Source organism: Falco cherrug, chromosome 4, assembly GCF_023634085.1.
Source record: "Falco cherrug isolate bFalChe1 chromosome 4, bFalChe1.pri, whole genome shotgun sequence".
Taxonomy (NCBI): Eukaryota; Metazoa; Chordata; class Aves; order Falconiformes; family Falconidae; genus Falco; species Falco cherrug.
Genome location: NC_073700.1, coordinates 66,703,696 through 66,847,874, shown reverse-complemented (window position 1 = coordinate 66,847,874; position 144,179 = coordinate 66,703,696). Strand labels below are relative to the sequence as shown.

Here is a 144,179-nt window from a genome sequence, read left to right as displayed (position 1 = left end):
AACAACAACAACAAAAAAAAGCTGCCTTGGAGCTGCATGTGCAAATGCTGCCGTGGAGAGCAAAGATGCGCTGACAAAACAAGCCAGGAATGCTGAGGCCCGAGTTCTGAAACACATACGGTTTATGTTGTTCTTACCACAAACCAAAAATATGTTCCCATTTGAAATGGTTGAATCCACAGCTGTTTTAAAATCCCTTGGTACTTCTGAGACAAATGATCCAAGTCAGACTGTGCTAACAGGGTCAGTTTTAGAGCCAAGCGAGAGCTGTGACTGATGCAGAATCACTGCAGTTCCATCCCTTTCCACATCAATCATCGCTCAATGAAAATCCTGTGGGGCTGTCGGGCTCTCTTACAATATTGTTTACATTAGAAGATGATGTAAAGCTCCTCCAGCAAAACTGTGCTGCTGGATTATGATCCTCACTAACAGCAAAAGAGCTTAAGTTGCAGCTGCAGGACAGCACGGGAAGATGCAGGCACATACCCCTAAATTTACATCTACAAAAGCAGTCATTAATGTTTCATAAAATACACCCATTGATTCATCTCTGCAGGCAAATTCTCTCCCTTTAAACCAATGATTATAAAGCACCTTAGGGCAAGTCTACATCCTAGACGCTCTATAAAGTAACCACCTTGATATTGTCATAAAAGCTGAAATGGCTTTAATCCATTTCCTCACAATAGCAGTTTTAATTCACTTCGAGAGGGCTGGCTGACAGGAAAATAGTATTTTTCTCAGATTCACACCTGAGGTCAAAACCTTGCCCTCTACGCCAGAGCTAATAAATCACGATTCTTTTTTCCTGCTCCTTTTGAATGACGAGGACAGTCTCTTGCAGAAAGACAAAAAAAGGGTCTTTGCATGAGCAGGCGAGGCATCGTGGGGGAGGGATGTGGAAAAGGCTCCAGCAGCATCCCATAATCACCTACCAGGGAGGGCAGGCTCGCAGCTGTGCCGGGCCTTGAAAAGAAAGGCTCGGCACCTGTTTACTCTTGACTGAAAGGTCTCAAGTTATGGCTGTTATGCTCTAATACACCCCATTAAATATTTGCATATTAAACACACAGAAAAGAAAACCTTTTTGAAGTGACAGCAAATGAATAGTGGTGCAGTCTCTCCCGTTCTCCACGGGTCCCTCTAATTGGTCCCTCTTGTCCCGGCACTTGATTGCTCTGGAGCCAGAGTGGGTTTTAAGGCAGAAATTCCCCAGGCATTCCAGTGGTGCAGAGCAGCCACTGCTCCCAGACAAAGCCCTGGCAGTTGCCATCGGAGGTACCGGTGAGCCAGCAGCCTTTTCCTCATCCCAGGAGACAAGACTGGGCCACGTCTCACGCTGTGTCAACAGGTGAGATCGCAGCAGATCAAGACCTCTCCTCAGCCTGGCTTTCCCACCATCAGCATCCCTTCCCCGAACGAAGAAGCCTGAAACCCAGAACAGTTTCCTTCCACCTGCAGCCTCCGTCTGCATGGCCTGAGCCCCTGTGAAAGGTTCCCCTAACCACCACAGGTCCTGCTGCAACTAGACCCAGACAAAAACGTTTCCTGTGCTGCTCAACAAGATGCCAAGGTGCCCGCAGAGCCTGCTACCGTTAGCCACCCCACATCTCCTGCTTCTGTGCAGACCACACTCATTTGGGACCCCTCCTGCCCACCTCACGAGCCACCAAAGTGCCCTGCGCTGGCGACAGCAGATGGCATCGGGTCTGGCTGCACTTCCCAGCTCTGCGTTTGAGCACATGGACAACCCGTACCATGCCCTGGCAGTGACAGGAGCATTTGTGCCGAGGCACCTGAGGCCGCTCCATCCCCCGGCCCGCGCTGGCGGGGATGAATACCTCGCTTCATGGCACTGCAGCGCCCGGGCCTGGGGACAACAGGAAATGTGGTCACACCAGCCATCTTGCCATGCACATTTGGCAGATTCAGCCTAAAGTCAGGCCTTGCATGTGGTTTCAGTGGTAGCCAATGTCTGGTTTGATATTCTGTTGACACAGTCTGTTTTTAGATGTGGTTTCAAGCACAGGCCTCACAAGCGCTCCTGCCTTTACAGCGTGCTTTTCACTGGGGAAGGAGTGGCAACAGGGGCTCCCTCAGCTCACAAGCTGGGTCTGGAGCCGGGTCAGAAGAGCATTTAGATGCAGGCATCTCTGCATAGGGTGTAAGCATTTGTGTTTGGGGCTTTCTGACTCTCCAGCCAGCATGTGAATTGCAACCCTGGCCCCGCAGGGCTCAGTAGAAGGGGTTACAAGCTCCTGGTGTCCCTCCCATGCCTGGCATCCTTGCCAGAAGGTCCTAGGATGGCGTGGATGCACCACAGCAGCAGTTCCCACCACCCTCAGTCTTTCTCTTCCAGAAACACTCGTGCCTCAGCCAGGTCTCAGCACTGCACCCTCCGAGCTCCCTCCCACAGCAGCAGCAGCAGCAGCAGCAGCAGCAGTAGCAGCAGCAGCAGCAGCAGCGTGACTACCAGAGGCTTTGCTCAGCTTGCCCACAGCCTGAGGGGAGAAGCGGGTGCCGGAGAAGACCCTTTCGGTAGCCTGTTTCTTTGAGATCGATGCTGCGGTGTGTTTCGCTGTGAGAAGGCAGCATCAGGGAAAGACGCTCTGTGCTGGGGAAGGACCATGGCGAATGCCTGATGCTGCCCAGTCAGTCTCTGGGGGTGTTCCTTCTACTGCCACACACTGGAAATGCTCCGGTCCCTGCACAAAGGAGCTTTATTCTTACGGCAGAGACTTTTATTGTGCCGAAGGAACTTGTTCAGTACAACAGCCCTCTTTGTGCGGCTGCTTCACCCCATGAGCCATATGCAGTCCCAACGCAAGGCTTGAATGCTGCAGAGGGCATTACATGATCCCTCTGCACAGATATACATTCAGCTCAAACAGTGTTATTTTTGTCTTAATTTTTGGTGACTGCTGCGAGGAGATGGAGATGAAGACAATGGCGTGGAAAGTGTGCGTGAGCCCTGCAGACATTTTATGTCTTTTCACTTTACAAACATGGAGAGAGAGAGAAAAAAAAAAAAAAATCACTGAGTTCCTGATGTGCCTAATTGCCCAGCAGCAGCAGAAAGTGAGTTGGCAGTGTCTGCATCAACCTGCACCGGCTGGTTCTTCACCTCACCATATGTCTGCTCAGACACTTGCGACTCCCCCGAACAAGCCACATGGCAGCTTGGACACTCCATAAGGGCTGTGCATGCTGTTCTAGAGGAGTAATCAAAAATAATTCCAAATGTTCAGTGTTTCTGTCCTTGCCGGAGACTAGAACTGGGCTTTTATGGTGCTTTTCTATTCCTTACTTCATTATAAGCATTACAGATGTTGGGAATGTAATCCTGCCCTCTTACCAGTCACAACTTTAAACAAATGGTTTACTTGCAATGACCAACCAGGTTGGCATTTCCTATTGCTTTTTACTGACTGGATTATTTTTCAGCCTCAAAACATCTGCAGTCAGATGTTAGCTTGTAAGAAACGTCCTCTCCGTCAGGCATTATTGCTAAATGATCCTGAGCTGGAATGGTCACAGGCTGTCAGAGGTCTGGAAGGTTGAGCTAGTGCTGCCGCCCAGCTACAGGGTGAGTTTCTGGAACAGCACAGCCTGCAGACCCTTGCCTTCCAGCTGGCTCCTGCCAGAAGACAGCACTGCTGTGTGTTACAGCAGTTGCCCCCTCCACCAAATCACCACATTTCAGAACAACTTTCAGAAGTACTCTGGGCTCCTATGTCAGAGCACAGAAGTACCTCTTTACTAGGACACATGCAATTCCACAGTCAACACAGTGGTCTCAGCTTCTCAGTTCTTGCTGCTGGGGGAAGGAGAATGCCTGCAGAATCTTTTGTCATTAGCATATCATTAACATCAGCATATCACCATTAAATGCTTCAGTGTGATGAGGAGTATTTTGGTCTGACACAATCCTAACAGTGGCAAGGGTTAATAAATGTCTTAGTGTGAGTATTGCATGCATTTATCTCTCTTGGCGTTTAGCCTCCTAGCAGCAAAAAGTTGACAAGTGCATTTCTTAAATCTGCTGTCCTGTTACGGGCTCAATCACGCAAAACTCTTGATTCCTTTCTTAAGGCAATGAAACAAAAAAACTTCACCAGCAAATAAGACCACGGGTACAGGCTCAGACATTTATGTTACCCATTGGAAGCTCAGTATTTCTTCTTCCTCTCCAGTTTTGTATTCCGTGCTGGTCAGATACATGAGCTCCTCTTTTTCATTATCTTCAGCAAGGGAACGCTCCCTAGAGGCAGGGGAAGACCTCTACCAGCTCTGAAAGCGCTGGCAAGAGCTTGAAACCAGCAGTGAAGCAGCTCAGCCTAGGGCATGCCTGAGGGAAATGGGGCATGCAGAACGTTGCTGGTCTCCCAGCCATGCTCCTCTCCTCCAGCAGCTGCATGCGGAAACGCAGATAGATATGTTTTCCACACAGGTACTTTGCAAGCCCTCACCCAGCAGCCAGGCAGCTCAAATCCCCAAAGAAATGGCTACCAGCTGAGTAAAAGTGATCACTGCGGCTGTTCTCAGAGCTTTGAATCCACCACTACGGCTGCGCCTGGTGTCTCAGTCTCCCTTCCATCTCTAATCGCCTTGCAGATATCTGCTTTAGTGCACGGCTAGCCCTGGCTGGGCTGCTTTTTTTTTTTTTTTTTTTTAATCTTTTCAGGCTGCCAAAACTCAAGCTGTCAAATACAAGTTAACAGACCGAAAACACAGATGTCCGTTCTTGACTGAGTTTTCCATACAGACTGGACGTGCTCAGAACAGCTTTTAAGGTCAAAGCACTGGTCCCTTTTACCATGCCTGCCCTACTCAGCAGTCAGCCATTTACTGCCAGTGGGTTCACTGCACCTGTCTTCTGTGAGCATCACTTTTCACACGCACTAGTTTCACACAGAACTGGCACATAACATACATGGTTACAATTTATTGAGGTCAAAAGCAAGGATTTCATGACACATACCCGTTGTGTAATATAGTGCAGCGAGGATCAAAGGTTTCTCAGCTGGAAGTGCTTGAGACTAGCCTGAAGCAGGGGGATTCAAAACCTGAAGAAAGTCTATCTAAAGACCTTTATTCCTCACATGGAAACAGGGGTGCTCTGCCTGCTCACAGACCTGAAGATACCGGACCTGCACATGTGCATGCAAAGATATGGCATACTTCTATTATTCCCGTGTTGCCCATGAAGAACACGGCACTGGAGGCATCTAAGGTTCTCTAAGAGCCTTGGTTTGACACCCAAGCCTCGCTGCTGAGCACCTTCTTCACCAGCTTCCCCTGACCTGCTCCAGAGGGCAATACACCTGGGCTGAGAGCATCACTCAGTTTCCATGTCACAGAAACCTCAGCTTTTCTGCTGACACTGCCAATAAAACTGCATACTCAATGAGCAGATCAGATCTCATTGTACCACTGTGGGAGAAACCTGTTAATTTGATCCTGATGAATATACTGGTCTGCCCTCCATCTTCCCTGCTAGATTACCTGTTTCATTCACCGGCAACATTTTCTCTTCTGGACTATAAAGTCTTCGAGGGCAGGGGGTGTCAGATTTGAGATGGGCCACTACAATGTGTCCTGGGCATGGTGGCCTGGAGAAGCCTTAATATAGGATAACCTATGATAATAAAAGCATAATCTAGTTGTTGGAAACAAACAGTTTCTACAGAGGCCACCCAAGGTGCTGACTTCAGGCCACTGTTTCAGGGAAACTCAGAAGCTGCGTAAATATCGAAGTAAGGTCTCTCCTAATTAGATGGTCAATAAAGTGCAGCAAAAATTAAGTGAAGACAATCATTTCCTGCAATACTGTATGAAGTTGGTGGGTGGTGTTTTTTTTATAACTCCAGTCCCAGCTACTTTAAGATGCAGTAGTAAGTCTGAGTTAAGTATCTGGGATGCATTTCCAGACAGGTGCTTTTTTTTTTTTTTTTTTTTTTGCTTTTGTCTGAAGCGTAAAGAATGGGCCACTGCCAGAGGCAGGGTACCAGGCTTGACAGACCAGTGGTCTGATCAAGTCTGGCATATCCTTTGTTCCTCTGTTCCAATTTAATGCCTGCTGGGAGTGAATTCCAGTCATGTGGGGATGTTTTTGCCAATGAATATTTACTAACATCCTGACTACCCTGGGAATACAGTTAAAAAAACCAACTCCCAGGGAAGTGAACACACACTAGAATAAACACTTAGAAATAAGTCACAAGCATTTTTCTTTAATGCTGAACTAAACAACATGCTGGTTTGGTTCACATGTACATTTGGGACTAAACCAACCCAAAGGCATATACTTCATGTGTCTTTGTTACAAGACCTAGACTTTTAGACCATTTATAAATGTGTGCATCATGTTGTAAGAATATATTATTTTAATGGCCCACTGCAGCCTTACAGTCCAGTAGTCAAATAGGCAGGTGGTCATCTGATGTACTTAACTGCAGAGAAGCTGACTCAGTAAAACATAGGTTTGTGTAGCTAACCCTAAAAATCCTAATCCTTGAATAGCGTCAGGAACTCCTCGATCACACTGAGTCTGTGTATATGTCAGTACATGTCATCTTTATAAGCTGATTTCCCAGTTATGGTTTGAGGACCACTTGGTGCTTATCTGTGGGAACTGGCTGATGATGCAGCATTCATTCTACCTCCCTTCTAGATGCTATAAACTCCATTAAAACAAGCAAGAAATCAATGATGCTCTTCCCTGGTGTCACACAGATATGGGGATGGCATATCACTAGCTGAAGGAGATGAGGCAGGTTCTGCGACCATATGTGGAGGTAGAGGACATTGTCGCTGGGTGATCTCTGCCACAACCAGTTAATGAGTTTCAACTCCGATGCTGGCTTTTTTCAGCTTCTGAAACAATATCAAGAGAAGGTAAATGTGAACTGTTCCTGGCCTCAAACACGTCAAGTAAGACCTGCGAGGACAGAGGACATCCGAGGTCTTCAGCATCCTCTTCCCTACATGAGGTTCACCAGAAAGAAACACACCTGCATAGGAGCTTTGTAGCACAGCACTGCTAATTCAGTGGCTGGAGGGAAGTCCAGAAGAACAGAATTGCCCTAGCCTATGCAGTGCTCAACAAAGCAATGCCAGCAGCCTCAATGTTCAGTGTGCCCATCTACCTCAAATCACAAGATTTTACAATAGCCCACAACAAGGATGGGAGACCTTCTGAATTTTAAGTGTTTTACATTGCATTTTGCCACCTTTTCTGGCATTTCTCTTTAAGAAGGGTCAGAAAGTTGGTGGGGAGTTTTTGTGTGTGTGTTTTAGTTTGTTTTATGCTGAAAACATCCTGTAAACCTTTATTGAAGAGTCTATGACTTCAAGAAAAAAGAAATCAAAGCTTCACCATGAAAGCTCTGGTGCTGGCGGTACAAATGCTCTGTTCTGCTCTGTGATGTTGACCTGCTGTCCTGCACACAAATCCCCAGCCTCAAGAGGGGAGAGACTTTCACCTTCCTGCTTTCATGTGCAAAATGATGACAAGGGTCAGGATTTTCTCAGATGGAAGCTGTCTTGGGCAAAGAGGGATCTAGCGTTGCCAGTTGCATCTTGACTCATAGCACTTTGGAGCTCTAATAAAACCCAGGCTCTTGGAAGAGTGAGCCTCTTTCTATCTGTGCCTTCGCTGGCACTGTCCTCCCTTCCCATGCAAAATCTCTCTACAGGTCTGGAAAGAGGAACAGTTCCGTGGACTTCTTACTTTTTCCTCCTGCCTTATTTGGGTCTCACATGTACAACTAGTGAACATCTGCATCCCATTGGTGAGAGCGAATGAGCAGCACAAGGGAGTTGCTATCAGGGCAGCCTGATAAAGGGATGCACATTTGCACCTCCTCTAGCCCTGGCTTATTTGGGGTGACATGGACCTGATCACAGTGGAAGGAATGAGACAAAACTCCAATATTTATACAGGTCACCATATAACCACAAGAAAAGTAGGACACACAATTTTGCATTAATCAACCACTTAAATATTCTTCAAATTCCCAGCTTGATTGACAGCACCTGAATAGCTTTCTGCAAATTAAGTGGGCTTAAATTTAAGCACATTAGGGTTCTCTAGTTAGTATTGACAGTCATAACCAGGGTTTCAGCTATGCATATTTATGTTACAACATAGATAGGGTGTTCAACCTAGATTTGGAGGATTTAGGAGTTTTTAGAGTTCCAAAAATATATGTAATGGACCAAAGCATCAGAAATGACATCTGCTGTAGTGCATGATTTGCAAGAGGCTGTGGGTCTGTTCCTTTGAGAGTGTTATCATTGCCAGAAAACACTAAGTCCTAAAAAAAGTGTCAACTGTAATGTGCAAATACTGAGCCACATTCCTCACTCAGGGCTTTCCAGGGCAGCCCGTCTACTCTGTACCTGCCTAAGATGCTTCTCTCTTTTTAGTGTCAGAGAGTCACACAGTTTTAAACGTACCTATCTTCACCATCCTTGCAGAGTAGCAAGGTGCTGTCCCCCGTCTTTTAAAGATGGGGAACATGAGCCTTTGGCTTGCCTACAGTATCTGAGGTAAAGCAGGGAATAGAAAGACCGTTTTCAGTATCCTGGTTTCCTTTTCATCCTTCCTGCTGGGTGGCTCTGCTGTTTAGGCAGCAGCTTCTCATGTGTAGGTCTGCTAGTGAAAAGTGCACATGAAAGCAGTGGTTTGCCCCTCAGCCACAGCAGTCTGGCTGCACGCTACTGGTTAAAAAAACAAGGTCCATATGCTTTGTCAGAACAGGCAGCATTTCTATTTTTATACAATACTCAGAAAATAATAGGCAATTTGCAAATCATTAATATTTTATACCTGTTATTCGTAACTCTGCCTGTTACTTCCTCACGTGCCCTACATGTTACTGCTATTTTATAATTCCCAAAGTGATCAAGTCAGAAGTCCTGTTTACAGGGATACAGGTTTTGGCCCAGCTTCCACACCACTAAGAACAGGGCTCATAACTACCAGTAGAAAGGAACTGTACACAGGCTTGATAGAGCTTGTGAAGGCTGTTTTTAATGCCTCCCATTCAGTACCAGCTTGCCAGGAGATACAGTTCTGTGTTAAACACATTAAACACTGCCACCACGGTGACTTCCAAAGCCTTTTTTTTTTTTAACGTGAGTTAAACAAAACCTGAATTATAAATATTTTCTTAGTCTTTCTTTCCTCCCCCACCCCAAAATTGCATCAAATATTTGATATTTGCTATTTCTCAAAGCCTAAACCCTGCCATATGGGACATGTAGGCTGAGAGATCCTGAAAAGAGCTGTATGAATAACAGATTAATTTTTTTTATCTGGCAGCCAAAACTGGTAAAAAAGAGTGAACCCTGAAATATTTTCCTCAGGCCAGAGATAAAGGCTTGCTTTTTTTTTTTTCTCAATTACCTATCCTTACCATTTTGATAAGCATAAGTCAAGGTTAAAATAAAAAGGAAAATGTTTACTTTTTCTAAATACAAAAATTAATTTGTTTCAAAGTTTTCTTCCTGTTTGAAGGAGATGGTTTTTGCCAGGGTTTGGCCCAGGTGGTTCACTGTTCATGCCTGCTAACAGGTTTGATTGCCCTGCAGATTTCCGGAGGATGCAGCCTGGTGAGAGCCACCAGGGTGGGCACGGCCTGCCCTGACATGGCCCTGCACCCTGAGCTGCTCGCCACAGCAGTTCCTGAAAAGTCGAGCAGGGTAAGTTGCCTTTTAGGCCAAAGTTAGGTGCTTAAAAATACTGCACCTTTTCTCATATTATTATGTGGAAACTATTACTCAGCAATCCTTAAACCGTAAGGCTACATCCTCAATCTCTGTATTGTGTGTCACTGAGAAAAATGAAAGGTTTTAGCAAAAACCTGTTAGACACCTTGAATAAATACTGGTTTGTGTTTTCAGAATTGCCCAGTACACACTCTCTCAGCATCTCTGAAAATGCAAGACTTGTATTTTTTTCTTTTTTTAGTATTTAAAATTAAAAGGAGCGGGTACTTTGTGCATGACGCAAAACCAGCAAACTTGGGAACTCTCTGGAAGGAAAAAAACAGCAGCAGACTTCGAGGATGGCCCCCTTGGGCAGCAGCCCTGGCACCAGCGCGGGGCAGAGGCTGAGCCCATCCCTCATCCCAGCCGGGCTCTGCCAGAGGGAGCTTCGGCAGAGGAAAAGAGCGCTCACTAATGTCGCTGTCAGCTGCCATTAGGAGGAAACCAGGTGTAGGCTGTGTGAATATTTTAAACTCGATTTTATTTAGCAGTTGGATGAGGTGTATGCTATTTATAAGCCGGCAACGCCAAGCGGCTCCCGAGGCACTCCCTCAGGTGGGAGCCGGCCCTGCGCTGCGGCGGGGAGCGCGGCGCGCGCGGCAGGGTGAGGGCGGGAACGCCGCGCGGCCAGCACTGCCAACAGTCAGCACGGCGGGGGGGGTCTCAGCTGTCTAAGCGAATCTTTATTAACAGGCAGCTCAAGTGTATCTCCTCAGCTTTGTAATCGCATCCCGGGGAAACGGCATAACCTTTTGTGGTGAATAACACTTGCATGAAGTAGGAAGTAGCGGTCTGCTCTTGCTTTAGCCCCCCCCCCCCCCCGGTACAGAGGCGGGTTTGGTACCTTCCGCCGGGCGCGGAGGGCGGTGTCCCCCCCGCGGGCGGGGGTCGGGGCCGGGCGGCGCCGGCGGGGAGCGGGCCGCGGGCTGCGCGCGCTCTGCGCACGGTTTGCTTCACTGTCTAGACGCTGTGACTTTTATTAGATCAAATTCAAATTGGAGACATGGCCCTGGCAAAGTTTCCAGAACCGTAAAAAACATCGTCTCGGAGATAGGAAGAGAGCATTTAACCCATCGGATTTGGACCGGCTGCAACCACGTCAGTGGAGAACGGAGCTGGTCCCAGCCAAAGCACGCTAAAATCAGGATGACAAGTGGGATAGGGAACTGCTGAAATCAGGGGAAACTGTCAGCTCAGTTAGGAATTTCTAGTTATTTCCCATGCCCTTGGTTGTTAAAAATTTGGCAGTGGAGGCTAAAGGCAAAAGGATTTATAACAAATATACTGGTATCTTTTCTCCTGCTTACTACCCTAATATTACATTATTGCAACAATAAATCTTCCAGACAGAGCCAGACTCGTACCCTAGACATCCAATCACTGCAGTCCTACACTTCTGACCATCTGAACAATGACAGGCACCTAGAATGACCATCTGCAAGAGGCAGGAGAGTTTGCACCAGCGGCACCACCATGTGCTGCCCGACCCCCCAGCTGACTGCTAGCAGGGCCGCGCGGCTGCTGCGGTGTGCTGTGCAGAGAAGACCTCAAGCATGGCTTGTTCAGAGGGTTTGGATACATGTTGTCCTGCTAATTATTTCCTGTATCTACATACCCTGCAGTTTGCAGATGGTACCAAAATGGGGGGGATAGCTGATATGCTGGAGGGTGGAGCTGCCACTGTTTTGGGGGTAACTTAAGCTGGAGGAGAAGTGAACTCAGGAAAACCTCATGAAACTCAACAAACACAAAGTCCTGTACCTGGGATGGAACGACCCCACGCAGCAGGATAGGTAGGGGGCAAGTGGATAGACAGCAGTTTGGCAGAAAAGGAGCTGGAAGTCCTGTTAGACCAAGCGTGGGACATGAGACAGCAGTGTGCCCTTGCCGCAAAGGCAGCCAGCTCCATGCTGAGCTGTACAAGCAGAAGCGGAGGCAGTAGGCTGAGGGATATGAGAGTGCGTCTGGAGCACTGTGTCCAATTTTGGACTCTACAGTACATCAACAAAATGGAATGAGTCCAGAGGAGGCCGCAGAGATGGTGATGGGGTTGGACCAGACAATGTATGAGGAGAGGCTGAGAGCTGGGTTGGTTCAGAATGGAGAAAGGAAGGCTTCAGGAAGGGGGTTCCCCAAAAGGGCAGATGGAGTCAGACTCTTCAGCAGTGCACAGCTTTAGGCAACAGACACCAGCTGCAACATGAGAAATTCCAATTAGCTATTGAGAAAACCTTTGTCATCAGGGGGACATGGAAAGGTCCTGACACTGCAACTGGTTTCCCAGGGAGCTTGTAGAGTCTCCATCCTTGTAGATTTTCAAAACCTAGCTGGTCAAAACCTTGAGCAACTTGCTGTAGTTGACACCCTTCCAAGCAGGAGGTTGGCAAGTTGATCTCCAGAGGTCCCTTCCAACCGAAGTTAGTCTGTGACTCTAAAGCACTGTCCAGGCCACACTGGCCACCTGATCTCCTCAAGCCTATGCCCCAGAGCACAGTTCCAGGTTAGGTTATTTGATTTTCCCACTAAAGAAGCTTCTTGCTCTTTACCAATACCTCAGAGAGATTAGCCAGGTAAATAAGTGTGCAGTACTGGATTGTGGGAATATGATCCTCAGTTATCTGCTGTAACCCTTATGACACAAATACAGCTGTGAATGTTTAATTCTGTTGCAATGACAGTTCTACTTTTTTCTAGAAATCACAACCTGAACATGAATCTTTTTGTTTCATACAAAATTATTATATACTTCTTTTTTCAGCTTTTCAAAAACCTCAGCTAAATACTGGTAGTACTGCAAAGCATTTAATCCCATGCTCAGTTTAATTAATATGGACATGATTGGTGAGATCAAAGTATTTGTGTCATGTGCCATCTTCAGACAAAAGTCAGAAGTGTGACATACTGTATTTTTCACTGGGATTTTCTGTCTGTTGCTTGTTTTCAGTGTCCCAGTTGTTTGCTGCATGCAGAGATACATGATGAGATGTGAGAATTGTGCTGGTTTCAAAACTGCAGAAAAAGGCAGCAAATGCTGGCATGGATAGTTTTGGATTTGCTAGCATTCTCTTTTTAACCTATCTCAACATCTTTTACTTGTTTTGAGTTACTTGTCATGAAACTATTAATGCAACAATGTACAAGCTATTTGCAGGCCATTCCACATTGGTAATTAGCTGAAGGCTGGACCAGGAGCTTTCTTATCTTATGTTCATTTATATCTCAGCCCCTAAACCTGGATTATAGTGTCACTTCCCACTACGATCAGGAGCTTTTTCTAACCCCAGGGTCACTGGCCAATGAGCTTGTTAAGAAAGATTGGATTTTTCCCTTAAGCACCATTTAAATGAGAGTATTTCTCCTTCCTGCTGAAGAGAATGGTCAATGCTTGGAGCTTCCAAGTACCTGAAGCTACCATGAGCTTATAAAACCTCTGGCAAGTTCCTATGACTGCTTGTATCCAGTTTTATGGGACTGCGTTGTAAAATAAATCCATTTCAAGGCCCTGTCCTAGCACTGGCCTGCATGAAAGTAGTTCAGTCTGTCCTGACAGTGTCCAGAGCGCCATGCTTTCCAGTACAGACTTGCAGGTTCAGGCCACAAAGTTATACAAATCACTCATCTGCACATGTTGAGCTTCATCTGCATTAGATAGAGGCTAGCAGGTTCTGCCCAAAATAGGAATCCAATCTCCTTCTGGAATATAAGTATATGCAGGCATTCATAGCTGTAGTCAGATGACAAAACAAAGACGTGAAGTGTCTCCAGAAGCAGCCTATAGATCTGTTTATATCCTGGCTCTGACTGTCTTGAAAAACAGAAAATAACTTCCCTTGCCCATTAGCTTTCAAAGAGCAATAATTGCTCTTAAGTATTGAGGCACCTTATGCGCTAAGGATGTTCTTAGCAGTGCTTTCATTTTTCTAGACAAAAGAGTTTGCCCTGAAATTAGAGAAGTGTAAAACATAAAGGCCTGTTAGATCTTTCTGCTTTTTTCCACTAATAAAGGTACAGGATGGAGTAAACCAGCAGCATTACATTGCATGGCTTTATTCTAGATAGGATGGATTGTAGCACAGAAACTTTCTTCTTTAGGGTATCCAACATGCAAATGCTGGATGTACAAGAAGTGGAAGGACTTTTCAACTCTTCAGAGACACTTTCTTTGTAGAGGTGAACCCTTTACTAGAGTATTTGACACATGCAGGAAGGAAGGTGTTAATCTGTTCACATCCAAGGCACAGTCTGCAGGCTGCTGGTAATTGCTGCCCCATAAATGTGCCTGTCATGCCTCCTTAGTCTTTAAATATCCAAACTCAAAATAGATGTCTGTACAACATGTTGAGCCCAGCACTATTGTTTTGTGAGGCAGTGTTATTCATTTAGCTTCAGCCAGCTGCTCTCTATATTCAGCTTGGAGGAACAGACTGGAATTTGTAACCAGACAGGCAGGCTGGGAAGCTATAACTTATTCCCTGGGCTGATAAACCAGTGCATTGAAAGTACAGTAAACAAACGCCCACTGGAAATCCATTCCAGTGCTGTGTCCCCTCCTTTCCCCCTGCCACAAATAGCAGTGATCGCAAGGGAACCTGCCTTCATAAACAAATACTCTAGACCTTAATTCTAGCATCAGCTGCATGACATAGTGTTACTGGTATGTTAAACACGGCACATAACAGCAGGATACACTGTTAGGTCACACATGGCAATATAAAATACTAGGTAAGGTCTGTGCCTTCTGATGGGTGGGGACCTGGAGCGGGTCAGTTATTTGCAACTACATTGCCCTCTGCTGACAGATGCACAAAGAGGTTGAGACCCTGATTCTGCTGAACTCAAGTCAGGGAGAGGCTGTCCGGTCACTTGTGGTGAGGCAGAAACACGAGGTGGTGTCATGGCCCAGCCTGGCAGGAGATACCAGCTTTCATCTCCTTTGGTGGAGGCACTGCTTATTCTAGTCCCAAAGACAGGTGCTTGGCCATGAATTGATGCTCTCCACTGAGAGAGTCTTTCATTTCCGTTTTTAACACAAATAAACAATTGTCTGAGCTGTTTTCTCTGCATTCTTCAACCTTTTGTGGACCCTGGAAGCAATCATGTGCCTAATACAGCTGCAGGCGAACAATCGTGGTGAGCGGGAGTGCCTCCAGACCTTCTGCAGCACCCTGCAGCTGTGGAGCCTCAGCACAGGCACGTCCTCTTTGCAATTGTTGCTGCTGCTTGAGAAACGTGAATCTTCGCAGGGCCAGGATAAACTGGGAGGTCTGCCTCCGTAGGTCCCTACAAGAAGTATCAAAGCAGCAGATGACTTCTCCTAGGCCAACAGTTCTCAGTCGATGGTTGTGACTCTGCGGTTGCTTGTGGGAGTTGCCAAGGCTGACAGAGCAGTGGGTTAAGCAAGCACAGTCTTGACTTCATCTGTCACAAGCTTTCATTTGGCTTGTTTCCTGTCTTCAGCAGAAGCGGTGCCGTCTTCTCCTTGTAACAGGCTCTCAGTCCCCATATGTCTTTGAACCACCTCCAGCAACGTGTGGGTTGCAGAGGACACGGCACTCATCTGTGGATCTGTAGTCCAAAAGGCTGAGAGTTGGCACATCAAGTTAAAAGGTCTGTGAACCCCTGTTCTGGGACAGTGGTGTGTTTTACTAAGGCCGTTCCCTTTTTCTGGCCTCTGTTTAGTTGAGGTGGCAGGAGAGCTTTAAAGAAGGAAAATGCAATTCTACAGCTCTGAAGATGGGATAGCAAGGGCAGCTACACTATACTTTCTCAATTAGCAATTCATGCAATCAAGACTCATTTGTGTATGTTCGTGAATGTAAGGAGAAATCTCAGGTGCTATGTATTTTCCCAAGGGAAATTTCTATTCATTAGTGCCTTTGCCATAACAATCCAAATAATGCAAATTTCTTGCCAGTGCTATGTGCTATTTTCTGTTTCAAAAGATACTGTTTTATACCAAGAGTAACCAATAGGATAAACATGTTATTTGCGTGAGAAAACATGTTTACATGCACATGTGTGAAAAGAGTGTGTACAGTAGGGGTGGGTGGGTGTCCCCTCTTCAACAGGACACATATGATTAAAATCAGCACAGTTCCTTGAGGCCTGAATTATTTTCATCCAGCTGCTGGTGGATTTGAAATGTTTTCAAATATCCTATGAAAACAAAACAAGTGGGAACATCTGGGAAGCTGATGGGCTGTGGTGTGTGTGGGACATGGTGAGTTCAGAGGAAGGAAACCAGCCATTGATCAGCTCACCATCAGGTGTCATCTCCGTCGCTGGAAGTGCTGGCAAGGAGGGAAGCTGGACACGGGAAGGAACTGAGCAGCAAACAAGCCATGCATGAAGCCCTGGAATAAAAAGTGTAAAAACAATGAAGCTTAGGTAATGGGAGAACTCCTGCCATGTAGGAAGAGGAACAGGCTGCAACTCATTCCAGCCCAATCACTCCAGGGCAAGCATGTAAATCATCTGAGTGTGCGCATGAGATGCTATTTATAGCTGTTAGTTGAAGCACTTGTTATTTATTGTTGTGTTTATGCAGAAGGAAACTCCCCGGTATAGGAAAGATGCTACTCCAAGTCTCCAGTGTTTCCTGCTATTTTTATATATATATATGCTTACCCTGGCTTTATTTAGGTTCATGGTCTTTATTTTAAAAAGCCTATGGGTTAACGCTGGCAGTGCTGATAAATGTTTATGGAGGGTCTCCAAAGGCAGTGTGGGACATCACTGGGTTGATGAGCATGTGTGGCTCCTGCCAGGTCTTCCATTACCTCCTCCCTCAAGGGCACAGGAAGGGCTGAAAGATGAAATGCTCCGGGCTCATTTTTACACAAAAATAAATTGGTAGCAGGTAGAGGGCTCTGGAGGGCTCTGGGCTGCTGGAGGCCCTGAGGAGGAGGTGGCAGGTGAGTGGAAGGCCATGCTGGAGGTCAGTGTTGGCTTTCCACTAGGGAGTTTATACAGGTCAGTTGCTCCCCACCAAATGTCCCAGGCTGATGAAACATGTTATTCCAGCATCCCCAGGGTCCTGCCTGAGGAGAGCAGCCCAGCAGCTGTGTGGCCCCCCAGGGCTGCTCCCCCTCTGCCACCAGTGCTTTTCTGGGAGCACTGGTACAGGGAAAAGCAAGGAGCCATGGGCAAAGGCCAGCCCCTTGACCCAGCAAATTGGCTCCTAGACCTTCCTGTCTCTTGTCCTCAAGGGGCTGGGAGTGCTAAAGATGCATCCCTAAATTGCCATCCCTAAAACACTGGCAGGTTTGCTTAGCTCCCAGAGGTTGCTCCTCTGCCCTTTCTGTCAGTGGCACCCCCCAGTAAGTGTAGTGAGAGACACAGAAAAACTCAGATGGGTGCTTCCCTTGCTGTTCTCACGGGGGTTTGAGGCAGATATGTTTAACACCTTTCATGGGATGGGGCAGGATGGTGGTTCCCATCTCTCCTCCTGTGCCAGCTGGCTCCCCAAGGGCACATTTCTGTCCTGCCCAGCTGCTGCAGTTTAGTAGGGGGTCTCACAGCAGATGACTCTCAACTTACTAGCTAACTGAAATTTCCCATGTTCCAGCTTGCATCCATTGCCTCTTGCTGTGCACCACTGAAAAGACACTGGCTCCCTCTTCCTTGTTCACCACCACCACCACCCCACCCCCCGTAGGTAGCTGTAGACAGCAGTAGGACCCTGACAGCCACCTCTCAGCAGGCTGGGCAAGCCCAGACCTCTCAGCCTGTCCTGGAGCATCATGTGCACCAGCCTCCAACCATCTTGGGGGCCTCCAGTAGGCATAATTCAGTATATCAACGCCTGTCTTGTACTAGAGTCCAAAACTGGACAGTACTCCCAGTGTGGCCTCGCTCATACTGAATAAAGGGGAATCACCACTTTCCTCAGTCTGTTGCTTGCTCAAAACATGAAAACATACATCAAATAGTGGGAGCAAAAGCATCCATTGCTGTGTTTCTGGAAACGGGGACATCATAAACAGGAATTTTTAAAACAAATTTACTTCTGCTTTTCCTATCTTCAGCTGAGGCTTTAAGCTAAGCACCTGGGAGCTTCTGTTTAGTAGTAAAAACCCTCTTGGGAGCCACCTTTTCATGGCAGATTTTCCCTCCTGACAATTTAGGAGAGGAGTACAAAGGGTGGAGGAAAGCAGCCACTTCTAACTTTCCTTTCTATTTCTCCACAAAAGCCAAAGCAAGACTGTTGTTTAATGTCTTGGAAACAAGGAACAGGAGGCATTTAGCCCAGGTGCTGCATTCTGTGTACATGATTTTTAATCACTTGCGCTAATAACTTTTATGATAATAAAGCAGTTTGTGCAAAGAAAAAATTCAGTCTGCTTTGCGCTCCCCTGAAGTGAATGTATTTCTCTGTCTGCTGAGTGCTCCTCTCAGCGTCTCACAAACATATGGTCTCTTAAGTGTAAGTGATGCTCACCTGCTTTATTGTCTTTAACAGAAAGGAACTAAATATATACCAGATGCTCAAGTACCTCCAAATTAATGTATTGTGCAAACAAAACTGTCATCACACCCCTTGCAGTCACATTTTTCACCTGTTGTATGCTTGTTTATCTGGAGCTTGTTTTGACAATGTGTTACGTGGTTTTTTAATAGTTTGGAAAGCTCCCCATTTCAGAGCTGGGCTAGTGTCTTATTTCCTCATAGGTGGCATTTTCAGATGTAAACTATTTAATCACTGCTTAAAAAGTAAAACAAATGCATTCCATTGCCCGCTCTTTTTTTCCTCTCTCTCACTCTTTTTTTTTTTTTTTTTTTTTAATTGTGCTAAACTCATGCTTGGTGGGAGACAGTTTGGCAGATAACTGTTTCATTTTCAGACAGCTGAAGACTTAGTCCTTTTTAGTTTTATTTGGAATGCATCCAGATATGAACTCTAGACCTGAATTTGAATTCCTTGCATTTCAGAAGCTCTCAGATCAGACTTCAGGTTTAGACCATCACAAAACACAAACCAAAACATTCTGGCTTCTGACTCACATTTGTTTTCTTTTCTCCTCTCCCCATGACTCTTAGCAAGTAGGGTCTGGCTGAAGATTTTACCTTTTCTTATGTTTCTTTTAGCTGAACTAAAGCTGTGACATGTCAGCAAGTGAGCAAGGTCCTCAGCATAGGGACTTCAGCGGGTCCTGCATGCAGTCAGTTTTCTCTGTTTTATTAAATGTCCAGTCTTTGTAACAGAAGAAGAGGAAGGCTCACCATGGCTTTTATGACCCTGCTTCTGTCTGTTAGGTGATTTGTACTACAACCCTCTTGGCACAGAGAAGTAAGCAGCTGGCCCCTGTGTCCTTCTGCGGGTTGCTTTCCAAGGTCTTTACCATTGCTGAGATGGCAGTATAAGAACTGGATCCATTTTCTCCTGCTCATATGTTTCATGGCTGCCTCATGTTCACAGCTGTTGGCTGTGCTGCACACAACGTGGGACAGGTGTGCTACAGGGCTTACCTGCCCCAGGGCTTCTCTTGTGGAAATAAAGACATTGGGAGATTTGTTTTCTCTTGAGGTGTATAAAGCTATGATGAAAATGATGGGTTCACAGCCAGTGCTTTGTTGGGGATGTGCTTGTTGTATTGTTGATATTGAGCACAGGGATGTGAACATCCACACAGTAAAGCTGTGACCAAGTGAAGAACTCCTGGGAGGTGCTGTGCTGCCAAGGACTTCTGGGACATGTCCTGTGGGCTGCTCAGCTGCTCCACAGCTCACATGCAGGGCAAGATCTCTGTCTGTCCAGATGTCCAATATAAACTGAGAGAAGGCAATGAAGATCTGTTGATATCCAAGGGGGTTTTACCCTCTATACTCTCTACACGATACTAGAAAGCCTTTCTCCCCAGTGCAGCCAAGTCAGAAGGACCAGGTTTTCCCCAGGTGAGGCAGTTCATTGCGATGGTTAAATGAGCGGAGAAGAGAACCTTAGTTCACAGTGCAACCTGCCGCAGAGCTGCCATACCTGACTTGCTGAGTGAGTTTTCTGTCTCTTTGATCCACTTCGGCTCCAGCTGTCCAGCCTTGTCCTGTTCTTGTGCTGCAAAAGAAGTGAATTCTGCCGCAGGGACTAAAAAGCCCCATTGCCACCACCTGAGATCCTCACTGGGAGAGCACCTGGGGCAGGGAGGGGCATGCCTAAAGCCACCAGGGCCAGGGAGAGCTGTACCTCTGCCTCCAGGCTCACCAGACAATGTGCCATTACAGGACTGATAAAAGGGTGCGGACAGCTGTGCCTGGAGGGATATAGGCTCTGTACCTCCAAGGGTGTGAACCTCAGATGGAGGTAAGCTACTGCTATCCCTGCAGGCCTTCTATATGTTTTCTGGGTTCATAGGGAGGTGCACCACACAGACCCATCTGAGCATCTCCTAATTGCTGTGTAGGGTTACTCCTTACCCTGCAGCTTGTTTCATCGCTCCTTACTCACAGGTGGTTGACTCCCTGCACTCAAACAGTGTGCAGAGAGCTTAGGGACGTAACTATGGGTGATGGGTTCTAGTTGACAAGTAAGGTCTTAAAAACCCTTTTTGTGAGTATAGCCCCAAGAGATACATAGCAGGTGGATGATGTTGATAGAAGTTCATTTCTCATGATTGCACGCTGCTGATCCATAGCTGGCTACTGCTCTGCACTAATGCAGGCTGGGGTTGTTTTTAAGCACTGCTACCGTGTTTTGAGAGCAGTTCCAAGGCACCAGTCCGACTCTGGGGCACTCCTTCCAGGCACTGTGCAGAGGACAGCTGTGTTACCTGACTTGCCTCCTCTTGTATGCTGTGATTGAGGCCCTTAGTCCTCGGCACAAGAGGAGGCTGCCAGCATCCTTTCCCTGTTGTGCTGACAGGGGAGATGGCAGCTCATCTGCTTCTCCATGCACCCACCAGATCAGTCCAATTTCAGAAATGATGCAGTCAAAGGCAGCTCTGCACCTGCACAGTCACTGAGACAACACTCAAATGTAGTATCTTGGTTGGGGAGGGGGAAAGATCTTCCAACATTAGCACACCTGTGGTCCAACTTTTCTGTTTAGCTGCTGCAGTTGTTGCTTTGACTTCAGTGGGAATGTCTGAAAGGACAAAGTGAGCAGTGTGGCCTTTGACATAAGGGAGAGGGGTGTCTTAATCCTGGGCTTTCTCCTGCTGCTGTATGTCAGCTGACGAGGTTCATTTGCATGACATGTAAATCCTCTTATAACTTGGTACTAAACCATGGCAACCTCATTTTAAAAAGTAGCAGCTTCCAGGATCAGTCCCCACTGCCTCTGGCAGGAGTTGCAAGGTGTCTAGTGGGCTCAGAAGACACAGGTCCTGAGCACGGACTGACCACACAGGAGTGGTTTGCAGGGGAGAAGGTGCGCACTGTCTCCCTGCAGCCCCCTGCTTCGGGGCTCCCTGTGCTCACATGGGCCTGGGTGTCTGTTGAGGTCCCTTAGGCAGTGGGCAATGAGCCTGAATTTTAATCTGGTATGAGACAAACATATCACAGCTTGGACGCTGGAATTTTCTCTGTTTAAATAGGAGGGCTGTGTGTTGTTTTCACAGATTTATTCCTTTTTAATACTTCAAGAATACCTAGAAGTAATGCAATAGCTGTCCAAGTCCCCATGCCTTGAAATACTCTGAGGACGAGATAAAACAGAGTGTCTTGTATTGGTAATAGAGTATTTTTAGAAGCCAGAAAAATCTTTGGGAAGAAGATGAGGATAATTCTCTGTGTGTGTTTACTTTATGAAGAAATTATCTAAGAACAACTTATCTTTGCGAAACTGTTATGCTGTACTACTATAATGGGTAGTTAAGCTTCAACCAATTTCTTTCAGCCCTGTAACTTCCAGGCCATAGAAGTGTCCACCTGCCCTGGCACCTAGGCTTTGCTCTGTCCTTCAACAGCTTCAAGTTGCACGTCTCATGGGTTTTTTTGTGTACAGCTTCATTAAAGGCAAGATACTGTGAATCCCTCTTGATTTGGAAGGACGTGTGACATCTTGCTGCAGTTTTGCAAGCAAGCAGAAGTGTAATACTTCTTCACTATAAGAGCAGAACTGTAAAAAATCAGAACATTTGTAAGGCACATTATATTCTGGCTGAAAACAATTTTGATGGACGTTTCTAAATCCAAGTAATTATGACCTAAGTTAATTTGGCCCTCATTCTCAGCTACAGTCTCTCACATTTTCCAAATGTAGATTTTTATGGCTATAGTTTAGCAATAAATCAAGGCCAACATTGGTCAACACAGGTTTGAATACCAGCAAAAACACACCTGAATGCAACTCTCTGCTAATCCTGAGGACCTGCAGCTTGCAAGTGCTTTACTGTGTTGGCCTGATGGTTTTTTACTGGCCTGAGAACAATTTCATGAGCAAGGAGTAATTAGGTCTGCTCTTAGTGCATCAGCACAGGTTTGGTAGCAGAGCTTGGACACTGAACTGCATCGCACCCTCTCATGGAAACTTGCACTGCTCCTCTGCTCCCTTCAGGCAGAGTAGTGCCATTGGCAATTTCTTTGCAAACCTGGAGTCTGATTTTTCAACCATAGAATGTCTAAATTCCAAAATCCATTATGGTGCACCTGCAGATGTCAGTATAGCCTAAAAAATATATCCTTAAAAAGAGGCCTCCCAATTAGTGAAGGTTAAGACATTCACAGAAAGCTTGTAACTTCACCCAAGGCTTGGGGGTTTTGCAATGGAAAGGCTCCTGCAGTGTGTGTCTTATGTTTCAGTCCACAAAATCAAGACAATTGAAAGGAGACAAATGGGGCAGAGGCTGGAGAAAGTGGCTTGCACAGCACAGGTGGGAATGGGTTGGGGCTTTTAAGTTTGTGCCAGCAGTGACTGTGGCTCTGTGAAGTGCAGGCTTGACTTCCCTCAGAGGTGAAGCAGTTGTCCATTGGTGCACCTAGGATTTCTCTTTTGGTCATATTTCTAATAGGAACTCATGCTGAAATAGTGTTTCAGGACATGTTATTTGCTTTTAGGACCCATGCCCAGCTGGGTCAGTCTGTGATGTCTCAGCCCAATACAACACTTGCAGATAAAATATGGGCATTTAACATCTCGTTTGTGGGAGGTTAAAAAGTGTGCCTTTGGGTGAGAAGCTGGCTCCTTTTTATTTTATGTGTTTCTGTTTTGGAGGAGAAGGCAGCTATGGAGTTCAGGTTTCCTGCTCCACTCTGAATTTTTAGAATAATAATGAAAATGGGATGGTTATTATTATTTTGTAACTCACAAAGTTAATCCACTGTGCTCAAGGCTACTGCCTGCCTTGGGAACGGATGGCTGTGCATCAGGAGTCCTTTCACAACCAGCATGTGGACACATTAGGGATGGACACACAATGGTACCGCTAACCACAGTGGTTCAGGGGAGAACATGGGGAAACAGGACTGCAAGGGAGCAGGTGGAGGGGAGGAGAGGGTGACTGTGATGGCCACATGGAAAGGTAGTCAGAATGGCTGTGATGGTGTAACTTGCAGCAAGGAGGTGGCTGTGGCACTGCACCAGCTGTGGAGCGTGGGGCATGGGGTTTGACAGTCTGCCAAAATAGCAATCGTGCTTCTGCTGGGGCAGGCCGAGCACTTTGCAGGAGGGTTGCAGAGGCATTTCCTGGGTCCCCCCTGCAGCCTTGGTGGTGGGTCTCCAGGCAGGGCTGAGTTAACTCTGTAATGTAAAGCTACATGTATTTACATCATAAATTTGCAGCCTATCCAAGGTAACCTTCCCTGGAACTGAGCTGCAGATGAATGTCAAATAACTTTCTACTAAGGGACTTCACACTACGCTTTTTAGGAGCATAGTTTATAGCAATAAACCATAGGGATGTAACACAGCAATAAACAAATTGTCCGTGCAAAGAGTCAGGACAATTCAAGCATGGTGTCTCTGGAGACTACTCAGAGGAAAAAGTGCTTATCTAGCTGAGCCCACACCTGTGTAAGAAAGTGCCTAAGTGTGTACGTGTGTCACTCTTTCCCTTAAAAAAAAAAAAAAAAAAAAGGGTTTGGGTGGGGTTTTTTTCTTTTTTGTTTAAAGGTTGGAGTGTTGTAAAAATGAGTGTCAGCTGGCTCCCTGGATCCTGCCTGCAGCCTGCACGCTAGCACATGGTCTTTGTGCCCATGTAAATCAGTGCAGGGATGCCTGGTAAGGGTTTGCCTCAGACTCCATCCTGTGCCAATTGTTGTTGGCTAAATAGGGCCCCATGAAAATATGTGACTAACAAATGCCTGCATGTCCTATTTATAGGTTTTCATGTCACAGGCTCTGGGCTGAGTTTGTCTGAGGCTTTTGCCAGGACAGACATTGCAAGTACTTGGTTGGGGTTTAAAATTCTGCCAGGAAATCTCAACACAGGTGCAGACAGACTAAACTGGGCCACACAAACCTAGAAGTAGGTGAGTCCAGGTGAACAGGACATGGAGGTGACATCTCATCTATGTGTGTGTGGTGGTGCTTGCCCGTGAGAGTGATGCCCCAGTGATGGCTAGAGCAAATTCTTCTCTACACTGACAGTGGGGTGTACTGGGAGGACCGACGCTCCCAGGTGTGGAGGCTGAGCTGGCAGTATGCATGGCACCACCATCTGCTCCAGCCTTGCCGAGTTCAATGCCTGTTTGTTGATTAGCTTATCCCCTTAATCTGTGTGTTTTAATCCAATAAACCGGTACATTCAGGAACCAAAGACAGCAGAGGAGTGAAACAAACACTATTTATTCTACCCAAAACAGTCACACTGAGCAGTTTAAAGCTGACAGCACAACAGTAAACAATCAGTGTCTTTGGCTTTGAGAGTTTTCCCTAAGCCAAATGCAGCTAACAGAAGTCCCCCAGGACTGGGTTTGTTTCCTGCATTGGCCATCACCTGTTCATGGGACAGGGGGAAAAACTTTGTGATCCCTCTCCTTAGATGTGGGAGTATACCAGCCCCTACTGCTCTCAAGCTGAGTTGAAGAATAAAGAAATGACTGTAGAAACAAGAATCTGGATATGTCTTGTCTTGCCAGTCTCCTTCACATCTCCTGGTTTTGTATATGAATAATATTGAGGTGTACATCGGACTCAGGTCATACCCCAAGCCCCAGGTCTAGATAGAAAAGCAACTCCTTTTTTCTCTGTCCTAGGACCCACTGCATCACCACTTGAACTGCTCATGTCAAGAGATTCTGAGGTTGTGAGAAACTGGGGACCCTCAGCATCCTTGTGCCTGAGGTTGGAGCAGCAGAGGGTGTCAGGGGAGGCTGAAACACCAGTGGCCTAGTGCTCTGAAAAGGGTTATTTTCCTTCCTTAAGTCCCAGCAGAGCGGCCAGGCCTGTGCTTGCAACTGAAACAACAGCTTTTCAGGAGCCGTGTCATATTTATCCCTTAGGATAATCCATGTCTGAGTTGCCCAGTTGCCTGTGACTACTGGCCAATAGTAAATGCTGAAAGGAGGAATATGACGAGAGCCTGTAAGCACTTGTCATTCATTCCTGTTATTCCCTGTATTTGGAGTCCTCCTTGATGTCCTCAGTAAACTTCAGTTTAAGGACAGGCTCATCTTTTTTTTTTCAGTGAAGAAAAAAAAGAAAAAGAAATCATCTTTTTTTTCAGTGAAGCAACACAATTTGATGAACACCAGCAGTGCTTAAAAGTCAGGTTTTGCTGGAAGTGCAGCAAATTAAAGAGGCAAAAGGGTGCTAAGCTGTTGCATGGCCTTGTGTGCCTGGAAAGGGTTGTGTGATGCTGAGTGCCTCACCCCAGCTGCTCTCTGGTGGCTCAGGTCCTGACTGAACCTCTAGCAGCCCCAGATCCTAGCACTCCTGCAAGCCAGCCCTCAAGCAGCAAAGCTGCAGGCAGGCGAGAGTGAGAGTCCCAGAGGAGCACTTCCCAGCATGGAAAAATGTGCAAAAGAGAAATTTCTAACTGGAGTGCTTTCCTCCTATTAGGTTTTCGAATAACAGATGTTTCCCTCTGACATTTCACAAAACCTACTCTGTGAGGTTTTTGTTGCTTTCAAGACAGTTTCCACTTAGAAGAATCTTTATAAAATTGCCTACTGTTTAACACCTGTTTAGTATCAAGGCAAGTAGAAACTCATGAAGCCTGTCTGCGCTGGTGCTAAATGACCACTCTTTAAACATGTCACTTCCAGTTTCAGCTCCTGCTGTGCTGTAAGCCAGGAGACTGTGGCATCTTTGATCTCAGATAGGGATGGGGGTGGGGGGTGTGCGTGTGGTGGGGGTGTGTGTGGTGTGTGTGCGTGTATAAGGATGTGTGCAAATATGGAGAGCTGCAGGAGGGTGATTTTACTGTACTGAGTGGTCTGGCTATGCCAGTGTGCATCTGTAGCAGCAGTCAGTCCGTCAGAAGTTTTAGAGGAATTTCACAGTAGGTAATTATGATATAACTTTACTAAGCCTTGTCACTCACAACCTGTTTAGATCTTGGAATATATAGGCTAAAATACGATGAATGAAGTGGCCTCTTATTTCTTTAATGATATAAATATACAGCATGTTAACTTGAAGGCTTTTGGCACAGCAAGCCTGCGACTTTGTGGGTTATGCCACAGGGAACAGAAAAACACTGTGTTTTCAAAATACAGTACAGGCACAAGAGCAAAATGACGGTGTAATTGCTATAGTCTGCTTCACACTCTGCTCATGCTTATTGATCCTCCCCAGCTCCATTTGACTTTTGCCTTTTTCCTTCTTTGTAACCAACTTTTGCCCACTGTGATCTTCTGTTGCTGTATCTTAGGTACCAGTTTCTAAGGCAAAACACGTCAAAGCCTTTTTTTAAAACCCCATGTCTCAAGTGAATTCTTTTGCACCAACGCAGTTTCAAAAAACACCAGCACATAGGAGAAGACTAAACTCTTCTTTGAATAGTTTAGTTTTAGTAGTGCTTTTATTTGGGTATGATCATTTGCTTTTGAAATTGTTGAATCCACAGCTCTACTACCTCTTGCCAAACGTGATCTTCATTCCCGAGGGTGGGTTTTGTGTATGTGTAAGGGGTTCGTGGTGTTAGATCATAGTCAATGCAAAATTTCATGGCTTTTGTATTGCCCTTATGCTGACACTTAACCGTCTTCCTTTTATAAATCAGATAACAGGTGGTAGGATGCTCTGTGGAGGTCTCTCTAGTAAGCCATTCTTCAAACCCTTCCAAAATGCTCAGAAGAGGCAGAGAGAGAGTCGCAAAAGTCTCACACTTTTCTGCATAAGACTTGTAATGTTAAGTTTGTTTTCAAATTCACCCTGTGTCTCGATACATCAGGAGACTGAAACATGCAGGCTTAAAATGCAGCTATGCTTTCCTAGGGTTGCCATTGAGCTCCAGTCTGCAAGCGGCTGTCACGCCTTGCTCAGCTGGGAGCTGAAGAACTTGGTCTGCTGCATACCCGCTCCCAAAGCGCTTAGACAGTTCTCTGACAACCTGCCACGTCTAGACACAGTAAGGTGAGCTAAGGATAGCTTAAGATAAACTTCCATTTTCCTCTTCCCTTATTTGGACTTACAGCACAGTCTTAACTTTGTTAATTACTTTCTTTGGCTTGGCAGATTGCTGTGAGCGGCACTGTGCAGGGATGACATTACAATATTAATCTCTCGGTGAAAGACCAATTTAGGCTTTATGTATTTTCTGAGATGTTCCCAACATCTGTTAACAATTTGGGCACAAATGTTCATTTTGTTTTGGCAGTGGGTACAGCCACGATTCCAGTAGTCAATGAAGTTGTGATGAGAAGGGAGGAGGCTGGAGGCTCACTGCCTGCCAGCCACTGAGGAAGCCCTAGCAGGTTGGGGTTTATTCCCCTCTGCTGCTCCTTCTTTGCAAGAACCTAAAGCCTAAGTGCTCAAAACATTTTGGGTGCCGCAATGCCACTCCTTGTAGCACCTGGTCTTCAGCCATCTGTAATGTAAAGCCCTCGTTCAGCTCTGCTTTCCCTATGAGGGGCATGTGGTACCCATAGGAAAGGATAATCCAAGGGGGGTTGCATGGCTTGGCACTTAGGAGGTGTATTGCCCAGGGCCATGGGTCCTGCCATTTGGGGGATTCATTGCCCAGACTTTTTCCCGAGGTAGTCACAGAGGATGGGCTGGGAGAGAAAAGGCTTTTCTTTCCAGACCTGGCCAAATGAAGACAGAACAGCTCAGCGCTGTGAAGCTTGTAGGAGCAGAACCAGTTGAAGTGGAGTTTGAATGATAATATCCCCCATCCTGAGCGGCCACTATTGCTCCCCTGAGTTCTGGTCCACCCCAGGCCAGCAGTGCAGCTGTGCTGTCCTGTCAAGGTGTCCCAATCCTAGAGGAAGAGCACCATGGTTATCTAGAGGAGGGACGAGGAGCAAGCGGAGGTGCTAGGCTGTGTGGGTTGTCATAAAGGACGACCACTGTCCCTGCGGCTGTGGCCATGCCATGGTCAGTGGGCGGAGAGCGTGCAGAGTGTAGGGGCCTCTGGTGCCTCTGAGCCAGGCAAGGAGCTGAACACTGGGGTCATCCGTGCTGCGTGAGTGCTCTGATGGCAAAGCTGGTGGAAGAGAGAGGGAGGTACCAGCAGTACCGGTACGCCATGAAGTGTTTATTTGGTGGGAAAGGGGACTTTTCAACACTGATGTGTTTTCTGTAGGGTCTGAACTGAGCACAGAGCGAGCCTCCTAGATTGCATTTCTGAGGAGTAGCAGGTAAAAAGAGGGAATGCCAGATCTGGGTCTTCAGGTCAGATGATGCAAGGCTACACATTCAGTTTGGGCCAGCCTGGGGTGTCGTGAAGTTCCACAAGGAGAAGTGCAAAATCCTGCACCTGAGGAGGAACAACTCCAGGCACCAGTATATGCTGAGAGCTACCCAGCTGGAAAGCAGCCTGACAGAAAAGGACCTGGGGGTCCTGGCAGCCACCAAGTCAAATGTGAGCCGCCAACATGCCCTTGTGGCAAAGAAGGCCAGTGGTGTGCTGGGCTGCATTCAGCAGGTCAAGGGAGGTGATCCTTCCCCTCTGCTCAGCACCAGTGAGGCCACACCTGGAGTGCTGTGTCCAGTTCTGGGCTCCTCAGTACCAGACAGATATGGACATGCTGGAGAGAGTCCAATGAAGGGCCACAGAGATGATTAAGGGACAGGAGCATCTCTACCATGAGGAAAGGCTGAGAGAGCTGGCACTGTTCAGCTTGATGAAGAGAAGGATTGGGGCGTGTGGGGGGTGTGGATCTTATCAGTGTATACAAATATCTGAAGGGAAGGTGCAAAGAGGATGGAGCCAGGCTTTTTTCGGTGGTGCCCCACAACAGGACCAGAGGCAATGGGCACAGACTGAAACACAAGAACATCACAAAACACTTTTTCACTCTGAGGGTTACAGAGTACTGGCACAGGTTGCTCAGGAGGTGGTGGAGTCTCCATCCTTGAAGATACTCAAATACCATCTTAACACGGTCCTGGGCAGCCTGCTCTAGGTGTCCCTGCTTGAGCATGGGGGGTGGACCAGATGACCTCCAGAGTCAACCCTTTGGTGATTCTGTGATTCTGACTCTTGTTTCCAGTAGCACAAAGCTCCAGAGACCCTAAAGCCACAGATGCCAGTGCCTCTGAGGAATGGTGGCACTGATTGCCTTTTTGGACCACAGGGCTCCTGTGACACTTCTGTGGCTCTTCACCGACCCGCTGCTGGAGTTACAGCTGTGGCAGGAAAGCTTTGCCATGGCCACTGATGTGGCTGGCATTTCCAGAGCAGCTCAAATTAAATGTGCCAGCCTGGGGTTAGACACAGGGCAGACACTCAGGAATGTCCCTCTGCGTCTGTGTGTTTCGGTGCAGCCTGTAATTTTTTGTTCCTTTCTAATTTTTGTAACGTGAAGAAAGCAATCTTGTTTCAATGCCCAGTTTGTTGTAAAAGATCGGGAATGTCAAGGCTGTGTAGCTGTAGTTGTTTGGAGGGCTGTAAACGGCCTAGAGGAATCTGCACTGGGTTAGAGGTTTGTCCTCTTTCTTCTTAGAGATTTTCCTTCTGCTCACTGTTGGATGTTGTTGCATGTGCTTGACGTTTCAGATGACAGCTTTGGCAGAGTTTTGTGGATTTTGACCCTTTTTTGCAAGCCAATTTCTGCAGCAGCTGTGGTCTCTGTAAGCTATAAAAGCAACACAGCACTCTTCCTGCACATCGGTGAGCTGTGGCTGACGTCAGGGTAAATGCAATCCTCCCATCATCAACCCATGAGTTGCTGGGTGGAGGGATTGGGTTGGTTTTTTTTACAGAGCTGTCTTATTTGCAGAAACATTTCCTGAGTTACTCCCTCATCTTGTCTTGGAGATACATTTGTTTCATGGTGTGGTTATTTTTGTTTTCTTTTCTTTTTCTTTTGCCTTGTTATTTTTATCCTTTGCTTCAGTTTTACAAAGGTTTTTGCTGAGCTTGGTTTCCAGACTGCTCACAGGGAGAAACCCGCTTCTGCGGATGCTGTCTCTCACCCTTCTTGCCATTCCCTACCCCCAGCTTTAGCCTGCTGGGCTCATCTCCTTTTTACTCTGTATCCCAGTAATTTAATATTACAGACAATCTATGATAGAGTCCAGTCAAGATGAATTTATGCCAATTACACAAGCTTTTTCTATAAAGATACCGTCTTACTCTTTTAAGCTACTCTGTTACTTGAACAAGTGTGTAAATCTCACTGTGGTGCGGAGTTATAAATAATTAAACAATTATTTCGATGAACTATAAAGACACACCTCTGACAGTTTTGGTGACATGAACATGTTGCTCGCAGAAGCCTTAATTTTTGCATACTTTAAATACAGTGAATATTGACTTCTCCAGTGGCTCAATTGCAGCTGGAATGTTTATCTTGTCTGTCTGCACAGCTTTGGGTAGGGCTGTTGATCCAAGCACTGAAATAAAGGGGACTCTAAAACTAAGGTTACTAAAATAACTTTCGTTTTGTCCTTTGTCCCCCAGTGCTTGTGCCCCATGAGAGGAGGTTGTGGAGAGCTCAGTTAGGATCTCACTGCCCCTCAGCTGGAACATGTTCAATGCAAAGATATTTTAGCTGGCAAACTCCAGCCAGTATTTATTCTCTGTGTGCAGTCTGAGAGTTTTCAGAAGCTCAAAAATTGTCCAAATTTGTTAGCCTGCGTGGAGGTAACAGAGGAACATGAGGGTGATCTCTCAGCAGGTTTCTACATTTCTGCCAGTGCTCCCTAACAAAGGATCTGTGACCTCAGGGTCTTCCCCTGAGCTCCTTCTGAGGCTTCTCGGGGCAGGTTTTGTGATGGCTCCTCTCAAAGATTATGAACCAAACCAGAAATCCCACATAGCAAACCTTGCCAAACTTTTCTGATTTTTATGGTTTTATAGGCCACTGGAAAATGGTCTTGTATTAAAGAATTTTGGACAGCCTGAACTGTTTATTATTATAAATACTGAGATGTTTTGGGAAAGAGGTGTGGGGAGGTGAGCGATTCTTGCTGAATCCTCTTGCTGATGGGAAACACCAAATGGAGAGTGAGGAAAAAGAAATGGAAGGAGTTTGAGAAAAACGAGAATTATTAAAGGTGAAGGCAAATCATAGCCTTTTCTATGTATGAAAAAACCCTCAAACCTTTGCCAGTGGTTGAGCTTGGATGAAACACCCCCAAACACCTCACCTAACCATGTCCCACTCCCTGGTCCTGTAGCACACCCAGCTCACGCCAGGCGCTGCGACATTAAAGCAGTATTTACCTCCTCTGGTGCAGAGCTCATTTTAAGCCTTGTGTGTGAGCAGAAGCTGCTTTCAGCTGGGATGCAGGGAAGATGCTCTGTGTATGAGACTTGAACATGTTTCACGAGCATGGTCTGTGTTTCTGGTACACTCCTTTTTTCTTCCTTGCTCTTTTGGCTTATCACGTCCAACAGCACACGGGTCTTATTTCCTCCTCTTCGCCTCCAAGCAAGCTGCTATTATTTTGGAGTCTCATCAAATACCCCTGTTAAGACCGAGCAGAAGGTGGCAGGCAGTGCATTGTGTTGCTGACTGGAGTGGAGGGAGCTTCATGGCCGAAGTATTTTCTGCTGAGACAGTCCAAGCAGCACTAGTCAAGCCAGTGCTCATCCCCGTCCCAGACAGAAACCTCATCTGCTTGGCTCTGCACAGTACCAGGGTGTCACCAGAGACCTCTGTTAGGGACAAAGAGGATCAGGAACCTCAAGTGATCCTTTACAAACTTAATGCAGCATTTAAATGAAATGCCTCCTCTAAGAACCACTTCGTATTTCTGATCTGTGCTGACTCGAGGAGCTGATGCAGTACTTTATTTCAAGTAGTCTGCTCTGTTAGTCTGCCTTTCAAACGTGTCTTCCCTACAAAGATAAAAGATGCTAAGAAGTAGGTCTTACGGCTGCCTTGCAGACTCCGCTCTCTCCTGTATTAATCCAATAACATGTGGGATGACAGACAGGGGTTCTCAGGGGATGCCATACAAAGTGTTCATTTTAAAACAAACAAAAAACATTCCAGTTTTCAAAATGAAACTGTTACAACTCACAGCACCTCTGGCCCCAGGAGCTCTAACAAGCCTAACTTCTGTGGAGATTTAAGACTGAACAGTGTTTAAATACAAACAGATGAGAGGTGCAAAATGTGGATCCAGATTGTGTGGCCACCCAGACCCAGGACTCAGGCTTAGGAGGGATTGAAAAATCAGAACTGGGTAGCTGCATTGACTTGTATGAGCCTGAAGCTGCTATTTTTCCTTCCTGACTTTTAGGGACTTTCAAGTATACAGGATTCTTAAAATAATGCTTTTGGAGTTATCATGCTATTTTATTAGCTAACCAGTTGGAATGGGTGGTGGTTGTTTATGACCTTAATGAATCCGTACTTTAGGATGGGAGGACTGCATGTGAAACTTAGTTAAAATTTGCAAAGTGCCTTCTGCCCCCGAGCCCCCCGAGACAGTGGCGTGACATAGGAGTGACAGCACGGCCTCGCTGCTGACCAGGAACGGCAGAGACGAGGTGCAGAAGGTAACACCATCTGGGAGCCGGGGTGGCAGCAGCAGCAGCACACTGAAGAACATCCCTGTGGGGCTGTAAGTGTGTTAGCGTCAGAGCTGAGGCTGCGCACGAGGGGTGGCAGCTCCCAGGTAACCAGCCCAACACCAACCTCTCAGCACCAGCCAAGGGCAACTTTTAAAATATGCAGTATTGTCCGTGCGCTGCTTTTATGTACTTGCACGTCATCATGTGCCGAAAGGAGAAAGGGGCAAATTTTTAAAACATTCTCTATTTTCCATGTTTGCTCTGGGAATGGACAAATATTTCATGTTAACTGTGTTCTGCCAATTTTTGTCAGGAGAGTGTGGTCTCTGAATTGTAGAGAGCCTGTGAATTATAGTGGTAAACGCTGTATTGCTTTGACCTTTTGAAATGTCTCCGGCATGATTGGCTGCCTGTCCTCCCCTTCCCCCAGAGGTCAGGCAGGTTGTAAATATAGGCGAAATGGAATAGCCAGATAATCAAATTGAACCTATTTCACTGCAGTGCGGTGCAATTGCGGCGCAGTGAAATTCCATCAGCATCAGAGACTGCATTTCGAGTGCCACGGAAATCGCTTTGTAACTGTCCGCGCGACTTGAGGAGCAGTGTTTTACCATCTGTGACACTGTGGGCTTTGCATTTTTAAGCCTCTTTTAGCAAAGAAAAAAAAAAATCCCAAAGCCACATAAAAAAGAGGAAGGAATAGGTTGCCATTTAAAAAAAGCACATCATCTGAAAAAAATTACCTTGACATATAGGATGATTGATAAGTTTTATTTGCCTTGAGGTTTTTTTCCTTTAAAGACACTAAAATGATTCCTCTGCTCCAGAGCAGATAACAGAATTGCTTGCTGCATCACCTGAGCTCACCTTCTTCAAAGAATGAGTATTTAAGTCGTTATTTTAGCAACAGCATTGAAGTACAGCGCATAAGCCATGGTACAAAAAGTGCATAACTCTAGCTATGCATGAGGGTGAAGTTTAGGAGCAATATTCCTCTGACCACGCAAGACGAAAATCTGGACGTTGAAATCAGTATAGATGATTTTTCAGCAGTGGGAGCCAAGCGCAGCACTGTGCTTCTGTTGCTTGCAAGCCCAGCAATGCTAGCAGTGGGGTAGCAGGGCATAATTAATGTTTACTTATAATCAGCGTCTTTCTGTGCCAGCAATCATGGCAGACTGAAACTAAGCAGGGGAACCAGAAACCCTGCTGCTTTCAGCTGTCTGGAACAATAATTACACAGTGCCACGGCACCTCTGGGAGTCTGGCACCATTTATCCTCCCTGACTCTCGGCGTTGGTTACCTGCCACAGAGCAATCCCCAAAGCAACCAATCCTCAGCATCATTTTCATACAAAAGGTGGAGAGAATGATAATGGCTATGCTATTGCTCTGCCTTCAGAAAGCCGGGCTGATGGCTTAATTGAGGTTAAAATAAGCTCCAATCAGAGAGGTAAAAACTTAACAGGGCTACTTAATCTTATATAAATACAAGAGAGATACAAGTGCATGAGGAGAGAATAATAACTGACTCTGGTAAGGTTTCTATGGAGAATAATCATTAGCCAGGCAGTGAACAGATTGGACTGGGAGCAGGCTATTTAGCATTCATGCCCTGGTGGTAAAGGCTTTGAGCTGGAGGCTAATTTGAATTTTAGGGTTGGGTTTAAAAAGAAAAAAAAAAAAAGCCCCCTGTCAAGAGCAAAGCAACGCCATACCCATTTTTGCCCTAGACCATGCCAAAGAAAATCGACTGAATTTTACTCCGGGACCTAAGCACAGCTTGTCTAATACAAGGGAGAAGTAATTGCAGGACAGAGAGACGTCTAGTCGACTGGGGAGCAGGGATTTGCTCTGCCCAGGGCAGTCTCCCCTAGCCCTATTTGCATCCCACAGCCCCCCTGTACTCTTTGTAAGGGGGAGAAGGCAGCCCAGCCCACTTGCCTTTCTTCAGCACCCCCTGGGAACACTACCAGAAAGATAAATGGAAAGAGAAATTATTTTTTTGCCTTACAGCTAATTCCCTTTAAGAGCTTGAAACTAAAATACTTGTCTTTTGGCAAATCACTGGAAAGGTTTGGCAAAACTCAGATGGTTTTATTTTTCAGGCTTATAGGTTGTTGCTCATCTGTTTTGGTAAGTGAAATTAGATGTTAGATTTCAGAAGTATTTGAAAGCACTTCTTGCATGCAGCAGTGCTTCAAATCCAAACTGAAATTTCAGCCCTTTTCTGCTCTGTTTGGTTTACCAGCGGCTTGCAGGAATGGTTTCTGTTACGATTACTTTCTTTTAAACAGACTATGTGCAAAAATGCAATAAGTAGCTGGAGATGTGCAGATCCTGCCAAAGTACCGTTTCTAGGCCCTGTTTTCGTTAGTGTGTATCCCAGAGATGAAGTGATGTCTTTCCTTCACCAGCAGCTCAGCTGACACAGTCGCATACCAGCTGCAGCAGGGATCTGGCCTCTGGATCTGTAGCCAGAGAAAGATAGTTAGAGACGTGTAGGATACTGCTGATGGTATTTCAGAGTTTATTTATTTTAATGTAATTTGAGATCCCTTCTCTCCTGCTACTTTTTACTTATAGCGTAGTATTTGGCAAAGCGTATCTTGTTACTGTACAATTTCAAAATCGTGTTACACCCACCATGAAAGACTGTGTGGTTTGCTGTGAGTCTCTGCAAGAATTTCCTTAATATCTTTGCTTACACCTCCCTGTTTTCCCGGTCTTAGTTGGAAGTCCTTCAGCGTATGTCCATCAAGAGATAAAAATAAACTGTAGGCTGCAGCTCGATGTAGCTGGATGCTCCATTACTGTTGTGAAGTGCAAGAGTCCTCGGGAAAGCAATGAAAAATTACCCCTCTCCAGGCAATGAAAAATGTCAGGAGCCTCGTGGTCTCTGAGGCCTTAACAGAGAATAATTATGCTGTGAACAGATTGCTGCGTGGCAGAGACCTCGCAGCACTCTCAGAGGGAAGACTATGAGATCCCTTTAAAAGGGAGATCAGAGCCCTCGCACAGCATTTTTTGGGAGAAAGCAAGCAAGAATAAAAAGACCATATGCCCAGACCGGCTGGCTCCACTGAGGTGAGCGATCCTGTTCCTTCCAGGACTACTTGCAGCCAGGAAAATAAAGGATAAACATGGCTCAACAGATAATTGGATGGGTATTTTTAACAGACCAGGCTATAACCTTAATTTTGCTGGTAGCCAAGCCCTGCAAGACAGTCGAACAAATAGAAAAGGAATGTGAGGTCTCAGGCAAGGAGCGGTCTTGGCCAAAATTTCCCTGGAAAACCCACCTGTTCCTGGGCTGGTGAGCATCCCCTGTCTTCCCCAAGGCAGTCTTCAGTCAAAGGATCCAGCCCACCACTGGCCCTGGCTGTTGCCCCCTGCTTGTGCCCAGAGCAGCAGGGCCACGCTATGGTGAGCTGTGGCCGCGCCAGGAGCCTCGCCGCAGGTCGTCGTGGCTGGCTTGGCGAGAAGCTGGGGCCCTCATGCCCATGGGGAGCTGCATCCAGGGTACCACTCAAGGAGCAGGGTAAGAAGGGTGGATTTTTGCAGCTTGGTAGCATTCATGAGTGTGCTGTGCAGAGGAGAAGTAACGAGGACAATGACCAGGACCAAGGACAACCAGTATGATCAAGTCAAGGCAATTCTGAAGCGATTTGTGCTTAATGGGTAACAGGGGCCAGAATTTGTTAGATATTTCACCTCCCTAGGAAAGAGTCTGACAGACCTGCGTTCTTTGTCCCAGGAGAAGGAGACTGCACCGTTCTGCCAGGTTGAACAGGAGTGGGGTTCAGGTTGCCAAAAGAGGACTAGAGTCCTCCTAATTATGTCTTCCCTGTCTTTTCAGCACTTGAACTATAAAAAGTGACTCTGTGCAGAAGTGTGAGGTGCTGCCGGCCTGTTTGGTGGGGAATAGGGCTTTGGGGGAGGGCAAAAGCTTTGCCAGGGTTTGCTTGCAGAGCAGGTGGGAGGAAGCCCAGATGGTAGTATCAAAGGAGCAGTAACTCAATCACTGTGACTCCACCATCTGCTCTGCCCTGGGTTATAATTTCCAGCTCTTCCAACTTCACCCAGAGTTTTGTGGCTTGATTGGGGAACACTTCATGTGAATAAAAAGGGAATCAGTGGCTCAGCTTTGCAGACCTGGAGCTATCTGCCGGGAAGGGGACTTGGGCATATCTTCCACACAGCGGTACACTGCGGGGGAATCAGTACTAGCCCCCAAACTACCACTGCATGGCTTTACAATATTTTCTTTTCAGGGTTTAAATCACAGCCTTTCAGTAGTGTTTCACAGCCTTTTCATGGGTGCCTGGAACAAAAGAAAATTTAGGCTTTGCCATGTTCTTCCCAGTGATGCAGGTGCAGCACTGTTCACCAGCTCAGGTGAAACAGTAATACAGAGGTACATGCTTTAATTTGTCAGACAAATCTGCTAGACTAAGCCAAATCTGCTACTACCTTATTTTTCCTTTAATCTTGGTTCTTAATGCTCAGAGCCTTCATTTTTTTGTACTTAATTATAAGATGCTGAGAACCTCTCCAAGTTAAATAATTCATTGTCACAACAAGCTTTGTCTTGAAAATGATAATCAAGCTAAATGTGTTTGGTGTTTCTGTCTCCAAAAACCTCTTCCAGCTGCCACAGCGTAACTAACAGCACTGTCCTTCAAGTGTTGGCTTTCATGCCGTGAGCAGAAACGTAATTTCAGCTTTTCCTTGTCTCCCTGGTGTGCAGCTGGTGGGGCAGCCTGGCTGTCTCACAGAAGCTGCAGGTTGGGGCAGGACGACGCACAGCTGCCCGGGGGTCACTGCGGGAGCCACAGTGGGATGTGTTCTGGCAGAAAGCAGGGGAGAGGAACCCCAGGGCCTGCCCCAGTTTGTGGCACCGGCCCTAGCCAGGATGTTCGCCAGGCTTTGCAATGCGCTCTAGGAAGACAGCAGCAGGTTGGGCTGGCGCTGCTGCTTTTGGTGCCCGCTTCTGAAAGCAGCTCTTCCTCTTCCTTCTCCAAAGCCTGTATCTGGGGGTCGGCGCGGTCCCTTTGCAGAGCCCTGGTGACAGCCAGAGGGGCAGCTTGCTAGCGCTGCTTCAGGCTACATCACCCTTGCCCACAGCCCAGCCCTCGGAGCAGCACTTTCTACCAACGCTCTGGTCCCTGATGCTTCAGCAAAGCTGTTGTTCACATGGACAGCAAGAGTGGCAGTTACCTGGATGTTAATATTGCCCAAACCTGTCATTCTGGAAAGGAATAGGAGTAAACACCTCAGCTGCTCATGATGGTTTTCACTTTCCTCCCTGCTACTTAATGCCATTTTGCCTTGCCAACACTTCTGTGTAAATTTTGAAGCACTTTGATATGTCATTCCTTAATCTGAGCTTTTGCTTCTCCCAAGGACATGTCCTTAGAGATGTCAAGCAGACTGATTTGCACAACTTGCTCCCTCAAAACCCTACCAGGGCAGGCAGCGACTTCCAGCCCGCAGCACTTGTCCTTAAGCCACTCTGCTGTACCTAAGGTGCCGAAGTTCGGGCTAATTGCTTCAGGAAGCAAAATACGCCTTGATTGCTGCATAGCCTCGGGGGTTGTAAACTGTCTAGTCCCAGGAGTGGCTGGAAATTGAGGATCCAGATGTGGATGGATTCAGGGACACCCATACCAGCGCTTGTGTCAGCTGACAGTGGGAGCTTCCAGCACACACCAGTGGGGCTGGACAAGCCTACAAAGCAAAGGTTGGGGCTGGCCTGGAGGGTGGCTGTCAAAGGATGATGGGGAAGTGAAGAATATTCCGGAAGTTATTTTTATTTAATAGGTGAGTGCTGAAGGCATCTCCTTGAGGGGGATGTGAAGTCACACTTCCCTGTCCCATGCTTAAGCCAGCCAGCTGTGCGACATCCAAGGAAAGATTAAGAGGACTGAATTTGCTTAGTCTAGGGAAGGGAGAAGTGAGACGCAGTAACCTTTTATAGTTTCCTGGACTGCTATTGCGTGCATAGAGACACGGGAAAACATTGCGGAATGGGATAAAAGCAATGGATCAGGACGGAGTAAGGAAAAAGATTAAACTGCAGCAAGGGCTACTTAGATGTGCAAAAAGAAAAACTTCCAGAGTGGGATGAGAATTATGGGCTATATAAGCCTGTCTGGGAGACTCTACCCTCTCCATCGGTGGAGGTCTTTAAGAGCAGCCCAAAGTGCTGCTGGGCCTGGGAGAAACACAGCTCTGTATCTCCCAGCCCTGGCTTCTGTCTCTGCAGTTGCCATCGGTGCCCCTGCCTACGGCCAAGGAGCGCTGCGTGCTGGCTGTGCCCGGGCAGGGATGGGCAGGAGCGCTGGGTGCTGTGGCAGGCTCCCTGCTACCTTATTTTGCCTGTTTTTTCCCGGAGAGGTTTCCTTTGCTGGGCTGAGGGAGAGGCTGTGGTGCTGGGTGCCACGTCCCGTGGCAGGACTGTGCCAGAGGGGGCTGCCGGGGCCCATTCGTGCCCGGCTCTGCTGCACAGTGGCAATGTGGCTGTGACCAAGCGTTTACACCACCTGGCAGCTGCTCATGGCTTTGAGGATTTCTTTGTATCTGGTGTGAAGCATTTTAAAGAGGGAAGCCTTTGTGGCTGCAAGCACCCAACTCTTGTATTTCAGGCTGTGGTAAAGAAAGAGTCACTTTAATAGGACTCTGTGGTCACTAGTGGGGACAGTGACAGTACCTGGTACTACCGCAGCCATCGCAGTCCCCAGGAACGCTCCAGCACAGCTGGGCTGCAAGTCCTGCCATGGGTGGCAGGACAGGTTTGCTTAACCGAGCAACGTTACTTTGGGAGAGAAATGGAATCAGGCCTTGGCCAGGAGAAGTGCTGTCATTTGATATAGGCCATGAATGGCCAAGTAGGAACAAGGAAGCCAATGGCTAAATGGAATGCTGCATACCAACTTCATTCATAGATCTTTAAAACCAGAGACGATCATTATATTTGTGCATCTGGCCTCCAACATGCCGCAAGCCTTAGCTCACGACCTTACAAATTAGAAAGGCAAGCAGGAAGGAAGGAAAGTCCCCACCTCGGGCTCGTATAGCACAGGCATTGCTTCTGCCATCCGAGACTGGTGCTGGCAAAATGGAATTTACCTTGCCAGCAACAGCACCACTCAACGTTTCGTTGCCTGCATCCAGCCCTCGTGTGCCCAGGCTTTCTTTTTATCTCAGTGATGCAAAGAAAGCCCAGAATGCACTAGGACAACCACCTGAGGAGTTAGTTATGATTTTTAAGAGCTAATGATGTCACCCACTGTTCAGTGTTTATAATAAACTGTCTTCTCCCCCTCTTAACTAAATTGTGTACGCACAGAGGTAGAAGCTGTACCCACAGACACCCTGAGCGTTTGGCTTGCTGCACAGAGCTGCTGTGCTCCATGAATAGGAAAGGTGGACAGAAAGTTGGGTATTTTCATGCATTTGAATGGGGCAGGCTGGGGAGCTCAGGCAAAAGGAGGGGCCAGGTATGGTCCTGGCCTATAGCCACAGTGTTTTAGTGCAAACTTGAAGATCGTGCAGCCCACTCGACAGCTGGCTCACAGCTCAGCCTACAGAAGTGATACGGATGGTGATTCACTGGTTCCATGGAATTACATCGCTCTCCCTCAGTCTCATGCCAAATACAATACCCAATTGCTTAGCTTATGTACACTTCTGCAATACAGGAGAAGAATGGGCGTTCTGGGAAACAGGAGTGGCATGCAGCCTGCTTTAACTATTACCTGGAAAGGACCATTTTTTTATTCTTCTAGTGTGTTGTGGGGGTTTCTTTGGTTTACATCACCATTTAGCATTAACAGTGATGACTGCTTTTTAATGAAGTGCCTATGGCCGAGTGGCCGATGCCTCAGCCTCCGCAGGCAAAGCAGCGCTCTGGGCAGAGCACGGCACATTCCAGCCGCCCTGCTCCAGGCTGTTGTACAAATAAGGAAGCAAACGGTCCAAGCTGGATTGACTTTCAGTGCAGCAAGAACACCAGGTGGGTGGATGCAGGAAAAAGAAGAGATTAATAGGAAAAGAAGTCTTACCTTTAAAACTTTAAAGAGAAAACTTAGAGCAGTGCTAGTGTATCAGTAAGAACAGCACTTCAGCTATAAACCAGCTATTTCATAGCAGGAAATACGGTGGCATGCTTTGTTGTAGAGGCTCTCCCTTTTGCACAACTGTGTCTGTTTTTCTTCACAGAAGCAAGCTGTGAAGGTGAGTGGGTCACGCGTGTGTGTTGGCAGGGGCCTTGCCAGCACCCACAGAAGATGCACTTGCTCGGCCCCGGGGCAGAGCACCTTGGTGGCAGCACGGTGCAGAAATGCCTGTGGACAAAGCACTGCCCAGCCCAGGCTGATAGGAAAGGTTTTCTAGGAAAAAGGTGGCTTTCAGTTTGTTTCTAGGTTAGTTACCTCCTTTTACTGGAAGGAGCAGCTAGGCAGGACGCTCATAGGCAGAAAGGCAACAAGCCACCACCAGCTCAGCGTCACCTTCTTGGTAAAGAAGAGGCAGAGACCACCGGCCCATCGGTGACCAGGTAACACACTACCAGCAGCTTGATTCCAGCCATTTGGCGGCAGCACATGGTGAACTAGATAAGCTGACCAATGTTGAACATTTATCTTCCAATGCCTCACGTAAAAAATTAAAGCTTTTGATTATGGTATTTATTCTTCTAGAGGACAGCTGTTTCTTTCACACCATGAATTGACAAACTGTCCTGAGCAGATTTGTACCATACATGCAAACCTAAATTGTTTGTGAAGATGGTTTGGCTTGGGGGTTTCTTTTTTTCTGCGTATTCCCACTTGTCAGCTTCACACCTTTCTTCTGGTGGGCTGAGATTGTAAGACAGGGTTACCTGTGCTCTTCAGTCTCTGGAGCCACAAGGTTCAGGTCTTGGATGGGGCACTTAGTGGCACCAGAATAATGCTGCCAAACTAAGAACAAGTTGATTTTTGTATCGCACAGATGCTGGCTGTGCATTCACAATTACATTGAAGGAACGCGGTTCTTGACTCCCATTGGCCCTCAGGGGGGTGTGTGTGTGTCAAATGAACCTGGACACAAGTGCATCACCGAGGAGCTGACACACAGAAGCTGCTCTGGAGATGTCCAGAGAAAGGTGGGCACTGCCATTTCACAACGTCACTTGAACTCTACCTGTTTACAGAGCAACTTAGCCTGTCAAAACATACCCAGGCCTTGATCTGCATCGTATGAAGCAGAAAAAGAAAATAAACCCAAACCACTCTTGGCAGCCTGGCTTTCTCCCAGGTCTCTGGCCTGGATCCCTACAGATAGAATTTCTGTGTTTCTCCACTACCTTGCCTGTCCGTTACACCTGCTTTGTCTGGCCGCCTTCAGTGTTTTGCATTTACTTATTCCCACACTAAGGATCTGCCTCTCCCCAGCCAACTACATTTTCATGCAGCAAGCTGCAAGATGAGGTTCTATGAGAAACAAAGCTGATGCTATCCCTGCTCGCTCCACCTTGCAGTTCTGGGTTTGCCGAATACTTTTGAAAGAAAGTAGTAGCTAAGCACAACAAACTCCAATCCATTTGGGAAGTTGTAGGAAACTCTAATATTAAAACTGTCATTTAATTCTCAAGGCAGTAAAAAGGACCAAGTTGCCTCAGAATTTCTTTCATGTTGGTTTGTTACACAGTGTGATCTTGTTTTACAAGTGCTCTGTTTACAAGAATGCTGGGGGGGGAGGGGTGGGGGAGAATGTTCATTTAAGTCCCACAATCACATAGGGCTACTTTTGTAAAGGTCTGATCCAGTCCTACCAGCTGCTTGCCCACAAAACTTTGCGATTGTGGAAGCTAATTAAGATTCTTCAGAGGAGCTCTCCTCTCCCCAGCAGTTGCAGGCGGCCTCATTAGACATGCTGTACCTCCCCCTTTGCCCAGCAGAATGCCCCACTGTGCTTGGTTTACATTATGGCTTATGAATTAACCAATTGATTCTGAAAATATCATTACTTCGGGGCTAAATAAAGCTGTTCCCTTTAAGGGGGGAAAAAAAAAAAAAAAAAAGTCAGGGCTCCACATAGCCCTAAACTGATAGTGCATTACCTACAAAGTCCCTTCTCCCTGAGGCTGCGAGCAGGGGATGCACTGGCCAGGATACAATGGGTTCGGTACAAAGGGAATGTATCATGGCTTTGGGAAAGTCTGGGGCTGGGCAGTAAGCATGACCTACCCACTTGCATGCAGGAAGCTTTATTTACATGACACTCATTAAAAAAAAAAAGTTTACAAGAAATGACTGTGTATATTTGCCTTGCCTCTTTTGTGTCCACTTCTCTCTCCAGCTTCAAAGTGAAGAAAACTGTAACTGGTATAAATGAAGCACATCTGAGTGGCTTGGTACTAACACTGTGTAGCCAAACTAGAGCCAAGCAGAGCACTGCTGGAACAAAATTTCAACTGGCACTCATACAGAATATTGGACCTCCAGTATCTTTGACTGCTTATGGCTGCAAAAGCTTATATTCTGTCTTTAAATTGGTTTTAAACCAGAACCAAATCTGATTTAAAGCCCAAATTGAGGAATATATACATTTAATTATGTATCATCCAATACAAATGTATTTCTCCTGCTGTGTTTGCACCAAAAAAATCTGGTTTTGATTTTTTAAAAGAAAGTGAACTGCAGGAGCAAGAGACAAGGTATTTCAAGTACTGAAGAAACCCAATGTGCTGACATACACAGCTTCAAGTTGGTCACAACAAGCATATCGTCAGCTTGGACGGCCTCCTCTTCCTGAATATTTGGAGTGTTTAGCTACACCTCTTTCAATTAAAAAACAATACTCTCCCCTCCCCAAACTACAAATGAGGACATCAAAAGATATAACTTCACTCCACAAGACCATACTACATACTGTAATAACAAAACGCTTTATTTTGGGGGAATACAAGGAAAAGTGTGACATCCTCATTATCAAATTGTTTTGAAAAGGCATTCTTTCTTTGAAAAACGTAACACTTACAGGAAAGGTGACCTGTGGATAAGCCCTCTCATTTAGCAGTAGGAATCCTTTTTTATTTTTACTGCCGAAGTTGGGATTCGAATAATCTGCAGCAACAGACTTCAACTTTGTTGACATTTTCTAGTAGCTTTGGGCACACCTGCCACTCGGCACTGCTCTGGTTTGACAGCCTACCAGAAGGCTGACAACACAACACAGAGACGGAGCTTTCACAATTCTCACCCAGGTTGCTTCGCAAAAAACCACAAGACTTCACCATTACCACAAGAAGACAGTGAGAAAGCCACAAGGTAACTCATCTTCTCTTTTATCTCTGAAGACTTTTCATGCAAGCCCTATGCTCATGAAATTCTCATACCATTCATCTGATTACACCTCAGTACTCCAACAGACATCCCCTTTGCTGTAAGCCAGAACTGTGTTGTGAAAGGTACACAACAGATCAAGGGCAAAATACAATTATTTCCCCAATTTCTGTACAGTAGGTTCCAAGTATGTTGGGATGTGTCAAAGATCACAAATTTCTATCCACAAATTCCTTCTACCCTCTCTGAACCTATTATGTTAGAATTTAAGTTGTTATAGAAAGGGACCGGGAAGTCCCTAAAATTGTCAGGTTATAAGGTAAGTATTTGTCTTTTAATCCAGCACAACAACTCTGCCACAAGTAGCATCCAGGCTAAGTGGTAAGATACATCAGTCTTATTGTTTAAAGGGGGTTCATGTTGTCTGAAGCGGGAATGGCAAACTCTAAAAGAACTAACAGTTTTCTTTATTCAGGTTAGACATAACAAATGTCAGATACAGCAGTTAGTCTAGAAAAATACATTTAAAAAAATCTTCAGCAGACCATGCTCCCTGTAACAAAATCTTTCAAAACCAATTTTACAAATTATTCTACATTAATGTAAAAAGAAAATCTTAAATTTAGCATCATGGATTCCATCAAACATCTATCTATCAAAACATGAGTTTCACTATTTGCAGATGTTAGAATTCATAATACATTTTTCTAATGTATCCTGTACATATTAAATAACCTAAAAGGCTCCTCTTGTAGTGCATTAACAATTTAGCAAGCACACTCAGTATTTATCCAGTACCATTTGCATTACAGTTATTTGCCTGCAAATGTAATTAACATCTAAAAGTGCACACAGTTAGGTCCCCCCTCCCTCCCCATAACCTGTTTCCCTGCTGAAACCCAGACATCCACTGGAAACATTATGCTACTATAGCTAATCTACCCATGATTAGAAATGTGTGACTAAAATGTTCTTAAACTATACAGGAACTGAATTATGTACAAGAATCAAAAGGATAGCCTGTATTTACATCAAGAAACTTTCACTACCACAGCATTTTATCAAGAACTCCATACAGTGTTACAGTTGGTATTTACTTAGGATTTTAGCTTTAAATCAGCATAACACAAAACTTAGCTCAGGAAATACCCTGAAAAAATGGACATGTTTATTAAATATGACTTCTATTATGCTACAAGACAAATATCCATTGCTGGATATTCTTACAAGTTCAGTGTTTGAAATAGTGTGCTGTTCTATAAAACAACTAAGGTGTTCCAGAAAGGTTGCTGGGGAAAAAAAGGAATGGAAGAAAAGCAAAAAAGGGGGTGAAGAAAAGGGAAAAGGATAGCAGATTTCAAGTGAAGAATTAGATTTAAGTAACTAAACCAAACTGTTAGCAGAAGTTTAAGACAGTCACTGCACACAGAAACCCCTTGGAAAAGTGTCATACAGATCTGAGTATGCTGTAATACACAAGCTTAAGAAGTAACTTCACTGAATTTTTCCATACCAGTTGGTAGGACTTTTCCCTATGAAGCGGAATAATTTTAAGATCAAGTTCCAGATTATCCAGTTTGAGATTAATAGCTTCACTCTCCAAGAAATCCAGTGTATGAACCTATATTACATTTTTCCAATGCTACTTTTAAAAAGGCAAACTAAACTTTTCAATTCACTTTTTACATTGAACTTCTCAAAGAAATCCAAAGTGTTGTCTCTAATTTGCATTAAAGTGGTCAAACATTTCTGTTTCTCCCCCCTCCAAAAGTGCAAAAAACAAGTTGCTGCTTGGTCCACAAACATAATACATCACGTACAGCAAGAGATTTTCCTTCTGATGGAGTATTGTTGCCAACCCAGCACTTCCAGTTTCTACTCCAAGAAGAATGTCAGCGTCCAAAGATGGAATTCAATTCCAGTAGAATTAATTCTACAATCTGATTCTGGTATACTGTGTGGACTGCTATGTTACCAGTCTCTTTCTCTGGTTTTAATAAAGTTGGACCAAAAACTATTGCTACACTTTGATAGGTCATTCGGTTCTTTTCTCCATTTTCTACAACTCTGAAAGAGAAAAAAAAAAGCCACACAAAGAGACTTTTAAGTGTTAGAGTAAGAGGATGATGGGTAAAAGGCACAGTCCAAAGCAAATGACTATTCGCAGTATTTATTTAACAAGTAGTCTTGTTATTAGGATATACAGCTGCTGCGATTCCCCTCTCTAGGGGAAGGTTTTGTTTTGAAAAGCTATTCCTGATCCTCACACAATCCCTCAAACATAAGGACTTGGCAGTAAACATGACAGCTATGACACTACCATCTGAAGTCTGTTTGGTGCTCTGCAAGCTTGTATAAATAGAGACTGATACATTGTTTTTATCAAGTCCAATATAGGCAAAAAATACAGTGGGAACAGTCCCCTAGTACTTTTATTTGGATTATTTAGCTTTAAGAGAGTATAAGCAATACAAAGCCTTTCCTTTACCTGCTACTTACCTCTTCAGGTGTCTAAAGAGTACCTGCATAGTGTCCTGATTTGGTTTTGGCAACTGTTTGATTAAATCTTTAACAGCATGGACGCGCTGCCTTGGTTCTTGTTCTGCAACAGGATGAGACGTAGAAACAAAAATTCACCATTTTTGTTTAAAACTTGAGCTTCAAGTTTAACAGACTAGGCATAAAAGCAAACGTTTTGGAGTGCTAATACAAGATAAAATATTGCCACCTCCTGGCCGGACCGTGCATTACTGTGGGCAATTTTAGGTAAGCCTTACGGATATTCACAACCAAAACATTCTTTTTACTGCCCAAAATAATTAAGCAAATTGTACCTATTGAGCAGACCTTATACAAAAATCACATGCATGTTTTCCGGACTTACTAATTGCATTGACGAAGTCATTGAAGTGATTATAAGTGAACAGCGGCTCTGGCAACTCTCTGAAAAACATCTTTAGAGCTCCTGTGATGACATGTATATCTTCCCATTTACTGTCGTTCAAGTCTAGTTTCTCATCTGAGAGAGAAAAATGAACGATTAACATGTTACTTTGTTTAAAATTATCATCTCCCCCCCCATCCCAAATTCTTTTACCACCCTTCTATAGAATTATGTTCTGGCAATGCCTCTATGTTCCAAATAAGGCCAAATTTCCAGGATGCTAGATTTTTCAAATTATGTATATTACACATTAGATTCTGCATTTTAAAGTAATTTTACTTTGAAGATGACAATCATTTCTCATGAAAGACTCCAGTTACGCATTAAGAAAAGTTTTTCCTGAGCTTCCTATGAACTTCCAACAATCTGAAAATATATGCAATTGTAATATAGTTGAAGGAAGCTTACCATGATTGACTGCAAATCTTAGCTTCTGTATCACTGCAAGATTGCCACTAACTCTGTATAAGCCATCAACATCTAGTCCTAAAACAAAGTGATAAATCGATTTTAATACTTTAAACATGTATGAGTTCTGAAATCATTAGGCTGCTTCTTTATAGGCCCAAAATCACAAACAAAAGAAACCCACCCTATAAAAAAGAACACTTGGTTTAAAAAAAAAAGATAATGTTAAACTAGCTTTTTTTTATGGGCAGGGCATATCAGAGGAGGTTTAGTTTGCTGACACAGGTTTGGTAGTGTCAAGCTCAAAGTAATCTCTACAACTTCCTACACAGAATAGTAATAATGAGGCAACAGCTCCAAGTTTCCCTAGTGAGACTCGGTGTCTCGTTTAAGATGCTCTTGGTGGGTAGGCAGGGAGTATATGGGAGTCTAGCATGCAAGAACAAAGTATTTTGTGGATGTTCAATTTTTTAATGTATGGTTAAGAAATATCAAATCAAGTCATGCATAGCAAGCATCTCAAGTGACCAGGTCTGCATGGAGAAGGAATGATGTGCATGCAAACTCATCACTACCCAACAGCCTAGAAAACTAAAACGGGTAGCCCTTGCCTTTACCGTATTGCACACACAACCAGAAAAGAAGAAAACTGTCTCTTGTGATTGCTACTGCAGTTACTCAGAAGTGATTAGGACGTAAAGAATTTAATTGAAATGCCACTTGAATGCAGCATGTGAGTCAGTGCCATTGAGGGGGTGAGTGTTGCCAGAATACCTGCAAGTCCCTGTAGCTCCTCAAGGAGTTGTCTGATTCAACACAGCACAGTTACCAGCACCATCTGACATATCCCTTTTCCCCATAATCCACTAGTCATTCCTTTACAGAAAGAACTGATTTCAAGTGTATTGGCAGTAGGAAGAAGAGTTGGAGAAGTGGGGAAAAGAAAAAATAAAAGCTGTTCATTTCTGTCAGCTTCCCCTCAGGTACTTAAAAAAGGAAAACTTCACCACTATCTTCACTGTAGTCCTGTCTTTAAAATAGGAAAGAAAGAAAAGAAAAAGAAAAAAAAAAAAAAGAACAAAGCAAAATAACCCCTTTCTCACAAATTGCAGATCACAAATGGAATAAAGCCTGCTGTTACAAGCAAGGTGGCAGTTTGTCAAACTAGAGTAAGGCAGTTAAGGCAGTTATTTTGGAAGCAGTTACTTTTCCCTTCCCAGGCCATAAGATAGCAGCATTGAAAAAGAGGACTACAGGCTGCAACAAAATCCTAAATGAGACTCCCATGGAAGATGCCTCACAATTCACATGTAGTATTCCCCTGTAACACTTACCCTGATTCTCAAGAGAATGTTCTCAGATTAACAGACTGGTATATATTTGAACGATGATTATGGAGATTCCATAATCCCCCCTCAGTCATCTTTTCCAAGAGATAGGGCAATGACAACAGCAAGAAACAAGCAAGAAAACAGCACAGACTACAGCCAAGTCAAGAGTCACAACCAATATACTTTCAACAAAAACGTGTAAAGTCTTTTACATCAGGCAAACCAGAAGGGCACATGTCACTTTCAAATGTGTAATTTTCTAAGGTATTAGGTAGGAAAGACTTATTCTCAATGAAAGGAAACAAAACCTGAGTCAGTACGTGGCTGCTATTAGTCTCCAAAATTGCATAAAACGTCACTGAGCAGCCAGTGTAACTGGCTGAAGGGCACCAAACGGATAGACTTGTCTTCTGGCAGTCAACACATATACAGAGCAGGAACACAACTTTTTCCTCAAGTTTGTTTCAAGGAAGTTTTAATATAAATTACTGTTAGCATGCTTAATTCCAAAAATGCATGGTTGCATTTTGATGATCTCCCTCTTTTCATCTGAAAAACAACTTGATGAGCTGTGCTCTTCTAGTACTTCTTGTCATCCCTCTTTTCTTAGAGGCCTTGTTACCAGATGGCTGTCCTGCCTTCTCCTCAGCTTGAAATATACTGAAGCAGATCAAATTCTCAGATATAAGATTTCCTCCCTTCTCCCCATTTTGGATCCCACCGACCTCCCCCCACTCTTGAAAACTCATTGCTAACTCCAGATACAAATTTCAGATTTTTTTTCCCCAAGTAAAACTACAGCATTTTAAGGATTAAAACTTTCAAAATTAGATCGTGTGGTGAGCAAGAGAGATTTGGAAACAAAAAAACTTCAACCATACCATGTTCCTCAACATGCTCAATGCACAGCTTCACGAACTTTGGCACCGTGCTGTTTTCTCTTTGACACAAGCTGGTGAGATTGGAACCAAACACTTGATCTGGAACCAAGTAAAGAGACTGATTTACAGTGGAACAGGACTCAAGTGACAGAACTAGTTCAGGTTAAAACAAACCTCTACAAAGGGCAAAGACTACTGGATACAATTGTCGCAGTATTAGAGTGAAAATAGAAGAGTTTTTGAGAAGAGCTCTCAGCAGCTCCCAGCAAGAAAAAGCACCAGTAAGAGTGTCAGCAGTCACATAATCATGAGTGAGTAAATAACTTTTGCTACTGAAATAATTTTAATCCACCAGGAGACATCTGTTAAAGTGATACAGACATTACTGTAATGAGAAATCTTGCAGATTTAAAGATACTGTTGTATTCCATTCCTGTTCTGAATTCAAAATACATTTATTGTAATCTATGTTAAAAATCTGAACGGAGATAATGAAGTTGAACCAAAGTGAAAGTTTTTGGCATTGCTTAGGGGAAAAGCCTACAAAATTTCATCTTTCACTGCACCTACTGTTTAACCCAGCATTATGCATCAGTTCAGTGTAGAGTCTTTAACTTCTAACACGAATTTGTAAATGACAGAACTTTATCACAGAGCTCTGAATGGATGCTAGTATGACTATGCATAGGAAACTTGGCTGCAAGGCTGGATTCTAAACACAGATATTTATGGGCAAAGGTAACTTGAGTCTTGTTTCCAAAAACTACACAATCCAGGGGGGAGTGTTTTCCATCATAAACTGGAGCAAAAATTAAAATCAGCTTGGGCAGAGAACAGAGTCTTGCAATGTCTCAGTGTATTTCAGCAACATGGTAACTCTTGTTCAGATTATGTTATCGCCAAAATCTGTCAGACCCGTTTCTATGGTTTTCATCAAAGATGCCCAAAAAATGGGTGGCTTCCCCTGTTCAGATGCATGAGACTGAAACACGGTCTTGAGATAGAGAAGCAAAGCTCATACTCTAAAAGGGAAGAAAGTTTTGGGTTTGTTTGTTGGGTGGTTGTTTTTTTTTTATCTGTTGAATAAGTAAGTGGCTGCCTTTGCAGCATCTAGATGATCTTACTTCAGAGCTTATGCAAGAGAGAAACTTCTCTTGCATTTGCATCATGCATGGCATGTAGGCCATTTTTCATGTTTAGTAATTTATGTAGATCCATTAACAACACTTGCATCTGACTACCGCTTTGGGAAATCCAAACAGCACACCAAACCAATTATGCAGTATGAAAACTGGCATATAATGGTATTATTAGCCATACATGTATAAGGCTATTGACCCAAAAAAACTCAGTCCTGCTGCTGCTACTCACACAGCCAGCTGTATAAGCAGAATCAGTAGCAAGGGACTGAAAAAGCACACGCAGTAGAAAGCCAGGCTAGCATGCAGCTGTAGCAGGTAAAGCAATGCAGATTAGGTAGCACAGGAAAATGCTAGCACGTAACAAACTGATTTGCCAGAATTGCCTCTGACTTTAATTTTCACATATACAGGAATCTTATTTCTTACTCTCATCTTGAAGAAACTTTTGTAATTTTTTTCCACGTAACAAAAGTTTAGCACAGTTACTTCTCCACTTAGTGCATGCTGTTTCAAGTGTGTTTTTTCTGGAAGTTTTCATTATTTTTTCTGTTCAAAGTGAGTTTGCCAAGTTTTTCTGTTTACTAAGCTTGTTCTGTAGCAGCCACAAAAGTACACTGGGCTTTTAAATAAAGACTTGTGTATTTTTCATTCATACAGTAAATGTAACACTGTACAGTGCAGATCCAACTTTAAAAATTTATACCATGCTTTTAAATAAAAACAAACTCTTCATTCCTTAACGTCTTTATTAAGAATCCAATCATCAGCATGCATGCGTACAAATTAAACTTGGCTTAGCATTCACTGTTGCTAATGTCAGAAGTTACGTTACTGAGCCATGACACGAATACTACGCTGTAAAGCAGAGCAAACGTCAAAGTCTGGGAATAATGCTTCTTTATCCCAAACAAAAATTCCATAATTTACAGTTAAATTATATTTGCAGATACATAAGTATATCAAATGCTACACGCAACAGAAGCACACCTGTTAAAGTATGTAGTTAGGCAAATCACATTAGGATTTGGTCTGACATTTGCCTACCCATACGCTATTTTGACCCTAGTAGAGCACCACCTACAAGTTCAGCTAAAGCATACAAATAAATAGTTTTACAGTGAGTACCAAGTCAATAATTTACACAAACACATTAACTTAAACCTGTGCAAATACTGCTCTCAGTTTCTACAAGTGTGACAAATGGAAATCAATTCTTTCATAAGTTTGATTCAAGAACATCTGTAAGACTCAGTCTGTGACACATTAAAAAAATGTATACATTCAGAAAAGGTTAGAGAAAAAAGATGTTTGTTAAGATTCCTTTAGCCTCATCCTGGTTTGTGTAAAGTATTTAATTTCTTACGAGACAGCAGATGATTGTCTAGTTCCAGTCAGGCTAAACACCCTTGTGAAACAGATGAGCATATACATTCAGATTTGCACCCCAAGGACTTTCCTTTCCCTTGTTGCAGAAATGATTACCAGCTATCTGAAGTTTCCAGCTCAAAACAGCAAACCGAACGGACTCTCTAGCTAAGAGGTAATCCAAGTCCAAAGAGGCCCCTGGGCCCTCAATTTTCACTGCAGTTTTGCCAGTAAACGAGCTGAAGGACAGGACATCCTCCATGAAGTTTAGTAGCCAGTAGTAGTGCTCAGAATTACAATCAATCACCAGTTCCACTATAACCACTATACATCCAAGATTTCTGTAAAACCAGCTATATACATGTGGTTTACTCTAAAAGTAGACCATTTTAACCCCATTCTACATGAGCTACTAATTTCAGCTTTTCAAACTATTTCCCTTTTTAAAAAGGTTCATTTACCCTTAATGTAGCCTTTTTCACGGACAGCTTGTAATGTAGGGCGCCGTGTAAGAAACTTCTTGAGCTTCGTTTTGGTCTTTTTCTGATCTGTGGAATCTATATTGCTAGGTGCTTTCACTGCTGGAAAGATAAATGTATTTAGCATGAATACCCACAGAACAAACTGCATTTATCTGCCAAGGAACCAACGTTTAAAAAAAAAAACAAAACCCAAAAGTTAAGCTCAAAACCACATAAAAAGCCTATTCAAATCTGTAAAGCATCCACATTTTTTTTAACTTTCTGGAACTCCTTATACATAACATTCATTTTTCAAGCCACGAAGAGACAACTCTGTCACAAAAAAACTTGTGTTGTCCGTGAAACTAAGTGTTAGCTCACATACAGAATTAATGTGGAATTTAAAAAAAAAAAATATAGCTGTGTTTCAAAATGGGTCTTGCTTTTCATCAAGTTAACTATTTAAAAAAAAAAAAAAAAAGTGCTTTCCTGCAAATTACATATAAAGCCTGGAAGTAAAGGACATTCAATAGTCCAATAAATATATTTCTGTGCATAGGAAGACATTTCTGCAGCTAAAAGAAATTCAGCTCCGAAAGTCTGAAGTTGCACTTAAAACTGTTTAATTTCTCTGAACAAGCCAATATATCATTAGCAACTTAGTGAAATTCCAGTTTAATAGTGCAAAAATTTACAGATGCTGTATCCACAGACAAAAAACAAGTAAAACAATTCTAATCAGTTTTGAACGTGTAAAAGGACAAAAGGATTCTTATTCAAAACAATTTCTAAAAGTCAGAGAAAACAAACACGTAATTACTTCTGTGCATTTGACACCACCTTTCAAACAATCCACCACTGCCTATTTTCTTCTATTTTTCATGTGTCAGCAGGAGCTAGACACATTTGGTACTTTTTTTTTTCCCCAGTAAGATTAGTAAAACATGGAAGTAAATCTACTAACTGGCACCAAGATGTAGAACGAACTACATAAAGCCCGTTTCCAAACTTGGAGTAGTTGCATTTCTAGCTACCCTTTTGAATTCTTTTCTATTTACACATAAAACTGAAGATGCAAAAAATGATAATTGGCATTGCTAAAATCAATTAATGGAAAATTTTCAACTCACAACGAAGTTTCTTAGAGTCTTTATTCTCCTTCTCTTTTTCTTTGTCTTGTTTTTCCACCCCAGGGGAATCTGGTACATCCTCTTCTAATGCTTCATCAGGCTCTACTACCTATTAGAGTTAAGAAGATACACAGCGATCAGTTTACCAAATCATAGAACATAGTATTAACAAACATTTCCTGTAGACAATTCTACAATATACATTTTTTTCCCCTGTAATAATATTCAGTTGGTTCTTTCCTGAACTCTACATACTAAAAATACATTCAGAAATGATACCATTCTCACTGGCAGACTGAATAAGTTTGAGAAACACCATTTGATCTAAGACCCAGTAAGGTTCGCTGAACACTGAACAAACAGCCTTTCATGATGACACTTCATTACATCAACCAATAGATTATTTTTTTTTTTTTTCCTTCAAATCCATTAGACAAACATCAGCTGTTTCACCGTCACCTAGAATCTAGGTTGTATTATGGAACAAGCCTGATCTAATAACTTGGAAATTTCTGTACGTAAAGAAAAAAGAGCAGCTACATACTTCACAGATAGCTATGCCTGAAGGAGCAGAAAGACCAGCACCTAATCTGTACCTTATTTTGAGGAAGGTCTCATCACACTAGAACTAGCAACTCTGACCTGGGGAAGAGATTCACAGCTACTATGACCACATGAAGTTCCCAGAATTAAAAGTTTGCTACAGATCTGATGGATTTTTGTTCCAAAGCTTGAGTGCTCCGAATTATCAGGTAGTCTAAAAATATACTCTTTGAACCTTTTTCCTTTGTAATCTTAGGTCTCTTGGCTACCAGCAGTAACACATCATTATTTCCTCCAGAGTGCTGATAAAGTCTCCCTATTCCACCATTCACTTTCTCAACTTCACATGTAACACCTCGCTCTCATCTCAGCCTTTCCATCTTCGTTTCTATTTAAACAAAGAAGTGGCCTCAGTTGCATGACATGGGGCAGACAGGAGAAGGGTATCACTGAGTGACTGCCCTGCCTGGTTATTAAGGGTCACGTCATGACATTTTATACCAGGAGACAGCAGAAGATAGAAGCCTTAACCACTCAAAAACTAAGCCGTTCACACTAGTCTGCTGCGTTTGGGTGGAAAACACCATCAGAGCTAAGGGAAATGAAGGCCTCTGACACTGACAGCAACATAAATGCAGCTTATGGGCAGCAGCCAGGCTTGTAACTATAAAATCTAAGAATACACATGAGGTCAACTCAATATGAGATAAATATTTTCTCACAATATCTCCTCCAACCTCTTCTGAATTCAAAGATGCTAAATCTTGTTTGGCAATATCAAGACCAAATGCTTGATCACTTTTCTGTTGATTAAATAGTTGCTGTTAACGCTGTCTGATAAAGAAGAGGTAACACAGTACGTTGCCAGGGCTTTTCATTTGCATTTTAGTCCAGCCTTGGTAAGTGAACAGCAGTATCAAATGCTGATTAATGTATGTCACGAAGTACCCCCTTGGCCATCCCTCCCCCCTTTACTCACTCTCTACCAGAAACCTTCAGGTCACTGAGACAGAACAAGTATTTGGCCACAGAAGGAAGCTCATTTTTGAGCTGGAGGTCAGCCCACATGTCCTAGTTCTTAATCCAGTGGACCATCCTTCTTCCTTTGCCACTATTAATTATATTTCACTTGTCACCACCAGGAACTGCCATATCCTCAACCTCCTGCCCACACAAGAAAATATGGAAGTGAAGATGTACATGCAGCGCTAGGAGTCGCTACATGAATTATTTTACTAAATAACATTACCTTGAAAATAGAGCCTTCACAATTCAAACACATACCTGATTGTTGATGGTACAGTTAAGAACTTCATACCATTCATTAATAAAGCTGTCATTATCTGACTGAATTAAGAGCTCAGTTCCTTGGCGGGTTTTTAGCTTTAAAGAAATAAAACCAGATAGCATAAGAATTGATAAACACACTAGAATTCAGAAGTGAAATTACCTATATAAAATTAAACTTCTCCTGGGCATAACATTTAGATAATACATAACCACTCAAGAACAATTACCAGGGTAAACAGTAAATAAGTCTACTTAAAAACATACCCCATACAGACATTACAAATGGACATTTCTTGCAGGTAGTGAGACATGTCTACATTTGAACAGGAAAAAACGTAGAAAACTCAAAGTTTTTGATTTTAAGTTTAGAAAAAAAATATTAAGTTATTAATCAAATTAGATATAATTCTGCATTTCAATAAAATAATTCACCTCAATAACATTCTTTTTGCTGGATTTGTCCTTTGAGGCCCGGTGAATCAATGCCCCTTTGAGATCCACTGTAAATTCTGGCTTAGACTGATTGACACCAAACTTCTGGAAAAAAAGGAACAATGATGACAAACTTCAAAACAAATTCCTAGTAGGTACACAGTCTTGCAATCCTCTAAATACATTACTTACGGTCTATAAAAATTAACCCAAATACAGCACTTTGCCACAGATCAACAGGCATGAAGCTAGGAAAATAAAACCTGAACAAAATCCACACACAAAACACTCTTTTAAGTGTGCCTATTAAAAGCTGCTCAGCTTAAAGCCCTTAAAATGGCCTAACTTTAAATGCCAACCAGATCCCAGCAGAGCTTTTTTTCTTATCACAAATGGTAGAAGTCCATACAGCATTTGATTGTAGCTTTATTCTAGTTAATAGTCCTAAGCTTTAAAAAAAAAAAAAAAGACTAATAAGTAAAAGAACAAAAACCCATAAAACAAAACAAGAAAAAACACATTCTGTCAGTTAATCAATGGTTGTATATAAAACCAAAAGTCAGATCAGAAATAGTGGCTTTCCTAGATAGGAATCACATCTCTCCTGCACTGAAAGAGCACTTTCAGTTTTTACATTTTCATAATGTATGTGTGTGCATTTATATATATATATATATATATAAATATATAAAATGTATCTATGTATACACACACATCCGACAATGCTTTTCACCTTTTTGCGTATTTTTCGATAGTGTTTCTTTTGCAATACTGAAAGCATATCCTTGCAAGTAAACAGAACTCAAATTTCACTGTCTAGCTACTAAACAAAGAACAAATAAGTGATTAAAAAAACCCCAAGCATTCAGCCCACAAGTAACTCGTCAAACAATCTGGAGGAAAACATCAGGGAGCTATTTTTACCTACTACTTTTACAATTATACTAGGTATCACAAAATTTCAAAACTAAGTACTTCTACTAGGGTTTCAACTTACACCACATAGCTTTGAAATACTCCTCAAGAAAACCAATTCAGTGAGCCATACAAACAAAAAGCTCTAATTGTGAGTAAAATATGCAAAAACAGAGGAGGGAAAGCTGTAAGTCACTTGGTTGTAGCACAGAAATCTAATGTTGTAGTTCTAGGGGAAGCCTGTAGCATCTGATCCATCAGAAAGGTTTTTTCTATTTCTTTAAAATGTCTTTGATGTGCAAACGCAGCCTGTGTGACAGCTCTGGGGGACATAAGCCCCAGGACAAGCTCCTTGCTGTGAACACAAGCTTCCAGCCTGTACAAGAACAGCCATATATCCAAGGGGAGAAGAAACTGTTCAGAAAACAGAACTAATCTGCTGCTTCTGATTAAATTCCCAGCATGGATGTTAATTAATGCTAATTGTGTATTAGAAAGGCTGTTTACCACTGGAAAACCTCCCCACCTTGAGTACTAACGGCAATTAACTGTTGAATGGAAAGTAGCATCTTAACTTCTTATTTTACTCATGAAATCTTAGAATAGGGGAATATTTCTAATTTACCCAAGGCCAACTAGCATTTATAAAAAAAAAAACCAACAAAAACAAAACACCAACACCTTCCATTTTCTAACTTAATTCTCAGATACCTCATCCACGAACACTTCTTATTAATTACAGTAGAGCTTTTGAGAGAGCCTCTGCCTCAGCAGTCGAGTCCACAGGAACACTCTCTGGGCTCCTGCAGCTGTGGGCAGCTGTGAGACAACTATCTGTTTAAGAGATTCACCTAACTGTTTCACATACAACCAAAGTGCCCCAGCCACACACTTCCTGACAGCCCAGACCAATCCTGCTGTGTGTAGGTGGAAAGAAACCACACAAAACAACCAATTTACAGAGTCTGGCACTGGACAGAGGAGGAGACTACTGCCAAAGTCCTCTGCAGGATTCATTAAAAACACCACCTAGATGATGCTGAGAAGCACAGGAGATGACCTGCTGCAGGTGAAATCAACAAATGACAACAAAAAACCCCCGTAACAGTCACTGCTGTTTGGACCAAAAGCAAAGTTCTTCAATACATTAGCTTGCTGAACTCCCCACCTAACAGACCACAGTACTACCTCAAACACTTCTGCACTCTACCCATCTTTTTGGCCCGACTCCCTTCAGCACAGAACAAGCCAAAATGTAGAAGCTAGATTTCTCAGAGGGGAAAAAAAAAGTCTTGCCCTGCTCCTTCACACAAGCAGTGCCCAGAAACTCCTGTGTGAGATCCAAGGACGAGGAAATCCATGCAAACAATCAAGCCTCTCTGCAAAGCTCCTCCAACATACAAATATACTATATACTCATCACAAGTTTGATTTCTTTATTCAAGGAAACTTTAAGTTTAGGGTGCAGGCTCTTGCTGTCAAGGTTCTTTTCTGCTCCTTGGTGTATGACAATGAGACGCCAGCAGCCACTTCCCTCTCCTTGAAAGCTTCCAGAAGCAAGTCCTGTACAGGGCCGCACAGATGCCCCGCATACAAAGATTAGCTAAAGGTAATCAAACCATCCTGGAGCAAGTAGGTTCTGTTGAGAGCATGAAAAAGAAAATCTTTCTCTTTAGCATCTACTGCCACCTAGATATAAAGTCTGCTTTCCTAGAATAGAGTGCACTGCCAAGTCAGCACCAGCCAGGATAAATTCAGCTCTTACTGAGGAGACACCTTATTCTTATTGCATTTCTCTTCTGAGCTAGCTGGGAAGTTCGGAAAGGGCCACAGTGAGAGACAGAAATGGGGAGAGGTCTATACGTGGTGCTGCCAGCTGCCCTAGAGACACTTCTGACAGCTTTTTTTTTTTTTTTTTGAGGGGGTGAAGAAAAAAAAAAAAGTCATGGGATGTGCTTATACTAGTTATATGGCAGAGAACACTTACACTTTTTGGAAAGAATGGGGGGGGGGGGGGGTTGGCTTTAGACAGTAGATACTGTATAGCTTCAAGACTGCCTTGAAGGTGTGTGCTGACATCAATAAATAGAAAGCTTTTTCAGTCTTTTCAGGAGTTTTCTCCAAGTCCTGGAAGCCTCTGCAGGACAAGCCATGCAGTTTGTATTATGATATGTTCCAGCATTGCTTTTAATGTCTTCAGCATAAGATTTTTTTCCATGAAAGCTTTAGCTTGATTCTGATAACAGTGTTGAGAAAGTGATATTAAAAACCAATTATACAACCACTCAAGCCTGTTTGTTTCTTCTAACATTAGTATCGTTACCTAAATTCCTTCTCATCCAGCTTGAGCAACAAGCTATCGTGTTAGCTACCAAATGTTTTATCAGTTTCTGATAAGCAGCACTTCTAAACATGACTTAACTACAAATGCTTAAATTTTTATAGAGTACTACAAATCTTCATCAGCTTTATATATGTGGCATACAGCCAGAACATCCTTGAGCTTTCTGCCTTTCAGCTTTTTACAGATAAAATTTACATTTTTGAGTATTTCAATTATAGCTAGAATTAACCAACATGTACATCATTGTATCAAAGGCACCTTACAAACATCCCGCATTAGTTGTGTTAAAGAATTAGACATAAAATATCTGTTAAAAAACTGACCATATCATGCTGTTTATTAGTCAAGATACTAGTGGTTCAAGTAGTAAGCAAATCTGGGTTTATCGTTCTGGCACTAATGAACCAGATACTTTTTCTACTTTGTTCCATTAGAACAATTACAGGATTATTACAATACACGTGTGTTAATTAGCACCTTGAATGACTCAGAAAACAGCAAACAGGATACACAAGGTGTTATATGAAGTGACAATACATAAACCTTGGAAAAATTCAAATTTACTTTCAAGATTAGTGGCTAATAGCCTTACAGTAACAAGAAACATGCAACAAGAACACATACAGTGACAGCTGAAACTTGGTCAGAGTTTACATAGGTGACAGCAGGTCGACGACTGAGAGCATTTTTCCAAGAAGAAAGCAGTGAGAGCAGAAGCTCAGGAACTGAGCTCCCTTGGCAAAATGACTTGAGAAAAAGAAAAGTGATGAAGTCATAAAATAATGCACAAAAAAAGAAGATATGGTTACATCAATCACTTGACGAATGCTCAACAAATATTCTTCTCATAAGAGGAGGAAGAATTGTTATTATCGTATGTCAAACTGTTAGATTTGACTTCACCTTATTAAAATAGTGACAGATCAAAGTTTGAGAGGTGAGGAGGAATTTTTAACACCCTAAAAGTATTTCCTACACAGTGCAAAAGGAGCATGTGGTGAGTATTTAATTACATATTTACAAAGCCAACTGCGAGTATGCAGGTGTACAACACAAAGTTCTTGAAACAGATTCTCCCTTAATATTTCCAGCTCTACTTTATTCTGTTCATGCTGTTTGACACTGATGTTGCTGACCCTACTTCCAATACTTGACAGTACACATACCTGACAGTGTCACACAGAAATATTGTGACTATGATACTTTTGCTCCACTTATATTATCATAAGGATTTATGCCTTTCCCCCCCCCCCCCCCCCCCCCAATGACTGTATGTGGAAGGTATAACACAACTTACTCTAGTATCCCTAAGCAATAAGCAGAGTTGCATGATTATCTTTTATGGGCAATTCATTTGGGCACACATTCATTCATAATATTATCATATATTCCTAACTAATATCTTAGTTTAGCACTGTGTGTCTTAATGATATCAACTATAGTGAAAATAATTTTTTTGATCTACAGCTACGTTTACATTAAGAGCATTAGTAGCTGTAATTGAGTTTTTGGAACTTCATTATTTACTCAGGCAAAAATGTTTTACTTTCCAAACATGCATCTTTATACCTATAGAACTAAATACTTTTTGGATCCTTAGCTGTAAAAGTAAATTGCAGAAGTCACTGAGTCCACTTATCAGACAGCATAGTTTATCTTATCTCATGTTATTACTCTTTATTCTTTTTCCTTCCCTTCTCTTTTCCTTCTGCTCGACCATCTTACCCAACTTTACTGTTTCCATTCCCTTCTACCCTAAATGTGATTTATTCATCCTCACCCCTGTTTTTCCAGCCACCCCTTCTACAGGAACAGAAGGGCAAAAAAAAATGTATTTACAGCTCTGAAACAAACTCAATGCTTTAGAAAAGAATTGTCAATACCAATTTGCTACCCAAAAAGCAGCACATCAGAAGAAAGTGAGCCAAGCAGAAAGATCAGCAAAGCACAGAAAGATAGCACATATCTTTGAGATGCAGTTTGCTGGAATTCACATGATAATACACTGGAATAATGGAATACTGAACGTGACCTCTATTTAGTTATTATAGGAGATCCACACAGTTTAATGTCAGACCTCCAAAAGTAGGTAAGCAAACCACAGATAAAGAACTATTTCTATACCTATTAATGCAGGAATGCAGCTGGACAAATATAGCAAATTTAATTACAGTGCTAGTAAACTAGAGGTGATATAAAAATTGAATAATCATCATCTTCAATTTGATGTTTCTCTTTAGGTCTTCATCAGACATCAAAATAGATACGAATACTTGTCATGCACTATGCACATTTAAAACAAAATATGGTATCTAGCAAGGCAAAGACTAAGAGATAAGGCAACAATACTATTCATTATTCAAATAGTCCAACACAACAAGCCAAGTGTCAGACTATTTTATTACATGTATCACATTCAAAGCTACCTGGTGTTTATGAAAAAATATCCAAGAACAGTCAAACAAACTGCTTAGGCAAACACATTAGCTAGAAACACAAAAATACTTGGTGTGGAGCAAAAACTTCAAGCTTACAGGCAACTGAATAACTCTTTATCAGTTTCTTACATATCAAGCATAAAAACTTTTCCGAAATATAGCAAGTACAACTGGTTTTCTTCTCATTCTACACCATAACTGTTACATGAAACTATTTTCCTGCTAACTTACACAGTTACTTTTTCTAAATTATGCATGCATATTGGTATTTAAAAGCCCTACAAATAAGAGGGCTTAAATTTATTGCACTTTACATGATTAACATTTAAATGAGGATGAGGGTTGTTTCTGATCTTACCCAGCCAGTTCCACTTCCTTGGGTTTTAGTGAACAGCACTGACGAACCTTGTAACACCGCCCATGATGACATCCAATTCTTTCTGTAAATATTTGTAAACAAATATAAGAAATGTATTTTGAAAATAAATATTTAAGCTGTTGATCATTGCTGCCTAGCTGACCTGTATGTTAATATACTTAGCCACATATATTCATTAGTGTCATCAGTAAGTCCTAATTGCTATCATATTTGTAGAAAGAAATATACATTAACAGTCCCAGACTAACCATCAAAGTTTAAATCAAACTAAGCTAATCAGTAGTGGAAGCAGTTCACCAGGAGAAACACCATACAATTATAATTTCAAAGGAGCTAATCTGAAACACTCAGCCTACTCCGTACTTAGTAGATGATGCCAAAGTACTGCATAATTCTGAAACTGACTGATCGCATGTAACTGGGTTGCAAGTGTCCCACGTTTATGTAAAAAACTTATTTACATTACCAAAAAATAGTTGATACACATCTAAAAAAATGGAGAAAAAGAGCAAATGAGTTGTTCCAGATGACTACTTGCTTTTATGCCTAAGTACCTGTCCTCCTGAGGTTAAAAAATACTAAGTCTTGACAAGTCCTGACAATCCATTCCCACTGCCCAAACATGAATTATTACTCAACAGCTCTCAAAGTGATACGATGGCCACATTGCATCTTTCTGTACAGCAGTGCAGTAATTCAGATCGATGGTTCCAATAGATACAACATAAACGGGAGTCTGCCGTACCAGCAGCAGCTTATATAAGCCACTGTCCGCCCTTTCCTACCAAGCTTTTAGGAACATTTGGTCTGAGGAACCAAACTGCGGGTCAGATGTGCTGCCCAGCTGCACTCTAGGTCAGGGTGGCTTGAATATCAGCTGGGTGCTGACTTTAATCCTCAGAAAAAGTATGCTTCATGTATCAAAAGTCCAGGAAACACTGTACTAGATGTAACATAGTATTAGACCTAAAAGATTAAATTTAAAAAAGTAAACCTAAATTAAATCTGAGGATGTGCCACACTTACGCAGCTATTTAACACTGACTCTTTGCAAAACACCAGAAATGTTAGACAGTTTTACGTGATTACACATTATGATTTATAATGTAAATGCCTGCCTGTGAAGCACAGAAAGGAAGTTAGAAATTAGGTCATTCATCACCTACAGGGAGACCAACGCTGGGCAACACATTGTGCTTCAAACCTTTCATGAGAGTGAAGAAAGAATTAGGAAGCACATGACATGTACTCTTGGAAATAAAAGGAGACAAAATGAAAGACTGAAAGCACCTCATGCCAATTCTGTTCAACAAACAAGACAGGCTATATATAACCTATACAGATTTTTCTATTAAATAAATAAATAAATCCCATTTTATAAAGCTGTTTCATCAGTACACCTTCATGAAATCACTGCCCTGGGTGGAGCCCTGGCTCTCTGAAATCCATTACCTTTAGCTCACTGGGACACATACTTTGTGTTAAGGAAACACGTCCTACAGGATAACCTCTAAGGCAAATCCAGACAAAAAGAAAGAAACTGCAAAAACCTGTATGCTGTCCTAATATCAAAGTCAGATACCTTACACAAACCCTTATGCACATGTAATTCTAGAAGTCCAAGACTTACCGAACTTTCTTCCCATTTTCTGTAATTTTTGTCACATTCAATAACCCATACTTCTCTTGACCCTGTAAGAGAGAGTAAGACATAACTAATATAAAAGAAAATCTGCTTTAATTGCCATCACAGCATTGAATTCAATCCCCAAAATAATCAATTTCTGGCAATATGCCATCTTTGCCCATATTATAAATTCAAGAAACTGTCATTAAGTATACTTAAATATGCAGAGATCAGCAAAAATCAAAATTCCTCTGGGAAAGTACTCATCACCATTCAAAGGGTAAAAAGCTTTCCTTCAAGGCCGAGGTTCTTCGTACAAGCCAAACCAAGTCATCTGTGGTACTAGGCAGTGGAAATTTTAAACATAAATTTATAACCATTTGTGTAATAGCACATTTGTGTTTGTGTCCTTTACTAAAGAAGCAGATGGCTGACAAACAAACAGCCTAAGTTCTCTCACAAAATTCTTCCAAGTTATTTTAACGTAATTGCGTATTTTAAATAAAACATGGTTGAAATGCATAAAAATATTAACATACTCATTTTAAAAACAGATGAGTGAAACATTTCTTTGATGTCCTATTTTTTCCTATCCCCAAGCAAAATATTAGAATTTTAAACTTAGTTACGTCTTGTTGATGAGAATCATTTATATTGGTATGTACAAATTTGGAGATCAGTCAGTGAACACTGGAAAAAGAATACTGCTGAAGAAGGGTATTTGCAAGTTTCAAATATTTGGAGTGAATATTTATAGTTTCTCTGCAAAAATAATAAAATAGAAAGGAATGTTTGAAAAAATACACTAGGATAAGAAGGAAAACCATCAATTTATACCTTTACTGACTCTCAAGATGGCGTGACAAAGTCTATCATTTTCTCCTGTCACCCCAACTTTGCTCTACCAGTGAATGATGCTAAAGGAATGTTAAATTATTTTTTTTAATCAATTCCTTTTCAGTAACAGCTTGTAACAGTTCCTAATTTAAGAACTAAGCTATTAGTTGAAACAATCAACTAGGGAAAGGATCCAAATTAGTTTTATTGTAACAAAAATGTCCTCAATTCTAGATCCAATGAAAATAGAAGATATATTCCATCTTCTATCTCAAATTTAAAGTGCACCATAACTGCAGAATACAATATCAAAGAATTTTTTTGCTGGAATACTGTAACAATGTATTATACCACGTTGTTACACATGGTATAATGTGTATCATTTTCCTGTTTTTCATGAACCTTAACAATTTTACCTACATGTTTCAAGCACAGTACATAAAATATACAAAAAAAAAAAAAAAAAAAAGACATGTTTTCAAGGGTAATACTGTTTAGCTGGTGGTTCAGATGTTACTGCAGTTCAATGGTAGCTGCTACTCCTACTCAGTCTAGTATCTCCATTGGGCTCGAATGCTTTCCCAAGCCGTGTTATATAAATTATCTTCCAAACCTGGTATTTTTAATAGAAGAAATCAGTCACTCCCCACCACCAAAACCTAACCCATTTTTCAGATCACTTGTGTTTGTGATCAGTGCAGACAACCACTAACAGTCCTATGCATTGCACCCTTCTAACAAACCTTTGGCTTTAGTAAGTGGAACAGCCTGTCACCATTTTTCACAGGGACTGTGCAACCCATGGCCACTTTCACAAATAAATTATGGTTTTGATAAATTACTCATGGTGGAACCAGTGGGAATACTCCAAAGAATAATTATTCATAAAAGGTATCACAATGCCCTACTTAGCAGCAACACTAGGGGGTACTAAAGTGAAAATTAATGTAATTGGGGAAAAGGAAGTAGAAAGCAAAGATCAAAACACACAGAAATTCACCAGCTTTCTTTGTAATATTTAAATCCCAGGGCACAACTAAAGAAAATTCAGGTGCTTTTTTTTCTATTATCTAAAGCAGCAGTGAGTTCTTCTACAAAATACAATTTTAATCATTCAAGGTCTAAGCCATATTTGAAGAAGTTAGAATATATGCAGCAATAATTGCTTGTAAGGCTATCAACTATGCTTGCTGAATAAACAATGTTTATTTGATTATGGAAAACTGTTTGAAGAGTTGTAAGAATGGATTAGCATGAATAAACCAGAGAACCATTCCTCTGCATGCAAAGTAAGAATGAAGCAGAAGTTGTGCCTTTAATGCCCTGAGCTACCTACGGAAATTGATCAGGGCACAAATTTCAGTGCTACTGTAGTACAGTTCCAAAATAAAATAAAAAGATTAAAACTTCATTTGTTAAAAATTTTCCCCACAGTTTAAAAAGCAATGATCAAATTTAAAATATAAAACTGAAGCAAAAAATGTTAAACATTCACAAAGAAGTTAATTTTTCTTCTCAGTAGTTATTCTACTAAATCAAAAAAGACATAGTGCATTTATGCCTGCTCCTCTATGCCTTTTCAGAGAAACTGAAACACAAGTAAAAAATTGGAGATATCAAATATACGAACTATTACTGACTACTGACAGCAAGACATTCTGTGGAGAGGGGGAGTTTGTTTCTGCTTTTACATTCCAAGTTGCTAGATGAGAAGACATGACAGTTGGAGGAAGTAAACAGAGTTCTACATAATTTGACATAATTTCATTCCACTGTGTATTTTTAACTTAATCTCCTATTGTTAAACTGTATTTAAACCAAAAGACATTTGTATTTTTTCTGAAAGCACAGTTGTATGCAATACATTCCTTTTAAAATGTAAAATCTCCAAATAGTTTTATCCCATTATTTTTCTCAATAACAAGCAGGCTTACCCTCAATTCTCTAATCATAAATAACCCAGTTTCTACAACATCTACTTATCTATTTAAACACTTTGCATACTGACTGTGGCTTGATGCTTTGGTGAAGAAGGAGAGGACTCATTTTCAGGAAAACTGGCCTTAGAAGCAGTTGATGATTCCTATAAAATTCAAATAGGCAACATGAGTTACTTTACTATCTTACTTACATTGTAAATCCTTTAATTTTTTTAACCATGAAGGTATTTTCTCTCTCTTTACATACACTCATACATTAAAAAAAAAAAAAGTACTTTTTTAAAGCATTCATGATCTTCTCAGATAGTCATAAACCTTCCTACTAAACAGTGGTCTTATAAGATTTACAGGCAACACTGGAAGTGGGTTAATTAGCACATATCCATTCAAAAAAATGTTAATACATACTGTATCAGCTTAAAGCAAAGCATTCATCCTTATTAAGGGGCAGATTTTTTTGTATGACATTGCTATCAAATTACAAAGCCCATTTATAACACTAACTTATTACAGGGCACCATATAATAAATACCAAGATTTTAAAGAACAGATTATGTCTGTGCGGTTAGTAAATATAGGATTAGTACACTAAGTTGTTCCACATGTAGAAAAGCACACACCAATTTTTTTGAATCATGATCATTAATTTCCTTATAATCATGCACTGAAAATTTCTAGATTGAGGTTTTTTTAAACTAGACATTAACTACGAACCAAAAGAAAGTACTAAATCTCTGAAAGCTAGAAAATTGCCCATGTGGAACAAAAAAAGGCACGTGCTTTTCCTCTGAAGTAATAACTGCTTTGCACAAATATACCACCTGGAAATCTGGTAAGAGTTTCAAATAGAAGAAAAATGTCGCTTGTTCTCTGCTACTGTTAACACATTTCTCCCCCTCACTCTTTTCAATTCTCTTGAAAGCTCTCCCAAATTCACTTTGCTTTTCCAGCATTACATAACACTCTGCACACCCATACTTTAAAATTCACTTGTGAATCTACCTACAGGAGTGGCCCACTAGTTCTTTTAGTAGCATAGTAACAGAGAAGAGTAGCAATCCTAAGAACAGTTTAAGTGTTCCATATTTTCAGATGTCTGGGGTGGGGGGACATGTTCAAATTGAGGAATTCAACATTGTACCTCCCAGGAAGGTATTTTTTCCTCTGCTTACCAAATATTTTAGCTAATGGCTATATACCGATATGTGCCACAGCCAACAAGCAGTTAACAAGTACATTTGATATCTTCAAATCTCATCAGCCACGGCAACTCTTACTTTCACTCTGACACATTTCAAACACTCTTTTGACTGGCCTATTTTCATAGAATTGTGTTGTTTTCCCTGGAAAAAGAAATAAGGAAAATAAAAAGAAAATAGCTTCCCTAGGAGTTATCTGAAAAGCTAACTTGGGGTTGATGTTCTATCCAGACAAATACTAGTTGGTTTAATTTTTGTTTCATTCTGAATTTGAGATAGCTTTCATAGACTGAGCAACTCTGTAACCACAAATACTGGGTTTCTTGTTCCAAACTACTCCCTTTCCACACACTAATTTAAAGGAGAACATATAACAGTGGGCCTGCCAGTGGTAATAAAGCAGGTGCACTAAATAAATTCTGTCTTTCCACAAGACTCTAGTTTATTGCTCCACTACACATTTTCAATTTTCTCAAAGCACTAACACTGTGCTTTATACAACTATGTAGTCTCCTTACCATTAAAACATGCTGCCTGCATGTTTTGAAGCTGTTAAAGGAGCTTTCAGCTATTGATTTAGACTTTACAAATGTTTACAGATATATATACAGTTTCCTTTGGTTAATTCACTAAGCATTTTTACACTTTCATGTTTGCTTCACTAGGTTTAAACATCTTGGTATTTGAAAATTGGGTCTTAAAGGAAAGTAAACAGCTCCACTTACTCTGTGTTTTACAAGAGCTTCTTCATGCAATGCAGCACTAACATAAGGTCACTCCAAAACAGAAGTAAATCTTATGCCAAACAATAATAGGCAAGTCTTCCTTTAAAAGCGAGGCCAAAACTTTTACGCTATTTCAAATGTAATTGTTCATACCTGTGAAGCGTAAACTGCACATGAGGCTAGAAGCATCCACTCAGCTTTTATTTATCAGGACTCCATCTAGGCTGTCTCTCACGCAGTGCCACAACACACTCAGTACAGAAGGATGAGAATGGAGGGGAAAGGAGCAGTAGAGGGACCTCAGAATCGTTCAAGCTAAACTGATGTGTACAGGTGCAAAGTCTCCAGCCAAGCATGGTCCGCTGCCTCCTCAACACCACATATGATATATTCTAAACTGACAGCTCAAAAGCTTAAGATCAAATCCAATAAATGCTATCCTGAGGAACTAAGTCAACTCATGACAAGCCACTCTCCTACACTCCATTTCAACAAGGAAAGCCATTAAAATATACCAGAAACAACAGGTCAAGCAAGTAACATTCTGGGCAGCAGATCCACTTTCATTCTAACTACTATGTTTTGCCCACTGAAGTTTGTCTTTGACATCTGCGATTACACAGGCCCACTTACAGGCTTTTCTCCATACTCCTAAATCTACATTCATTTCATTTTCCCCCTGTATCTTTAGAAAAAGAGAGCTTACAATGCCATTTCCTGACACCTCATTCTGAGTAGCCTGTGCTAAGATTTCAGCATTATGAAGTATTTCAGTTCCCGTGAATCTTGGTATATAGACAGACTGCCACGACGTTACAGAAACCAGCAAGTCACCACCCTGCAATGCCCATTTCCCATTTCAGTTCCTCCCTGCCCAGCTCACATCAACCCTCCTCACCCACAGGCAGAACGTCCCAGCACAAGCAGACAAAAATCAGACCGGAGAGACAGGCAGAGAGAGAGCAAGAGAGGCTCTTTCTCCTTGATGGCCTAAATAGCATCTGCTACTGTACAGCCCAAAACAGACTGTCACAAACATGTCCTAAGAATGGGCAGAAAACAGCTTTTGTTGTTAGTGACCCGCAGCTCTCTTCTGACTAAACACCCAGCTCAGCACTGGACACAATGAAAGCCAAGTGTTTTGGTACTTCCAGTGCCATCCTCTGCCCTTCAGTAACAATATTACAAGCCTGCTGTAACTACATGCAGCTTTTCCTCTTTCCTTAAGATGTTAGTGGAGATCAATGTAACAGTCATTAAAGTGATAAATAAATCCACTACATAATACAAATACTTACATCTTTAAAGGCATAATTTTTACTTTAGCGAATGTGACTTATTCCAATTTTATGAATATTCCTGTTACTCGTCTGCAATTTTTCTAGTGTACTTCTACTTGGTTTTTCCAACAATTAACACATTCAGGTGTGAAATATCACTATACCTTACATTAGAACCTCACCTACATCCACAGTTCTTGAATTCAAACCCTAACTACACTCCACAGCCTAAACTGAATTGGAAGATACCCAGTTATAAGTAAAATGGCTGTACATGCCAAACCCTGAAGCAACACTAGTTAAAACATTTCAATGATAACAAGGAAAAAAGCTACTACTCACAAAGTAACAGCAGCAAAGTTACCAAACAGCCCTTGTTATCACTGGGTGTTATACGTAATGACAACAGAATGTAAGAAAAATGAAATTTCAGAAATTCATGCATACTCCTTTCTGTTAGATTATATTAGATTAAACACTTCAGAAACACATCAGAAACAGTTGGTACTCCAGCATGCTGTTTAACTTGCTCCTACCTTATCGTTGGTGTCCAACACAATTGTGCTGTGTCTCCATTTTGTTAAAACTATTGGTTCTTGTAGCCTCCTGTCCAGACTCCTACTCTTTATTATATCTCTCTGCTGCTGTGGTGAAGCATTATACTAAAGAAGAGAAAAATTGTAAGTAGAATCTAATTCATGGAAACAACACCTGAACATACCATTCGTACAGCTTAACATTGCAAACTTTCAGATTCCTGATATCACCCAAGGAATATGTGAAAATAGCCTTGGTTTTATTCTGCATTTGGTCCTCAGAACTGTCCTTTCTGCTGTAGTTCTCTCTGAGGCAGTAATTAAGACTGGCCTGTTGGGATAATACTCTCCCTTGGTAAGATGTTTGCTTTCTTGTGCAACAGCCTGCTGTTGGTTTTGCAACCAACCAGCATACTGAGAACTACGAAGCAGTTAGAATAAACACAAGATTTAAACACTCGCTCTTCATATTGTGCCAACAGTACCATATCACCTGTCCAGCTCTTGTGTAAAAAAGAAAAAAAGAAAAAAGGGAAAACCCTACCATCCTGCAGTAAGGTATTTAGATTAAGAGTTATGATTGCCTGGATATGATTCCCTTTGACCCAAAGGTTTGGGATGCCTAGGAGAGAGAGACATGAGGACAACAACTTGCTTTTTCAGAACAATGACATCAAATTATTTATAAAAGGATTTGCTGGTGTGGAGTGTACATAAGCACAGAAAATAAACATTTAGCAGAAAATAATTTTAGGACTCAGCAGAGCTGTAACAGCCAAGGAGAGAACGGATCTATCATAACATAGTTTTTTTAGTAACTCAAAGAGGATCCCAAAGATGTACAGGCTGAGAAAATGTGATTGTCATGAGGACCCAGCATTTAATTAGATCTCAGAATGGCAGCATACTTATCATTAGCAGCACTGCCATTTTAAATCATCACCACCAACACTGAGGTAGCATTATGAAGAATTACAAAAATATTTTGAAGTTTAATACTGAAAATACAAACAAGAAAAAAACAACATCAACGTATGGTTTAAGTCTTTTAAAATCTCATTCTTTCTGTTCAGCATTAGAAGACTAAAATCTACACATAGAAAGAAACATAAGGCAGCATTTGTAGAGTCATGTAAAGGACTAGAATTCACTGGGTAAGAAGTAAACCAGGAAAGACAAATGCCCCTTTTATTTAAAAGGGCTGAAGCAGTAATCTTTGCAAGCACACTGCATTCTACAGTTTTGCTACTGGTTCCTACTGTAAGCTTGGAGTCTCAGGTGTTCAAAGACAGAATAACCTATACCTACCTACACACACCAGAAAAGTATGGCAAGGTTTAACCTAAATAACATCAATGCTAAATTTAAGCTGAATTGCATTACACAGTTACATTTATTGCCCAAATAAAGAACAAGCATTAATACTGCCATGGCAGACATTATGCTTGTGTTACCTTTGTATGTTGCTATGAATGGAGTTAATGCTCCAGTAAGTCAATAGATGCTTAAAAGGTATATAACTTTGGCGTTTCATTGAATTATTTGAATATGCACAATAGTAGTAACATATTCCCAGGTGAATGGATCTTGCAGTACTGAGAATAAAATTTGGTAGTTCATGTACAGACAGAAACGTATTGGTTGCCACTGCAGAAATTTAATTCTGAGATTGCACTGACTTTGTATTGAGTTCAGCACAGTTACGCTCAAACGACAACTGCTTCCTTGCAATGGTGAGGGTCTAAGCAACTCTTCAGTCTGTCCCCTTGTTAAATCAAAAGCTGAACCATCATTCATGCTGCAAGGAATCTACTAGCTTACTTTTTTGATACGGGAATATCCACTCTGCAGATGCTCCTACAACTCAAACTGTGCCAGCAAGCTAAGCAATATGCAGCAGAATTGCCTGCCCATATTACAAGTAAAAACCTATTCAGTGATACTATGTCTAAGTCACAGAAAGTCACCACAAACAGCATTCCTTGCAGCAGTTCTAACATTTAAGTGGGCAATTCAAATATATTCTTGCTATGAAACAGAACCATTTATTTAAGAAATGGATTTACACTTCAGTGACACGGATGAATGTTATTTATGGAAATCCTCCATGCACCTTCCATTTGAGTAACTTGGGGAATTTAAGTTCAAACAGTCAAAGACTTAAAGTAACTTATTTTGAATTTAAGTCTACATTAAGAGTTAGGATATGGGCATAAGCCTAATTACAGGTGATCTATATTCAAAATGCACCTTTGACACCATCACAAGTTAACTGATCTTAACAGACAACTCTGCCTTGAAGGAGCCAAGGCCTGTAATAATGAAGTAATATGAAGTTTTACAAAAAACATTTAACAAGAACGCAAAGCAACAGTATATGGAGCACATTAAAAAAGCATTGCTAACAATTCAGCAACACTGAGCTACAGGCATCTCAGCAGCTTAAATAATTTGCATTGGTGATACAGTGTTGGTAAACTGACTCTTTAAAGGGAACATTTGACATTTTTGCCCCATTTTCTTACAATAGAGGTGTCAAGTAAACATTGCTCCTTCAGGTGTTTGGGGTGGGTTTTTTGTTTTACTGGGTTTTTTATTACAAATAGCAGAACACACTACTAAGGGAGAAAGAAAAAGTTTATGTATTTCTGGGCTCAAGACAAGCCTCCACTTTTAAAACAAATTGATTGATCTGTGATATCCAAAGACAGTCACGGTGAGAGACAGACACGGTTTCAGACTGCGTTATCCAACTGTACTAGCCATCCTCTAGACCAGCCAGAGTCCCCTGGCTACAGAGAAGTAGCCAGAGCTACTAGCCTAGCCAGGTCAGATGCCACCACCCCTGCTACTCTTTGGGCTGCCCTCACCCAACCTTCTTCAAAAAACCTTGCAGAACAGTTTCAGGTCAGATTCACTTATTGACACTCTATAGGACTCCTACCTGTGGAGCTGTTGGCTCTCACATAGGCATTTACAATGATACTTCCCACTGTTTATGACCAACAATAAGCAACTAGGTTGGGCTCTCCTTCTCTCATGCAAAATCTTTTACCTAACTCTAAGCAGCCTTTCAATGCCTAAACCGCGGTGTAATCTTGAAGACAGAGATTAGGCAAGGGCCACACATTGCAATAAAACTGGTCCATTCCAGGCTGCACATTGCCTGGTAGGATGATCTCTGCTACACCACGTGCCTGAACAGCAGTACCCCAGGGTGCGATGTTATTTTCTTAATTCTAAAGCTTTTGACAATGCAGCACACAACTCCAAGTATACACACTGCTGCTCCTAGAAAATACTTACAAACTCAGACTTGTCCCATTACATTAACCCCTCAAGCACATCACCTCAGTTTGTTCCCCATTTCATTGGGACCATCTCCTATCAGGAGGGGAGGACATGAGCAAGCTGCTCATACTCTGACTGCACTCACCAAGTAACGCAGACTTACTATAACAGCTCTTGGCGTAAGGTAAGGATACCAATAGTGTAAATTTAGGTCACAAGGTCATTTTCATTGCTGAATTTGTTCAGTGCTTTCACCAGCTACTTAAAAGGTTTCTTTGCCTCTGTATAAAATTTTCTGATCCTCTCAACTGGCTGAGTGATTTGTATTTAATTTTAACCTGATAAATGGTATGGCTCAAGGTTCTGTCCTAGCCTAATTGTGACTGAAATAAATATAACACCTCCAAGTTATTTGTAGCAGTTGTCCCCATTCTTGTGGGGATGACACAGGTATGTCAGCTTTAAGAAACAGAAACAAAGGTTCTTCTTGGTTAGCATTAACAACATCCTCTGCCAGATGAAATGAACTGCATGGGAAAGAGTGGGAAGCAAAAGGCAGTGAAAAGTAGTAAAGAACAGACATTAATCATCCTACTCTACCCTCTTGTAATCAGATCAAAACAGAGCATTTAAAAATATTCTGACATCCTAGTACCATTTAGCAGCTTACTACTCTACCATGTTACTTGCAGTTGTCCCAATAGATTATCTGAAATTGAAGATTTTTTTAAAAGAAATTTTTACTGTTGTCTCAGAACAAAACCACTCTTTAGTGCTACTGCTGTCGTTGGCTTTAAATAAACTTTTTTGGTGCTGTGATAGTCATATCACCTATATTACAGCTTTTGCTTTACTCATCAACTAAATCAGTAACACATTTTTCTTAGGCCTACATACATAAAAAAAGAATAATTGTTGTCTTTAAGGATTTCATTCCTTCTTCCTCTAGGGAATGAAGATTCCTCATTCCCTGCCATAAGACATCTGGATGGCAGCAGTTGGAGGCAGCAGCCACAGTAAAGGAACAGAACCTACACAAAACAGGAGACCACCAGGCCAAGCAGCTCTATGAATTGCAGAAGTGACTGAAAGACACCTCTGGATAGCCCGCTTTGCCGCGTTGGACATGCACTGCTTCACCTTCCACCCCTACGACTGCTGAACTTTGAAGAAGAGCTCCAAGCCAGCACCGATTACCACAGGTCCTGCTGCTTGCCCAAGCAAAAACTGGGGGCACTTTCTCCCCTCATCTTATTTGGGAGCAGGGGAGGGGGGTGGGAACCACCAAACACCAGGACAAATGAGGAAGACCAGACCAGGCCTCTTGAGTACAAATATACACATTAAAGAGACAGAAGAACAAAATCTGCCTGCCTTGTCATACTTATCTCAGGTTTGTCATATCACTTGCGCTTTTGTCCTTAAAATCCATCTGGATCCTCACATCAGCTGAGACTCTCAACTTCTGCCAAGCAATCCCAAGTTTTATGACAAGACTGTGGTGATGATCCACTACTGCTAATGATACTGTTTAGTATATTGACTTACAGTAGATATGAATGCCAACACACACAGTATGTTACCTCAAGCCAAGTAGCACAACTCAGAACAAGACAAATTTACCATAGGACAAACCAGGCCCTATTTGCATGTCCTCATCTTTATTTTCTTCCATCATCTGACTGCATGGTATCTTCCTGATAGTAGCTGCATCACATTTTAGTTTTTCAGATCGCATGCTCTGACAGCATTCTGGTGTCCAGCAAGATAAATCATTCACCTGAGTATCAGAAATGAGGCCCCTGAGCTCATACTTGTCATCGGCAGTGCACGGAGTGAGTTAACAGGCTGCTGGTCTATCAACACTGCCAAAATTGAAGCTCCTCTACCTAGTGCTTCTTCTGTGGATACAGCGAGGGGACCTAATGATGCAGGAACTTCTGATCAGAAAAACTGTAATGACAGTATCACAGTCTAAATATTTACACCAAAACTATTACTTCACCCCAGAGGCTTATAGTACATGCATTTTCTTTCAAAGTCTACTCTTGGATCAGAGAGCTTCGTCAGCAGATGGCCGAGCATCACACTGTTATGCCAGATACCAGGCTAGGAACACATTTTGAAAATGTGTTTGAGACCACTCTATGATTTTTATTAGGTTGTCCTCTCTACCTCCCCTTTGAGCTATTTATTCAATGTTTATTACATAGTTTTCCTCACTTTTGTCATTTTGATAATTACCTTTTTTAAACTTCAGAAGTTAGAGCATTCTTGTTCCTGAAATCGATTTAATACTTTCCCCACCTTAATGCAGATTTCTCATTTGCTTGCTTTAATTATAAAACTCGTATTAGAAAACTAGTTTTCTGGAATAGAGTTGTAGGCTTTCATTCACTACACAGGAAATAAACATTTTATCATAGTAATCTACACAGGAATGAACTTCTATTTGTAGGTGTATTTATTTTTTTTTAATTGGCAAGAGCCAACAACTGAACGCAGCAGCATGCATATGCATAGGAGGAAACTCAAAGTCTTTTGCAAGATGTAGTACAACCTATAGTTAAAGATTATTATCCGTTTTAAAGAATAATTCAGCATCTTCTTCCCTTCCACTGCAAAAAGCTAGGTCACACTCATCGTCAGCCTCAATGGACTTTTCAGCAGTTGTCAAAGCTACTCCATCTGAGACACCAGCCAGAGGCATTCAGCTATTCCTAGATGTTATTTAAATATACAGGACTGGAGGGCTTTCTATGAGACTGCCTGAATTAATTTGTTTGGTAATGCCCCTCTTCCCCAACATATACCCTCAAAATTTTTAAACACATGTACAAGAATACTGTAAATGTGAACATGCTCAGGAATAACACTTCCAGTTAATGCTGTAATAGTGAAGATTTTTAATATTATAGTATTAGCTCAGTTGATACTCTATTTCCAAAAACCTCCGGATTATTTTTAGTTCTAATGAAGTCCAGACTATTAAGAACCATTTAACAAAAGGATTCTCTTCTTTTTCTGGTTTAACAGCACTACATGACCATGCTATCCATCACTCCATTTCACAACAGATTTTGGAAGGCAGTATTTGAACTAAATACACTGGGGAAAACTGACCAAGAGTGGAGTTTCCTTTTCCTAGCAATGTAATTTAACTTCATTTAAGCAAGAGCTACAATGTTGAAGTCTTTCTGTTGTTTTCTCCCACCACTCACAAAAGTTTTCAACATAGGTTATTTTTCTTCAAAGCAGTTCTGTGGTCTACATTGCCTTTCCAATTCATTTGTTCCTCAGCAGTTCTGGAACCAGCTTCAATAAGATTTGAGAGAATAAACTTCAATCACACTTAATTACAAGTGTAACATCTCTGCTGTATGTTCTTCAGATAGTTACATAAATTAGATAAATCTTTTCCTAAAATATTTAATCTGTTCCTCAGCACTTAAAGTTAAAAGCGAAGGGTTTCTGGAAACAGAGACTCTTGGATTGTGAATCCGAGTGTCAATTGATCATTTACTTCTGTTAACCTTGTATTTGCTGCCACTCAAGATTTACTAGTTTCAAGAAGGAATTAAATAAAGAGTACATTCTGTCCAAATGGCTCATTAGAATATTTTTTAAGGAAAATTTGTAACGGCAATTGTGATGATTTTCATATAAACAAGAACAAAAGCATATTAGATCACAAACTCTGAAACAGGCTATGTTTTATTCTGTAGGTGGCTATTAATATAACAGAGCTCAGATGTCTGTTTAGAACCACTAGAATATCGTGCACTAATATACAAATACTAAACCCTAACCCTTTATGCTAATATGCCTCACACAACAATTCTGGATTATCTCTGTGACTTACTGTAGTTGGATTAAAGCCAACTTAATTTGCTGTTTAGTTCAAACCCAAACCTAATCTATTTTTGTAGAAAGCAGTTTCTTCACTTTCAAAGTTTTCTGCATTGCAGAGGTCAGAGTGAAATACCCAAGACATTATTCCCCAAAACTAACTTCAATTATAGATACTGAGCTAACAACTGCTTCTGGTAAAACCTGGTCTAGCAGATTTTCAGACTTCTAATTAATCTAATTACTAATTAATAGCTAATTAGATTTTTAAACAAATAGTTACAGATTGTAACATACATAAACCTAACAATACAAAGTAAGTTATCTAACACATCAGACCAACATAGGAGAATTCACAAAGGTAACTCTACAGTGACTCAGATACAAACTATTTTACTGACATAACAAAACAGTCCAGTATAAAGCTTCATTCATAAATTTCAATGTAAACATTTTCTCATAAATATTATGAAAGCACTATCTATTAGGGTTGCTCCTTTCTAAGTGGAAGTAACTTAGGATACTGATTTTTCGACTGATGAAACAATAATTGAGAAACATGCTCTTTCATATATTTATGCATACAATTCTGCGTGGATTTTTTTTTTTTTTATGGTCACCTCACTATGTAGGATTGAATAAACATCCTAATAGCAGGAAAGATGTATACGACTACATCACTATGACAAACGTCCTGCAGTTTTTCAAAGTGAAAATGAGGATTAAGATAGTATTAGGTACATCCTCAGACTATCAACTGTCCCTAGCTCATCACTTTCCTAGAAATTCCTATTTTCATTACAAAATTAATAAATACCAGAACACACTTCTGGTGAAACTGTGTCATCCTCAAAGGTATCACAAAACTCTGCTGAAACTTTTGTTTATATATATACACACACACGTGTCTGTATAAGCATGTTGGAGGGTACTAAAATTTGACTAAAATTTCTCAGAAACATTTTGCAGTTAAAAAAAAATAATGCTTTTTTCCTATAGAGGTTTTCCTCATCACAGCAAAATCAGAGATACTGTTCTGCAGCCTTGCATGTAAAGCTCAGTTCAGCAAAGGTAAAGATCATCTTTGACATCTGAATAGTCACATACATCCATTTCTCATGACCTTGAGTACTTTTTTTTTTTTTCTCTTCACAATCAGAAATTCCACAAAAATGCAAGAAAAAGTGCAATATGTAAGTCCTCTTGCTGTGAGTAAGTCCCATTAAATGCCTCACAGACCATTTATTGAGGAGGAGGAGAAAGCCCCAAGTTGTCAAAATTTCTTTTTCAAGTAACTCACCTTAGGTAACTCCCATTCTGATCGAGAACCATCAGCACTGTAGTAGTATGGTCTACCTTGTTCATCTGCATGTTTTATCCACTGTAGAAAGAAAAGTGATGATAGGAAATGTAATCAGAGTGACAGCTGTAACACAGTAAATCTCTGATACTTGGGATTTAAAGTTAATTTTTAATAAAGTGCCATCCACTTCAGCAGTGAGTAGTGCACAAGCTCCATTAACCAACCAAGGTTAGTTAGCGACGAGAACACCACAGAACAACGTTCCTGAATTGGGTGCACTAGTATTTTTTCCTTCTGTAACTCCTCGAAAATAGTCCTGCAGTACCACACAAGAGATTGTGATAAACAGGTATTTTTGAAGATGGCACATCTCACTCTCACCAACACTATGGTGTCAGTTTAAGGAGGCAAAATCTTTGCATCAGATCTGCATAAGGATTTTATACACAGAATTACAAGAAGTTCAATCAGTAACTGCTGACAATTTAAGAGATAATTGAACTTGTTGAACAACCCCACTTTTAACATCAACAGGAACATGAAATGCAGTTCATAAAATAAATCATTAATAAAGATAATATAATTTCTGTAACCTCTATAAGCAACTTTCACAATCGAAGAGGTAAAGTTATGACAACTCTGACTAGTTATGCAGAAAGGAAAGAACTGTAATGAGCAAAAGTCTACGAGAAGATCACACAAAAAAATGCACAGAAACACTCACAGCAAGGCTCTTTGGTCAAGCAGGTTTCACAAGATTGCCTTCCAATAAACTGTTCGTGATAGAAAACAGTGTTTCCTATCAATCCCAGTGCAATTTAAAAAAAGTTTGCATATTTGCCAAAACATAGGTATGTGCTCTACAGATGTTTAGCAGAAATAGGTTAAGCATGATAAAATTCCAAGACTGGCATAAAACTCAACTATTTAAAAATTTCTTTCAAAAAAATACTTGCATACATCGAAGAGGTGGTGCTATAATATGACAAAAACCCTACTTTTTCAATTAATACTTTTTGAAGTTAAAAAAATCCAAAATGCAGCTTTAGTGAACAATCATAAAAATCGACTGCTTTAAAATATAAACATTGTCATTTATCCTACATTGGAGAATTTTTTATAACATGCCCAGAATCACAGTCATCAGTCGTAATTAGATAATCAGAATAGAACATAAATCTGCTGATACAGCTGTAGTTTAAGAAGTTTGTCTACATCTGAAAGCAGTACTGTAAATCCCTAGTGAAGGAAAGAATGAAACCAGTAAAGCCGCATTATTTTCAGTTCAAAACCATCCTAACTGGAAGGCCTATGTAGGCAAGAACAGCTCTTGAGATATAGTAAGAAAACCAGTATATTGGTACAAAGTTCATTCCTGAAGTCTAACCAAGAGGATGGGGGAGAGCAGGAATTAAAAAAACATTATACACTATATGTTTATTTTATATAATCTGATACACAACTGGAAATAAGAAAACTTTTTCTAAATAGTAAAGAACACACATAAAAAAAGAATTCAGTTCACTTGCTGAAGTTTCATGCATATTTAAAAAACCAAAAGGAGATACTGCTGAGGTATGCGTTTCACTTTTAGAAATGAAATCTACATTTCTGACAGTGAATTAGTGAAAAAGATTCAGAACATGTGATGAGAAGAAGGAAAAAGTACCTTTTCATTAGTATAGTCATTGGTATATAAGGTTTGACCATGTTCATCCAACTCTTCTGACCAACCCTTTGGAGGAGAACCATACTGACTATCTGACTGGCTGTAACAAGAACTGTGGTCGTTTTCTTCTGACGAAAGATGCTACAAGTAGTCAGAAACATACAAGGCAGTTTTGAGAATGAAAGCGCTTTAAAATCTGAAAGATCAAAGATTATTTGACTAGAAAGAGAATAGTAATAAGGTCAGGGAGTTCACACTTTTATATCTTACCTCAGAAAAGAGAGAGATGCATTTTTACAGTACAGAAATGCTTGATAATTGCTAGGCAATTCAAAGTATTTTCAGAATAACTGTTTATACTGATGCAATTGTTTTTTAATTCTACTACACCAGATTTCAGCTACTCAGACTTAAACTTCAATTTTTTTGCTAACCTAAATTTCTTTCCCACAAATTTACATTACTAAACGATGAAGAGAATTAACTTTGGTAATCTGCATCGACTCAAAAAAACTTGGGAAACCTGCTACCTTGGTTTTCTGGCAACACTCCAACTGTTATACCCAAATCCTTTTCTCCCCAAATAACATCTGGAAATACAACAAACATTAAGGACATCTTGAAACTCCAGTTGCACCTTGGTAGGTCCCAGCACTTTACAGTACTTGTGCAATAGATCCTAAAACATTAGGTATTTCCACTCTCCTCCTTCCAGCTCTGATCTGTGTGAATGAGCAATGCAAAAGCAAGGCTTTCTACCAAGCACCAAGTAGCTGAGGTGTAAAATTCTTTTCCAGAGGTAGAAGTGATTTATAATGTAAGGAACAAGTTTGACATGTAAAGTATAAAAAAGATTTTGCACACACAGTTTCTGTTCCCTCATGCACCTTGTTCACCTCCTTGCTAAATTACTGCAGTATTATTCAAAGCATCCTCTCTGTGCTTCACAAAAAAGAAAATCTTCCTGTATTCATCTCCTACAACAATATCTCTATGGCACATTCTCCTGAGGAATTCAGTGCAGATTTTCTTTCACGCTATCTTGGAACCTCAGCTAGCAGGAGGCATAACACTTAAGAGGGAACACATCCTGCTATTCAGAAATTACAGCAGTTAAATACTGACTAAGGTTCAGTAACACAAATACAAGCATTTTGAGGAAAACCATAAAGCAGGAGAAAGGGAGAATTCCAGTTTTGAACTTGAAAAAACCTCTCCTGAAAACTTAAATCTTACCAAAAAACATCCAGGTATCAGAAACTTACCAGTTTTTACAGTCATTTGTTTTAGAAACTATATCTTTAGCAACATTTCCAAGTGATTATTACATAGGGTTTTGGCATTACTTTTCTGAGTACCTTACCACTGATGTGCAAACTCCCTACACTGACATGAGCCAGCTTCCCAAGCACAGCACAACCCATGGGAAATTTTCAGGTCATTAATAAAGTAACACAAAAAAAAAAATCTAAGCGTCCTCTACAGCCTGCAGAATGTGAGCATGTAAACTATGGATTAAACAATGCTACGTCTCTTGCATGTGGAGTAATATGAAATTCTGAAGTGCCAATTTCTAAACACTAGTTGCGGGGTGGGAAAAAGTAGTCTTCAGTCCCATTTTTACACTTGAAGAATTAAGACTGAAGAGTTGATAAGAGCGCTATTAGCTCCACTTAAAGTACTATCGTAAAATAGCTATATTGTGTACACATATTTAAGTTTACATTATGTTTCAATGGTTAAATATAAAGTGCATTGACATATGTTCAAACTAGTAGACTTTGGACAGCTCTATTATCACTATTAACAAGAATTACGACTGAACATCATAATGCATGTGTACCTGCCTCTTCCAAGCAACTCCTGATACTGAAGAAACTGTACACATGTAAAACTAATCAGAAGAGTTAAAAATTAAATTATCCTAGAAAAACCACTGTTGTTCAGCAAGCATGACTATTAACATTCTATCTGTAAAGCACATATAAGGTAAAGTATATATAGTAATAGCCTTGAGGCTTAACTAATCTCACATACCTTTGCAGACCTCAATTTAAATGAAATTCCCAAGTTGTTACAAAGTTTACCAAGCCAAGGCATTCCTTGTTCCTCAGCCAGTAGGAACAACTGCTAAGGTTGCATCAACATGGGTTAGAGAACACCAGCCAAACCACTTCCAGTAACTTTTAACTTTCAACACTTTTTCAGTATTAACTGCCTATATGCTTTTTATGTATCATCCATGCTTCTTCTGAGTCCCATCCCTAATTATACTATACCACATTTAAATAAAGCCACTTTAAGCAGACAGCTGCCCAACCTTACACCTTGTAAGAACTCTGCCGTGACACTAAAGGGAATTACAGCAAGTCCCCCGCATCATTGCCTCCACTATCTTTCTTGGCTTTCTTCCATTTACATGGAAAATTCTTGAAGACAGAGATGAATTCATCACCACACATTTAATAAGAAAAGGAATTGTTAAAGTCTCTCTTTATCACTGAACTAGTCCAGTTTTGAAAGTTACTACTACTTCTAAAAATCAAAACAGTAAGAAAGATTACTGACTAAAGAAGCTAACAACCCTTTATTGCCCTTTTGTTTATATCAAAACAAAAAACAGGGAATAAAACTGCATCTTGGCCACATGTTTTAAATGTAGTTTTCAATTTAAATGAAATCCTGTTGCTAGCTTTCTGGTTAATATTTTGGTCTCTACTTCACATTATGGTCTATTAGCTAGATATTAGAGATTTGCTTCTCTCCAATATGGTGACATCTCATTCCTTTTATAGTCCACCTTAATTAAATCACTTCACTACCTGACAGATAATTCCTAGATACTGTTAAGCACTCCTTCCTCAAACACATACACTTCTGATAAAATTTATCTGTAATTCTAAAAAATCTTACACGCTTTCCTAGAGGCCCTGTTGATAGGACTTCATTGCTTCCCCCACCCTACCCAAATAACTGCTATAACCTATAACTGCTTTCTTTGTGCCATACCTGCTACCAACTGCTTTACCAATTAGGTACAGTTGTACTCCGTTCTAACAATCCAACAAAATACATTTTCCTAATCACAAAGTTCCAAGATCAACTATAATCTATTTCATGTTCTAATATATTACACATGTAATACATGATCATTCACAAGTCTCATTTTTACATCACCCTGCCATTTTGCTACCTAATACAATACAAGCTCCTCCAAAGACATATCAGTGAAGATATAACCAGCATTTAACCTTCCTGAACATGCACTTTTATCAGTAAATCTGAAGGGAATGAGTAAGCTCAGACTAGTGTGTAAAAGGCAACTTAATTATAATAAATCTGGTTTTACTGATTATTTAGACATTTGCTTTAAGTCTTCATAATCAAGACAAAATCTGGGATGTCCTGTATTTTACTATAACTTCATCTCTGATCTCAGCCTTTAAATATTTTGGTTTAAGTACTCAGGTCATAAACAAAAAGGTAAACATGAACAGCAGAGTGCAAAGTACACTCCCAAATGCAGAACAAAAAAGAAAGGGAGGGAGCGAGGGAGGGAGGGGAAGAGAATAAAAAAAAGCAGCTTCAAAATCAACACGATTGCTGGAAAATACATTGATATGACCTTGCAACATGTGTCTCCCTAGACTCAAACTTTGATAACCCAGTCAGAGAGGACACAAATTACTTAAGGAACCTGTGCTACTAGAAATAAAAACTTGTGAGTAGCTAAAAATCAATATATGCATCATCCATTGGTCTTACAAAGACTGAAAACTTGGCATGTAACTAACTGAAGGCAAACCTGGGACACCTCAAATATCACAAACAGAAAACTGACCTGAATTAAGTTATGGAAAATAAATTTAAAAAAAAAAAAAATATCAAGCTTTCTGAACATGCAACCATGTGGTAAAGTTGTGGCACAGAGGTATGAGTAAGAGTCAGAGGGGATCATTTGCAGATGCGGAGGGAGAAAGAATTACTGGAAGTTCTTCCATGACAAGAAGGAAGAATGACGACAACAGAAGACTAGTTACACTTACTATAAGGAGAGTTGCTACTAAAAAAACCCCAATCATCTTATCTAGACTCAAACCAGAGTTATTCAGCAAAAGGACACCCAGTGACAAATTAATAGACCATCGTCAGAGATACCGAAGTGACAGCCACAAACATTTCACCAGTTTGCCTGTTGCTGCCACTAAACTGTGGCAAGAAAATTTGGCTGTTTAAATGCTTCTGGATGTCACAGCTGCCATGAAGACCGTTGCCAAAGGCAATGAAAGGGTCCCTTTTTCCTTTCCCTCCTGTTTCTGGCTCTACCAATCCACAGGTAGACTTCTACAACAGGGTGTTCCAGCAATATAAAGGTTTTGAGCAGTCCACAATTAAATTTTAAAACTAAACATTGTAATAGGCTCACAAGGAAATCCACCTAAACTATGCATATTTGAAAAGGTACACTAAAGTGCAGTGTAGAAGATTTCTTGATAAATGTTCGCTTTTTCTTTCAATCAGGAAACTGATGACCCTAAGTACTGTTTGAACACAAGAGCTCTTTTTTAAGCATATTTAAATAGTAATACCCATCTCCCAACTATTCCCTTGCTTTTCCTGAACTACTGCTGTTTAGATACACACACCCCGCTGTGACTCTCCCTAGTGACTGGCTGCACAGAATAAATATGCACTTCAAATATTAACCCAAATCATCCTTTAACATAAATAAAATAACTCCACAGTAAGCTTCAGCTCTCTTAAGCAAGGTCAGTGGCAAAGCCTTGCCAAAAGGTTTTACAAAAGCAAAAGGTTCAAATAATAATAAAAAGTCCATTGATCTATGCAAAGAATATGTTTATGGCCTGAACATAATCTAGCTCCTACAGCTAACTGCCAAAAGCTGAGATGGATTTCCTCCCCATCAGCATTTGCTGCCCTTGCACCTGGACACCTGGCTGGGCAGAGCTTCTAGCACAGTAATTTTAATGTTATCTAATGTCCTCCAGAATATCATTCACAGAATGAAGAAAAGGATTTTCTCAAATTTAACACAATCTGACAACAAAATATAGCTCCTTTAACTGCCCTTTGTCCTAGTTTGTTCTACAGCTATCCAAAGTAGAAATAATTGACAAATGTGTAAATTCAAATCACCTAAGCAAATGGTTAAATACAATGCTGCAACAAGTTATTCAGCTAAACTTGCTTTTGACACTCACTATGATTATTCCACCTCTTTAAGAATTAAATATAATGTGAGTTTGGTCACATGTGCCCCTTTTAAAAAAATTACATTTTAATAATTCTATATGTCTATGGTGCTTTTAATAGTATGCATAAAACTAAGTATGAAATTAAAAATAAATATTTTCATTTCGTAGAAGCTTCCATTATATATTTTTTATGTGGGTAGAAAGTGCTGTGGAACTCTGCTAAGTCTGGTTTGGACTCCAGAACTCTGGAGATCACTACATCCATCATAACCTCTAAATCCATCTTAATTCCTCTCTAAGAAAATATTTTCCTCTGTAAAAAACACATTTCATACTTAAATTTACTGCCGTAGCATTAATCAAACAGTAGCAAACACCTGTATATTCCCTGCCTTTGTTTTACTGTGGATTTAACTGATACCGATAAAAATAACTAATTCCCCTTGCCTTCTTCAACACATCACCACAAACACTGCTTCTAAAGCACTGTCACACTCCCTCTCCTCTCCCCCCTTCTCCCTCAGAAATATGCCAAATACACTGGGAAAGAAAATGCACTTCGTGGCAAGGGAAGTTACAATGGTTGTCTTATTCTATCCTCATTTATTCGTTTCGAAGTGTCTTTGTTTTCCTTCAAATGAAAAACTGAAATACCTGCTGAGGGACTGTAAGGCATTTTTACAATATATTACTCTTGTATACAGTCCACGTACACGTTCTTGTACACAAAAGGGACTGAAAAGCTAAATTGTTTACTACTTCATACCACAATACGCGACCAAAAAGACCAATAAAGACACTCCTTGACACTTCAAACTCAGCGGTACCAAATTCCACAGCAGAACAGCATTCATATGTATTACAATCTCATTGCTTGTGATCTCAGAAGGAACTACCTCATGATCTGCATGGCTCTGGGAATCCCCTTTATTAATGCTTGCATCTCGGGCCCACCGTGGAGGTTTCCAGGTCCGCTCCTGTGATCCTCTGTTGTAGTAATAACAGCGTCCTGTCGTATCTTTATGGGTTTCCCATTCCCCATTTATTTGGATCGGAGCACTTGTAGGTAGTGGTGGAAGTGCAGACTGAGATATTTTCAGTTCTTGTAAATTAGCATAAACGGGTGAATCGGGCCTCCCTTGGCTTGGTGGAGTAGTTGGCTATTGAGAGAAGAAATGTATTGTTAAAGAGCAAATGCATTTTAGAATGCTCCCTTACAAATCAGAATATATTACAGCAGAAAACAAACCAACAGACTCCCTTTTTTGTTGTTAAATACAAAAGCACAAAGGACAGCCACAAGATGCTGGGGCGTGAAAATACTAGATTATTAACAATAAGGTAGATATCACAAGCTACAGTTATTTAACACTGAAACAATTTTCCAGCATTTCTCCAGATGACAGCTGATAATTATGCCTTACAGTGGATTTGAAATACACCAGAATCATCATCGAAAGAATTATACGCTTTTGCCTTGTTGAAAAACAGCTTTACAGTTCAAGTATCGGTCAGGAACCGTAAGTACTGTGATCTTGTTCAAGACCAAACGTAGCATTTCTGAGATGCACTTATGAGGCAAAGATGGCTCCCCAACCTTTCCCCCTCATGCTATACAGATGACTGTGAACATAAAGTGGCGCCTTTATCTTCTCAGCAAGATCTAAACAGACAATTCAATGGGAAAGATGAGTACAGTGTTGTGACTAAGAAACTCTGGAAAACACCTGGACAGTACACCTTTCCAAACAGATGCTAATATCACCTAAGTTTGTTCATATACACGCACACAAGTAGAAAAACAAATATCTAATGAAAACAAAACACTAATGAAAACTCCTCATTAATAAATAGTTTGCTAAATGAAGGTGAGCAGAAAGCATGGTTAAAAGTCTATGGCACTCACTGAAACCACGAGTACTTTCAAATATGCCACTAAAGTGTTTAGGAGAGAAACACACTTTGAGATGTTCCATTTTTGAAGGACAATAAAAGTATGCAAAGCACACCATGTAGAATATAACAGCATGTGTTTTCACAAGAGTTGTGATTATGAGATTGTGAAAGCAGTTTGTTATTAAACTAAATTCAATTCTTAAAGTACAAGAAAAGTATACAAAGCACACCATGAAGAATATAAGACGTGTTTTCATGAAAGCTATGATTATGTGACTGTGAAAGCAGTTTGTTATTAAACCAAATTGAATAGTTTCCTGGTAATGCACTGCCATCTCTGTACTTATGGGCACATTATTTAGGCACTCTAAAGGAAGGAACTATATAATTTATATCATCCCTTCCCCTTGCTTGGTTTTAATTCAGAAGCTTTGCTGCAGGCAAGTCCTTGTGCTTCTTGTCGCATCTTTCACAGAAAAAAAAATTACATATTGCATTACATAAAAGATCTTTTATAATATCCTTTTAAACATTAAAATCGTAAGCTGCTAATCTAGGCCACATCTAATCATAAATTATCACGGTTTGCTCAGGCGAGACAGCATACCATACCACACAATCAGATACAAACTGATTGCACCATAGCTAAAACCAAATATGGGCAATATCCATGATCAAAAGGGGAAACAGCTAGAGAGGAACTTAATGAGATTGAAACAAGTACAGACTTGTTTTGTGCACCTTCAAAAGAGAAAACACAGCTTACTAGATATAGCAAGTACAGTATATTCAAGGCAAACCACAAAGGGAGGGGGAAAAAAAAAAAACCTGCAGTGCTGACAAAATCAGAGCACCAAAACTAATTAGTATCCTCCTCTACCTAATTCAGAAGGAAAACAATAGGTTAAAAAAACTTGACAGTAAAAGACTTTTTCTACTATCCAAGTTTTCCCCTCCCCCTGTGGTTTTTTTTGTTGGGTTTTTTGTTTGTTTTGTTTGGGTGGGGTTTTGGGGGTTTGTTTGTTTGTATTTTGTTTGTAGAATGACTGCCTTCGGTAGAGTTGCTCTTGAGAGCACTAACAGCATGAAGAACACTACCATGAACAAAGCATCACCCCACCGTCTTCAGGGATTAACCTCGATTCCCTGGGTTGCTGGGAGAGTAACCTTGAGGTCTCCCCATTCAAAAGCACAGTTTCTGCATTTGTTACCCAACCAGCCTGAAGAGCTGCACTTCCCACGTAAACCGTCCTGCCATTAAGCCACCAGGTTTGTCATTTGAAGCAACAACATACACCTGCACCAGGGAATGCACAAACCTTCGGGTTCTTCCTCTATTTCAAGGAAGTGGCAAGTGCAGCACCATCGAGCACCCGGGCTGCCACGGCGGGAGGCCAGCAGCTTGCACAACACTCCCGTCCTCCTAAAACTGCTCTTCCACACAAGACAATAAAGCTTTGCCGTCTGGCCTGCATTTGCCAGTTGCTTTTTTTGTTTTAAATAAGACAATGAAGTGCCGTTATTAAAAGAAGACTTATGTTTAATAATTTATATTATTATTATATTATATAGAAAGCCCATGACACAGAATGCTTGATATAGTTTTTAGAAGATCTTCTTGAGCAACACATAGGAATATGGCTCTGAGTTTTCACACTGGTGTTTTCAATGGTTTCAGCATCATAACCAGAGCAACTCCAGAGACAACGTACTGCCACATAACTCAGGCAGCATGCTAGTTAAGTTTAAAACAGTAACGTGATATGAAAGCGTACGGAGTGGTTTTCTTCTGAATGCTTAGTACTTCCAAACTCAATATACTGATTTCTGGTTTTCAAGGGAAAGCCAGAACTCTTGTCCTGAACAACAGAGATGACCACTAACTGCCCTGCCAACCAAACCCTCAGCTACTTTCATTCCCTGTTTCTCTCCCGACAGATTTTTCAGGAAGAATTGCAAGATTTCTGAAAGGCCCCTCTAAGTTACTGCTTTCAGCTAAATGTAAAATTGCAAAGCCATCAGTCTAACTACAACACACAGCTTAGCTCATAAGTTTTTGAGGGATACAACCTTCTTACCAGGAACTACTTTAAATAACCACGTAGCATACAATAATACTTCCTCATACCTCAAGCCATGCAGTGAGGCGTGGTGGTGTGTCTACAATAATGCTCAGTTCAACAGCACCCAACTTATCAAGGTTGATTTTGAAGAATCTCTCATGTGTTGAAAAAAACAGCTTTTAGAAAGCCTAGTTTCCTGAAATTAATTTTAGTGTACTTTCTACACCCGTGTGGGCAGGAAGGTCGATCCTCTACACTCCAGCTTAGGAAGGAGAGTCCTGCCGAGTCAGGTCCCACTAGATGTCCCTGCAGAGCTCCCGTGCCCTGCACCCTCACCCTTTCATTTCAGACGACTTTTCTAAGTTCAAGACTGTTCTGCAAAAACCTTCACAGTTTCAATCCAAAAAACCATTAATTTAACTGTATTCCTTTAATTTCCCATACCCATTACCCAGACAGATAAAGCATTACCTAGATCAAAATAATTTCTGACCACTTTCATGGCTGCCTTCCCAAAACCAGATGTATACAGTTAAGGGAAACAAACATATGCTAAACACTATAAACAGCTCTGTATGTACATGAGAACTTCCAGATAGAACTTCACTGATGAGCTTCATTTTTGCACTGAATCTCCAAAAACTCATAAACATGGAATCAAATCTACCAAAAGACACAACTTGTCTTCTCGCTATCAGAATCACAAGAACATGTCCTTCAACATGTCCATGCACGCACAAAAATGCCTTATACTCAAAACATTTCAACATTCATTTGCTATTTGATATGGATTTCAGACTTTTTCATGTTGCTTTCTCCTGTTAAGAACAGTGAAGGACACTTGCTAGAAAAGTGATACAGAAAAGTAAGAAAGCAGAAATACCTCTGTGATGCTACAGCTTAAACGAAAATTGTACAGCCCGTTAAGCACCATGACAACTTTATGAATACAAGGACCTCTCCTTGAGTTCAGTAATGCTCTGCATTTTAATAGTTTAGAAATTTGCCATATTTAAGTGCAGTCTCGGAGAAGTCTGCTAGCACTAAATCCTTGCAAACTGATAAGAAAGAGTTTCATGCAGGCAGGACAAAGTTTCCAGGATCAACACACAACATTCTTCAAATAGGGACTGTATGCGCAGCTTTTTCAGAACATAGTTTTTATACAGATACAGTAGGAAGTAGATACGTGCCTTTAAATAAAGCAACCGGTTAATCATTCATGAACGAACAGTCAACATTCTCAACAAAAGCAGCAGATAGCTATCAGGCCTCTGAGCACTTGAACTCGGTGCAATGAAAAGCAAACTTGCTATATTTCACAAGGTGGTTTTTTTTTTTACCAAAATGCGTACCAGCTTCTCAGAGGATACCTTGAATTTTAATGTTACCTTATACAAATGGCTTTTTTCAGATGGCAATATTTGTTTAAGTATTATTTAAGAAGGAGAGAAAAAAAAAAAAAAAAAAAGGTTCAGTGCACTCCAACAGGGTAAGACTGCAGTTCCGGGAGACATAAGGACTACAGATCTCTTCCCTACCCACCACCTAAAAATGTTTTTTGTTTATTTTCATGCAACGAGAACACACTTCATCCAGGATGCCAGCAATTAAAAGACAAAGTTTCCTTGAAACTGACAATTACCTTCTTCCTTTTACAGCGCTTAAATCCAAGACAAAAAACTCTAGAACAAACAACTGCTTTAAGAATGACTGCACTGCGAGCCTGCAAAACATGACCTACCACATATGATTTTCCCTCCTTTACAAATATATTATTTTAGTTGTTGTGCCTCAGTTTGCAGATTTTCTTAGTGTTATAAACTTGAAATTAAAAGCTTTTGTTTCAGTAGCAGCAGATTCCTGAAACGAGCTGCTAAAAATGAAGAAAAAAAAAAAAAGAAAAGAAAATATTAAAGAAAGGAAAAGCAAATCTTAATACATTTTATGAAGTTACAAGCAACAGGTTGTCCACGCTCATGTGAAAGAACAGCATTACACTGAAGGAAAACGAGGGAATACTGGCTCTTTGCAGCAGCAAGATGAAGAAAGAACAGGCACATCCCACAGCATCCCGAGACAGGGAACGAAGGATGCCAGTTCCCTCAACAACCGAGCTTCTTGCCAAGGAATTGCCACTGTCCTTTTAGGAAGGCCTGGAACTTCAATACCAGCTTTATTCAACAGAAATGATATAAAAGAAATCTCAAAACCCCCACAGTTTCATTTTCACGAAGTGACAGCTTCAACTGGAATAATTAGCTCATCTCCTCCTTCCTCTTTCTGCTCATGGTTTATGTTTTCACAAACACATTCCAGACCCTACTTTCTTTCTAACATATTCAGGCACACTTAAACTGTAATACCCAAAAATCCACAAGGGAGATTTTTCAGCAAGTACTCTATTACCTCAGAGATGAAGATAGCAAACTAATTTAACAAGTCAAATTGAAATGGGAACCTAAACAATTTTTATGCACTAACCACCTTCAACCTTAACTAGATAATTCACGCTAAGGAACACATAAAAAGGTGACAATAAATATTATAAGCCAGTTAATAGCTGACTATAAATTTCAGACAAGCTATAGTTGTACAAATACTTAACTACATTTAAGTTCTCATGTTCAGTTGACTTGTCATTATTAAATGATAAGAAAGATGTATGACATTGCAAAGTAATGAAGAATTAACATCATCCTATAAAAATCATTCAAATGTATTTGCCTAATAAAGGTCATTCAACAGATGTTTGAAATGTCTCATTTAAATATCAAGCAGGTATGCTCAAAGTAATTTTTTTAAATGGCTAACCAATAACTTCCCATTAGACTGAAAGCAGTAAAATAAAGCATCTGATTTACTTTTGCTAATTTTATCTTTTGGTGCATTATGCATTCTATTTACACTGAATTACAGGCTGAGCTATTACCTTCTCCTTTTCCTGGATATATTAAAAAGAATTTTATGTTAATATAAATACATCTACTAATATTTTGTTTTATGAAACAGTCTTAGTACATGGGATATTGTGTTCTGCCAGAATGTGCTTGTGTTATTTCAGCCGTTTAAATTCCCTTCTGCTTTAGTTCACCCACAACGCACCAAAAAAAAGAAACAAAACTCAAAGTTGCCAAAAATATAAATCTTTATCTGTTGATATTGTAATGCTTTATCAATTCAAAAAATAAAAATCTCGATACATAGCAAGAAGCCTCTAAAACAAAATGCAATCCCTTTTCTCAGTAGCCCAAAAGAAGTGGCAAGTTATTTACATACTCATCAAGGTAGTGATTCATCAAATTGCACTGCAAGAATCCTGCAGCACAGAAAGCCTACAGGTGGCTGCTGCTGTCACATCCACAAGCACTCACCAACAGAAGTGGAAAGCGCCTGCACCAGGAGGGCTCTCTGGGGTGCGGTGGCCTGCTACAAAGGGGAGCAGCTGGCTGTATCTCCAAGTACCAGCAACAACGCTCCTAGATCATTCATCATAAGCGACAGATCAAATAAAATTGATAGAAAACTGTTTTTTCCTGTACACTATACAAACTTCCCGTTCACATTTTTTAGTGCTCATGACCATCTTGGTGAGCAAAATTATTACATACTAACTTAGGAGGTTTATACTAATAAAAGAAAGTATATAATCGATCAAAGGATTGAAACAGTGATGTCAAATATTTTAAAAAATGGAAATAAGATCTTACAACGGGATCCTTTGTAACACATGCACAAAGATGACAGTGTTTACCGTACTTGTACTTTGCCACTTGCACAATCTAGCTTCTCCCTTTCATAAAAAAGCTTTTGTCCAAAGATATAGACAAAGCTGCTTTTCCTATAGTCGAAAATTTAAATACCATATGAAACACTTTACTTCATACATGCTTACACTGCGAGCTTACTCCAACTAGGAAGGAGCAGCCAAATTTAACAATGTTGAAAAGTCAGTCAGTAAATTGCCTTCACTCCTTTTTTACCCTGCTCACTATATAAAACACTGACACTTTCAACAGACATAATGTAGTATCTACTACTTATTTCAGAAATTTAGCCAGCATCTTGAACAACCTGGACATGCCACGCAGTAGTAGGTTTGCACATTTATTTTTCCTCCACCTTTACAGAAGTTGTATCAATTCCAATAATTCTAGTACAAACACCTATTCTGTGTTTCAGTTTAACTGCTGTCATTTCTTGCCTGCTGGGGAACACACAGTACACATCTGAATGCAGATTTGTGAAGAATAAAGCTGTTTGGTATCATTTGTGATGTGTCTCAAGGATTATTTCCCATAAAAACTTAGACAGTACTCTAAGAAAACACCAGAAAAACCTAGCTTGCTTTCTCCAGTGGAAAACTGTCCTGTAAGGGACAATATCACAAGAGCACAAGGTCTTTTAGAAGTGTTACAGCAGAATAATTTCTTATGAGTTTCAGGAGTGCTGAAGAGCCCTCACTTAACATGCCATTTACTGTTTTAACTGATTTAATGTATAACTGTACATTTCATTTGTCTCAGAGGTCAAGGTATTCTTTAAGACAGATTATTAACACCTTCATGGAGCACTTCTATGTTATTTATTCTATGTATGTTTATTCTATGAAATATAATTGGTGGGGTAGAATGGTCTTATTTGAATTCATAATAGCTTGAAAGTCAAGAAAAAGTTTCCATCAGCTTAAACTGAAGCTTCAAACTGAAGAGCAATTTTCTTCTACACTTTACATTTTCAAAAGTAACAATCCCATTGCATTTAAATGTACTTTTGAGGGTCCAGTGCTTACACTGTAAACCTGGGTACCCATGGAAAGTACAGATGGGAAAAGTAAACATCACCTCTTATAAGATTTCCAAGTTACTCAAAAGTTGCTGAAGTTGTATTACGCGGCAAGCTCAAAAGCCTAAGAGATTGCCTGAGTACCATTTGATCAAACAGAATGAAATCTAACTGCCACCATGCAAGTTACCAAAACTCCATGACTCAGTAGAAAAAAAAAATTTAACATCCTACTATTTGAAAGGGAAGGAAAAAGCCAGAGCCATTAACAATTTAAAAGTTAGATATGTATATATTAATGCCTCACTTTCCATATACTAAGGTTTTTCTAAAAAAAAAAAAAAAAAAAAAAAAAAAAAGAGAGAGAGAAGAGAGAGAAAAGAACAATTTGCAAGAAAAAGTTCTAAACCACAGCAGTCATCAAATCTGTCAGAAAGGGCATTTAATGCCAAACACTTGACAAGAAAATGCAGAACTCCCACACAATTTACAGCTGTTGTCCTTTTACTCTGCTGTAAAAGCAGATTTCACTTGTGTGAAACTCTGCTTCGCTAAATGTTGCTTGAGGCAGCAAATTCTGCAAGCATTTGTTATGCTAGTATTTCTCTGTTAGGTGTTACTGTAATTTCAAAATTTCTTCAGTTTATGAACTACAACACTTAAAAGTTTTTAATAACATGCAGCTGCAGAGCATCGCCAGTATTCAAACAGTATGAACAATGCTAATTTATCAGCACGCTTAGTGGTAGACTACAAATATGTTATGTGACTAAATTAAGGCAGCAAACCCCAGTAAATACTAACTGGCCTAGGAAGCAACCATGGCATAGTATGAAATCCCATTCTCTTGCCTTACTAATACATTAACAAGAGTATATTCTGTCATGCAACGAGTAGGCTCTATCCTTTTGTGAACACACAGGCAGCTGCTATCCTCCACATCTGCTTCTCAGAGCTTTCCCCAAGTTTATTATGTGCAACTACTATTCCCAAGGTACTGCGCTACTCATGTGCCTCAAATCTCCGGTGGGCAGTTTCCTTGATTAGAATGTCCCACTTGGGAATAAACAGGCAATCCCTTCAGAAAACCACTAGTATGGCTATTTACATTAACTTTCATAAACATCGTATTAAAAACCTGAGAAACAAGTTTCAATACTGCCCAATTTATAAACTGAGAGCAACATCTGGAAAGTATGTTCTAAGGATCTTGACTGACTACACATTTTCAAAACATACGATTTCAAGAACCACATTTTACACACTATCGTGATAGCTCTATACCTCTACAAGCCAAAAATCAAATTAAAAACCAAGTCTAGAAAAATTGTAACTAAACCTGTTCATCAAGTAATTTATTCATACTCTAAGATAAAACCCACCTAGGTTAGGGAAATAATAACAGTTAGATCCTGAGATTCCTAAGCCTGTACATGCAAAGTCCTGATAATTTCTTAATTTCATGCAAAGTTTTCAACAGCTATCCTTTTTAAGACATAAGAATATCTACTATTTAAAAAAAAAAAAAAATTTTGCGCTCTTTTTACTTTTGGAAAAAAATGCTTTGCTCATCTTGGCAGAAAGGGAAGCTAAGAGAAAAGTAATTTGCTGTTTTAAGTAAGTCAGTTACCCTAAATCCCCACGCACACAAACACAGAATTATCTTTGTGCAGAAAGGCAGAAGCCGCACTGACACTTCTCCTTATACCAAAAGGTTCAGCAAATGCTTTTGCTAATCCAGTTCATGTCACCGCATTAATAAAGCACACACAGTTCAAAGGACTCAGTCAACTCAATGTTTAGAAAACAAGAAAAAACCACAAATTAATTTATTTCAGAAAATAAAATATTATTGATACAGTTTTAAGATATACCTATGATGGTCTACTGGCCACCCACTACCACTAAGTGCACACCCATCTCCCTTCCCCTCTGCCCCTGTGATGCTGATATGCATCAAACAGATGGAAGAAAACTGGAATGACAGTAAATTAACTCTATACAGACTTTAAAAAACAGAGAACAAACAAACATAAAAACATATTTAGACTCTTAAGGTGTTTGCAGGTCACTGCACGGTCAGTCAGACATGCTTTTGAAGTGTCTGACTAACTTAGGAGACAGAAGAGCAGGACCTTCTCTTTCAGAATCTGTTAGTTCTCAAGGAGATTTAGCTGCACCATTAAACCCCAAAGGTGGCTAGGAGAAGGAATTCTCATAAAACATCCAAACTAGAATCAGTTATAGAGACAATAATGAATAGTTGTCCATTTCTGCCAGGGGTTGGGGGACACACGACAAGAACCAAACCCTGGCTCAATTTAAGAAAAAGTCACTTACGTATGGAGAAAAGCAAGGTGTAAGGAATGAAACCTTGCATCAGCCTGATTAGGAAAATAGAAATTTCCTTGGAGGTTTAAGTGCAGATTAGTCAGCAACTTTCAATAGCACTTTGGGTATTCTTCCTTCTGTCCCTATGCAGTGAGGAAGAACCATGCTGGGGTTCTCTATTTTTATTACTCTCACGAGGTTTTGTATAGCTTCACAGATTTGTAACCCTCATCCTGAAAGGCAGCACATTAACATCTGAAGTTAGAAACAAACGGAGCAAGTTATTAAAAATGTACAGTAAAAAGCTGTTTTGTTGTACCAGTACGCACAACTGAAATGTTGGGCTTAAGCCCTTTTTTTTTACCTAAGGAAAATCAGCAGCCTATAAGAATGAGCAATATAGTACCATAGTGACTGGAACATTAAAGAACATACCTGAAGCAGAAGAGGTCTCATACTAAAAGAAAGTCGTACCTCTAGTTCCTTAGACAAATAACAACGAAGATTTTTAAGCTGAATAAGGACAGCTCATCCTGTCACCTCAGAGTACATAACATAGTAGTAGAATGAATGGTAAGAGTGAAGAAAGAAATATAATTTTGCTTACTAGCTTGGATTGAAAAAAATTGACCTTTGAAGAAAGTGGTTTGTTAGTATTTTGAGAAAAACTACTTTAACATAAAACACATGCAATACTTTTATATAAACTATGTAAAACCAAATATTTCCCTCGCAGCCATCCAAGCCCCTCCAGCCACAGGAAGAAGGGGTATCGTACTGATGGCTGATTCACCTACAAGAAAACTTGATGATAAACTTCACTCATTATGACTATTTCAGGACACAGGCAAACCAAGGTTAAACGCAAAATAAAACCACATTAAGGAACTTGGCTGTTGCATAGACTAGGGTGAGTTGCCCACTTAACCAGTGAGGCACTCACCAGTTCTGGCAGTGCTGAAGGTCTTGGCCTGTCTGCACGGACAAAACACAAGAAAGCGCCTATCACTCTGCATCTAATGTATTACCTTACAGAATCAGAAAAAGGGATGCTTTTCCCAAAGCTGTCATCAAACGAGATGGAATGGAAAGTGTACTGAGGCAAAGGACTAATATATAGTAGTCCAGCATAGCTAAGACTGTATCTGTCAATTTTTATTTTGCTCTTCTTTAAGAAAGATAGGAACAGTACATTGTTCACTGCACTTATAGTCACTTTCTGCAAAATTAGAAAACATTACTAATAGTAATTTTTAGTAGAAAAACCTGGGTCAGGTATGGTGGGAATATCTTAATCAATTGAAACAAGATGCTATATTCTCCTCCTTTGCAAACCTCCAGGGTATAATAATACTTACAGTAAGTTACAACCCAGAAGAGTTATAAAACATTCAGAAACATACCAGTAAGGAAAAGCGAGATTTTTCCCATTCAAACAAACAAAAAACCCACCCAAACACTCACCAACCGCCCCCACTCCCCTCAAAAAAAAAAAAGAGGGGGGGAGGGGGGGGGGAAGGGAAAAAACCCACCACCCAAAAAAACCCCAACGTACCAAAAACCTGAAATGGATAAAGCAAGAAGTTTCCACCAGATCTAGTCAAGCTTCTGATTTCAGACATTCCCACATACCCAAGAGATGAGTTTTGGAGAATCAAGCTTCTCCCAGTTTCAGAAAAATAAGGACATGCCCCCATTCACGCTGTTACATCAACGCCAGAGTGGCTCCTGTCCTGTTCACCGAGCTGGTTAACCCAAAAAAGTTAGTAAGATGCCAAACAAACCAGACAGAAAAATACATACAATGCTATATTTCATGGGATTAATACATAGACTTTTCAGAGCAGGTAAGTTCAACAACAGACAAATCCACTTCTGTGTTCAAAGACAATCATAAAAGGAGTGAAATAATCTCTGTATTAAAAAGCTTTCCAGCACAGAATTTAAGTCACCCGAAGCAGTATTCTGAAACATGCCAGACAAATGGAAAACACTTGTGCTTCAATTATTTTTCCTTCACTATGAATTTTCACTTCACAGCTCTCAGAAGTGAGGCTGGTAAATCAACTCCCAGGTACAATTTGCAAAAAAACCCCAAAAACAAACAGAAAAAAGCCAACTAAAAAAAAACAACAAACACCTAAAACATTACCAGTTAGATGGCAAACATCACATGTTTAATGAAGGGCAGTTTTACCCAGACCTGTGGCCATTTCCCCCTGGTTTGCTTTCACAGCTGCAATGCTGACAGGAACTTCAGGTCACTTGTCTTCCCTGAGAAGTTGCAAATAAGCAAATGATGAAACATGCTGCATTTTGTAATATAAAACAGACGTCTTGCAAACTAAGTGAACTGGGCTTTCGGGCTTTTGCTTGGCATTTTTAAGCTTCTGAGTAGCTGCAGCGCAATCTAAACTTCAATATTTATCTGTTGAAAAGCAGCTAGTTGTAATAGCTGTAGTTCAATAGTTCAAATATAATTTCAATGTGGCCATTAGGATAAAAAGAAATCTGTGGATTGTACGGTAAAGTAATTGAGCACAAAAGCTATGCACAAAATAGCATCAGTGCATACAGCCTATAGTACGTCATCGTAGCTTAAATAAAAGAACTGGTGAAGGGACTAAGGCAGTGTCCCATGGTCTAGAAACTTACTTTTTTAAGAAGAAAACTGTATGCCAGAATATTCAAAGATTAATAATGAATCGATTCCTCAACAACGGACTAAGCCTATCCCCAAAAGCTCAGCACAGCCATCTACCTTCAAAAGCCAAAACTAAATCTGAGTATCTTCCAACAATCTTCCTTAAACAGAACTTAAAAGTTTCATACAGAAAATTACTGTGTGATGTTCACCGGTATGTGTTACAAAAGAGGCATCAGAACAGGTTCTTATGATTCCTTATATCCTACATGAGCTACCAAGCAATTCAAGTTAAAATTAGATAAGTTTAAATTAAATTAAAATAAATCAAACCTTAACATTCAACGAAAAATTACAAGGGGAAAAAAACATATACGAAACACTGAAAGTACCTCCACTGCCAGGCTAGTATGACTGCTGTTGAATAGGTAGCCATCTGGATTAGTGGTCGAGCACTGTAAGAATCAAGAGGTTATGGGCCCACTCGATAGAAAAGCTACCCAATTTTAAATAAGAAAGAATCAGCATCTCATCAACCTTTCAGTAATCAAATTTAAAAATGTCATTTTTCTGATTCCTCAGATCTAGTTAATAGGAAGCATCTCCACTTTAGCATTTCCAACTGGTACTTTGCACTGGTACAAAAACTGAAACAAGGGAAGGTTAAACAGCACAGCACGTCAGCTAAATTCCCTATAACATAACATAGTTCAGGACATATATTTTTTTTTTTTTTTTAAGAACTCATTTTAGGGAGGTATACAGAGGTGCAGCATTTTCAGATTGGACTGGTAATTAACATGGTCAACAGAAATATTTCCTCTGTTTAACTTTTTCTACAAGTTTCAGTATAAATCAGAGTATGAAGTCACTATAATTATGCCTGACTGTGGTATCTGAGTTCTTTAGTAACTTCAAAAAGAAAACAAAATAGCCTGCCACCTAACATTTGACATCCTAAAGCAAAATTTCTCACTTAAGGCTTGCGACTACCTGTTCAACATAAAATGCTGTTTGCTGTAAAAGGAGATGAGTAAGTAACAAGACACACACACACAAAACTTTATATTCCAGCTTTCTGTGCTGATTTCATTCCTTCAGATAAGTACCAACAGCTAATCCTAACCAAATGTCAACAGCAATCCCCCTGCTTGTTTGCAGGTCCTTCTCAGACAAAGTTTTCATAGGGTGAAAGACCTCTTATGAAGAGCTGAAACCAAGAGGCACAGCCTGCTAGAAAGGAGGGCTCAAGTATTTTGGTATTTCAAGTACTGGCTCCATCTCCAAACGCCTGCTGTCACAGTTAGATCAATCCAGACCAGGTCTGCTAAAGATGCACTAATGATAAAGGTGGCATCTGGTGTTCCCACGTATGGTAGTACATTCAAACTAGAGACATTCTGACTATGAGCTACGCTGCTGGATTAAGACTGTAAAGGCCTCTCCCAAAGTCTGGCTCCAGCAGTGAGATAAGACTCTCAGATATAAGAGAGAAATGAAGGAATACAGCTGTAAGGGAACTAGACCCTGCAATAAAAAGAGGAAGCCGTGTTCTTCACCACATCCCTGCTCACCACACAAACCGCCCGTGCAGTCTGTCCAGTACCAAGGTGGGAGGTGGGGAAGCACAGTGACCCTTCCCACTTCTTCCATGATTATAAGGCAAATTCACAAATTATTAATTGTGGTAAAACTGTTGTAATTGAATTGGCTTTCTGCCATGCAACACCATTCTTCACTGCTGACAGCTAAACATGGAAATCAAACCAAACCATAGATATCAGAGAACCATGCTGATTTATCAGTGAAATGAGTAAGTTAAACTGCCATTAAAAAAATAAAAATGAACACTGCCTCTAAAGCAAAAGGCAGAGAAGAAAAAGTCAGATACCTGGCATTAGCCCTGTCTGAAGCTTACAGCTGACGGTCGAGTGAGAGGCCACACTAATGCCCTGCGCACTGCATACCCCAGATTACAAAGCCTGTCCTAAAATACTGGGAGTGGAGGGTCATTTAAAATAAATTTTAAAAATCTCACAAGAGTTGGTTGTTTGGTTTTGTCTGGTTTTTTGACTGAAGATTTACAAAGTCTTGTGACAAATATAGAACTTTGACAAAATTAAGACAGTACATTAAGATGGACTAATTATACAACAAAATGCTTTTGTTGTCAGGAATCTATTTTATGTTACACAGCAGAATTTAAAATTATATGAAAAGCTGTCATGTAAGAAAACTTTCATTAGGAAAGGACACAAATTGGTTACCAGCGCTTAGTGCACAGGAATGCATTTATGGTACTTTTGTTATACAGTGTGAGGGAGTTTAGAAAATGCTGTCAAACTTCATTAAGAGCAATGGTACACTACTTAAAAACTAGTAAAACATCCCAGGCTTTTTTGACTATCCTATGCAATAAAGCAAGCCTATTAGAAGTACGTTATAGCTGAGACGGCAAGAATTTGCTAATAGTTTCATGCTGATTAAGCAACATGCAGTAAGTGGTGCCCTGCCACTCATGGCAAACATGGCCCTCCCCCACGCTGCTGAATTATAATTCCGTGCTCAGCATTCAGCGGATCAGCTGGAGCCACCAGCCTTTAGAGAACATTCTCATTGAAACTACAAGTATAATAAAAGTATTGCAGCACTATCTGCCAAGCTGTTGAAAAAAAATAAAATGCTTTTAAGGACATGTATGCATTAAAAATCTCTGCTAAAGTATATAGCAAAGCTCAGCACGTAAAGCTGTTCTTGAAAGCTGACAGACAGCAGCCTGTTCAGCTGCAGAAAACACTGGGTGAATGGAAACTGAACTTTCTGGGAGCCTCCAAGAAAACTAACATAATAGGGTAAAGGGCATGTTATTTTTCTACTACAGTAATCAGTAAATGATGCACCTTTAGAGGTCTGTTCTGTTTCTTTGATGCTTTAGCTAAAGCAGAGCATCACAAACAAGCGGCATTTAAAGCATTACTATTTCTGGAAAAACACTTAATTTGCCATGAATAAAGCAGGCAGAAAAATAAGTGTGTTTAAAATTACTGTATACAAAACAACTTTGCCATTGATTTTGATGCTGTCTTCTGGAGACTCTTTCCACCGAGCTTGTATAAAAAGGTGTATTATGGCAACTTCAGGCTATGTAGGAGCTCCAGGTTCCAGGTCCCACAAAGGTCTATAAAGTAACAGTGTTAAAAGCTGATCAACCCGCTACCCAGAGAGGTTTCTGCAACACCACTGTCAATAAATAGAGCTTATTCTGCTTGATGACTGTTAAGAGTCTGCTGTTCAGTCACATCTAGTACAACAGCTATTTTAAAAATACAAAGCTTATTGGGAAATTTTAAATACCTGAATAAGCTTTAGGCTAACATTACTCCCAGTGCTTTTGTCTTCACAAGAGCAGCAATTGAGTAAACAGGTTGATTAGCTATATCTTCTAAACAATTAGCTATATCTTCTAAACAATCTTCTAAACACTTACTGGAAGTATTAATAGCTGTGCTTTTTAGATTGCCATTGAAATGGAGGATTAGAGGAGGGCACACAATCTCGCATGTGGACAGTACAGCAATCATAACAAAACCTACCAGGGAGCCTCAAGGAGGAACTCATTCAAGTGACGGGAAGATGTTAAACTGCTAAACTCTGCTAAGAACACTCATGCATACTTCACATTTTAGCATACAGAATCATGTATATTGATTGAGCAGAAGCTGAAGTTTTATGCCATCTTTCATCAAGGCAGTATGAAGGACGTTATTCTCAGACCAACTCCAAAACACAGCACTGTACCAGCTACCAAGAGGAAAATTAATTCTACCCCTGCCAAAACATACTGGCATACCACAACAAAATGGATCTGGTAGCAGCAAGAAGTTAAAATATCAATTAAAAAAAAAAAAAGTCACTCTTGTCATAAAACATGCCGTTATTGAGATGCTTAGCAAAATAAGTTAATATTAAAAAGATCCCCCAACTTGAAAAGGATTTGGAACAAGAAGATGGTTTATAAGGTTTTGACAGCTTGTTTCCATAGGCTTCTTTCTGCACATAAACCTTCCCTCAAGCATCACTGAAATTTACAAATGATACAGAAGTCATTTTCACACACTATTCATCATTTTTCACATACATAAACATAATTTCAACTAATAAGTAACCTTTTAAATGGTTAAAAGTAGATGTCAAGCTCCCACTTTTCCATTTAGCTTATTATTAAAATAGAGTATCTAGAATGTCCTTATTTTAACATCATTTCATTTCATTTTCACCTGGCAGGTTTCAACCAACACTGAACAGATTAGACATCCCTGTCTTTAAAAACCACCCGTCCCTGTACTGGATTATCCTTTACTAAATCTGCATTCAGATCCAGTATCCTCTCACATGTTTACTGTGTAACACTGAATATAATTAGTGGGTTCCACGACAGACAGCAAGATTTTGCACAAGGTGCAAGACACAGTCACTGTACAACAACTTAGAGCACAGACTGCAATTTAATTTTCAAATGAGCCTCTGGTATTTTAGGAGACTGCATTCCTTTGACATCCTTACTGTCTCCCAGTACGTTGGAATAGGACATTCACCAGCCTGCACGAAGCAAACAAACCTTAAGGCAAAAAGCAAAAGAGGGGAAAAACTGTTTGGCATTAAAATGAGTATTTCTTGGTTTTCCAACACTTTAGATGTGTTTTGTGCTTAAAATCCTGCTGACCAGGAAAAATACTTCTGATTTTGGAACTTACGGAAATGAAGTTCAGAGCTCCACTGGAAAAGCATTTTAAAATTAAATTCCTATTACAAGCTGGGCTTTTAACAGGACCAGAAGCTGCCTGTTTACGTATTGTCACCTCCAGTATACATACCTACCCAGCTGTTTGGTTTCCATGTTAAAGTTTCCAAATAAACCGTAAGAAATCCCACATTTATTAGCATCCATCATTTATATTGGAGGGGAGAGAGATACGAAGTATTAAGACAAAATACCACAACTCCTCCTAAGTTCAGAAGATGCTGCCTCCACAATATACATGCTCGAGCACACTATCCGAACTTTGAAGTTTTGTTAGGGCTGCTTGAACCCCCTCAAAGTCATGTATTTTAATGACTTAAAACAAAAAGTATCTAATATTACATCATGTATAGTATTTTTTTCTGGCAATGAAGAATAAAGTAGAAAGTCGAGTCTCAGGCAGACAAGACATACACACAACAGTTTAAGTCAAGACACTGGTTTAAAATGATACCTTAGAAGTTATAATAGGATGAAAAAAGAAAGTGTTAGTAGTTGGCATATTTATGTAAGAGTTATTTCATTTGAACAAAATAGGAGTTGTTTCTTTAGTAGCTGTTTAAGACCACACAAAAAAACCCCTGTAATTATGCCACAGTGCTTCCAAGATACTTTTTTAATTCTCAACTTTCAACTGAGCTAGAATAGGCTACAATCACTTTAATTTTAACATCATGATTCTGTTGTGCACGAGTGTACCATCGGATATTTTTTAGAAATACATCCAACCCACTGTGCCTAACTTCATGAAGCTATGAGATTTAAAATCACTTCTGACGGGTTTTTTTTCATGCTAAAGGCAAGTACACAATTGTACTGTTAAAGACCATCTCAAAATCCCACAGATACTCAGTGATAGACTACATGTACTGCTTACACCAGAACTAAGCAAAGCAATGAAATTCTCATGGAAATCTCAACCAGGTTGCATCTTTTTTCCCCCCCTACAACTAAAAATAAGACATATTTGTCCTTTGACTGTGTTTCTTAGTCTGTTTTTATCTACTTGCAGACAGTTTGTTGGCACCCAGTTCCAGGGCAGAAAGCATGAAACACTCGGCCATGCATTTCTGCACTCTTTCTTCCCCTTTATTTTCCTTACACTAGCAAGAATTTTTTTCATTTTTAAGAACAGCTATTTCTGCAATTCAGTGTCCGAGTAAGTAAGTATACTTTTGTCACTTTAACATCTGTCTTAATGTTGAAACACAACATTAAGTCCGCAACTATCACTTAGATAAAATTAGACGTTAAACCAGTGATTTTTTTTTCAGATGACAGTTAAGAAAATATAAAAAGATTTATTATTTCTGAAATTTTATTTACTTTGCAACAATTCTGAGACTGCACTCAAGCCCAGATCTAATCATACCAATGTCAACACAGAAGCCTGGTCCTCAGTGCTCAAATCACAGTTTAACACAATATATGGTGAAGCAAAGCAGCAGTTTCTGGACAGACAGTAAAGAGGAACTGCAAGAAGATGAAGTGGAAGAAGGATAAGCATAGAACTCCTCAGATCAGCTAAGGACATGGTATTTAAATACAGCCCTTCAAGCCACAGTAAAAAACTTTCCTCAGAAAATCAACTGCAAAGAAAAAAATTGTCAGTGTAACATCTTCTTTCCCCACAATGCGCGCTCTATGTTTTTTTAATAAACAGCATGCCAATGACAAGTTGCAGCTAGAAAGCACTCTGGCTTACAGCCTTCACGAATTCTGTATGGGGTATCATCACACCGTAAAGTTCGGACAAAATATGCTGAGGCTTTATATCTTTACAAAACAAGAAAATGAGAATAGAAGAGTTTAGAGAGATATTTTAGCAAAGCACTTGGGATTTTTTTCTTTTTCTATAAAAGACACACACACTCACACAAAAAAAAAAAAATATCCAAGTACAAGCACATACTCAAGTTTTGCTCAACTGATGGTTACAATAGCAACTTATGAAGGAGAAAAAAGCAAAATGGGATGCAATACAGTTTTTACACATACAGGTAGCCAAAGAGTAAACAAACTTAAAGAAAAATTTAAGCCTTGGTGCATCACAACCCACAGCTTGCTATAGGAACAACAGCTCTCATACTTGGGAAGAGAAGGAACTGAGACAGACCTCTCCTCGTGAGAAAGCATGGAATAATAATAAGAAAAAAATATATATATGAAGTTTTACTTCCCTCACCGTAAACGTCCTCTCTTCTCAGGCACTCACATGAAGAACAGCACCCATCAGATTGGCAAAGGCAAGAGGAAATAAGCAAAACTGAAGACTGTAGCTTGTTTCTGCGAAGGCTGCAGTGGATAACAGATTAGGATCTGCCACAGACACAGAGCGAGCAGCTGAGCTCAGTCAGTGAATGAGCAACAACTAAAGAGTCAGAAGGACAACGCTGCATGACAGCTGGGCCACCTGCAGGGCCACCGGCAGGGCCACTCTGCCTCTTCCCTCAGAGCTCAGGCTCCAGCTCCCCGCCTAAAGCAAGGCAGCCACAGAGCCTGGCTGTGAAAAGCATGCCTGGGAGGATGCAAGGAGATCCTCTGGCACAGCTTGTGGGCATGAGCATTAAGGAATAACACAATTACGGTATGAAAATTACAGAGCCTTACGGCAGCATGAAGATGCCACTAAAAGTTGAGTGCAGCACCTGGGAGGAGGATAAACACAAAGGCACAGCCAGGACAAATGGACTTATTTGGAGGACTGGAAAAAAAAGGAGGGGGACACAGTACGGGACAATATTGATGAGTACATCTCATGAAGTTTTTGAAAGTTTAGAGTTGGTAGCTGTACTACAAGGTGCAAATCAAGATCAAAGTGCTATCAAGAAACAGAACAGTGGCCCCTGATTTTTTATATCTTTACATATATAGGATATGTGTATATACATACAGGTGACTATGTATGTGCATGCACCTAAAGCACAAGGCAGTTGCACGTGACAGCCATCTATTAGCTCTTTGCATTGGATGCAGATAACCAGGAATTGATACAGATAGCGCAACCATGTTGACAGATCATCAGGGGCAGGAGGGTATTACCGTTACTCAGTTTCAACAGGGAAAGCAGTCAAATCGAAGTCGCTCAAGAACCTTGTATTTAGTGTTGGAACACTTTACTACAGGATAAAGCTTCTTCTAAATACTTAAGGAACAAATAATGGTTATGTGCAACACGGTATAAAGTTTTTGTTGTAGCATAAATCATTTCTAAACAATATCCTGACAATCTATCAAGCTGTCTAGAAAAAATGCATATACACTATTAGATATGTTGAACAACCAGATGAAAGTCCAGAAAGTTAACATTATTATTATTTTTATTTTTATCAGACATAGTATTTTACTAGAACATTGCTTTACATTAGCACATTTGTTGCAGCAGTCTCATCACATCGATGACACTAAAAAGGCAGTGTGTCCTCCGATCCACCAAATTTGCAGACTTTGCCCTAGGCTACTTACGACTATTCAAGCTGCAATAAAGGAGTATGTATGGGCTACTGGCATACCGCTCAAGACAGCGCCACTCCATCTCAGTGCTGTACTGGCAGTAAGTATTTATAGAGCCGTGTGTAGAGCAGAAAAGTGATTCAACTGAACTATAATCAATGAAAGCAAGAGAAAGATGGCCACTGAATACAGTAGATACCACCAGAAAACATATGTGAAGCTCTGCTCTCCAGCACTGCACTTAAACAGAACACAGGGGAACAACTTAACTGAACCGGATGATCCAATGATCATCCAGAAACCCCAGGCAAACCATTAAAAAAGGGAACAATTAGAACTATGTTAGTTAAATTCATAAAGTAATATATCATTTCAGATTTAAGATAGGAGCTAGTAAGTTCTAATCATGAGTTCGATCAGTAACAGAGTTGAAGCCAAATAAAGTAACATCAAAATCCAACATAAGCAATAATCTCAATTCATTCAGACAGCTCCTCAACTTCCAGCTTTCATTTACAGAAGTGTTTTATCAGACAGAGAACTACAATTAATTGAAATACAGCCTCCAAACACCTCTGCTAGTCTTCAGAGCACCATTGTACACAAACTCTAAGTCTCTATCGAAAGAGTTTACAAAAGAAAACACAGGACAAGCAGATAAAAACTGTTGAAAGAAGAGAAAAAATACAAAAATTAAGGCTGCTTTACTTCTCAACATTCTCTCAGCCATTTCAGTATCAATAATTACCGTACCAACTTAAAAATCAGGAGTCCTCTGTATGCAGCACTAAACAGGCACCCACTAGCATGTAAGGTTTTTGCAAAGCCTTCACACATGAACTATTCTGTGTCTCCGTTCACAGTTTTCACCTCTTCTACACTATTTTCAGCACTATTATCTCCTTTAAAAGATGGGAGAGACCATCAACTGCACACTATTTAAAACACAGAAATACCATGAAGTTAGAGTTCTACATTTTTTTTTTCTCCGTTTCCTACTACTGACATCCCCTATGTTTGTTTGATTGCTTCTTTGCATTAACTTAGCACTTTCATAAAACAATATACTAAAAAGTTAGTGTCTTTCCCAAGAACTAGCTCAGAAGCCATATTAAAATAGAATAAATTAATTTGTATTTGTATTTGTAAGTGTAATCTAATCCTATGCTGCCCAATTACTCACCATCACAAAGAAAAATCTTCAATTCTTACTATCCTGAAAGACTGTTTTGTCCAATAGCGTTGTCCTTTAGCATTAGAACAAACTCCACATAAGGGCAAAACTCGTTTCTCTCTATCGCTTTTAAATCAAGCATAACTGGCAAGGCACGTCAGAGAAATATCAGCTGTTTGGGTACTAGATACGCATAGATTTTACTTTCCTTTTTTTAAGCACAAATGATTACTATTCCAGAGAGAGCTGCCTAAAAAAAAAAAAGAAAAGAAAAAAAAAAAAAAGAAAAAAAGTGTTCTGCATTTTATTCTACCGAGTCATACGTTCCCTACCGTTTTGTCACACTGCTGTGAAACAAACGATACTTTCTTTAGAATTCTATGAAATAACAGCACATTTATTCCATAGGCAAGCACTGCAATATTAGCCAACTGCCTAGATAGTAACTAGGTAGAGGCATTCCAAAAGCAGTTTTTTATATTCAGAGTTAAGTGCAAGAACAAGATATGATCAAATACTCTCAAACAAAGCAATTTAAGTTTGTTCTGTGTCTGGAGGTTCCCAACTTAAAACTGACAGAAGCACTGCCAAGTGAGAACACGCAAGTCCCTGGTATCTCCAGCTACTTTCAGTTAAGGCAGCAGTCAGACAAAACACCCCTTCCTTGTCCTAGGGCTGCTTTTCTGTTGAAGCATTTACTCCACCATCCATAAGGTTCTGTTGTCATCCCTGCTGAGGGTGGTATTTTGAACTACTTCAAAAGAAAATGCAGGTGAGACAGCTGGCACCAAAACTCATATTGCACACTAGAAATTACACTTATCTAGATGAAGAAAAAAAAAAAAAAGGAAAAAAAAGAAAAAAATCAATTCCATGTTATGATTTATTCCTTAAGCACTGCAGCTTGAGATTCATTTGAGCTAGCAAGCAGTTCTATCAGGATGAAAGGCACAAGTTTATTAATGAAGTTGATGCCTTGGAAGTTCCACTTTATCATTTTCTGCATGAAATTAAGGTAAGTAGGGGTGAAAAATCATAAGATGGTATTGGCAAATGCAGAATTTTAAGAGTGTTCTAGATGTTTGTTTCAATTCTGAAAGCACAAAATGAAACTGCATGTACCAAGTAAGTAGTCCTGTAGTGTACTCAGCTAAGCATTCAAACACCAGTATTAGAACAAGCCAGTCAACTAAAACTAACTTGTCTCCCACATTATGTTTTTTTGACAGTTGCCTTACATAAATTACACTTGTGTTTGTTGTGGCTTTTTTATTTTTCCAAAGGTCAATCTGATTTGCAGCAGGGATGTTCAGAGGAGCATATAGGCTGCAGGCAGTGTTAGTGGGACACAGTGCCCTCTCATTCTAGGGCACTTACATCCAGAATTACTCGGACCAAGAGGGACAACTATCTGCTAGCTGACTTACATATTAAAAATACTGAAACAGGGCTCATCACAAACAGCATCACTGTGAAGTCAAACTATCCAGACCTGCTGTCACTGGGAAAAGGGGGGGAAAAAGACAAAAAAAAACCACCAAAAAAAACAAACAACAAAACCCCACCAAACAACAAAAAAAACCAACCCACATCACAAAATAAAAAAAAAAAAAAAAAAAAAACAGGAAAAGTACTTCTTAAAGGTTCTAAACAGACAATACTGAGCTAGTGATGTAACTTAGAAAACACTTCAAGCTGTTCACAAAGTTCTAGCAGCAGTTACTGAAATTAAAAAAAAGAATTTGTTTTCATGTTTTACAAAATTCCTTAAATATATAAATATAAAGCTTTTAGTTTCCTGCCATTCAAAGTTATTCTTCATCTCATAATGGGCACATTTCCACATCTACGATCATTAGAATAAAAACATTTATTTTAAGGAGTTGAGATTAAAAAGATGGTACTTGAAACATATTTCAAAATATACATGCCACCATTAATCTGCAAACATGCTTGATTTCTTTAAGAAACATGCGCCTGCATATAATGTGCTTCCCTCCTACTGTCAAATTATTTATTCCTTGGAAAAATGAATTCAATAAAAAAATAGAAGCAAATGAATTCTCAGCCCCACAAAACCAGTAACAGCGATTTATTTTAGAGGTTTAATGTTTGACCAACAAAGTCTAACACTAATGCCACCAGTTTTTCAACTAAGTGACAAAGTCAAGAATGCTAAGATCTACAGAAGACGTCTCACATCTTCTAGAAGAAATACACAAAATTTTGTTTTCTCAATTTAAAAAAAAGTTACAACAATCCTACAGAAACTGCAGAGGTAAGACAAAAAGATCTCTTTGCAAGATCTTTACTGCTCAGAATAATCAAAGCAAAACAGCTATCCTAGTGATAATCCCCTTTAGTGCTTCACAGTTTATGCAATAGTCAATTACTAAAGAGGATGAAAGACAGAACTATCTTTGCAAATAGGTCACTGTCTATATTTATAATGAATAAAACCAGCCTGCTGCTAAAAGTAACTTTTAATAAGCATAGAAATTAACATTAAGACAGTGCACATATTTTACTCGTAAATATATTCCAGTCTCCTATGACAGAAGGGGAAGTAACACTCATCAGAAAGTTACTTCATGTAGGTTATGCATTAGCATTACTGAAAGCAGATTTTAATTTTTGCCTGTAACTTTATTCCAAAGTATCATCGTTAAAGATAACACCATTCTTGAAATGATATCTGAACTTACCCAACTCTCCCCCTGTCTCCACCCCTTTCCTCTCTAAAGTCTGTTAGCAGATTTTTACCTGCAAACACTGCCCAAAGCTCCTTTTCAAGAACACTTTTAACGACTTCAACTTTTCTTTCTTGTTCAGGCATGCCTAAACACAATTTTTTTCTTCAGCAAAACTACTCAGGGTTCTACTGCACACTACTGGGACCTCCCATCTGCTGCTTTCAAGTATTGTCCATTTTCTTCTGCTATAGAATTCTCCTCTTCCAAAATTTTCCTTTCCCCCCCCCCATCTCTGGCCTCTGAGGAGTATTTTCTGCCCTCCCCGTGGGATCACAACATCACAACTGATACCTTTTTCCTAAAATTTTACTGACTTTTACTGATTCTCACAGCTTCAAGTGCCACCACCGCATCAGTGACTCTTACACCCAGCTATGCACTCCTGAACCATTTCACTCAATTCCAATTCTACCTGCAGTTACTGTCTCCACCAGAGATTTAAATCCGTTTAAATTGGAGCTTGTTTGCCCTCAAGCCTTACTTCCTCTAATTACCTCCAGCCTTCCTACAGTTCAAGTCCATAAACTAACATCTGATCCTTACAATGCCTTATGCACCGGAATTGCACCCAATAGTTGGAATTTCTTTGCATAAAGTGTCAAGAATATTTACTACCCAGTCCTGGTCTTCTTGACCAGATCATTTGCTTACATCTTCATTAGCAAATTCTTCTGCTCATACTGTTGCCCCTCTATCCGTCATTTCACATAATAGTTCAACTGCTAAAAAAAAAAAAAAAAAAAATCCTTCCTTTACGCAGTACTTTGGAGACTCTGGATCTTCCAGTATTTCCACAGCCAGCAAGCCTATGAGCTAAGACTGTATAGCTGCAGAACCTGCACTTCATTACTGGAAAGGAGAAGGAGGATAACCTTCAGAGAATAATGTAGCCACCTCTTAGAAGAGTCTCTTAACAGAAACATTCCTCTGCATCTCGTACATTTGTACTCAGGATAGCAAAAACACACTGAAGGTTGGGCTAGGGCTTAATACTAGTGTCACCTCAACACACCCCAAAGATCACCTAGGCAAAGGTGTTATTACAAAGGTCATTCTAGCTTCTAATCTTACAAATTTAAGAGAAAACACCTGTAGCTTCGACTTTATTATAATGCAGACTGCACAAAAATGAACTCCACAGCAGGCAGGGGAGGGAGAACCACAGTCAGTCTTGTGAAGTGAAATCCTGTTTGTGCGTGAAAGCTGGGAACTTGATGTTCTCACTACAGAGTAAGAGCTATAAAAACAGCTTTCTGAGCCATTAATTTCTGCACAGCTGATTTCTACTAAACAATGCTCATTATTGAAAGAATTTTAAAAAAAACGCGAGGCTGTTCCAGTGAGAAGGCTGGCATTCTGGATATCTAGACTGAGCTAACAGTGACATCAGTGCTACTATTGCTATAATCCCTATGGCTACTAAATGTCAAATATTTTCAGTGTATTTAAAGAGCTTGTGATTGTGCACAATGAGGTTAAGTTACTTCACAGTTTTAAAATACAACAACTGCAAGGTACAGTGGGCATCTGCACTCTTGTCACCCAAGACCACAACAATGGCAAGTTCTTCAGTAGTATCAATCAAAAACTGCCATGCTTTTTCCACAGCCAAAATTTAGCATGTTTAGGATTTGTAATTATTAAGTGTTGTGAAAGCTCCCATTCTTCAGACCTTCCATAACCCAGTGAAGTCTACAAGTATGTGCACAGCTGCCCCACTGAAATCCAAACTTATAAATAGGTTGTAGCACTGAGTCAAGTATATTTGGGAGGATGGGAAGGTGAAAAAAGGGGAAAAGACTAAGTTTCACTGCATCAACAGTCACAAAGTCCAGTAGAAACTGAGCAGCAGGCCACATTTTTCTTATTGACAAAAGACACCCAAGTAACATTAATTTAATGTACTTCAGAGGAGATACATCAAACTATAGTCAACATATAGTAGAAGGAAGTGTCTTAAAATACAATGTAAACTTTAGTGTGGTAAACTATTTAAAGTAGGATATACCTTCAAGACATGTTTCTAAAATATCTAATAATTATTTTATCTTTCCAAGTTCTAAGTGGCTCATATCAACTACAGTTAGCTAGGACACTGCTTTAAAGACAGTGCAGGAAAACTGTACAATCTTCATGCTGCACAAGCAAGAAATTACTAAAAAGAAATTAAATTCAGTAATCCTATTTATTCCTTATTATGGGGGGGGGGGGGGGGGGGCGGGGCACGACAGGGCAAGTGTTACAATAAAACTGCCATAAAAGATACAAATATTAGAAGCATGAAGTCCCACAACTAAAGAAACTCTGCATTTCAAGAATAAGGCCAAAAACAGAGTAAGATATTGAAAAACTACTGATTGAGTATTTCAATAAATGTGTGTGTATACACATACACAAGCTCATACAGTTCAAGACTACATAATCACCCAATCAATCCTGTATCTTTAAGATCTTCCCACACTCACTCATTAAGCAGCTTTGTCTTAATTGTGTCGTATTAGCAAAGTACCAATTCACAGCTTTCCATGGTAAGATTTTTATTTTTAAAGTTAGCATCAACTTTCATTTGAACATCACGCTCTGTACTCTGAATACATGCTGGCAAGCAGGACATACTATAATGATCAGTTTGTACCCAAGCGACAACAGTTTCACACTACAGAGTAAGAAAGTTCAAGACTAGGGAGCTTTTAACCTTAGAATTACTTTAAAATCATTTAACATCTCCCTACAGAAAGACCGGGGTGGGGGGTGTGTGTGTGTGATGCGGGGGAGTTATCTATATACATACATAATTATATGTATGTACATGTACATCATTGGTTCAACAACAAACCTGGATTACAGTAGACTAATCAACTTGGTTACCCGTACCAGAAGTGACCTGATTATCTAAGTCAGAGTGATAACCTTTTGTTGGGGGTGGGGGAGTCCTGTTAAAAAAAAAAAAAATCAAAAAGTGAGAGAAACCACTTTACTAAGGAAAAAGGCAATCAATGCTCTGTTTCAGTCTGAAGTGGGAGTACATCATTCCTGAGATTCTTCCATACTAATTAACAAACTCACATGTTTTAAATTTTAATCCAGAGCAAAGTTGTAAGGAGCAGAACTGGCAAGGCTGACTCATTACAAGCGTCTACAAATAAAATGATCAAGCCAGAAATTAAACTCCATATAAATCTCAAGGGTTCCATTTTAAACTATTAAATTCACTAGTATACCAACTTTCAACTCTCACACTATCTATCCACATACTTGGGAAAAGCTGACAGTAACTAGCACTATTACTTCAATAAGCCAAGAGGTGAAGTGTTACTGCAGTAGGCTTCCTTCCTCTGAAAGAAAATATAACACAAATTCAGTGTCATCTCAAAACAATCTTAATGAAGAACGAACAAAACAGAACATTTCTGTAATGTTCAATCACAGGCTAACGTAAATGGAATTAATCCCCAAAGCCAAGTACTTCTGCAAGGAATAAAGCTATACACATCAACTGTTTAGACTTCAATAACCAGTTCATGCCAATAGGACATTTTACTTAATCTGAATTTATTAGGAACAAATCTCAAAGCAGCAGCAAGCAATTATGGCAATAAGGAAATGAGAGAAAAAAAGAAGAAAAAAACAACAAAAGACACACACAGACCCCTAAGAGGGGCCATTTTTCAGCTTACCTGCACTTGTTCTGTGGAGCTACTACTGAGTTCATCTCCAGACTCCGAATCGTGGTGAACCTTTTCTGAGCCTTCTCCTGCTGAATCACAAGATTGTTCATGTAAAAAGCTCGTCTTCTCTATTTCCAAGAACTCTGGACATGGGAAGTGACCCATGGAGATGGTTCTATACTGATTGGAAACCCTGGGAGACTGCAACTCATTGTTAAGTTTTCCATTGTTTTGGGTAAGGTCCAGACTCAAACCAAGAGTTTGACCAGGGCTATTGTTTGGTCCCAGATTTTGGTTGGCATCTCGAACTAAGCAAGACACTTGAACTGGAGAAGATTTTCCAAAACTAGAAAGCTCTGGTGACTTATTCACATTTTCTGTCGATCTCTGTAATCCATGTGTCAACTTCAAAGCATTATTTGGCAGCATGCTTGCCTGCTTCACAGGTGGCATCAGCGCTTTTCGTGGTATTTCCTTCACATACTGTGCTGGCACATAAAAAGGTTTGGAATTTTCATCTCTTTTGACTTGCCACCAGTCATCATTAGTCTTTTTCACTAAGATGTATTTCTCTCCTTGTTTAATCACAATTTTCTTGTCCTTAGCCTCATACTCATAGTCGTACTCCACTTCAATGTACAATTGTCCTGGAAGGATCTTCCCACCTTTATCAGCCATTTCTATTTGAAAAGATTTCACCTTTTCAGGCAAAAGGTAAGCCACATTCTGTTTCAGAAGTGTTAGTTTCCTGTTGATAATCAGAGCTGTAAGGCAAAAAAAAAAAGTTATAAAGTGATTGTTTAGAAGCACTTCAGAGGAAAATAATTTCAAAAATACACCTGCCTATACAATTTGTCAACCTCAGACTAATTAATTGATGGAAACATGCAAGACTTTCAGATATCTTTCACAGTGATAAAGCAGAAAGTCAGTAGAACAACTTAGTCACTGATTTAATTCTCCTCTTCACACATGCCTCCTGCTATCAAGTGGCTCATTAAGCCTGTTGTTTCTATTACTAAATAATGTTGATTGATCATTGGGGGCTTGCTGAGGGAACCAGTCTGAGTCAATCCCCTGCTTACACACAGACTTAATTTCTTCATAGAACTGTGTTACTACACTGTTTTTAATAAAAATATTCAAAAGGGGAATATTATTTGCTTATTTTGATTCCTCTTTCACTTCAAGAGCCCCTTCAGAGCACGCAAAACTCCTTACAAAATCCCTGAAATCTTATTTCCAACACTACACCCCAGTCATCAGATTCAACATGGATGGGCTGGCAATCCTTGAACCACCTGCCTAACCTTCACCTAACTGGAGAAGGAGATGGCTGGGGAGCTCTGTGACCCACACTGTCCAAAGCTGCAGATCATGTTGCCTGTGCATCTAGCCGTCGTCTACAAGACAAGTGGTATGATTACTTTATTATTTATTTCTTTAAATTGCTAGTATAATTGCAATATAGAATTTCATCTATGACCATGGTAGTATTAGATTAAAGGATTCAATGTTTCCAAGATACTTTGGTTTCAGTGGTTTAAATTCTGCATACTTCCTTTGCTCTTAAGGGAGCTTTTTGTGGTATTTACCTTACAGAAAGTCTGATCTAAACAAAAGTTCAAAGGCTAAAACAGAAAACACAGACAAGAAACCCAACAATAATGAAACAGGACTACAAAACAAAAATGGATAACAAACGAAAGGATAATACACAAAAATTTTGAAAAGGACTTTCAGCATTTTATAATCCATTGTATCCACACCCATGAACTACAAGTCCTCTCTCAACATATAGTGTCAGTCTCAATTCATGAGTGGATAACCATCAGTCTTGCCAACTTAGACTGAACATAACATAGTAAGTTAGCATAAAATACAAGATTTCTTAATCTTGAAAATCAAAGCAGGTAAGTAAAGGGGAAGATCTCCAGTATTCAAAGAGAATGTAGGAGAATTCAAGTAACATGCTGCCACATTTAATCTTACAAAGATTAAACAAACAAATCTTTTTGGAAAAAAATGCTTGTTTCCCAAATGAGAAAAAATACACAGAAACTTGCAGCTCTGCAAGTTATGACTTTGTGATAAGATTTGTAGCATCTACCCTGCCACAGAGTGGACAAACGCAATTCCATGCAGGCACACACAAGGAGAGTGAACTCTGCTAAGGACAGAAAAAGCAAAAAAAGACTTCTGGGGAGAACTGAAGCAGACATGCCCAACAGTTCTTCAATTTTTCTTTCACCATTTCTGCTATTTGGTCTGAGCCTTGGGGGGTGGGGGGTGGGGGCGGGGAAATCAACACATTTCCCACATAACTGTAAAAAAGAAGCTAAAAAGCTCAAGCATGAAGCCATATAGAAGTGCCCATCTTTAAACTGTGTCCTTCTCTCTCCCACAGTCCGTCTTCTCTTACTTCCAGGAACCATTTCCTACAGGTAACTTGAAAGCTACCACCATTTGCAAGACTTCAAATGGAATCACAAATTCAGACTTAAAATTTTATCAAAAACTTGGCAGAAGGATGGTACCACGTTCAACAAAGCTGACGGAAGGAACACAAAGCAGTACAGAAGAATACTAGTATTCTGGTGTTTACTATAAAATGGTACATTGAAATTCACAGTATTACAGCCTATTTAGAGCCTTGATACAAAAACTTGTTTACTTGCTGTTCTACATAAACAGGTACTTTTAAGTGCAACTCTGCATTTGGCTAGCAAGGGTAGCAGAAGATAAACAAATTGCAGCCATTCCCACTCTCCTCCTAATTTGGGAAGCTCTGCCATACAATCGTCATTTTTTTCCCTGTTACTAAACCTGACTCCCCTGAACACTTCTTCAAAGCTGCTAACAACCCCTTACGCTTCAAGGTCATATACCAGAAAAATGTGTTTCTGAGTTAGTCTGCCTCTACAGTCTGCTACCTTGGAAGGTGAAATGGAGGATGAGGAGCCATTCACACTGTTTTTCCTTCTCCCACACGGAAACAAAACAAAAACAAAACAAACCAAAAAACCCCATAAGGCTGTGGTTGCCCATAGGGCTACCAAGTGTTTAAAACCTTGGGGGTTTCATTTCTCTTTGGTCAGTACCATATAACTACTTATTGGGAACACACACTTATTTTTCAAGACAGATAGGTTCAGTAAGTTGCATAAAAAACTCCAGAATTTTAAGAAATACAAGTCAAGTAAGATACAGTAGCTACAAAAATAGCTCTATACCCTTTTGAAGTCAGTTTTGCAGCCCCATCCCTTTAAAAAAACCCAACCAAAACAAAAAAAAACCACTATCACCCAACAAAAATAAGTTGCACAATTTTTGTTCTTTCATCCAAGCTGCAAATATCAAGTCAGTAGCAAACATCTGGTAATGCTGAACATATGAACAAAAGGAGACAGGCTATATTCCGTGTTTGGCCAGAACACTAGAACAGTTTTATAAGCAAGCAAGGCTCTGATTCTCCATCTCAATGGAGAAAAGCAAGTTACCTACAGTACAGGTGAGAAATCCTTCTCAGTAAGTTTAACAAATACCAAGATGAACCCTGTAGGTCTGCAAACTACCACCATTGCCTGGATTTCACAGACCCAAATACATTATTTATTTTTTTTAATGCAGCTGTTGTGCCACAGAAGGTAGACTGCCCACTGCAATATCCTTTCAAGGGTCCACCTATCTGTCTCACGGAACTCAAGTTAAAGAGCCATGGAAGCCTTGGCCAAACCTCTACTGCAACGGGCTTAGAATAATTCAGATGTGAATACAGTACTGACTTTTGGAGCACCAACTTCACCTCTGCTGCTAGTCAACAACTGAAGCAATACGGTAGAGCAGACCTTGTAACCTCACTGCATTATTTTTTTTCTTTACTATTACCTGTAATGCTGGATGGCACCCACTTTCGTAAAGAAGGTTGAAAAACCCTAATCAGAGGACGATAAGCATGAAAAGTTGTTTACTTCCACAGAAGACATCTGTAAGCTTTAACACCTTAAATAATGTGGCAATACCCAAATACGAGATTAATAACAACAACTGGCCCCACTAACAAAGACCTAAGAAAACTTATTTATTATTATTCCACCAAAACGCAGACTCGGGCCACACTGTTGTCCCGGTGAAGAAAAACCCCATTACTACAGAGTAACTAATGTGAGGTGGGCTCCGTGCCCCCGCGGCAGCACATCGCACGGCTGCAGGGAGCGCTCCTGCTGCCCGGAGGGGACCCCCGCGGCTGGGCGCAGCAGCCCAGCACCTGCCACGCTCGGGAAGAGGATCTTCCCCTGGATACCCGATTTCCGATGGGAACCGTTCCCACCTCTTACTCAGCAGCTAAGGCTGAGTAAGGCTGGCAGCCTCCAGTGTTTGTGGCGGTCTGCTCCTCCTCCTCCTCCCCTCCCCCGCCCCGGGGGGGCGGCGGGGGGGGAACGTCGCATCGAGGCGGGGGTCTTGCACACAAAACATTTGCCTCTAGCTAAATTTTAGGGACATCCACACAAAACGAGGCCTTTTCCAAACAGACCCCCATGTGCCAGCTTGAGCCCCTCGGAGGGGCTGGGTTGGGAGAGCTGCGGGCTCGCCCAGAGGCAAGCCTGTCCTAGGGCGACCCAGCCCCTCCGAGGGGCTCAAGCTGGCACATGGGGGTCTGTTTGGAAAAGACCTCGTTTTGTGTCCCCCGCAGCACCCCACCTTCACTGCAGAATGACCCTCACTTCGCTGGTCTTGAAACACACGTAAATGGTCTTGAAAGAAGCACGGTCCCAACACAGCCACAGAATCCTAAGTGTGATCATATATGATACAAATGCAATCTGATCATGTATCATAGCTAATATGACCACCCCTAACTTCACCATTTCCCCAGAACTCACGACCAAAAATCAGGAGGCACGCAATAGGTGTTCCACATCTTGAAATTATCAGGCACCAAGTATTTTCTTCTGATCTTCTAGAACCAGGTAACTGAGACTGCAGGTACATTAAAAATACTTTTTGGGGTTTTTTTCTTAGTCGTCATGGCTACGGAATTGTTACTTATTTAAAATACAAACAGATAATAAATTATTTAAAATGCCACTGAGGATGTTAACCGATTGCCTTAAAATTCTTCCTGTGACCTTGTTCACGGTGTCCTACAAAGCAGCAGCAGTTGACTTGTGTAATCTTTTTCCATTTTCAGCATCAAACTTCACTCACTACTAAAATGAACCCTTCCGCAGTGCCGATACAGAAATAAACTCAATTACTGAAGCTAAATTAGGATAAGTTCTTAACAGTTCAGGCCAGATTAGATCCCCTGGCTACAGCTCACTAAACTCTAAGATTGCTGCTTCTCCCCGGGCAGTTTTTTTAGGAGTTCAAGCCGTACTGCACAACCACTGCTTGGCAGCCCGGTCCCACAATAACCTCGTCGGAATTCAACCCTATTCATGCCTTTCTTCCCAAGGGGCTCCACTCCTTTCCCGCACAACTTGCTCCTCTGCCAGTACTTGCATGCAGACAACCAGCCCTCACCAGCGCCTGTAAAAACCGCCTTCTACGAAGTGTACATCCACAGCATGCAAAAGTTGTGCAAAAATAGATGCAAAGATGCAAATGCAAACAACAGATATAGACAAAACACGACCGCTTACAAGCTTATGAAAACAAGCTTAATCCGTAACTGTTTCCTCAGAGATTACTAACCCAGCAGTCGAGCACTATTTTCAAATAAAATAGCTTCCCAGCGCTCACACGTCCTTGAAAATTAAAGGCATAATAAGTAACCATTTAATAATTGCCAATGACTCAGAGCACTGAATAAGCGATGCATTTTAAACAACTGTCAGGACAACTTCTCAAGCCACGCTGCAGCACCCCACACCTTGACGAGCTTCCAGCGCATCACCAGCCCACTCGCCCCTCGTTGCGGGCTTTTGTTAAGTTGCCGACTCCAAGGACCGGCTGCGAACAGCGCGGCAAACCCGCCCCGGCCGCCCCCACCAAGCCCCCCGGGGCTGCCGCGCTCAGGTTAACCCAGAGGCGCCCAACGCCCCGGCTCCGCGGGGCGCCCGGGGAGGCCGCCCGGGAGAGGCCGCCCAGGCGCCGCTGCCCGCCGCCTCCCTTTGTCTCCCGCCGGCCGCGGCCCCCGCAGGTGAGCGCCGCTTGCACAAGGCGGGTCGGGCGGCCCTGCCCGGCCTCCGCGCCGCCCCGGCACCGCGGGCCCACCGGCAGCGCCCAGGTGCGGAGCTGCCTCCCGCCGCCGCCGCCAACGACGACTCGGCGCTGCCGGCGACGCCTGGGGAACGAAGCCGCCGCCGCCACCGGGGGCACCGCGGGGCGGCGGCGCCGCCCAGAACCCCCGCCGGCCGCCTGGCACAGGAGGCGCTCCCCGGCGGCGGCCCGGCAGAGGGAGGGCGGCGGCGAGGGGCCGGGGCCGCCGCGGCGAGCCAGTCCCGGCGCGGCCGTGCCCGTGCCTGTGCCCGTGCCCGTGCCCTCCGCAGGGCCACCCTGCCCTGCCCGATTGTCCCGGCGGCGCCGCGCTCCTCCCCGCCCTCCCCCTTCCTCCTTCCCCCGCGCCGGGCCGAGAGGCGCGGCCCCTTACCTGCCTCGGCGGCGCGGCCGGGCCCAGGCCCCGCTTCAGTCGCGGCCGCTCCCGCTCGCTGCTCGCCCTCCCCGCCAGCCGCTGCCCCGGCGCCCGCCCGCCCCGCGCCCAGTGTCAGCTCCGGGGCACGGCGGCGTCACCGCTCCCCCGTCACGTGCCGGGGGCGGGGCGCGGGGCGGGGCCAGGCGGAGGTACGGGGGGTGTGGCGGGGGGGCGGGCGCCGCGTGCCCCGGTTCCCGCCGGCCCCGGACGGCCAGGCAGCGGTGGCGCGTGGGTCTCGCCCCGCCCCGGCGCGGTGCGGTCAGCGGGGTGCGCGGGGCCCCGCCCGCCCGGGCACCTCGCGCTTCGCCGTGCGGCCGCCGGGGCCGGAGGCGGGTTCGCCGCGGGGTCCCGCGGAGCCGCCCTCGACAGCATGCCCGGGGGCCCGGCGCTGAGCCCCGGCACCGCCCCCGCCGCCCGCTCGGGGGCCCGGTCTCGCCGGCCCGGCTGGAGCTGGGCTCCGCGGGAGGCCGGCCCGGCAGCCCCCTCCCCGGCGAGAGAGCTGGGGGGGGCCGCAGCCCGGCGGGCGGCGCGCGGCCTGGCCTCCGGCGGGACGCAGCTCCCGGTGCGGAATGGGTGAGCGCACGGGTGACCCCCGGCGCCGCCCGCCGGGCTCGTCCTCTGCTAAAGCAACCCGGGGCCGCTGCCCGGGCGAGAACCGCCCCGACCCCCGTGGCAGAGTCGGTGCCTCGGCCTCTCCGTCAGTAGCAAAGAGAACAGACGGACGGAGAACAGGAGCTACAGCCCTTCCTCGCTGCAACCGGGGCTCACCGGTAACGGAAGAAACCACCATTCTTAAACAGTCTGACCAAACAGAAATAACAAGAAATGGCCCTATCCAGTTATTCCCAGTTAATTTGCTTGGCATATCTTATTATGCTGGTAAAAGTTGTCAAACATCCAGTTTGGGAATGCTTAACATGGCCTTCACAGCATTTTCAAATTGTAAGGAATCTTATCTTTCTCTTTCAAAAAATAATGATATCCCGTCCTCGTGGTTGCAGAGACAACCTTGAGAGCGTGAACTGGCTGTAGCGGATCCAGTGCTATCTGAACGAATCTGCAAACATCCTGCAACAACGGCACCAAGATGCGTAAACTGTCTGCCTTCTATTAATCTAATCAAGGCTAATGTTGGCCGTAATTTTCTTTGATTATTGTAACACACAGAAGGAGGAAGGAGATAGTAAAAGGTGGGGAAGAATGAGTTTACCAAAGCGAAAGGCGATGAGAAGAGACCTGAGGAGCGCAAGCAGGAGAAAGGGACCAAAAAGGTAGAAATTGCATCAATAGTGCAGCTGAGCACGTGGGCACATTTTCATATTGAATGTTATTTCCAATACCAATATTTCCTTCGTGCCTCGCATCAGGTGTATGTGACAACATGCAAGACAAGCAGTAAACACTGCAAATACCTTAAAGCTTTGCTTCTGTGTGGCTTAGCCTGAATACTTGTGAAACGTCCCCTTGTCACCAAGGATCGTCTGACTTGGGGCTGCCTGTCCACAAGATGTCATTATTAAAATCTTGTTGATATTGTAAGGTTGATACCACTGTCCCACCTACCCTTTTCAGCAGTTATTCACAGTCTGGAAAAACAGACTAGAGACTTGTATTTCTTAGATTGTAAGGGAAACGACATCTTGTATGCAGATGTCCGTTATTTATCATTAAAAGGCAAAAAGACATGTTAAAAGGACTGTAGTTTTGTATTCATACTTACTTTTTTGTAAATTATATGAAAAAGATACAGAGTTATTTGGGGTATGGTGTTCAGTTGGGTGTTTTTGTCTAATGGGATTCTATCTGTATGCGCCGTTCTGTGGTGGAAAATAATATACTTGAGACACTTGGGAATTTCGGAGCAATCTGGCCTATATTTTACCTACTGACATGCCTGAGGTATACATAAAAGCATCTCAAAAATCATAGTAACCATGATGTAATTATCCTTCGGTGCTGCCGAGGCCTCACTAGAATGCTGCAGGATATGGCATTAGTGATTCAGACTGAGGCACTCTTCCCTCTGAGTCAGTGTTGAACCAATGGTCCCACATAATATCAACATGCATAACAGAGCAGAAGGTGCCAGAAGATACGTAATTTAAAGTCCCTGCCCAAGTGCAGTCATGAAAGATTCCACATTACAAATAAATGGTCCAGCTCAAGCTCCAGTTTTAGCATCTGTGACATACTCTGCCTGTGATTTCTGTATCTAAGAGCTGAAGTTCACAACCTTTACTGACTGTGATTTGTTTTTCCTGGAGATGTAGGGTGGCTGTCATACTGACAGAAGGTACTGTATGTATGTGTTAGGTGGAAAGATCCAGTACACAGGATCCAATCCCTCACAAATCTCAGACTGGAAGAACTGCCAACTACAATTGCTTTATGTAGTATACATGAGCTATGGTAGAAACTACAGGATCCTTCATTCATATATCTATTGCGTTCTGAATGTTTTATATCATAACTCACACAAAGACATCCGTCTCTTGTCTTTCTAAATTGTTTCCTTATGAAAAGCCAGCATTTGAACTGTGTCTGTTCATCCTGTTACGCCAAACCTTCAAAACCTTTGTCCAAATTTAACTATGTTTGCCAAAAGGGAGCTGTCTCAAAGGTAATTCAGCTCCCATAATTATTTTTTTTTGAAAGCAGGTAGCCGTATAGTGCTGCAGGAGAAGCCACATAAGGAATTGGCATGCTAAATGCCTCAATTGTGGAGAAAAAGTTGACCCAACACTTAAAATCTATCATAGAACACAAATCCAGAGAAAACAAGTTTCATAGTTCTGAAAATCCAGTCTTGGAAAGATCCATTTGTGATGTTTGAATTGGACATAGAAAGGATGCTTTCTCTCCTTAGATTCAAAGTTCTGAAACACCAGGGTCATGTGTATAAAAATCTGAGCTCATTAAATTTGAAGGGCAAATTCCCATTTTACTTTTTTGCTCATTTTTTTTTCTGAGTCCTCTATTTCAGATCTCTGCAAGTTCAGCTGTCCATTATTTTATGCGTCAGTCACAGTAATTCTAGATGCGTGTCATGTCTTAATGCATTTGAAATGCGTATCTGAGGTTGGATGTTGCTGTCCTGTTACTCGTAACGCCAGGATTGATATTAGGTAACCAACAGAAATGTGCTGCTTAAAACACAAGCGGTGTTAAATCCCGGTTGTTTATTCATTGGCTGCCACCCCCCACCCCTTACCAAACAGACTAATCTCATGAACTATGTTGATTCTTTCTTTTGGAAATGGCTGAGAAGGCAAATACAAGTTTTCTCACAGCTAACAGGCAGACACTGCAAATATCTACCTTGCTCATTTTGCTGTTTCCTTGGGTTTTCATTCCTTTTTTCAGACTTTTTCTCTGCGTTTGGTCTTACAACCTCAGTAGTGATATGCTCTAGAGAAACTATTCTGAATTTGCACTTAACTAAGCAAACAGTTCTGACAGAGAATGTTTTCATTTTACTTCGAATACTACTTATAAACTGTATTTTATAAAATGTTGCAACTTGCCTGATAGAAAGCACATCACCTGGGGCATCTCCTGTCTGCTCTGCTCCTACTCTCACTTTTTTGACAGCTTCTAGCCTCTCACCTCTATCTAAAAATACTTTACCACCTACACATATGCACACAATCAGTTCCTCCTTTCTCTTCTTTCTCACTGCTACAAAAGCACTTTTTAACAAAGTGCAGATACTGTGGGCTTTTTGCATGAACTTGTCAATTTACTCCCCATCTCCTGACTCCAGTAACAGATGAGACACTTTCATTTATATAACTGTGCATTATAAGGAAAATAAACTGAAAAAGGGATAATGAAAGAATATAGAAGAAGGAACCCATATTTCTCAGAAGTTCAGTGAAGAACTTTCACCATGATGCTACAAAGGAATGTTCTCTGCCTTAAGGAGGAACTTTTATCCACAGTTCGGAGATTATTTGTTTTACTGTGAAAAATCAGGGAGGAATTTGTAGGATTTTTCTACCTTGCCAGAAGATTATTTTTGTAAATCGTGTTAGCTAGACTGGGCTGTGGTCAGCGCATGCTTTCACTTTGTGCTGTTCATTTGCCAGATGGTCATTGTGGTGCCCAGTATTTGTATCTCTCTCTCTGAGATCATGCAGTGGTAGCTGTCACAGAAATCCAAATACGCCTATTGCTTGTATTAGCAGTCTCAGATTGCATGTAAAGAACAATTTTTTACAACTATCTGATTGTCAGTGTTACTAAAGAACAAAGTGAGATTTGTTTTGGCCAAACTGTTCCTTTAATTCTTCTCTTGCCAAGACCATGCTCACTACTTACCTGTGAAGGTAAACTGTTTATCACTTTTCTCTTCTTGAGCACAGTATTCCAAACTGTATCACTTTGATGTGGAACATAAAAATACACCTCTGAGTCACAGCACAGAATTAAGAGTGGAGGAAGGTATTGAATAATTTTCTGTCAGAATTGCTAAAGCAGACAATGGGTGGAGGACATTTCTTTGTGCTACTTTGACTTAAGACCTTTGCCTAAGCTAAATCTTGATCAGCTCTGCACAGCTAGTCATGTCTTGATCTAGCCACCATTTGAACTAACAGGCCATACAAAAGGCACAATTAATCTTTCAAATAATAATATCTCTTTCATGGAATAAACCTGTAATGAAAGGAATGGATATTCAAAAAGCACAATGTAAATGTCCATTTATACCTTGGAGAATTAAGAGTCCTGCACCAGTGTCTTTAATTTCTAAAAGTACCTTATTTTTTGTCTAATGAAAAGGAAAGAATTGTGTTTATGAACCAGTGATAAGCAAAATCAAAAGAAATATAAAGATATTACATGGCTGTGCAAAAAGAATTAAATAAACCCTTGTGTGTTAAATGTTTTATTCGTATTGAAGTTCATTTTGTTATACTGTGCAGAGTTCAGGCTTAGAGAAGATACACGAAGGAGTTTCTAGTTCCCTAAATCACTTAAGTTCAGAATTCACGCGAGTGCAAGAGCTCAGCATGGTTCAGTGAGCAACTAATTAGCTCTGCTAATCCCATGCAACCTCAGAGGCTTCTCAAGGTCCAGTAACATTCCCAGTGGACAGTCAAAGTGAAGTTCTGTGAGGTTGTCCAGTTTATGCTGAATGCTATTTCTGGGGAATAGCAGAGATTGATAGACTGGATGGGAGTCACCTCAGCTTAACGGGGATAGCTAAAAGTCAGGGGAGAGGTTCATTCTGCCAAATTTTTCGGGGTATCTATTAGTATGTATCTACATCAAAGGTAGATGCCTAAGCTCCCTGGAAAATCAGTGGAGTTGTATTTGTTACAGTCAAAAGAGTCTAGAGAATAATTAATCTCATCTTAAAGCAGGTACCCATATGTGAGCAGAACGATTACACTCTAGAGTCTATTGAAGTAATTACACTGTGGAAATCATTGCTGCTGGAACTGTTGAATGCCAAAAGTTTTCAGGTTCAAAAAGTATTAGACAAACTAATGAGGAAAAATTGATGACTTGAAGTGAATTTAATCCTATCTATCCTCAGAAAAACAGACATGTTGTGTGTGATATTTCTCTGAAGTTTTTCTCTGAAATATTTTGTTCTACAAGCATGACATTTTCTCTTAAAGATGTTGCTTGGTCACTATAGGGTGGGTTGTGAAGAAAACAGAGAGAGCAATCCTGATGGAAGAGGTTTCACTCTATGGATCCCGGTGATTCAGAAAAAAATACTTCATCTAGTAACCGTGATATTTAACTCAGTAAACGTTTTTGCAAATCACGGTCTCAGGCTCTGGCTGTGCTGATAAACAAATGGGGCCACCCACCATGTTAAATCGTTAGCATGCTCCCTGGTATGGTTTCGGTGCATGGTTTTGGCCGAACTGAATCTCTCCATGTCCAAGCAGTTTAAGAATTAGCACAGACCAGAGACTGTTCCCATTAGGGACTTTGGATGCATCCACTCTGGTTTTGAGGGTGACAGAGTGTAGCTGATGGATGCTGCCAGTTCACCAGGGCCAGAGAGCAGTCTTAGCCTGTTTCATTTACTAGTACAGGCACAGCTTTAGTGTCCAGGGCTGCCTATATGACTTGGCAAGCTGCTGCTGCATGAAATACTGTATGTGCAGGGTGACTTTCCTATTTGAGCTGTGATAGGTGTGAGCTGGAAATGAGGAGGTGCTTTCTACCCATAATAGAAATAAGAACTAGAATAGCCAGTAGTAGCAAGGGTAAAAAATACTTTTTTTTAATCATTCATCATGGAAGAGACCATTTGAAGCATGTTAACAGTGCACTCCATCTTCTGTGAGGTCTCTAACCATTTCCATATTCTCGTATTCAGTTGAACGTCACAAAGGTTAAGAGGGATTTTAATTCCTTTCTGTAAATATTTCAGGGGAAACACCAACAGAAGCTTTTCTCTCTAAGAAAAATGGATGCAAATTGGCTTTCTTTTTTCTTTTCTTTTTTTCTTTTTTCTTTTTTCTTTTTTCTTTTTTCTTTTTTCTTTTTTTTCTTTTTTCTTTTTACTTTTTACTTTTTTCTTTTTCCTGTTTTATAAAGCCCCTTGTCATCAGGAGGATGGAGATTTTTAATGGCTTCAGAGGCAGCACTAATATCGAGAAAAAAATCTTAACTCATTTCAAGATGCTGTTAGATCCATTTAGAGAAAAGATGTGACTTGGTTGCTTATGTCAAAGGAAGAAGGATTTGAAGGTCCCTGAATTCTCTGTGGCTGTGCCTATACCAGTGAGTTAAACATGCCTGAGCATCTCTCAGACAGTGAGGTCAACTGGCCCAGAAGGGCCCACAACCATAGGGCTCTTAATCTTCAAAATCTGGTGTTCACATCTAGACTACCTATTGGGAAAGGTCTCATCACAAAACATGCGTGTGATATGGCAAGCTAGCCTCTGACCAAAGCCATGGGAAGGACTGTTCTAAGAATTTCACAGTATAGATGATCAAGTTCCAGTGCCTGTGACCATGTTTAATTTACTAGTACAAGTGCCACTTTTAATTCTTCCATCTCCAGTTCATCTATTCCATTATAGCCCCTGCGCCAACTCTTCTCTAATTCTGCTTAATGAAAGAGAAAACAAACCTTCCGTGCCAATAGCTGCTGCAGAAGGAGTCAGGTTATGACACTTCTATGACATGCTGCGTTTCTTTCTTTCAGTTCTGTGTTTTGCTTCTGAAAAAAAAAGTTATTTCAAGTCCGAGTGGGCTGGTATGAGGGAAACTATGCGCTGGCTCAGAGTTCTTAGCAATTTCAGCATATCATAGCCATTCCCAAGGAGTCACTGGAGTTCATGAACCAAACCTTCCGATTCCGTTGCTCCTTCTTCAAATAGAGCTATCTTCAGGAATCCAAATCCACATTTTGCCTTGTTTGCTTTCCTGCAAGTTTCTCTGCTGGTTTTCTGTGTGCTTTCTGTTCTTTCTCCCTAATTGTTTTCCATTGGAAAAGGAACAAAAACCCTTACAAAGTATTTCATTGCTCTAAGGCTGGCATAGCAATAATGCTGTAGGACACAGTTAATGCTGCCATTAGTCCTGTTGTCTCAGCTGCTTCTAGCCAGAAGTGAGTCATTCATTTTTCACTAGAGAGCAAACCATGGGAGAAACTCATAAGAAGGGGATTAGCTGGGTCTTCATTATTTGTATGTGTTTTTTTTAAATAGTAAAATCAATGTGTCATTAGAAAGAATGGAAATCTGTAGTATTTTGGCTGGACCAGCACAGGTTTACACCCCAAGCTGATGTGAAGGATCCTCTGGAACATTTTGGGTAGATCACAGCTTGATTGTACAATTGCTCCTTGATAAAGAAAGGGGGAAAAGAAAAACCATGTTAGCTGCAACACTGCATTGCACCTCTTCACCATAGCTGTTGTGTGGTGCCTTTTCCCCCAGTCTCAGCCATTCCCTATGCTGGCACTCCCTAAAGCGTCAGTGGAAACTTCTCACCTGTATCACTGTCATTAAGCCAGTCCCCAAACTTCCTTGTTTTCATCAAAACCATTGATTTGTGTAACCACAGACTTCATTTGAAAACTCAGTTTTCAATTTAATAAATGGTAAACCTTTTAGTGAAAACGTTGGTGGCAAATAGAAACAATTTTGGAAGGGGGAGAGGCTTATATCTCTTTTGAAGCCCGCAAAATAAAAATATGTCCAGTATATGGACATTTTAGCCAGTTCTAGTTAGCTCACTCCCTAATTAGATAGTCTAGAAGCTGCATACTAGGTCATGACTTTAGTAGTATGTAATATGTATGCTCCATCCGCTGTTTTACATAACTGAGGTCATGATCTCTTCCTGCAGAGTGGGAAGAAATATGGTGCAGCACCTGTCTGCCCTAACAACAGAGTGAGGCTGTGTAGGATGCTGGTTTCGGTCAGGATGAAACTATGCCCTGGAAGGGAGGAGCCCATAGCTAGTTAGTCCATCGCTAACAGCTGAGCCAAGATAAAAGCTGTTAAAGCCAAGGTGGGTTCACAAGGAAGTAGCAGCAGAGCTGTAAGTACCTATTATACCACTGATAAAAGAATACCTAGAAGGTGCTTCCAATTATGAAATAATAACTATACCTTAGGGATGAATAAACTCCAAAGCCAAATGCGAGGTGTTCATTGGCTCAGAGTTTTGTTATCATTATATTTGCAATTAATGAAAAGGGAGGGAGAGTTCTCGGGCTCCCTGCCGAGATAAAAAAAGCAAGGAGGGGGGGAGGGGGGGAAAACAAAATTAAAAACAGGCCCTGACTTGGGTCAAAACAAATTTAAATGTGAGAGTTTTTGTAGCAAAACAAAGACCTTGTAGTTTAGTTCAAATGAAGCAGAAACTGGATTTAAAATCATGTTTACCATCTCTTCCAGATTAGCATCGTAACCGTGAGACAGTCACTCTAAAGTGGGCCACCTTCAGTCCCTCTGGTTGGCACAGTTCTGGTGTGTGGAAAATATATGAGCAGTCATTTCAACAAAGGACATGAATGCTTCTCAGCCTCGAGCACTCCTCAAGGATGGAAGATATCTGAAGCTCAGTCCCTCTGCCAGTGAAGATTTAATTATTAATGCTAAGTGGAACAGCAGCAACAGGATTGCAAGCACCCCAGAATATTTAATGGTGTGGCAGATAGCGATGAAGGACTGAAAAAGAGGTGGTGGAGGGGGCTTAAATCCCCTGAAGCAGACACTGAACCTGCGTCTTTCACACTGAGAATGAATGTTCAAAGAGAGGCGGCCCCCTCCCCCAGCTCCGTGATGGGAATACAGTGACATTGCTTTTCCTTTGCTCTCCCTAGGCAGCATCGTTCAGATTAATTCAGATCAAATCTATGAAGTTTCCGAATAAATGAAAAATAAAAAATCACAACCTTATTTGTTGTGATTTTACTATTCACTGGGAAATACATTATCCATTCCTACTCTTGTTTAATGGAAATTGTTTAGTGCGTTATTAACCCCAAGTTACCATTAAGAGAAACACAGTATCCATAGGCATCTTGTCTCTTGGTCAGAAAATGAAGTGCAAGATGGTTACTTCTGAGCAGGTCTCTCAAACTGCAGGTTTTTGTGCCCATCCATCTGGCACTGAGTTAAATGCTAGAGCTCACCTCCCTATATTAACTTTGTCGTAACAGAACAGCGAAATAATCACAGAGCTGGAAATCTGGACCACATAGTCCGTGCATGCCACAAAATGATTGTCTCATTAGGTGCTGAACACACAATAATTTGAAAATAAACATGAAACAGGTTGCTGCTGTGGAGGCTGAGAAGCTGCCATACCAGCAGAAGTTAAAACAGATTTGCTGATATAGTGGAGGGTAGATAATAAACATTACTAAATTTTAATAGATACAGGTCTTCAACTATTGCTCTTGCAGTTACATTATTATTGGGATCTCAATCACATACCCACCCAAAACAATTATGTTCGTCAACCCTTTTAATTTGCTTCTTGGAAGGTGGCAAGGGAGACATAAAAATGGAAGAATTGCCTTTTCTTTCAGTATTTTTCTGCATGTTTTATGAGAGGGCATTACCCATTCTTCCCACTTTATTATGCCTTTTTTTAGGAACTTGTAAAGGTTTATCTCTGGAAGAGACCAGTACAAGGAAACCCTTGTATAAGAAAAAAACAGAACATCGTGGTAAGGAGAAAGCAGATCAGAAGTTTCTAAGTGTGCTCTCTCTTTAGGGAAAAAAAAAAAAAAAAAAAAAAAAAAGAACATTCAGTGATACTGAAATGTTACAAAGTAGAAACTGAGAAAGGTTTTCACACAAACTAGAACATGGAACTTGTTGCCAAAGTCTTTCACTGAGGCCAAGACCGTAGAGAGGTGAGAAAACAAAAGGAGCTTTGCGCAGGTAGCTGTGGAACAGCTGCGGTTGTAAATGCTCAGGTTTTGCAGCATAGACCAGCCTTTTGTGTCTCCCCCTGGTGAATAAGAAACCAGGACGTGTTGTCTCATTTGCTATTCCTCCAGAAGAGCTTGATTTTTTCGACTTTCAGAGATGAGATGTTGGCGCAAACAGACCTCTTGAGCTGAGAGCATGGGTCTATATTTATGTTTAGCCTATAAGAATTTTGAGGTGTTTAATCTTGACAGATGTAGGGTGTAAGTTTACCAAGTAAAATCATCACTTCTAGACACAAATGTGCTTGATTCCTAAGGAAACATGCTTTATAGATTTCAGGTTACCCAACCTGTGTTGTTCTTTCCTGTTCCTTTGTTTACTCCAGAGAAACTCAAGAAAGTTAAACAGGTTTCCATTTCCTGTGACAAAAGCCAACTGCACGCAAATTTGATGGTTTGCAAAGTGTGCAGGTCGATTAACGGTGAATCACAAGATAGAAATTCCTCCAAAGTATTTTCAGGAGCTATGAAACAGCCGTTTACAAGATAGTACCAGGATTTTGTCCCTGTCTTTTTAAAGATGCATCCTATACGCCCACCACTCTTTGCAATATTATAGGCAACAGTTATTTTTAGGTCATGCCTCAGTCACGCCTTGGCATCCCATGTGTGACCAGCTGCATCACCTGACAGGTGGCAGGACAAGTAGCTGGGTCACCTTTGAGCCCTAAGGCCAAGATGAGTGAATAAAACCACATTTCCACCACTGGAAAACTTAAGAAACAAAGGGAATGTGTACCTGTCTCTCTTCTTTATTTAAAATCTCCCCCCCGAGCAATTATAGATGAATTATGCACTCTTCCCCTCTCCTGTGTATGCACTTTCTAGCTGGCTAGATTTTAGTAATCTATTATTCATTGGCTTGCTCTCTCTTCCCTCCTTTCCCCCTCTCTCCCCACCGCCGGGATCTGGCAGGGCTGCTGGGGAGGCTCCAGTCCCACCCGTGCCCAGGCCCCCACTCCTCCCGCTCACCCACTACGGGTTATTGCCATCTGCTGGAAAACCAGGGTGGACTGCCAGAGAAACTCATCCCCATTCCTGGAAGTCAGGCCCCTTAAACTGGGTGGCTGAGCTGTGAGCTGGGGCTTGCTGCAGCACAAGGGGCATCTCGGGGGGCACTAGGGGAACAGGTTGCCCCCAAGGCTCTGGGTGAACCCTAAAGCAACTGCCGTGCAGCAGCCACAGGATTATTACGCAGAACTAGGTTGTCACACAGTTGGTAGGCTTCCTTTTAAATACAGATCTTTTCAGGTCATTTCATTAGGTATACAAGACTTTCTTCTCTCAAAGGTTAATTAACCCTAAACACAAGTGAGAAGAATCACATTTAAAATTCCCCTAAGCAAGCAGGTATTTTAGGAACAGTAAGATCTTCCACATCTTACAAAACCAAAAAACTACTCTGGAAATAAGGATGCATTCTGATTCCAGGAGCTCCTGAGCCTTTCTGCAGCCTCTGACTGACCACCTAATGGTCCTGCTGAGCAAAATGTGGGCAAAGAAATCTACTGTACTATGTAGGATCCCAGGCAGGTGACTATCAATATGCACATTTAAAAGAAGCTCTTACGCTTTTGTATCATGTGTCATTATGTTGAAGCTCAACTGCTATCACTGTCAAAGGGAAATTAATTAATGTCTTAATGGGAGATGAAATGACAGCTCTGATTTGATGTGTTACCTTTTATTCCTGACTGTACATTGCAGTCATTTAATACCCTCCAGATAGGTGCTTTTCTAGAAGTATACAGATTACTTTTTATAGCTCCAAATCTTCTTTTACTTCTTTACTTACAACTTCAAATAACTTTTTAATTGGCTTGTCAGATAGCAAAAGGCCAAGTAAGGTGCTCAAGAGGGTAATAATCCTGACCAAGGAAAATACAACGTAGAGGGGAGACAATTACATTTACTAGACAAGCCTATGATGTATCACAAAGATTTAGTTCATATTATAGATAAAATTGCAAAACAATTGCAAATAATACCTTAAAAGAGGACAGATCTGAGAATCCAAACACTTGCTTTGGAATATTTTTTAATTAAAACCATATGTTTCATTATCTTAATTTTAGTATCCTGAATATTTGGCTTGGTGTGAGTGCTGGGAAGTTTTTGTAAAAATGCTACACCAAAGACAGTGTTCAGGTTATCTTCCTAGGCTGAGGAAATCTGACAGTCATTTATCTGCAGACAGATTGTAGTCTGACAAAATGATATGCTGATGACTCTCTATTTTCTGTAAATTCTGCAATTTTTCATTCTGCGATTGCACAGAAAGAAGACAAATGACCTTGTTAAAATCAATGCTCCCCAAAGTAAAAGAAGCCTTTGATTTGGTCAAGATCGTATTATCTAGCACTTACATGTGAAGGCTGTTGAAACTTTATATTGATTTTTGAGCATCAGAAAGAGAAACAAGTAGTGGATCTGCAGAGGCTGCAGGGCCTTCTCACACCGGGCTTTTGTCACATGCATTTCATTCATGGATTTACTCCTGTTAATTGACCGTAAGATGCAGATTATTATTTTATCATCCACCTGCATGCTGGAAAGTATGTAACAAGGGAAGTGAAGTACTCAGTCGTTCACATTTACAATCCATACTGCCATGAACAAGTAATAGATATAACAGAGTAAAAAAGTGGCTTCTGTGCTGAAGAATTAGTACTAGAGAAAAGAAAAGAAGTGGTATACAGAGAGAAGAAGATGGCGTGGCAACTAGGCAGCCTTGCTGCTGCAACCATCGTATGTGACAAAAACCCCCATGGCACAGTGCTCGGAGCTGCAGGAGGGCACAAGCTTCCCCGTTCCCCTCTTCCCCTCAGGGAATCTACAGCTCTGGGCACCACAAAAATACTGCAGTTGAATGGCAGCATTGCTCTTGCTGCTTGATTTGGGGGATGCTTCACTAGAGCATTTTACTGAGTTTTAGCAAGAATTAATCAACTAATGTACCAATAGCACACCAAGCCTGTCCTGCTGGTGGTCCATTTGGAGGTATGATTTAAATATATTTTTTTTAGTTGCTGTCTTTAGAAATGCTTTCGGGTAGGAGGTAAAGGAATGTAATTGGTGTAGATGATTCTCACAATTTTGTGTTCGTTTGATTTAAAGGCTGGCTTGGCTGATGCAGGACTGTGATATCAGGGCTGTGCACAGGCAGGTTTCTCCCTCTCTCTCTGCCCACAGGGTGCCTTCCTTGGTCCCCCTTACCACGTAAAGGAGTCATTCTGTCCTCCCACACGATGCCTAGGGCTGGGGGGCATGGTGGGTGCCCTTCAAGCCTCTTTCCAAACCCTAGGGGAAATCGCAGCTGGAACCTGCCCATAAACCAGAGCGGGGGTCCTCAAGCCCACTGCCCCATGCTGCCTACACCTAGGAGGGGCTGAGAGAAAGGCTTGGCCGGGGAGGACTGGGGACACCAGAGGAGACTCAGCTGGGACCGGTTTCCCTGTGAGGAAGGGGAAGCAGCAGATGGAGCTGGTGGTCAGCTTCTGTCAGGGGTTTCTCTACTTCTGACCCAGGACACCACACAAGTTTCCATTCACTCCTCAACATGCAAGCCTTAGCAGCATGACGCTGCTGTAGGACATGGGGTTTAAAACAGCGAAGACCTTTTGTTTACAGGTTTCCATTTCAAAACACGGAAGGTTTTATATAGCAGGGTAGAGATTTTTCTGTCAAGTCTAATCCAGGCCAATGCCACGCCGTAATCCCCTAATTATACTACGCTGTAGGATCAGTGTCTCTAATCCCTAATTATATCTTTGCTTGGAAAATGTTTTGTCTCACTTCTGTCTCTTCCACAGGTCTCCACCTGCTGCTAGTAGGTAGATCTCAGTAGTTTCTTAGAAGGAAATAGCAAATTCTCCCCCAAAAGTAGTTCAGACATCCTAAAACTGTTCATAAATTTGACCCAAATAGTTATATCTAGGAAAAAAAAAACCCCAAACAAAAACATGATTAATTGTTGGTGACAATTCTGCCCACTGTGAAGGGGGGATTCTGCAGGATGCTTTTGGCTTTGCTCACTCAGAGGCTCTTCCAGTCTCATCACTGAAAAACACTCACCCCTAGGCATTGGAGACTTATATCTGCTCCAAAGGAAACCTCATCCATTAGGGAGCATTTAACCAATGAGCAGTGATTACCCAGCTATTCAGGAGAGCATCCCTGAACAAGACACGATTTATTGCTCAATTGGACACAATTGCAACGTTTTGACATCCTGACATCCTTGTCATTCACCCAGCGCAACGGGGGCACAGCTGCTTTCTGAGGGAGGACTTGTCAGCATGGTGCTGGCTGGCATTGTCCTCTCCAGCTTGTCTCGGTGCCCCTCTCTCCTTTCTCCTAACAAAGGCTTTTATTCACATGATTTCCTGGAAACCTGCTGGGTGGGAGGAGAAGAGCCAGAGGAACAACTGTCTCTCCCAAAGCATTTGGCCCCCAAATATATGGCTGTCTCCAATGCCTCTGGGCCAGCCCACTCCGGGGAAGTCTCCACTGACCCTAAATGGTAGATGTGGGTTTAAATTTCTTTCTTTTTTTTTTTTTTTTTTTTCCCCCATCCTTTCCACCTGCTGTGTGTGGTACTATTGGTGAATGCAAGGAAAATTTTTTTTTTGCTTTGGGTCAGATGGGATGTTTTATGTGGACAAAGCTTTTTTAACCTGAAAGAAACACCTGCAAATTTTACATACTGCTCATTTGGATCTTTGTTTCTTTGTTTCTTTTATTAATATTTTGGTTCAGCTGCTGAACTGAAATAAAAAAAAAAAGGTTCATAATGTTGGGATGGGGCTGACTCCCTGTTCAGAATAATAATGGCAGTTGGTTCAGTGTAGGCATTGGTTTAGTGACCTGTGGAAAGTCTGCAGTGCAAACAATACTTGGTTCTTCTTGAGTCCTGTACAACTTCCACAAAATGAAAGAAATCAGTGGTCTGTGGATCTGGCCCTACCACTGTAGCAGCTTGTAGAAGCCACTTGATAATACTGCATCAGGATTCAGAGATTTAATAACAACTACTATGTGAAAAAGATGCAGAATTAAATTAATCTCACATTATTCAAAGTGGGAGCAGTAAATATTGTAGAGGACCGTTAAGGAGCGGAAGGTTAAAAATGCTGATCCAGCAGTACCAGAAGGGCTTGGGGACAGGTTTCAAAGCAGCGTTTAGTTCAAAATGCTTTAGGAAAAACAGTAACAGGCCATGAAGGCTTTGGGGTATACAGGTGGGAAGCGTTTGGTGAAAAAACAAGTTTGCTTTCTTGAAAATCAAAAAGAAAGAGCAGGAGTGGTGCTAATGAAGAAACTGGGGACCTCACTGTCCCCCACCCTCTCCTCCCTCTGGCAGGGATGGGGTGCTGTGCTGTCTGCACCAGTGCTGAGCTCCCTCTTTTATTAGGTACTTCAGCATATTAAAAGCAGAGTGATTTTAAATTTCAGGTTCAGTGTTAGTAGGCAGATAGTCTGGCCTTTCCCTGCATTTGGGGGGTTGGAGGTAATCATGAAATTGCCCCAACATTCGCCATGACTCAGAAAAACCTAACACTGAGAAATCCCAGGTTGGGTCCCCATACCAAACACATCTGGCAGTGCCTCTGTCATCCTGGAAGCCTTTGATGGGACCAGAGGACAAATGCGGTGGCATCAGCCAGGCAGAGCTGTCTTTCGGCATGTCTTTTGCAATGGCAAATGTTATTGGTAGACAACTCCTAAGTTTAGTCATTGCAAAGGTATCTCAGACACAGGACAGGTATGTTAGATGTGGAACCATGAAGGTAGGATACCCATGGACAAGCTGCATAACCCAGTGGTTTTGGTGGACAGCATTGCTGAGCTGCGGGCAGTTTTGTTCACACATCTCCAGTGGTGTGAGCAAGTCTGACATCTGTTCCCCAAACTGGTAGGTGGCAGGTAAGGGCTGCTGGCATTTGTAAAACTGGTGTGTTTGCCTCTGAGAGCAACAAACCATGATTTTGTGAAGCTCTCAGGATCTGAGCCCCTCTGGCACAGCAGAGTGTGAGACCTGTGGCGCTCTCCATGCTCCATGTTTGTAGGACAGGTGAGGAGGTGAGGAGGTCTCTTCCCAGGTGCCATCAGGGAGAGACCCTCACCGTCAGCCTTGTGTGTGCAATACTCTCATAACCTGGTGGTGACCGTGGTGGAGGGAAGTGCTGTTCAGGCACTGCTGTCACTGTGCCTCTGCTTTCGATGGGTTGGCGGGTTGAAGCCCTGGGCTGCCTGTTGCATATCGACTCTCTGCTCTCCGTGGAAGGGGGGAAGCTCACAATGGGAGGAGGGGGCTCTTGGAGTTTGAATTGGAGGAGACTTCAAGCAAAGAAAGATGAACTGGAGGACCTTCAGTATTCACTGATTGTGTTTTTTTTTCAGGGAGAGAGTTGGCTTTCATCTGGGCTCAGGGTTACTTTATCCCCCAGAGATGTGCTCCAAGAAAGAGGAACTTCCATCTCTTGGGAGGCTGGGTTGCAGCAGTTACTGTGAGATGCAAACAGTCCCTCCGCGTGATACTGCACAATGGATTAATACAGCTCAGGACTATTTGTACAAGCTGAGCAGGATTTTCAGCACAGCAATTGCCCTAAAACTCTGGAATTCCTAATTGCCATCACAACCCTGTCATTGCATGACTGATACTCAGTATGTGACACAGCATTAATTGTGCATTTCAGTTTGGAAATTGCAACTAATTACTGTTGTCCTGACGAGTGCTTCTATACTTCCGCCTGTTCACACACACGGGGTTGGTAGGAATACATCAAAGATTTGATCTGTCTAAGCCAGTCGTTCAAGAAGTATGAAATTACGGTGAATCTCAGGCCAGTAATGGCAGCAAAAGCTGTGGGCCAGCTGGAGTGCATCCCCATGTCACAGTGTGAAAGTGAAATTCATACATGCTTTTGTTAGGTTGGAAGAGTGGATTTTGATGCCCTGACTTGTTAACCTTGCACCTTTCCTGGCATCACACCCAACTTGGAGGTTTATCTAGTGAAATATGACTATGAATAATAGTCCTCCAAACAAGCTAATGTCATAATTTTTTAAGAGAAACGGAAGCAGAGACTCCTTCCAGGAAGGAGTGTGGTGGCGGGTGCGTGCCCACGCCTGCCACAGGGCAGCTCGGAGGCAGCCAGGTGCCTGGGGGCCGGCAGCACGTTCCACTGAGTCACTCCGCCTTGGAGCACCCCGCTGCTGCCAGCTGAACACCGCCTCCTGCACCTCCCGAGTTACCAAACCATCATGCAATTAAGGTGATGGCTCTTGCACAGGTAATGCTCTGGACACTGCCTCAGCCAGAAGCACTCAAACAATGCCTGCAAAGCAAATGCAGTGTCCCTAAGCACCTATGTCGAGGCTGGTACATGCCTGTTTTGAACAGGAACGGCAATGTGTGCCACAGCCTTGCTACCGGAGACCTGAACCTCCCATTTAGTCTAAACATGCCCATGGCCGCCCGTGGCATCTGTCAACATCCTGATTCAGGTTCGTGCTATGGCTGCTGCTCACAGCCACCAAGGTCATGAGTCACGGGGGAGTGGGTGAGCACACTGGCTCCCTTCAAAGCACAATGCCCTTTCCTGAGGTTTGGAGGTTGCTTTTTATTTCTTTTAATGTTCCCTTTCATGTGGCCAAAGGCCTGCCCTCCTTCACAAGGGGAGAAAGGGAGGGCCAGGACACAGCTCAGCTAGCGCAGCTGAATCATACAGAGGCAGGATGTTGTGTGAATCTGAGAGCAGTTTAAGAGGCAGACTAAAAGCAAGGTGCTTTAGCCTGAACACAGCTCTACTACCCCATCCCCTCCATCACCATCTTAGTTATTATTTATTGCCTAATTAATAACAGATGTTCTACTTCTGTTGCTAACATACTATGAGACTTTCAGAAAATCATTCTGTACCCCCATGTGTGATCTTTACACAGAAAAGAAGTCTGACCTCTGTGAAGTGTTTCATAAGCCAAGAGCAATAAAAACGTGTTTCCCCCAGGAGCTATTTTCTCTGTCTCAAGCAAGACTTTCCCAATATTTGTTTGTCTGCTTTTCATTTTAAAAATATAGTTTAAAATGTTTAGCAGTAAGAAGTGCCATTATAAAAACAAACTGTACAAAGTCTCCAACGTGTGACAGCCTGGGGTAATCTCACTGACTGTATTGCACATGCATTAGCACACACATCAAATGAAAATAACATTTTAGAGGGGAACATATTCCACGTCACTCCCCCACAAGAATATTTCAGAGGGTATAAGAGACTTGCAGCTGTTCGGAAAGTATTAGTCTCATTGCAGAGTGAATCAATATTCAGTGACATATCTTTTTCCAAGCAGATCACAGTACAAGATCTTCCACTTTGTTGATGCTCTGGGTATGCTTGTGCAGAAAGAGAGGTGGCAGCATGCAGCTTCCTACCACCATCTCCCCTGGTGCACCGATGCTACCTGACAGCAAGACACCTGCATTGCCAGCTGTCCCCTGGTACAAGCAGCAGGTATGTTACTGCTGCCAGCCATGGGAGTATGACCAGCCACAGCATTAGGATGGCACGCTGCATTTTCAGGGCACTGTGTGCTTCTTAGCGAGTGTTCACTGCGCTGAGTGGAGTGTGCAGCAAGTTCACAGCGAGGAGTCCACACGCTGGACTGCTGCCAAGTCAGGCTCTACCTTGCAAGCAGCTGTATTAAATGGAATGTGAGCTTTGCTGACACTTAGCACCAGGCCCAATCTGCGCCAAGTTGGTTTATGCAGCTAATGCCCTGCTGGGGCAGGGTAGCTGCTCCCTTCCCACCAGCCAGAGGGATGCTCAGCCACAGCTGCTCTGCTCCCTGGAGTGGGAGGAACTCCAACCACAGCCTCCTTGAGCACTGCTAGGGCTGCTGCTGACCTCAGGCTGCGTGGGTTGGGGCTGCAAGCACAGCGGAGAGTGGCCCTGCCTAACCCCACATTCATGGTGTAAACTGAATTAGGTCATTTCATCTGGAGAGCACCCACAAGGCTGTCTCTGTATCAAAGGATCAGCAGAACATAACTGTCTCAAGGAATAAGAAATCCAAACATACACACACATGCATACATTCACACACATGTATATATACATACTTATGTATTTATGTATAAATATATATACCTGAATACAGCCTGAGGTATTTGGTGTATTAGACAGCAGTCAGCTTCTGTCTGACTTTAATGAGTATTTGTTAATGCATGTGCATTAAATGAATGCTGACTGAGTCAAATACAAATGGTATCAGTAAGATATACAGAAGATAAATCTAACTTCCCAGCTAAATGCATTGCCCTGCTCTCCTCCTCTACCTGGCATTTTCAGACTCCAAGCCTAGGAAACAATCCTGCTACAACCATCACACACGACTAGCTATAAACACAGACTAGAGTCACAGGGATTGTTTAGGCTGCAATAGCACTCTGCGATACTTAACATTTTGACTAGCATTCATAACATCCCAATTACACGGGAGACACAGAAGAGGTAGGTACCTACCCACAAGATGAAAAAACAGTGCAGGGAGCATAACATGCCCCAGGCAAGCTGCTGGAATAACTGTCAGGGAGGGTAAAGCCCAGCCCTGCTCCCCACGAGGGCTTAAACACTTCTTTGCAAATACTCCTTCTAATCCCATCTTTAAAAAAAAGGGGATGTTTTTCAGCTCTTTGAAGGCATATAGGAAGTGGGAGTAGGAAATCCTCTCTGTAGATCCATACATGAATCATGACTTTTTGTTTTGGTTCATTTAAGTGCTGGGTTTGGTTTTCATTGCTGCTACTTTCACCCACTGGCTTAGTGGTTAAAACAGTCAGCTAAGATGTGGGAAACCCTGGTCCAACCCCTTCCTCCACCCAAGGTCAGGGGCAGGCTCTCGCTATCCTCTCGGCTCCACCTGCAGTAGTTCTCCCTTTTTTGTACAGTCCGTAAATATTTCTTGGGTCAAGTCACAGTGAATCTCTGGCCTAGAGGTAGAAAAGCTCTTTCCCATCCTCACTCACAATAATTACTGAATACCAAATAGTGAAATGTTCCCTGACACCAAGACTTCCTAATCTGGGAATAAGAGGGGTCAGCACTTCCCCTCTCCCTGGCTGCAGTGGCCTGGGAGGTGGCAGGTGTGTAGGGACTTTGATGACATCAGGTGTGGGAAAGCAGGATGTAACAGAACTAGATCCTTACAAGGGCAGGGCAGGGCGCTGTGAGTACACCGACATGTTGGGTTATGACATTGTCTGAGGCTCCCCTTAGATGTGTGTGCTGGTCTATAATCTGCACTGCTGTAAAGATATAACAGGAGTTAAACTAAAAGGTGGTCTCAATCTTTTCTAAAATATCCGAGGTCAGTATGCATTCAGAACTTCCCGGTGGACACTGAATTTTCTGTTGATGATCCTGCCATGATGCTACCTATTGCTACTAGCAGCACCAGGCAAACTACTCCAGCTCTGCTCTGTAGAGGCTCTAAGCTATGCTAACACAATAAAACATTTGCTTAAGGTGAAAGGTTTTTCCCGGAAAATGTAGGGGCAGGAGAAGAAGTGAAATGGAGGAAAGAAAAGCTCTATACACCTGTATCCCTTCCCAGACCAATACAACACCCACTCCTTTGAAAAGAAGCCCCCTTGACTTTCCCCCGACCACATGAGGCATTTTGCCTTTGAAATTCTCTCCAGGCACACTAGGTTTTAGTCTGCTCTTAGGAATGTACCTTACTTTTCCATTTCTGCTCTGACCACATAAAATTGCAAACCCTTCACGGTGATGCACTTGACCGGCTGAACTCAAAGCAAAGCATCATGGAGCCCCTCCTTAACCACACGGCAGACTGGTCCTTTCTGCTGACGTTTTACCCACCACCTCATCTCCCCAAATTTCTAAGCATTAAAGCAGAGAGGGACCTGCCCCAGCAGGGAGGTGCGCTTCAACCAGCAGAAACCGATAACGGCAGAAGTATTTTGCTGCGTCAAATCCCTGGCAGCACCATAGCTATATATTTTCCTGATGGTTATCTCCTTTCCTGGGGTGCTCTGTGGGTGCAGCACAGGGAAATCGTGTTTCACAAAGTCAGTGCCAACCCACGCCAACTTACCCCTTTATTCAGCGGCAACAAGGTCTTAGCATCTCTTCCAGCATCTCCTCCAGCAGCCAGCCCTTGGTAATGCCCACAGTGAAACGGAGGCACAATTCACTCTCTGCTGCTGTCAGGGATGGGCAGCTCATCTTTTCTCTCCCCTCCCTGTGCCTTGCATTCCCATTTTCCCCCGGGCTCTGGAGGAACAATCCTTGCCTTGTTCCCGCTCAGTGACCTGGCGCTGGGATTAACACGCATGAGCGGCTGCATCATCTGCACAGGGAAAAAATGCTGGGGCTGGGGCTGGGCATAAGTGGCCAGGGCAAAGGCAAAAGCATTTGCCCCAGCCACTTAGGCCTGGCCACAGCATCTGCTGGGGTGCATGGAGATTTAACATAACCCAGGAAAGACATTCCAAAAAACCCCTGACCCACCCTGGTTTTTGAGCAAAATGAAGAGGCTGATCTGTGAGGTTTCTTGGGTGGAAAGGGCATCTGCAGGGAAAGCCTCGTGCTGCGTTGTTGGTGGAGCTGCAGGGAGGAGGACTGCACAGAAGGGGGTCAGATAGGTGATACTTGCAGGAACAAAGCCCCTGGGTAACTTGCCCTTCAGCTGTAAGCTTGATTTCAATAATAATAATAAATGTAGGCCCTTTGTGGGGTGCTGCCAAGAACCTCAGCCCTGCCTGAGGCTGAGTGCCACAGGGAGACCTCCCACGCCAGGAGTGGGACTTGGAGAACACAAATGCCAACTGGGGGAACATGTCAAGGCTGCCGAAGCCTTTTGCACTTCATCTCCAACTGGGAAGCTGATGGGAACAGTTTCCAGCCCTTGCCTGGGGAGCAGTGGAG

General features: G+C 41.5%; 1 protein-coding gene and 1 long non-coding RNA gene across 14 annotated transcripts; both read right to left on the bottom strand.

Moving 5' to 3' along the window:
• Positions 1–43,700: 43,700 nt before the first annotated feature.
• Positions 43,701–121,904, bottom strand: ARHGAP12 (Rho GTPase activating protein 12). 13 transcript variants are annotated; one of them, XM_055707352.1, is made up of 20 exons: positions 120,043–120,295; positions 119,884–119,950; positions 119,048–119,094; positions 115,169–115,923; positions 86,488–86,751; positions 80,376–80,516; positions 78,704–78,784; positions 70,264–70,389; positions 66,592–66,666; positions 63,750–63,811; positions 62,099–62,180; positions 56,044–56,148; positions 55,606–55,704; positions 53,779–53,887; positions 52,649–52,768; positions 49,681–49,779; positions 47,469–47,546; positions 47,001–47,135; positions 46,616–46,718; positions 43,701–46,183 (listed from the first exon to the last, which is right to left on the bottom strand). In XM_055707352.1, exons 1-20 carry the CDS (start codon positions 120,149–120,151, stop codon positions 46,009–46,011), a joined length of 2,832 nt encoding a protein of 943 aa, XP_055563327.1. In that variant the 5' UTR covers positions 120,152–120,295; the 3' UTR covers positions 43,701–46,008. The 13 variants fall into 13 exon arrangements, with proteins under 13 accessions (XP_055563327.1, XP_055563329.1, XP_055563328.1 ...); XM_055707354.1 differs by having other exon boundaries at positions 52,649–52,765; XM_055707353.1 differs by having other exon boundaries at positions 56,044–56,145.
• A 6,341-nt stretch (positions 121,905–128,245) lies between these two features.
• LOC114016734 (uncharacterized) lies at positions 128,246–143,498 on the bottom strand. The gene is made up of 2 exons (XR_003561385.2): positions 143,347–143,498; positions 128,246–129,617 (listed from the first exon to the last, which is right to left on the bottom strand). It is a non-coding gene; the product is annotated as an uncharacterized LOC114016734 (long non-coding RNA).
• Positions 143,499–144,179: the final 681 nt, after the last annotated feature.

Coding starts and splice junctions, on each gene's coding strand:
- ARHGAP12 (XM_055707352.1), bottom strand. CDS start 120,151: ATGTACCTGCAGTCTCAGTTACCTGGTTCTAGAAGATCAGAAGAAAAT. Junction 62,181..63,749: donor GAAAATGGGAAGAAAGTTCG/GTAAGTCTTGGA, acceptor AAATATTTACAG/AAAGAATTGGATGTCATCAT. Junction 46,719..47,000: donor TGACTTCGTCAATGCAATTA/GTAAGTCCGGAA, acceptor ATCCTGTTGCAG/AACAAGAACCAAGGCAGCGC.